Genomic DNA, 102,593 nt, shown 5'->3' with positions numbered 1-102,593 from the left:
ATGAATGAACTAGGGCTACATATATTAACATGGATTTACCCCCCAAACCAGGGCCATTAAAAAAAGCAAGGAGCAGAAGACCATATACAAAGTCATTCGTGGAAAGTTTAAAACCATAAAAGACAATTCTGCATTTTTGCATGGTGATGGTGTTTGGGACTGTGTATACAGTTAAAGACATGCATGGGAATGGTAAACACCAATTGTAGGATAATGGTAACCCTGGGAGTGAGACAGAATTATGGAAGGGGCCCCTCGGGGTCTTCAACAGTTTGTTTTTTTCAAAATAAACTCTTTATTATAAAACATATTGTTTAAAAAATGGATAGACAAAGCCACAAATTAAAGGAAAATTTTCTCAATACATGAATATGACAATGGATTAGTGTTGAGTGAATATAATAAAATCCTCCTAAATGTTAATAATAAAATCTATTCAAAAAATAAGTTCTTCAACAGTATTTTTAAGTGCTTTGTTTCTCCAGCTAGGTAGGCAATACTTACTTGTTCATCACATTTTCTCTCCACGTTTTTGTACGTCTGAAATACTTGATTTTTATTAAAAAGATAAGGAAGCACTGGCATCAAAGTACTTTATTACTTCACTAAATATATCAATCCCAGTGTTTGTCAAAACTCTGAAATGTGTTTATAGGAATTCACAACACAAAGCTTGTGTAAGAAACAGCAATGGTTCATAAAGTGCCCATTAATTATACCCTGTGTTTCTCAGCTTACAAAAAAACTTGATATTTCCTCCAAAAAGCTCAGCTTCTTTGTTTCATTGAATATATAAGAATGCAGAGTATTTTGCTAGTGTGTTAGTGGCTAGTATGTATTAAGTGCCTACTCTGCTCAGCCACCAATCATTCCCATTGTACAGATGAGGAAAACACAGCACCAGGAGAGGAAGTCCATTACCCAAAATCACCAGCTAATCGGGACAGGGCCTTCTCCACACTCGCTCTTCTGCCCTGCCCAGGGAAGCCCTTGTGTTCCTGTCTTTCTTAAGTAGTTTTTAAACAAGGATAGATAAAATAAGAGTGCTTCTGGCAGTCTCTAGGCCTGACCATCACGTGGGAGCGTTCTAATCTCACAGAATAGAAGACAAAATTCAGAGGGCTCTCTGGGAGAAGCGAGCCCTCCTCATCAGAACCCTGACTCCTACCAGTGTGTGACCTTGGCCGAGTTAATCAGACTGACTGTTCTCCAGTCCTGGTTCTACCACTTGGTGACTCGTCACTTAGCTTCTTGAAGCCTCATCCCAAAACCGAGCATTGTGTGCCTGCCTTGTTGAGTTTGAGGGTATTAAGTGAGAGCACGTGCTCGGCTCTTCCACAATGCCGGGTTCTGTGACTTCCCTGGGACTCCTACCCACGGGCAGAGCCAGGGTGCCCATCTCTTCCCCACCCCACGTTCAGTCACCTCACACTGACATTGGCCCTAGCAAAAGGACGTAAACCACCTGGGCAGGACACACACACACACACACACACACACACGGCTTTCCTCTGCGCCCCAGCTAGGATGATGGGGGGCCAGGGAACTAGCACTTTTCCCTGAGTTGGTCCAGCACAAAGGGGCACATCTCCATGGCTTCATTCCTGAGGGAGCAGGTGGTGTCTTCACCTGCTACTTCTGAGTCTGACCTGTGTTGTGCTCTTCCTGAAACCCCAGTGATTCCTGAATCTCCCCCTCTGGTTGCCTTTGCTACTTCCTAACTGGACGAGGGAGACTGCCTTTTCTTCTAATGGTTGATTGCCCAGAATTCCCACCTTCCCAAAGGTTTAGAACAATAAATTCAAGATTTTAAAATATGAAAGTATAGTTATCAAAATACACCACCCAATATATGAAAGGCAACGAGGAAAATCTGGACATATCATGATTTCTGTGATTTTTTTTTTCTAAACTGCACCTTAAGAACGTGGCTATCCTGAAAACTGCCCTGTGACAATTCTTGTATAAATAAGGTATTAACTTGCTCAGAAAGTGGGAGCGCCTCAGCAGGACGAACACAACGGCTGGATGTGTTTCACCAAGAATTTCAGCAGCTTTTCCTTAGACGTGTTTCAAGAGCAAGGGTTATCTGGACAGAGCACAAGCAACTGCGTTTCTCAGCATGTCTAAATGAGAGGAAACAGTAATGACGTCTGCGCAGGCGACCTCAGCAAACACTACAATACAACCGCACTCCCCATGCGATTCTGATCAGCATGGGCTGAGATGGCTGATTAGAAAATCCTAAATGAGAACGTAAGATCCTTGAATTCGAGAAAGAAAGCTGACGGCATCATTTTCAGATTCACCTTCAAGCACCCAGCTGCTACAGAGCAACAGACAAAATGCGCTGCCACATGTAAATGGTTGTTCCTCCCACAGGGCCAAGCTTCCACACGGCACAGGTGGCTTGTATTTGCCTCTACGGCGGCAGTTCTCCCACCATTTAACGTGTTTTCCGTTGAACCAGAACTGACAGTGTCACATGAGGGTCCTGCTTGCCATTAGCTGCTTGCCTCCCTTCCAGAACGTTCTCCCTACTCCATCACTAGAGTTTCCTTCCTAGAATTTCAGTCATTCACATATCAACTGCACAGTTCCCTCCTGCCTCCCGCACTAGTATTTATTTTACATTCTTAATCTGAATGTAAATTGAATTTAAATTGATTTACATCTCTAAGTTTATTCCTGCTCTAAGCACTCCATACGATTTGCTGTCACACAATGGAAGAAACTATTCACAAAACATGACTGATGAGGGACTTGTATCCAGGTACATAAAGAATGTTTACAATTTAATAACAAGAAGAAAAACAGTCCCATTAAAAATGGGCAGAAGACTAAAACAGACACCCTACAAAAGACAATGCACCAATGACCAATAAGCACATGATAATGTTACACATCAGTAGACATCAGACAAATGCAAATTAAAACCACAGTGAGATAGCACTACCCACTAAAATGTAAGAGTAGTGATTCAAGTTTGCTGAGGATGTGGAAGAACTGAAAGTCTGATACAACACAGGCAGGAATGTAAAATGGTACAACCAGCTGGAAAAAAAAAAAAAAGACCTGGCCTTTTCTTAAAAGCTTGAAACCGTACATTCCAAAACACGATTATCTAGCTGGTATATGTCTCTGCATTAGACCTAGAAACAGATGCAGAATAAAACAGCATTTTAAACATAAGTTAAATATACGGTGGCCATATGACCCAGCAATTTCACTTCTAGGTATTCATCCCAGAGAAATGAAAAAATATGTTCACAGAAAGACTTTGACATGAATGTTCTGGGGACGGAGGCAGTAGAAGCTTCTTGACCAGCCCCTTGCACCTGCGAAGCTTCCTCAGCTGAGTGTTGGTGACTTAAGGATTGTTAATATCACGTTCCTCCTGAATACACCATTCATTCAGTAAAGACTTCGCTGTTTACAAAATATTCACAGGGTAACTGGAGACCACCCCCCACCCCCCGCCACTTATTTCTGTGAAGCACTGCTGCTGCCTCAAATAAGACTGAAAGATCAAAATTAGCTTATGCTTAGCCACAGATACATCCAAAAGTTTCCTCCTGGAAAGCTCATGACTTTTCTTGATATGCTTTGCTGAATCCCCACCTGCGGAAGTTCTGGAAGGCTGCACACAGCCGCGGGGATGGAGAAGAGCTGCCCACACAGCAGAGCGCAGGAGAGCCCCCTGCTGAACTGCCAGCTGTGGGAAAGCAGCCAGCCAGGAAGTGCCATTTAGGACAGAGTGTTCTTCACTCACCCAGCTGGTCTAGACGGGCTCAAAGAGAATTTAAATTGAACCCATTCCAAAGCACCAGATGACTGTTTTAGGCCATGGCACAAGACGCTACACTTTCCTTATCTTTCCTGACGCCTCTAGTTTGGGCTAAGAATCAAAATAGCTGTCCAGGGTCTCTTAAACTTTCTAACACATACAATTCACAGCTGCATGTGTCTCCAAAACCTTTCACTGTCGCCTTTTAAAATTCCCCTCAGACAGTACCCCATATTGTTGCCTTCAAACACATTTCTACTACAAAGATTAAAAAGTACTTAAGTATTTTTTTATTCTACTCTGTGTCAAGGCCATATACACACAAAATGTCTGGATCACTTAATAAGTTATAACATTCCATGTTTCTATAGTAATAACAAGGACATAAGCGATCATTTCCTGAGTTAACAGTGCAATGTAAAATTTAATCTGTATTGCTAATAAGACATTCTACAGCATAGAAACGTGATCAAAATGATCATTACTTTATCATGTCATAAAACACAAGAGCTTATTGTAAAACAGTGATACAGTTTAAATGGTAAGGAACTTTGTGATTCAAAACAAAATCCCTCATGTACTTGTTGCCATGATTGATTTTCCAGGACAAGTATCAGTAGTAAAATAAGTTATGGTACAAAATAAAGTCAACAGGTTATCTATAGTGAAGGAACATTTGATTTCATTTAAGAAACTGAAACCTGGATTCTAGTTAACCTTTTAGTATATACAAAAATGTTTCTTAAAAAACCCTAAGTAATCACAAATTTAGATAAAACAGTTGAATGACAGCTCTTTATTATGCTGTAAAACTATGGATCTCGTCTTTGGAAAAGTTCAGATCATGCAGCAACCTGGAAAACATAATAAAAAAGCACATGTTTCTTAGAGAAAGTGTTTAAAAATAAAGAAGTAAGGTCAAAGTTTACCATCCTAACCACAGTATTTTTTCATTTTCCCCATTTGGTATGTACTTTCTAAGAAAGCCTACAATTATCACTTCCAAAAGAAATTAACAATAATTCCTTGACACCATCAAATACCTATTCAGGGTGCAAATTTTCAATTGTCTCAGAAATGCCATAATTTTTCAAAGTTTGTTTGAATCAATATTCAATTAAAGTCTACCCACAGTGACTGATTTACATGTCTGTTAGGTATCTTTCGATATTTCAGAACCCCTCCATCTCCCTCTCTTCGTCCTGCAGTTTATTTGTGGACAAAATCAGACTTTTATGTGTTGAGTCTCTCACAGTCCTCATTTTGCTACATCTCTGTGGTTTACGTTAAATAATATGTTCCCTTTTCCTCTTATCTCCCACAATTTAGTAACTGGACCTAGAGGCTTGATAGGTACAGGTCCCATTCTTGACGAGAGTACTTCACAGAGAGCGCTCTTTCATCAGGAGGCACATAATACCTGGTGGCCTCTCTGGATGCTAACAACCATTGATGACCTCCATACAGATCCATCAGTTCATTAAGGACTGAAGCTGGTGATATTCAACTTATTATTTTTCATTCATTTATCAGCTGAGGAGTTCTATAAAGAGTAATGTCTATTCATTTGTTACAATGGTTACCCAGTGGTAGAGCTCACACAGAAAAGGCAGAACAAATGCTTGATTTTTTTCCCCTTTATTTATCTTTTAAAATTTTATTTATTTATTAATTATTTTGGGGAGGGAGGAGGTAATCAGGTTTTTATTTATTTATTTAATGGAGGTACCGGGGATTGAACCCAGGACCTTGTGCGTGCTAGGCACACACTTTACCACTGAGCTGTACCCTCCCCTCCTTTTTTTTCCCCCTTTATTCACCAGTTTTCAAAGTAAGGAGTTGATATCTTAGCATTCTATCTAAATTTCTCCCCACTAAACAGGAAAAGCAGAAATACTGCTTAAGTATAATTCAGCTTGGAAAATACTAGAAATGGAGACTAAAATCTTACAAGTAGCTCTGTTTAAAATGCTGCTGAAAATAATAAACATTTACTTAGTACTTCGTATATGTAGTCACTGTGTTCAGCACTTCACATGCATAAGTATTATTATTTACTCCCTGGGACAGGTGAGTGCTCTAAAGCTGAGAAGGATCTGGCCCTAGCACACTTGGCTAGTGACTGGAGGATGACTGTAAGTGGGAGGGCTGGGATTTGAACCCCAACTGGCAGCTTCCAGGGCAGACAAACACATTCAGACAAACGGATGGGATGGCACAGGAGTTACGAGAGCCAACCTGGTACGGCAGGCAAGCTCGCACGATCTGAAGGCATCCCACCTTCCCGCCATACCTTCTGTCATCCCCTGGCCAGGGGCGCCACACCAGCCACAGGAGGCCAGGAGTCAAGTCCCTGATCACCCAGGCCCCTTGTGTGTCTGCTCGTCTTCTCCCTGCCTGCACCATTCTCCTCTACCTCCTCTGACTGGGGACGTTTTAAGTCAACCTTCAAAGAGCCAGTCTTCCTGACCATGTGGCTCCCTTCGCTCCAACACCACAACCCTAGGCAAAAGCAACTTGTCTCTTTCTGAATGTCTCCAGCACCTCGTTTCCTCTCTAGTAAGAGAATCTATAGCACTCGGGGTCACTGGTGTGTGCGCCCATGCCCGCCGCTCGGTTGTGTGGGCCCGAAAGCAGACACTGTTTATTCATTGATGCAATACACAAAGTGGCTTAGTTAGTGGATGAAAGGACCTTTATCGGCCAAATAATTACAAGCTCTTTATCTATATTGAAAAAAAAGTTTCTGAGTCCTTCTCTGTTACCACATCATACAAATTTGACAAATTTTCACCTAATATGGACAGTACGTTTGGAATGTATGTTACACTTACATAGCAGACATGAGGGTGCCTTTGGAGGGTCCTGGGAGCGGGCAGCCCAAAGAGCCGCCATTCAGGACAGCAGGAACTACGACATGATGAAAGACCCACGTAACTGCCTAGTGAGAGCTACACCACACCTGGTAAGATTGGGAGGATCAGGAAGTCAAAGAAACAAGGAAATAAGGAACCCTAAATTGAAAGTCACAGGGCAGACGCTATGAAGTCCTGACCTGAATCAAGCTACACCTCACATGGCCGCTCTACACAACACGCTCGGGGTGAGCGGCAGCAGGGACCCACGTATGATGACGGGTCAGACTCCAGCAATTACGGGCAGGCCAGCAAGCACAGCACAGGAAGACCTGCTCAGAGGGAAAGCTGAGGAAATAAAGCTGTAGAGACTACAGTCAATTTAAAAAATGAAAAAAAAATACTAGGATCTTGGCTTCCTTTGATTCAATTATACGTAGACTGAGGCTCCAGTAGGCAAGGAATTGGCTAGGCCTTGCCTGGAACTCAAATGAAGAGTCTGCAGGAAGCCCAGAACTCATGGGGGCAAACAGCCCACTTCCATCGGGGGTGCTGTACCAGGGGTCCCTCCTCAGTCAGTGGAAAAAGGACCAGGTGGCCTTACACGCAGTCTCTTTCAATGACCAGAGTTCATGATTCTCATGATTTAAATGCAGGGTTAGACTGCAATCTATAAACATCTGGACACTCCTAGTGGGCAGTGTCAACGAAGGAGAGGAGTACAGCTCTCAGCCTTTTTTTCTGAAAATTATTTTACTTCCAACCTTATTGTTAGTCTTCACTATAATTTTAATAGTTCTGTTTGAGCTTTAAAAGAGTGGAAGTTTAAATAGCAATTAAAAATTTTTACTGAGAGAGCTTAGACAGATGCACATTTTCCTGAAAGTATTAACATCCAGAAATAAATTGAAATTTAATTAAAATATCTTCAAAATACAATGTGGAGAGAAACACTTTTTAGCGTCTTCATTTATTTATTGACATCAATCTTTTTCTTAATTCAAATAAAAAATAAAATAGCAAGAGAGAAAATCATCCAGCAAAATGCTAGGTTGGGTCACAGACTAAAGGAAGCACAGGCCATCGAAGGCAGTCATACTGTAAAGTCATCTAGAAATGACTGCCAACAGTGGCTGCAACTAACCAAATATTTCAAAGTGTCTTTATAGAGTTAAGTCAGATCAAGGTGACTTTTAAATAAGACAGTCACTACGACTGAGTTTTCACTGTGCAGAGTCCAACTCTTATCTTGGCTTTTCGTCCTAGGTCTCTGGTTTTTGTCTTGCTGCCTGGCTTTCTCCACTGTTTTGTTTACTAACCCTCACCCAGTTGCAGAGAATGAAGAAAGATCACAGGCTACAAGGAGGAACACTGCTTATTAATTATTATATATGATAAAGCTGTGGGGGAAGAGGAGGCTGAATCCAGTGTCCCCCAAAAGACCTGACACCAATCCTGTGAATGCGCCCAGACCGCCAGCCATGAGCAGAGGCAGGAGGAGCTGGCTGTGCCTCCCTTCCGTGTTCACATCTATCTCTAGGCATAACTGGGGACTCTGACCCTCCACCCGTGTGCAGATTTAGCACTTTCTTATTTTCTTAGGCTGTAACAGACTACTAAGCGCAGGTTCCTATGAAGAGGAAGAACTGAGAGCGAGATCAGCTGCCCTCTACAGGAGCTCTTCATTTCACGGCACTGGGACTCTTTTTCCTACCACACTGCGACTCACTTTACTCCTTGCTCTGTAAACGGCACTGGTCCACAGATGCAGACGAGGACTCTGGATCTGTCTGAACTTCTTTTCAAAAATTCAGAAAGCAGACCTGGTGAAATGTGTCCCTGTTTGCCCTTCCATTCAGAAGTAGGTGCTGAGAGGACAAATTCAACGTCAAACCTGGAGAAAAGAAACATTTAAAAAAGTCTATTATGTGAAACATTATTAACATGTTTCAAGTTCAGTAAAGCATCTTTTTCTCCCCTGGAGAACAACGGAATTTATGGAGATTGATACACTTGCTACAAAAGCACTGGAACAGATTATAAGCAAAGATATCGCAAAAGTACACGGGTAAATCCATATTTACTAAAGACATACTTTTGATACAAATAGGAAGAGTGACATTTTTTGTCGAAGTCCCTAGAAAGGGAGCTCCAAGGGATCTCAGAGAACACATTTCTATTAGTAACGTGCTCGTATAAATTCCAGTCAGAAGCAACTACCAGTGACAGTTTGAATCTCTGACTCAGACCTCTCCAGTGAGTCCTAGACCCTCATAACCACAGACCTTTCTGACTTCTTACTGTTACTGTCTCCACACCCTCAATCTCAACTTACCCTCTCCCGGCCCCACACCTGACATCACCGCTGTGAATGGCACCATGACCCACTCGGCTGTACAAACCAGAAACCTGGTGCTTATCTGCCACCCCCTCCATGCCCAAATTCTCACCAAGTCTGAGCTCCTCTGTCCTCTACTTCTCTCAGCCTTCACTGCCACAACCCTGCCCATTCTCTTTCTTCTTTCTGTAATGTTTCTACCACATCCTGCTCTTCAGTTCTTGGCTCCAGCATCACTTCCACAGGGAAGCACCGCGGCCCCACCAGTCTGGGGTCCTTCTTATTTGTATGTGTTGTAGAAATGTCTTCCTTTTCCTCTTCTTTATGGCCCTTATATCAGGCTGTAAATATGTGGCCAGCAGGTTGATGGTTTTACTACTATCTACCCCATGAGACCATAAACTCCATGAGGGCAGGGACCATGTTTGCTTTGGCTACCACTGCATCCCTAACGGCAACACCAACAGCACTCAAACACTGCAGAGTGAAACAGATGAAAGAAACAGAAAGGGTAGAGAACTACAGTGAGAAAGAAACACATCAGACCAAGTCTCACAAGGTAACTAGAGACCACGTCTCCCCACAGCTTTGCAGTCTGTTGAGTGAACTCCTGGTGAAGAACTGCAGTAAATTCAAAATTCTATGTCGTGCTTGCTCCCTTTGCTCCATTTTCTCTAACACAATTCACTCTGATTGTTTTCAATAGCGTCAGATCAAATGCAACTCTGCATTTTCTGCTTGAGTAATGGAGATATTTTCTCAAGGGTGGCAGGAATTAATTATACATTCATCTCAATTTGAGAAAACGCTGAAGTGCATCTTTTCTCTTGTGAGGTGGCTCAGGGAGCCAAACATAACAGAAACGGCATGCGGCTGGCGCAGCTGTCCGCCCACTGCTGTGCAGCAGCTGGAGGACCACTCCTGGGGGTGAGGGAGCCCGTCCCCAGCGCACAGACCCACTCGGAGTGCCAGCCGGGGTGCAGAGCCCGTCCCAGCGCTCCCCAGACCCAGCCTCACGGTGGGAAAACTCTATAATCTCAATTCTAATATTCTTACAATTCTAACATTCTGATTTTATACTTTAAAAACTCTTAAAATGACATTTTATTTCTCACTTTCAAGGTTCCCATTTAGTTTTAGCAGCAATACAAACCCACCCTATGCAAGACAGCCTCCCCGAATACTTTCTTTCACTAACATTTTTCCCTTCCTAGCACTTAAATTAAGTGTTAGATAATTCTGGAATGTGATATTTGTTTACTGCTCCATAAGGATGGAGTCCTTGTCGTGTTTAATCCTCTATCCAGGCTTGGCCTGAGGCAAGTGTGCAAAAATTACTTGATGAATGAATAGAGAAATGTACTTAACAAGAAGCCATACGGGCTAAAAATAAACACTATTGAGAAGCCATATGCCGGCATCTATGAGATTCCATACAAAAATGTACATGAACTTGGCATTTTTCTGGGAAGAAGGTCCATAACTGTCCAGGTTATCAAAGGGGACCCAAAAGCAGCTGCAGAACCACTATCTGAAGGCATCTTTAATTAAACAGAGACAATGCAATACAAGGTAACAACTGCCTTGTTAAATTACAAAAGACAGTCTCCTCTGGCTCCGTTTCCAGTAAGTCTGTTACCGGGATAAGACTGCTAAGGCACGTAAATCAATACTGGCGTCCCTGTCATCTGAAAAAAATCTTAATTTTCCTTTACTGACTTGCTTTAAAAAACAAATTCATCAGTGGCACACTTTCTGCAGGCATCTACTACAGCGTGAGAAACAACAGTGATCCTTCCGTGGATGGTACACATTTCTTTCGCATTTTATATTGATTCACATGTCAGTCCCTCTGGTATACCTCTGGGGCCCTCCATGGAAAACATGACCAGATGGTACAGATGCAATTTTCAGGGTCTGGTAAGGACACAGCCATCCTACTTCTCTTCTTTACAGCCCAGAAAAGAGCTTCCACTGCAGCTGGAGCAACCCCAAGTTAAGGCTCAAGGACACTTCAGTGAAGCATTTCTTCCACCAGATGAGGGTAGAGATGGTTACTGTGGAATGTTCTCTTCTGAATTTTCCTAAGGGCAACTTACTATCTGAAATAATTACAGCCTTGAGGCATGAGGGGACCCACTGGTAAACTGTCCTGAAATTCCTTTCTGCTTCTAATGAATGCCTGAGGTCCAAGCATCTATGAAAGCAAACAAGCTTGTCAAAAACAATTATTTTGAAGTAGACTGATAATGCTCTGAGATGAAAAATCTTGAAATATAAATGTATTCAGTCTAAATCATATGCAAAGCCCAAAGTCATCCAACAACTTATTCCCTCCCCCTCCAGACAACCGGCTCCCCAAACCCACTCTTTCCTATTTCTTACACTTACACACACACACACACACACACACACACACACCCCTGCCTTCCCATCTTTACCACCACAGCTCCAGGTCAGACTTTCCTGTCTCCTGAGCTACTGCTCTAACAGCCTGACCCTCCTCTACCTGGCACACCACTGTCATACCAGCTCTCCTAAAACCCAGGTCCGATCCTACAACTTCTTTGCTTCAAAAGCTTTCGTGATTTTGTCACTGCTCACAAACAAATAGTACTTCAGAGTATTTGGGGCCCCAGCTTTTCCTGGTTTCCCTAGCTAAAGAAAAAGACTAGAAACGCAGGAAAACTTGCTATTTGCTCATGGGAGAAAGCTCACAAAATCAACAGCGAGGGGTTAAAATTAGAGAAAATGAACATCTTAAAGAAACATTTCTCAAAATGAATCTGAGGAAGCACTCTTGTTCCTCCAAATGCTAGTGGTATTCCATGAAAAAAAGGCTGGCCTGTCAAGTAAGTTTGGGGCTCCTGGGTTAAAAGAAGTTAAACAGACTTCTTTAGAATCTCTCAAAGCCTTGAATATATTAAGTTCATAGTAAATCTTTAAGAAGGTAACATGCGTTATTTCTCAAACTTATTTACTCCTAGAGCCCTATAGAGGGGAATACATGAACGTGTTAAGGAACACATTCCAAGAAAACACCCCACTGGAGGAACATCTGGAAGGAACAGAGAGTGGGGCAGGGTCCAGATTAGGGGCCCACATAGCTGACATGTATCAGAGGCTAGGGGACAAGAAACGGGTTCAGGCCTCTTGTTCAATTTACTTATGTTTCCAGAATCGTTTGCTTTTGCCATCTTAAATGGGCCCAACGTACTGCTAGTCCCAACACTGACACCAGAATACAGAAACACTCCACCTCTGTAGAATGGATAAACAAGATGATACTGTATAGCACAGGGAAATATACACAAGATCTTATGGTAGCTCACAGAGAAAAAACTGTGACAATATATATATATATGTTCATGTATAACTGAAAAATTGTGCTCTACCCTGGAATTTGACACATCGTAAAATGGTTATAAATCAATAAAAAATGTTTAAAAAAACCCCACTCTACCTTTCTAGAGGCTATTTGTCAAAATGTATCAGTAGCCTTGGTTCACTTTGACTTTGTGATTCTTCTGGTGAATTTTTATCCGGCACAGTTAGCGAAGTACAGGAAAACTTACAGTCACTATGCCAAATTGTAGGGGGTTGGTTAAATAAGTTATGATATGAACTCAATGACCGAATACAATGCAGCTATTAAAAGTCATGGTGCAGGGCAGGTCTTCCAGACTAGCACTACTGGCAACCTTGGGCTAGATAATCCTTTGCTTTGGGGGCTGTCCTGGGCACTGCAGGCTCCTCACAGCAATCCTGGCCTCTACCAACTAGCTGCCAGTGGCACTCTCTCCATCAGCTGTGACGAACAAAAATGCTTCCAGGTGTAAATGTTCCCCAGGGTGCTGGGGGGAGAAACAGAATCACTCCAGGTTGAGAACCACTAGTTTAAAGCATTCTATACACAGAATACACACAATACACTAAGCAGAAATGTAGTTATAAAAAGTATAGTCAGTGTGACTACAATATTTATGAAACCAAACAAATAACATGTGTGTATGTGTGTGTATGTATGTGTGCGTGCATGTGTATGTGTGTGAGAGAGAGGACAAGAAAGAGAACGGAAAAATACAGACCATAATGTTAATAACTGTTTCTCAGATGGTAAGATTATGGGTGATTTTTTTTCCTTATATTTTTTTCTACATAAATATGTATTAATTTTATAAGCAGAGGGAACAAATCAACAAATTCTACTATTTATAGAAAAGAATATGCTACTAACTTTACTAAAATAAGGTTACTGTCCCCAAAATGACTGCTTTGAAAGGGAAGGAAAATACTTGTTATATTTCTATATTACATAAGGACATCCAGGAGTCAATCTCATTGTCAAACTTTCCTGTGCCTCAAAACTAACTCTGCAAAGACAGAGACCTCAGTGAGCAGCATCTCCTCCTGAGGCAGGGGAGGACCAATGTGTAAGGCTGGGTCAACCAGGCCTTATAACACTGCTCAGTAGTCAAGACAGAGATAAGTGAAATTTAATTTGGATTTCAGTTTACACAGTAATTGGCCACATCTGCTGTTGCACATATTAACCCTCTGCTTCCTCTCATTTTTCTTAAGAAAATGTGTAAGACTTTGTTAGACTTGGAATGTTGTGAATCAAATTCCAATGATGAGAGTTAAACAGCCAAGTGTACTAACATATGTGGATTAAATTCAGGCAAGCTACTGTTTTTTCTTTTTTTCCCATTCAAATTATATGCTTATGACATGAAAATAGAAATGAAATAGAAACATCCTAGAAGAGTACTTACGGTCTTCCCTATGCTTTGCAATTCTATTGAGTTTTGGCAATGTGGAGAAACGAAGAGCTGCCTTCCCTGGGCTGCATGAGAAAATAAGCCAACACGATCTGCTCTCCCTGTTACACCCTGTGCACAGGCACACGGTAGAGGCTCATACGCACTTCGTGAATTATGAATGAATGTTACAAATATGCTACTTCTAGGGGCTTGGCACCTAACTATGCTATCTTATTGCCCCCACACTCAAACAAAACCCAAGCAGTTCTGTGACATACAATTTGATGTCCCCATTCTTCAGATGGAAAACTGCAGCTCTGTCAGATCAAAGAACTTGTCCAAAGTTAGTAAGTTTCCATGATACAATGATGTTTCCAAGAACTTCACTTGCAACTGATATCATATGGATAAACTTTGAGAACAAGCATAGCATGCATGCTGAAAATGAAAATATTAGATCATACACCAGCCTCAGTATCCATTTTTCCTATTCTTTGTTCCACAAAGGACTGAGTGGAAGGCTGTGTCCTAATCCTTCAGAGACAAGGGTGTTTCATTTGTTTTAACTACAGAACCTAATTTTTGTTATAGTCACAATCCAACAATAATTTAACCATGGAGATGTGTTCAAGTATCACATTTTGTCATCAGAAACTTTATTACTAAAATGAGAAGTGACAGGAGAGTCAAGTCATGGGAGAGAGTGGTTTAATAGATTTTTTTAAAAAGCCTTCAATGTTAACTAAAACCCAGATGTAACAAATTAAAAACTGCTTTATATTAAGCTTGAACTGTCGCTTTCCTTCTATGTACGGGACTTGGCAATTACTACCAAAGTCCATCAGTAAGCCTTTAAGGCTAGGTTTCTTCTCTGTCTGCACCAAGCCTCTGAGCATCGAAGGTTCGATACATGTTCCAAAGCCAATTACACCAGCAGGCCCTTTGTGTTTTCCAGTGAGGGCCTGGCAGTCAGTCTCCAAGGGACACAGATTATCCGATGCTGGAAATCAGGGCCAGCAGAGGGCCTCCAGCTAGACAGCTGTGCCTCCAGAAAGCGGACGGAAAGGTAGGGAGCAGAGCACGCCCAGGAGCAGGAAGAGGGAGGGTAAAGGCAGGCCAGCACTCTCAGTCCTCCCAGCAGACTGGAGCATGGCACTCACCTGGTGAGTGCGGTTAGAGCCTGGCACCCGAAAGTGAGGAAAAAGCGGGGGGGGGGGGCTTCCCTCATCCTCCTGCCTGCACAATTCCACCGACTCAAATTATGTCAACCAAAACAGAACAAAACACAGAGCTGACTCTGTTAAAGGACAACTTGTGCTCAGAAGCTGTCAACACATTCCTTTTATCAATTGCTTCTTAAATCAAGTTTAACTCCTAGGGCTAGACTAAGTCTAGACAATGTCTGTTCATGGAAATAATAGTAAATGGATTTTTCTTGTCTAGGAAACTATCTTGAAGAATACCATGTCAAAAATTTGCCAGAAATACTTAAAAAAAATGAACTAAGAAAGTCTAGCTATGTCTGTTTAAATTCTTTGAAATGTTTGAACCAGGAGCTCAAGCAGTTCATACAAATCCATGTATACACAAGCCCTCCACAACCCAAACATCCGAGGTGGGCCGTCACAACTTCAAAGCATTTACACTACCTTCTCAATCTTCACAATAACCTTATGAAGCAAGGAGAAAAGATGTCACTATTCTATTTCAAAGATAAAGACACCAGCCCAGAGGGCTATGTCATTTTTGAACAAAGTTCAAGCTAGTAAAGGGCAGAATGAAAACTAGAATTTAGGTCATTTGGCTTTTCGGTAAATGCTGCTTCCAATTTTCCATCTAGAAAATTAGTAAAAAAGACACTTGAAAACTTAGGAATTTATATTTCTTTAAATTATGCTCTAAATTGCCATTTAACTACATAAATATAGTAAATATTCTTAGGTTTATGTTTTCCATATATAAGAAGAGAAAATACTTCCAGGATAATTAAATTCAGATCATCCTTAATTTGTGCAAATTATTCATTAAAAGAGAAAGAGGGGGAGGATGGGAGGCAACAGAGAGAAAAAAAACAAAACTAGAAGGAAGCACAGCATCACCTGAGGAAAGATATTCAGCAGCTATTCAGAAGAACCTGGAGCCCCGGGGACAGCTGAGTTTCTGAGGTCTTTCACTGTTAAATGGCCTAGCACGTTATCTCTACCATACTGTCATCAACATAACTATTTGCTTCAGATATTCTGTGTGATTTATGAAGTCCTGCAATTCTTAGAAATAGTTTTTAATGATTACAGAAATGCTTTAAAAGTATGACAGCTTGTCCAATTCACTCTTCTAAAAAAAAACTGTTTTGAATTCCCTACGGCTTTCAAATCTCTGTAGGGGAGACGGGACACACATGCCTGTTCAAATTATCTTACTTCAGTTAACTGTGATAGGGCTCCTTTCTCAATGAAACGATTTTTTACCTTGCTGTCTTGTTCTACCACTGAATTCTCTGCCTGACTCGAACCTTTTTCTATTACCTATAACCAGCATTTCCCAAAGTGTGTACTGAGGACCACTAGGGATATTAATGAGTATTAATGTAAACAAACAAAAATGAAGAGAATCTTGCTAAATGATGCATAAGGAACTCTCTTCTTGGAAAGTGACAGTGGACATTAGCATGGTAAAGAAACATGTTTATTTTTGTTAATCCATCTCACCAAATTTATTTGATTTGTCCCCATTATAATAAAATCTTGAATTACCAAATTGGCTACACTGGATCATTTTCAATGAAACCCAACCCAGTATAATAAATAACATAAACATAAAGCCCAGTATATATTTTGTTGATACATATTTGATGTCACATTGATCTTATCAAATAGTATTTCTTTGGGGGAGGTGTATTAACACTATTCATATTTAGAGGTTGGTTTTTTTTTTTAAAGAGAATTATTGATTAGTTTACTTTTGTTTGAACAAGCTTCCTAGTCAATTAAAACTCCAGCCAAAGGCGGTAAGGCCTTGACTGACTAAACATGTATGAATATTTAAACACAGAGCTAATACCACTTTAATACCTTTCATCCTTAAATGCTAGTTTCTCCAATTGGCTTCTCCAAATTATATCATCCTCTGTTTTATTGAAGAACATCAGCTTCACCTTCCTTAAAAGAAAAACAACAACAACAACAACTCAAAAAAAGTACTATTTCAATTACATTTACAATATGTAAGAATGGAAAGTCTAGCAGTGAACTAGCATGAATGTTTTTTAGTGACAATTAAGAGGCCAAAAGTACCAAAAACAAAGCAGCTCGGAGTGGAGGAGGAAGTGTTAGGAATGATGACTGAGGACGAGGACATTTCTGTTGAAGTCCACTAAGTATTTAATCAATTTAGAAAAGCTTCTACTAATGTAACAGCCTCACAGCGATAGTAATTAAGGACACAATTACATACCTGAGACTAGGTATATTAGTCAAAGCATAATTCAGCACTTTAACCATTGGTGTGAAGCCTGTTCCAGCTGCCAATAAAAAGAGATCTTCCAATTCTTCCAATTGGGTTATTTTAAAATTGCCCTCAGGATTGCTTACGGAGACATAATCTCCTAAACAATGAAATATACACTGAATCAGAAAAAAAAAATCAGGGAAACTAAGACAGTTAACCTAGCTGAAATTAGAACACCGAGGAGAAACAGGCTGAATGAATAACTATCGGACTACACCTCAGTTTCTAAGGTATGTAAGGAGCTTTAAGAATACTCCTTAGGCTCCCAAGTTATGTCATTATCCTCAAATTATCATTATAATCAAATTAATAATGACATTTTATTATACTCATTTCCCAATGTTATTTTTCCCAAACCATCTGGAGTCTGTAATTTACAAACTACTGACAAATATTTAGGTACAAATTACAAATTGAAACTAAGCACTTCAAAAACAGTCTGTGTATACCTGTCTTGCACAGTACGGGGTGGAGAATATATATTCTCTACTTACATACTGATTCTTAACAATAGTAGTAAGACTAGCAGGAGAGAAAACTGGAAAAGAAATGTATTCTACAATCTTATGTTAGTAAATGCACTAACTTCATTTCCATCAAATCTTTGAAAAGACACTGATTAAAACAAGAGCTGTTCTGAATTTCATTCCTATAAAGACAAAGTAAGACCAGAAACTGTACTTGGAGAATGCTACTTTCAAATCCACAGTCAAAATCACTGAAGGAACCTTTTTTTGCTATGCAATCGATAAAGTCACTATGCACCACGCATATAAGAGAACTGTCTTTAGGATATTTCAGAAATTTTCAATGTAATTTTAAAAATAAAAAATAAAGCTGTCCATATTTTAAAAACAATTTCAAATGCCCTGGTTTATTTTTAAATGCTTGGATGCTTATAATTTTCCCCCTATTTTATCCATGGCAGGATAGCAAGAATCTTGCAATAACTAACAAATTAAATATTAGAGAATAACAGAGACCCTTTGTTACAGTTTGAAAGGGACCATAAGATCAGAATATCCTCAGGAAAAAGTCAGCTGGCTATTTACTAAACAGTCTCAGAGGATGATATTAACTTGATAACTTCTGTCCGCAGTCCTGTCCTTCCAATGTCATGAAATGATGAGACTCAGGCAGGGACCTGATGCACATTTACGAGAGATTAACACACACGTGCCAGAGTGGCAGTGGATTTTCAGCCAGCCTATCTGTATCTAGTGACCTGAAGATGTCATGCCCCATTTAGGGCATCTCATTCCCAGTATAAGAACATTGGGAAGGCCAAAATAATCACATAAAAGTTGCCTGATGAACACGGAACTGAAACAAAGAAGTGGACAATTTTATAGGGTAGCTCATTTAGGCAACAACGAGGCTTCACAAGTTGTCACTCACGGCCCTCTCAGTGACACAGTATCTGTGCCATGTCTAGATGAAGCTGAAAAACACTCATCTGGACAGTTTAGCTCTCCTTTTCCATGCTCTAGGCTAACTCTCCACCCTGCTCTCCGTTCACATCATCTCTGTAAATAGGTTATAACACCATCAGTTAAGTTTCCACCTGCTATATACAATCCTGTTGTCAGTCCTTCACAAGATGGTATCACCTTCACTAGATTTGCAGGTATTCCAGAATTCTTTAGGTTCACATTTATGATCAGTATTTTGGTTTCTGTAACCAAAGTTGACTTATCACATGTGTTATGTATAGAAGGTTGAGCTTAACTTTCAGAAAGCAACAAATTTTCTTTATTTCCACATTTTAGTGATCTACTCCACTGTTACCTCAATATTACTGCTATCTTAATAAGGGGAAGAGTACTTTTAGTGTTAGTCAAAAGGTGATGAAAAATTGAAGACACAGAAAAAGGAGTAGAAACAGGAAGACAGAAGTCTCCAAATGTTTACATATTTCACTACAGTCCCTTTATTAATTCTTTCGAAGTACTTGTACTGAGCCTATTCTGTGCCAACTGCCATGCTAGGTAAAGGGAAATACAAAGACAAGACAACTCTAGTCTTAAACTCAAAGTCCTGTAAGGAAGGAATATTACTCACTCTTATCCCAGCACTACAAACAGCTTGTTAGTTATTGAGGTGTTTGGAAGAAAAGGGAAGCTTCATAAAGGAATGATATTGTGTTTGAGTCTTGGTACTTGACAGGTAGAGAGGGTTGATGAGCATCCTACAAAACTCAGGTACCTATGAAAAAGGAGGACAAATGTGTGCAGCTCTGAGTAGACTATTTTGTATAGGGAGAGGTGAAGCTCTCTTCACAGTAGGCCATGAAGAGGACTTGATCAGTTAGTAATGGACATCCACCAGAGGTTTCAAAGCTGTGGAGCAACATGATTAAATCCATCCTCAGGGCGGTATGGAAAAAGAACTGGAAAACGCAGATAAACAGCAAGATACTAGGTAGAGGCAACTGAGAGAGACCAGTTATTAATCAAGAGAGAAGTGATGCAGAGTTGATCTAAGGGGCTGGCAGAAGGGATAGAAAAAGAAAGATTTAAAAGTCTGAGAGGTAGACTCAATAGAGCTTAGTGGCCGACCAGATTGGGAGGGAGAACGTGGGAAGACTCGGGCATGACTCAAGTCTCCAGACTGGGTCGAGGAGGAGCAGTGATGTTGCAATTAACAGATGAGGAATATGGATGTAAGGATGGGTTGGGTGGGACTAAGAGAGCACTACTTTGTAGACATGGTGAGTTTAAGGTATTTGACAGACTCCCACAGGGAAGTAACTAGAGGACAGTATAACAGGTGATCCAATCCAGAACATAAGCTAGGTTAAAAAAATATATACTAACCAATCTGAAGATGATCAAGCTCTGGTGTGAAGAGTCCAGCAGGATAAATTTTGATCAAAAAGTAGATGTATTTATTGTTGGGAAGAACTGGTTCCTTGAACTCTAAGAGTAAGGAATCAGATACAGGTGTATATGGCTTCACAATTTCAGTACCTAGAAAAGGTCATGACAAAGAAATTCAATTCTAAAAACTGAAATGAATGAAGATGAAATACACAAATTTTACGATGCTATTGATACATATTTAAACCTGTACACTTACTGTGAATATAATTTTACCTATGTCCTATAGGTATATAGTACATGTATATATACCCCAAGCTTATGTGTGCTGAAATAACTTAACAAATCAATAATTCACCCATAATACAAATAATCTGTTTTTATTAAATGTGGCATAAGATGATAGGGATTTATGTTACTAAACTTTGACAACCATCTATGTCATTAGCATATACACTTTGTAATGGGCCACATTACAAAATTAAAATATGGCATCAAAAGTCTGCATAAAGATGCAAGAAGGTATGTACACATAATAATTTTCAATATATACCAAATTTTTAACAATGGATACTGATGGCCAGTGGGATCATTTGGGTTTGAGGAAGGGAAGAATTTCCATCTTTACATATTTTGAATTGTTTTAACATTTGAATATGTCATATATTACTTTGGTAATTGAAAAGAATGTTAATCTAACTACTACTAAGAATATAATAATAAGAAACAGGGGGAGGGTATAGCTCAAGTAGTAGAGAGCATGCTTAGCATGCATGAGGTTCTTCTTATAAAAAAATAAGAACAGGATAAAATCAGTAAGAATTCATGTTATATTTTAGCTAACCAAATTCTGAAGTAAGAAGGGTCACCATACATTTGAAAGACCAAAATTTTATACCTGGCTCCTTGAATATGAAAATTAACCAACCTGTAAATTCTAACTGCACGGGGGAGATACCAGCTACTGAGTGTCACTTGGCATTAGTGACGATGAAGAGAACAAATGCAGTGTCATCATAATACCCCATGTTCCCCAAATCCTGGCTGGCAGCCTGTGAGGCTCACTGTTGGGAACACTACGACTGACATGGGAATGTTATCTTTTGCAGCTTCAGAAAACCAAGATGACATGAGACATCAGTAAAAAGGGTATTGAAAACAAGTAAATAAGGTAATTTTAGGATGAAAATGAGGGGAGACAAACTCGCACAGCGAGGAATACACTTACAGAGCTTCTCATACTGGTGGCACATGCTAGGAAATCACTCATAATCATCCACCCGTTCTGAATTTCATAAATTCAATTTCATAACTGACACAACAGTAAGTGGCTGATGAGAGATGCTAGTGTGTGTTTCTGGTACTTGTCTCCATGGAAGACCATTTGTACACTCCCTCACCTCTTTCCTTTAAGGCTTTGTGAGTAATAAATTCCAATGCTAGTGGCACCATCTCTGTGCCTGGTGACGACTTCTCTGTCCCACACAGTGATACAGCACAGCCACCACACTGCATCATCCGCAAATTTAGACTCTTATCACTAAATCCAGCTGCCGGGAAACATTTGTTAATAACCTAAATGGGTGCTTCCTCGAGGGATCAGTACTGGCTCTGAACTGCTGATGAAAGATGTCCCCCAGAGCCTCTGTGGGCCTTACCTGCAATAGTTAGCTTGAGGTAAACGTGTTGCCCAATCGGCACCTGAAGGTGAGTGCTTGGTGGCAGCATCAAGCAGAAAAGCTTCGTATCATGAGTCACATCTTCCTTGGAAATTAACTGGCACTTTCTGTAGTACAAACCTAGAAAGTCATTCATTTTTTCTTACTGATGAATACATTGAATAAGAAGTCCTACCAGACACACTAGGTGAAAACACAGGCTCAGCTCTGCTCTTCAGTGAGCCTGGATTTCACTAAAAGGCCTACAACATTTTAAAAATTCATCAGAATTTTGAAAATCTTATAGTGTTAATTTTTTTCCATTTCATTTCCTGAGATAACTATTTTCTAAAACCTGTAAATACTTCTGTAATTTGAAAAACAAGCTCTACAAAATGAGTGTTATTTCCTTACATCTGTTATTATAACACATTAAAACCATCACAGTCTAAAAAATTAAAGCCTAATTTACTTCTTAAATTTACTTTTTAAAATAAGCCCATTTTTAAGCCTTTACTAACAGCTATATAATTAAACTGTAGATGTGAAAAATATTTGATAACCAACAAATCCAATTCTAAATTCTTTCCTTACAGACTGGAAAAGTCTTGAAACTCAAGTATTTAAGGTTTAATAATGCCGGCATTTTAAAAAAAAAATGCCAGCACTATTAAATAACTTTAGAAATATTTCTTTGATAAAAGCAGGAAAAATAAGCATTCTTGTGTCTCTGTATATGTGTACTATATATATACAAACAAAATTCACATGTATATGAATTATAGAACATTTTAACTGTCAAAAAATGATTAAAACAAAACGTAAGCTTATGTTTGAGGATGTAAGTTCCAATTATCTGGAAATTTAATTTAAGTGAAAAACTGAAGATGTCAGGTTTGTGGCTCTGAAATACAAATAAGCAAAAGGAATCAAGTATTTCTATAAACACTGGAAATATCTGAAATTAATATCCCAAGCTCAGGAAAGAGAATTTTCGCTTTTATGAAAAAAGATGAAAAGCACAAACAGCATTCAGCATTGGTTTTGCAGAGAGCTGTTACCGAGGCAGTGGTACCCTGAGCAGAGAGAGTGGCACCGCCAAGCTCCCTCCCCGGGAACTACACCCAGCATCTCAGCATCAAGCCGCCACAGCTCTGAACTATGTCTGTGAGCAACTGTGCTTTATCTTGATTTACTTTGTGCACCCGTTAGCTAGATATGTCCTGGGGTAAATGCTTCCTCACTTTTTGTCATTTCTGCTTATGAAAGGTTTCATAGGAACACTCCACTTTTGGATAGTGGGGAAACCTGTAGCATTTACTTACCTCTCAATTTGCAATCTACCTTTACTCACTTCTTCCTCTAAGATCTTCCTGAACCAATTTGTGGGAGGGCAACCAACCAGTGGGACTACACACTTAAAACACTCAAATGGAAAACAAATAATCCAAAACATACTAACATCTACAGGACTTAAAAATGTATTGCTATTCATACCTAGATATGTCCAATCAGAAAAACCCACAACTTACAGCCATTCAATAAACACCACAACCTACAGCCATTCAATTCAATAGACATTCCATTTAGAATCTGGGCTATGTAATGAGGGAAATCCAAGACTACATTAACACCTTGAAAGAGGGTCAGAGCAAGGAATGATACTGTCTCTTAGCTCAAGTTCATCAGATGCCTGAAAGGGTGAAGACATATATAGCTGGGACCACTCCTGCTTCTGGAACCTGTCAAGATCAAAAAGGAAGCCTGCACAGCTGATGGGCTTTGCCCAGGGACACATTTTTCATATGATGTGATGATGGACCAGAGAGTCATTAATGACTGAATGAGATTCTAGGAACATGTCAGTTTCTTCTGAGCTGTGTATCATTTTGGTGTAAATGGTTCATGGCCAGAGACCAAGGGGTGGGCCTGAAATAACAGAAAAAATATATACTGGTCTCTGCCCACCGTTCCTGCTACAGAGCTCCTAAAACTCATAATTTCCAAGTGATAAGAACTCCAGAAGCATCTCCTGCTCTCATACAGCAGTTCCCCCTTATCTGTGGGGAATACATTCCAAGACCCCTGTGGATGCCTGAAACTGTTTTTTCCTATACATACATACATATGATGAAGTTTTAATTTATACATTTGGCACAGTAAGCGTTTAACAATAACTAACAATAATATAGAACAATTATAACAATATAATGTAATAAAAGTTATGTGGATGTAGTCTCTCTCAAGATGTCTCACTGTACAAATTTAATTTAATAATTTTCATCTTAACTAAGTATTTATTGTGAACTGTGACCGTAACTTTTGCAGGTTGAGGTTCAACAGCAAAACTAGCATCAATTCCTTTTTCCTTCTTCACAATTTCACAGATAGAGAAGATTCAAGCTTATGGTAGATCTTAGCAACCACATCATTCGATTTTTTTTCTTTCCTTATTAAGTCAAGAACTTTCACCTTTTCACTCTAGAGAAGCACTTTATGGCTCTTCTTTGGCATAATGGTATTGCCACCATCACTATCCTTGTGCTTCGGAGCCGTTATTAAGTAAAATAAGTGTTACCTGAACACAAGCTCAAGTGATACATTGATGGTTGACCTGATATTTCAGATGGCTACTAAGTGACTAATGAGTGGAATATGCTGGACAAAGGGATAACTTTTGTCCCCAGTGGGACACCTCAAGACTGCATCGCATTCCTCAGAAGAGTGCGTAGTTTAAAACTTATGAATTGTTTATTTCTGGAGTTTTCCATTTAATATTTTTGGACCATGACTGACCTAGGGTAAGTGAAACCTCAGATAAGGGGGACTACTCTATCTGCCTTTGACCCTCATTTCTAACACAGGACTCCTAAAACCCTTGAAAATTCCTAATAAGAGCACTAGGAGCATCTTTTGTTTTCATGAGGTGACTCTGAGTGGGCTCCTGGATGACAGCCTATCACCAGAAAGACCAAGCTATGATTAGAAGCTTGGAATTTTCGGCCTCACACCCCATCCTCCAGAGAGGAGAGAAGGGCTGGCAGTGAAGTTAATAACTGATCATGCCCACATGAGGAAGCCTCCATAAAATCCCAATAGCAGGGAGTTTAAAGACCTTCCAGGTGGGCAAACATATCAATACCGAGAGGGTGACATACCCCAGGGACAGAAGTTCCTATGTTTGGGACCCTCCCAGACCTGACCTTGCCCTCTATATCTTCCATCTGGATAATCACCTGTATCCTTTATCAGATCCTTTAATAAACTGGTAAACACAAATTATGTGTTTCCCTGAGTTCTATGAGCTACTCTAACAAATTAATTGAACACAGGGAAGGGGTCTTTGAAACCTCCAATCTATAGCTGGTTGGTCAGAAGGACAGGTGGTAACCTGGGCTTGCCACTGGCATCTAAAGTGTGTGTGTGTGTGTGTGTGTGTGTGTGTGTGTGTGTGTGTGCGCGCGCGTGCTGGGGGTCAAGGGGAGGGACTGTGGGACTGAGCCCTTAACCTGTGGGATCTGATGGTATCTCCAGGTAGACAGCATCAAAATTGAGTTAAACTGTAAGACATCCAGCTGGTGTTGCAGAGACTTGCCTGCAGTGGAGAAAAACCTCATATCTGGGACCAGAAGTGTCAGAAGTGAAGCATCCTATGTAATAGTAAAAGAGATACACAGGAGAGGATGATAGGAAAGAATCGAGTTTTTCCTGATATAGGGAAGAAAAATTTGGGATTTTCCTTACAGAATCTGCCACAGTTCATACAGCAGGGGTCAGCCTGATTAGCTTTGCTGTTTCTGCCAAGACAGTGACCTTAAAGAGCAATGAACTTGACTGCAGGGATGATGTTCAGAGCACTTGAGAACAAACTATTTTCAAGTACCATACAAATGTCTAACATTTTGACTACCAATAAAATGACTCAAATTCAGTAGAGTATCTTCCTATGCAGAAGAAACAGCAGAGTTCTAGTTATTATATACTTTTAAAAGTATTATACAACCGCATTTATTTTGTTATTTTTAAAAAATTATTCAGCCTTTTCACTAACTTTGATAAGGTTTCCACTTAACTTCCTGCAGTAGAGTTCTGTCATCCTCACCCAAACCACTCTTGCATGTACAAGTAAGAATACGTTCATAGTATGTCTTCAAACACTAGGATGGTAAAGGTATATGGGCACACACCTTTCCATATACTGGGTAAAACATTATGAAGCAGGATCATTAACTTGACAATAAAGCATAGTTTCCTTTCAGTTTCAACTATTTACTGTCAGAAATGTACCTAAAGTGTGTTAAGATACTTTATTACCTCACCGAGACTGAATGAGTTGAATCATCCTTTCAAAATGAGGATTTTTGTAGACACTAGTGTTAAACCAGGAGAAAGACAGCTCTTTCTCCAAGACTAGATTCAATGGGGCCTTTAGACAATGGGGCCCACACTAGTTAGCAGGACTGTCACTGAATTAGAATATTTCTGTGCTTATCACTTTTCCTCAGTTCCATAGCTAATAATTCAGCCAACATTCTACACTAAAATGCCTGAATCATCTGAATTCTAAGTTCCTGAACTTCTTCTGTTCTATTTTTTAATACATTAAATAATTTCTGACTCAATTACAGCCTGCCCCATTTATTCTGTGTTTCTTCCTATTCAGGCCATTCTGCTAGAAATGAGACTAAGACAGCAAAATGCCAAAGCATCTTAACAGTGACTGTGCAAGTGACAACTTTACACCTGCTGGGCTGAGGAGGCAATTTAAGAGAACAAAGCACAGTGAAGTTTCTATTTGCTATCCACAATATTTTTTTCTTTTCCAGTAATTCTGAATGCTTGTTTTTGGCAGCAAAGAAACAGGGATGCACAAGCAATTAAGGGCTTGGGAGAGGTGAGGGTGGTGGTTCTTTCTATGCCTGCAAGATGAGCCATTGTTCACTGTGACAGCAGACAGCATGCCTGCAGAATCACAGGCCCCGCAGAAAACCTCAATTAAATGACTGTTCACATAGTGTTGACAAGCACTTTTACAAGTACAGACAGTACTTCTGTGTGTGTGTGTGTGTGGTGTCAGCAGTTAAGAAGCACTGATGAAAGTACAGGTCAAATCATGCAAGTGTCATTTTCCTAGGTTAAAAATAAGTATCAGTGATTTCATACAGTTCAACTGGAATTAAAAAGATAGTTATAGATTCAATAGATTCAATATATATTTAACCTGAAGGTTTATAAATGGCTGCTGATGTATCAAAATTATGACATTTAAAAAATCTTATTTATAATTTTGTATCCCAATATTACTGAGCTGTTGTTGACAAATCTTTAAAAGTACCTTTGTCTGACGATCTAAGTCCCCATAATAAGGGCAATCACAATTAAAATAAAATTTTAGGTTGGGTACAGAAATAGCTACCCAGTTATCTATCAGTTTCTGATCCTTAATAGACAAGTAAGTTCCTCAGCCATCTCTCTGACACACACACACACACACACACACACAACTAATCACTCACAATCTTCATCTTTGGGAAGAAGAAAATAATTGGAAGCACCCAGCTTACAAATGGTACTCTCATTCATACAGTTCAAATCCATACAATTTAATTTACCATTTGGATTAAAGGTAAAAATGAAGTAGTTTCTCTTCTCTGATTATGTTCTTTGCTATATGTGACTCTTTCATGTAAGAAAATTCTAGATTTGACATGAGAAGGCATTGCATTAAAAGTCTTCAACTTACATGCTTATTTTCAAACTTAAATTTTTTAGCAAGCAAATTTCAATAAGAGAAAGCCAGTATGTTAATATAATACAAACTGATAATTTTAGTAATACATATTGAAAACCTAGGAACCACATGACAGACTGAACACTTGAAGTTACTGACAGCAGGTTAATCGTAACACTCCGATGATGTAAGTATCCAGCTTTGCTAGTGCATAAAACAATCTATACTTTTGTCATCATTTAAGGAAGAGAAAGAACAAAGAAATTATCTATGCTTAGTTCAAATAACTTTGAAAAATCCCCCAAACTCTGAGTCATTTTCCAAAGTGGAAAATCTAATTCACTGAAAAATACAAGCATGGCCCCAATTTCAGACAAGAAAGCTAAAGCAAACTATGGTGGTTCATAACTCACACCAAAATCTACGGCAGGGGTAAAAGAGTTCATGGAAAGCCTCGGGGAAATTATAGGGAAGGATACTTGGGTGATGTTCATTCTAACTATTTCCAAATGGAGGTCAGCTTGGTTCTCAGTATCCTTTATATCTTGGCCTTGGATTTTATCTGGTTTGCTAAGATTTTTCAACCACAAGACAGTCAGGTAATTTCAGGGCAACAGATTTCACTTTAATGATATCTGTTTTCATTTTCATTGTCTTTCACTAATTCTCTTCTGATCTGCTAAGCCACACTATTATTCCTCTGGGTTCTCCCTCCCTACCTTATACCACACAACTGAGACCTCCTGCTCTGGGAAAACGCATCTGTTTCAACTTTCCCACACATGGCTTATATTTTTCCTTCTCTACCACCTGCAAAAGGTCTGGCACAGTAAGTACCCAGTAATGATTTGAACTGCTCCCTGGAAAGCCCTTTATAGTTTTTGTTTGTTTGTTTGTTTGTTTCTTGAAAGCCACTTTCAAAATCTTGCTTGAAATTCACCTCCCCTTACACGTGGAAAGTCATTCAAGGTCATCTGCACCTGTTCAGAGATACCATCCAATACTTTCCAGTTTGCACTATGTAACTTGCCCTCACTGGCCTGTTTCTTGATAAAAGTATCCTTCAGCCTCATGTTTGTGCATGTTCCTTCTTCCACCTGGGAAAATAATACCTGATGCATTTTATGTTTCGTACCACAGTACCTAAAATAACATTCTGCATATAATGTGTACTCAAAACAAGGCTGCCTGATACTTTTCTGAAAATTAAAATATTATCCCCAAATATATTTTTTACAATTTTAAATATTTAAAGACAGCAAACTGAAAAGATGCAGTTAGTTCCTTCTCATGTCTCCCTAAAATAACAGCAAAGTTTTGTGTGTGTGTGTGTTTGGCTGTTTCTTAAGGGACAGCCTTTCAGAATAGGGAAAAAAAAAACCAGAAATAATAAAAAAGCAACAAAACTTCGGGAGCTGACAAGGCAAAGAAATGACTGGTAACTGACTCAGTAAAGTTGAATCCTCAGCTAGCTGTCGTACAAAAAGCCAAGAATCAACCCATGTAACACAAGACCCTTTTAAGGCTCAGAAATTGGCAGGACCAAGTATCTCTGGAATCAGGGTGCAGGGAAAGATAAAACCACTTCTGTTGCCTCAGTAGATTGTCCTAGGAGAACACTGCTACGATTTGTATCAGAAGTGTTTTGCCTATGTTCTCTTCTAGGAGGTTTATGATGTCTTGTCTTATGTTTAAGTCTTTAAGTCACTTTGAGTTTATTTTTGTGTATGGTGAGGAGGGTTCTAATTTCATTGATTTACATGCACCTGTTCAGTTTTCCCAACACCACTTGCTGAAGAGACTGTCTTTACTCCATTGTATATTCTTGCCTCCCTTGTCAAAGATGAATTGACTGTAAGTCTGTGGGTTTATTTCTGGGCTCTCTATTCTCTTCTGTTGATCCATGTCTGTTTTTGTGCCAATACCATGCTGTTTTGATTACTACAGCTCTGTAGTATTGTCTGAAGTCTGGGAGGGTTATTCCTCTAGCTTTGTTCTTTTTCTTCAGTATTGCTTTGGCAGTTCTGGGTCTTTTGTGATTCCATATAAATTTTAAGGTTATTTGGTCTAATTCTGTGAAAAATGTTCTGGGTAATTTGATAGGTATCACATTAAATCTGTAGATTGCTTTGGGTGGTATGCTTATTTTTACAATATTAATTCTTCCAATCCAAGAACATGGGATATCTTTTTATTTCTTTACATCATCTTTAATTTCCTTAATCAATGTTTTATAGCTCTCTGCATATAAGTCTTTTACCTCCTTTAGTCAGGTTTATTCCTAAGTGGGTTTTTTTTGGATGCAATATTAAAAGGGATTTTTAAAATTTTCTTTTTCTGATATTTCATTGTTAATGTAAAGAAATGCAACAGATTTTTGTATGTTAATCTTGTATCCTGCTACATTGCCAAATTCGTTTATCATTGCAAGTAGTTTTTGTGTGGAGCCCTTAGTATTTTTTATATATAGTATCATGTCATCTGCGTATAGTGACAATTTTATCTCTTCTCCTCTAATTTGGATCCCTTTTATTTCTTTTGTCTGATCGCTATGGCTGGGACTTTCAATACACTGTTGAACTGAAGTGGTGAGAGTAGGCCTCCTTGTCTTGTTCCAGATTTTAGTGAGAAGGCTTTCAACTTTTCACTGTTGAGTCTTATGTTGGCAGTGGGTTTGTCCTAGTGTTCATATCAGCACTATTTACAATGGCCAAGATATGTAGTGGTATACACACACACACACACACATACACACACACAATAAAATACTACTTAGCCATAAAAAATAATAAAATAATGCCATTTGCAGCAATGTGGATGGACCTGGAGATCATCATACTACATGAAATAATCCACAAAGAAAAAGGAAAATATCATATTATTATATCACTTTTATGTTGAATCTCAAAAAAAAAAGACATAAATGAACTTATTTACAAAACAGAGACAGGCTGACAGACACAGAAAACAAACTTATGGTTACCAGGGAGGGGGCAGGGGGTGAGAAGGGTTAAATTGGGAGCTTGGGATTCATAGATACTATATATAAAATAGATAAACAACAAGGTTCTACTGTATAGAACAGGGAACTATATTTAGTACTTCGTAATGGCCTATAATGAAAAAATACGAAAAGGAATACACATATATTTATGCATAAATGAATCACTATGCTGTACACCAGAAATTAACACAACATTGTAAATCAACTATACTTCAATAAAAAACAAACAAACAAAAAACAAAGAAAGCATCTAATATGAAAGGCAGACCAAAACAAAGAAACAAACTGCAGAAATACAGGTTATACAGGGAGATAAAAACTCTAAAATACTATCAGTTACACTGAAAAAGATAAAAGCAGCTAGTAATAACAGGATGCTAAAACAAAGGGATAAAAATCAAAAGAGTTTTTTAAAGTTAAAAATAAGAGAGTAGAAATGAGAAACTCAATAGCAGAGCTGGAAGACACAGCTAAAGAAATCTAGAAATCTCCCAAAAAGTAGACCAAAAGGACAAAATTGAAAATAGAGAGAGAAAAAAATAGAGAAGTTGTCAAGAAGGCTTAAAATAAGAATATTTCTAGAAGGTAAAAACAGACCATGAAGGGAAGAAAAATTAATATTGCTCAGACCCAAGGATCTTAAGTTTCCATAATGGGAAGATTAGCAAAAAGGATGAACATCCAGCACAAAAAATGAAAAAAATGCCATTAAGGCATATCGAACTGTCAAATTTCAAAATACTTGGAACAAGAAGCAAATCCTACCAACTCTCAAAGAGCAAATATAGCGTGTGTTCACTCTGTGAAAATTCATCAAGTAGAACATGTGTAATATACATATTTTCCTATAAATATGCTATGCTTACATAGAAAGCTTTAAAAAATAAAGGGAAAAAGGAAATGAATGGTATCATCCTTCAGGAGTAAACTCAGAAACTGGCTTAGATAAGGAGAGAGACAATAAATGTGCCTTCTTTAACAGAAAAAAATTAGACATGCAAACAAGGAATATACTTAACTTGTTTTTGCACCTTTTATAAAAAAAGAATGTGAAGCAGTGAATGGCTGACCAGTCTAAGCACAGTGGGTTGTTCCATGTAGGGATCATTACCTAACGACTTTCTTATGCCAATCATTAGATAGTAGAGTCCGAAATTTAACCTCTATTAAAAAAAACAAAAAGAGGGTAACAGATACAGTGTCCCTTTTCAACTCCTTAGAAGGAGATACAAGGACCTTTGGCTCATTCGAAGTGGCCTTCCAAACTCTGGTATAACTGAGCCACTAACGTGACATTTTCATGAACCAGGACTTAAAATAACAGCACAGCATACCTGTATCTTTCTTTGGAATAAGTGAGTTATGATTCTCCAGGGGATGACCAAGGCATTTCCAAGAAGCATTTTCTTTTTTCTTTGGGACAATCTCTATTTTTCCCACATTCTCAACAACCCGCACTGAAAAGAAGATAAATTCAATTTGCAGTCACTGATACTTTAAATATAAGATTTTATTTTTAAACCAACCTTTCTCAAACAACCCAAATGTCCCAATCTGATACTAATGACACTGATTATTAGTGAGATAAATAAAATTTTGTGTACATGTTCATGAAAATTGTTTATGCCTTATATGATGTTAAATCCAGTTTAATTTATTTTAGATTCAGACTAACTTCTTTCAAATTAATTTATCAAGACCCAAACTAATACATAATGCATTTTCATACAAGCTCAAATAGTCATGGCAACTAATTAACACATAGCTTAAAAAAACTTAAATACACAAATTAGCCATGAATGGATCCAACAAAAGCAAATTTAATTTATACCCTTTTAACATTTCTTGGGATCTGGGGGGTTCTTATCAGTGAATTCACTAAACCAACACTGAGCCTCATAAACAGAAACAGCTCAAGGAGAGTAAGCCCCTATAAAGCTCATGTCAATTTTTGATAATTAAAAATCTCTTGGATTATCTTTTTATTTTGAATGATCAAAATAGTTTAGAATATAAAATAGTTTATTATAATAACAAAATAATAAACAATAATTCATAATAAAATATAATAAACTTTAATATTCTATAAAATAAACTTTAATATTCTGATTAAATTTTACGAATTGAATGTGCTTTTAAAGATCTAAAGTATATTTCTTTTTGTCTTTAGAAACAATCTGTTCTTCTTCACTATAAACACATAATTCAGTGGCAATTAAACAACTCTGAAAGTTAGATTAGTCAAATGAATTCAATTCAATGAACACTGATTTGAAACTTAACAAACACTAAAATGTTCTTGACCTTAACGAGTTTAATGTATACAATTTATAGAACTTACTGTGTTATACAGAAAAGTGAAGGCACAGAACCAGTGTAAGGTACTCTGACAGTACTTTAAAACAAGAAACTTGTTTTAAATGGAATATTATTCAGCCTTTAAAAAGTAGGAAATCCTGCCATTTGCAACATATGATGCATCCAGAAGGCATTATACTAAGTAAAAGTAAGTAAGACAGAGAAGACATATACTGCATGGTACCACTTGTATGTGGAATTTTTTTAAAAAGTCAAACTCATAGAAACAGAGAGTAGCATGCAGCGTTATGGATAGACCTGAAGATTGTCATTCTGAGTGAAGTGGGTAGGAAAGAGAAAGAAAAATGCCATATGACATCATTTATATGAGGAATCTAAAAAATAACAATAATAAGGACACAAGTGAACTACTTACTACTTATAACTAAGATGACTGACTTCTTGAATATGTGAAAGCACATTTGACTGCCCGTTATGACTGGATTACTGCATAATGTTGATTCTTATTTTGTAGTTGGTTTTATTCCTTTGATAAGTATATAAGTTTGAAAAGATAAAGTTCTAATCTGTTCTTAGAAACAATAATCAGTACATATATGTAAACTAAAAAAAGTGCAGTATACTGTATATATGTATTTACATGCAATATAATGTGTATGTGCAGTCGAACTGTAATAATTTTACCTAATAAAACTAAAAAAGAAAAAAAGAAACAGAGTAGCAAAATAGTGACAGGAGTTGGGGGGTGGGGGAAATAGGGAGAGGTTGATAAAAGGGTACAAACTTTCAGCTACAAGGTGAAAAATGTCTAAGGATCTAAAGTATAACATGGTGACTACAGCTGATTACACTGTCTTGTATAACTGAAATTTGTTAAGACAACAGAACTTGTGTTTTCACACACGCACATACAAACACAAAGGTAAATCTGTGAAGTGATGGATGTGTTATTAATTTGATTGTGGGAATCTTCACAATGTATATACCTTTATCAAATCATCACATTGTACATTTTAAATCTTTAATTATAATTTCGTCAATTATACTTCAATAAAGCTAAAGAAAAACAAAAAACAAAAACACAAGAAGCCACCATTTTCTAATGAGGCTTCTGTTGTTAAACAGCTGTGTAAAATCTGCACTGTGCACTCACACACAGCAATATCCGTAAGTTAATGTGCACTGTCAATATTAAACATTTAAATACAGACATCTAAGAAAACTTTGGACAGTTATATTTCTACAAGCTGCACGTCAGGAGGAGGGCAGGAAAGAAGAATGGAGACAGGACGTTTTTTCTAAGGAGAGGAAAAGGAAAGCACAAGACATGAACAGGGGAAAGAAAAAAGGGGTGTGGGGAACTGAAACCAGAGGGAGAAGAGTGTATTTAAAAATTAATGTATTTGATATGTATGTATATGCATGACTGGGACATTGTGCTGTACGTCAGAAATTGATACATTGTAACTGATGGTATTTCAATTAAAAAATTAATATATTTGTTTATATAGAAAACATATCTTTTTCTGCAATAGGAAAATACATAGAAGAAAAATAAGATAAAATGCTGTTTTTTTCAAACCCTTTCTCTCTCTTCCCATGTGTGTATTGTATGTATGTGTGTGTGTGTATGTATGTAGGTACATACATTATTTTTTGGTAGCTTACCAGAAAAATCTTCCTGAATCTCACGGCTTAGGCCTGGAGTAAAAAAAATTCAGTTAAAATCCAACTTCATTCAATTCATATGGTCTACCAACACCATATAAGATAATTTAAATGGTTCTTTTACACCCTATTTCAAATCTAACATATCCTGAGAGACCAAAAGACAGAAACTGAACACAATCAAAATGTTGTATACAATATTTTGAGACAAATTATTTCATAATTAATTATTATATATTTCTTCAATTTTTCCATTTCTCTATTACTCAAAGAGTAAATACTCAGTTGCTCACAAGTGGGGGCCCATACTGGTCTAAGCATGACCCCAGACTGACAAGCCTACAAACCAAGACAGGAGCAGGGCAGGGAGAGAGGCAGCACATGAAGCACATGTGTGCAGGTGTGCGTGTGAACACAGGCCAGGCCTGAGTCCGGCCCAGTTTTTCCTTTCTTACTGTCTTCTAAGTTGAATGTTCATTCAGCTATTGAAAAAAATCACTGAGAGTCTATGTGTGTCATGCACTTTCTCCAGTGTTACAGGTACTGCAGTTAGTAAAAGAGAAACATTCCTGTCCTCATGGAACTTACATTCCAGAAGAGGGAGATGCAAGAAGTATTTTTACATACATCTGCTCTAAGTTTCATGGTGTTAATATGGTTATCTGGAACTTACAGTTTTGCATTATTTTAGCCCTACTGATCTACTGTTAGCAAGAAGAGTTTCACATTTTTGACTGTGGAATTTTGGGTTTTTATACGTGTGCTAGATACAGTTAGCTATGGTCTGAATAAAACTAGCCATGAAGTATCTGAGACATAATAAATGCTGGCAGAGAGGTCTTCATTAAAGAAAAGTCATGACAGAGCTAATGAATAATGTATACTTTTCTAGACATCTGAGTTTTCGGTTAAAACTCTCCCTAAGAGGCAATATAAGATCTTATGCTAGCAAAAAACAGGAAAGGACATATTTCTGGAAGAAAGGTTTAAGATTTGAGGTTGATTAATCTAATGAATGGGGGGAAAAATGAAGGAAAAACATTTATCAACTCCAATCAAATTCAGGACTAAAGGCTCTTCATTAATGTAGTAAAGCCATGAGCAGAATCGCAAGTCAGCTGAGGTCCGGAGAACTTCAGTCTCTGTTTTGTAAAAGTAAATGAAATGTTCTTTACATGAGAATGAATGCTTAAATCACCGTTTTCTTCTTGTTTTTGTTTGTTTCATTTCTGCCTTCTAGCAGAATAACATTACCTTCTTAAAAAGAAGAAAGGATGAAATCTTAAGAGTCGTTATGGGTGAGAACTGGATTAAGAATCTGCTACCTTTGATTCCAGATTTTAGTGTTTCTTTCTCTTGGAGGATCTGTAATCTCTCTAAACAGCAGAAGTGAACTGCATGGGTGATCTGTGGCCAGGAAGGGCCTGCAGTGGAGGGGCACAGTGCAACCTCACAGCCCAGGGGGCTTTGGCGTAGCCTCTGACATCCTATGGCAGAGCTGTGAGAAACAGGCCAACGAAGTGGTGTCTGGTGACAGCTGCTCGGTGGGAGCGTGTGACAGGCAGGCCTCCGGAGGCTGGTTTGTTAGGTGTTAGGTAACAGAGTCTTAGAAAGCTGAGCCAACAAATTATTTCATATCAATACTGATTTTGATCGCATCCAGTTGCTTAAACTTGCAAAAGGGGAGGACGTATTGCCATTTGCAAGCATTTTCATTAGTATAAAGAAATAACAGAAAAAATTGAACAAGAATAACAAATTAAAGTGACAATACCAGATAAAATATCATAGTTACCAAGACTACACCAGTTACTACTATACTTCAAAGAAACAAAAGGTGCTCCCATTAATACAGAATAAGGTACTTACCGATATGTATCAGATAGGAATAGTCCTTGATAAATGTTTCTACTCTCAAGGAATCATCCCGAAGGTCAACTATTACTGAGTCTAAACTGATATCCTTAAACAGAAATCAAGAAGAGAAGGATCAAAAAGTAAACCTTTTTTCAAACTTCTATCACTGTATTTCTAAGATGATCAGTGAAAACTCACACGGCACTGCTTTACAGACCCGACAATGTGCACACACAGTACTCCTGTTTTTCCCTTTCTCATACAATCCAGTTCTCCTCCTTTAAAACATACATCACAATTTTAATTACACACTTGTCTGTGCTTCATGTCTACCTTACCCACGTGTCTCTAAGCTCTAAGCATAAAGAACTGCCTTTGGAATTGTTTGGCACATAGCAGGTGCTCAATAAGTATTTCTTACATTAATAATGTGGGAAAACAATTAGAATCAGACAAGAAGCCAAGCTGTTTGTGTTCATTTTAATCTTTCCACTTTTACATGGCGCAGGGCAAATAACACAGCCTCTTAAGCTCAGCTTGTCAAAAAAAATAAATTCACTAACAAATTTTCACAGAATTTCTACATAGCTTTGGGGCCAGCTATTTGGTATCTATCATTTAGACCATACACTGAACACATTATTCCATGTAGAAATCCTCCCCCTCTCTTTAGTCATCCATCCTCTGTGCCTCCTGATATCACCAATGGGAGTAGACCCCACCCTCTCCTACTGAGGAGACAATAACAAGGAGGAGCAGAAGTTGGGACCAGCAGTGCCTCTGGCCCCCTTGGCTCTTTCAGGCAGAGGCTGGTTGCCCCCGGAGAACAATCAAATCCTCCTGCAAGAATAGGGGGAACTCGCTGGCTCAGGTATGGTTCTGCTCCCACAGAAGTAGCATGAATGCTCAGAAATACCTAGCTGCCAGAACTTGCCTCTAAATCTACATGGGTCCTCAGGTGTGGGAAACTTGCCAGTTTGCTGGAGGATGTTGTCTGGAGATGTAAGTTGCCTGCATATTTATCTGACTTTCCAGCTGGACTGTAAGCCTGGTGAGAGCTAAGTCTCTATGAATGTGGCCCATCATTAGATCTTTGAATTATATGGAAGTGTTGAAAATGAAGCAGGTGTTTAATAAATACTTAGCGAATGAATTAACTCCTTAATTGTAGTTTCCAGAGGGCATCTGAATCCCATTAGTGGTTTCAGCACACTAAGCCACAGTAGTACAGTCTTTCTTGTCACAAATTCCAATTTATGTGCAGGAAATTAGTTCTTATGGTGAAGTTAAACTGGGACTCTCACTTCTGTTATCCATGCTTTAAAAAAATTACAGAAAAGCATATAAAATACTTCCTAGTCTATTTTCTTCCTAAGATGCTATAGCATGGTTGTTAAGAGCATATCCTATGGAGCCAGCCTGCCTGGGTTCAAAATACTAGACCTGTTACTGTGTAACTCTGAGTAAATTAATCTCTGTTTCCTCATCTGTAAAACAGGGATAATGAAAGGATGGACCTCAAAGAGTTGCTGTAAGTAAGTTAATACAAGGAGAGTGCTTAGAAAAGTACCTGCATGTAGCTAAATTTATTATTTACTTTTGTTTTCCTTCTGATTTTAAAGACATGCTTACCTTCTGTTTAGTATATATGACAACGGTGACTAAAGAGTCTGTCTGGAACCAGTCATAGCTGTAAAAAAGTAAAAAAAAAAAAGAATAATTTGTGCATTAACACATATTAAATCATTAAATATAATTTTTAAATGTATACAATTAAAAATACAAAATATGACAAAATAAATACATGATTTAAAATATATAGCTTAAAATCTACAGCAAGAAATTTATTTCTCTAGGTTAACATTTTTCCTAATCAGTTGTGTTACCATTAAAACTGGCAATTATTTCTAAGTTTAAAATACCTATACTTTTATGTATTCCAACTTGCAGAGAAACAAACGATATCCTTGACAAGACACCTTTAAAGGTTACATATCTAAAATTTCTTTTACCAGAGCAATAACACAACATGTTTTCTAAAGGAGTATGACAAAATCTACATGCTTATCACCTTCACTCTTCCCCGTCACAAATACATTATTACTCAAGAAATTAATTCACCAAGGATGTTTAATGGGCAACGGTAAAAACTTAAGGAATAACTAGGTCTTCTGGTCTGTAATAGCTAGTTATCAAACTGGTAACTGTTTTTCGATTTATTACCTGCATACAAGTACCCAGTGTGAATCCTAGGAGGAGGTATCCTGAGGCCTTTAACTTAAAATTGGATATGAAATAATTTAACAGATATAAAAAGTGCAGCAGGGTGCTGCTTGTTACAGAGTCGTGATTAGGGGAAAGGCGGCGAGAGAAAGATCTACACAGAACACACGTAGCCCTAAGGGCATCTGGAATATCACTAACAGAAATATAGACGGATTGATTGCTTAACTTACTAAGACAGTGTGCAAGACATCTTGAAGGATTTCCATTAAAAATTGATCAAACAAACTAGATATACAAAAAACAGAATAGCTAAATAAACTATGGTAAGATCACATGATGGAATGCAGACAAAATGCTTTTGCAGGATGTTTCATAACACAGGAAATTGATCATAGGAGATACTGCAACACCAATACTATCAAAATAGAATAATATGGAAATAGGTATTACATGAATCAGGTATTAAGAGTATGTATCTAGGGTTGATGGGATTACAACTGATTTTTATCGCTTTCTTTTGTATTTCTCTCTACTTTCCAAGTTTTCTACCATGAATGTGTATTTTACAATTAGAAAAATATTTTTGAATAATTTATTTTCAAAGTTGTGGTGTTTAAAATGGATTAAACTTTAGTCCTGTTAGTCACCTTTACAGAACAGTTCATTCTCCAGCAATGCTTGATAAATGAGACGCTACAGTTCTTGTGTTAAAGAAACATGATTAATATAAAAAGCAATACATCAAACTTGGAGCCATCTTTTTTTTTTAATGTGTATATTTTGGTGTAGAACTGATTAAACTTTAAAAAAGTAAAACAAGAATGCATACCTCGGAGAACTAGGACCTTCTTTGGCAAGTGTATCTGTCACTTGGCTCTTGGGAAGCATGCCTTCGCAAAGAAAAACAACCAAAACAGCTACAGTTTATCTAAGCAGCATTTTTCTCTCTTTTTCCATCTTTTCAGTAAACTTTTTATAGATATATGATAAGAGGACACAATTCATAAATGAATTGCTCAATGATTTTCCATAAGTAAAACATACCCTTGGGGCCAGCACCCTCCCAGTACCCCTTCCAATCACCACCCCTTCCCCAAAGGTAACCACTATTCTGACTTTTAACATTATGATTAGGTTTTTAACATTATAATGAGGTCTGTATTTGACCTTTATAAAAATAGAATCATAAAATATGCACTCTTTTGGTCTGGCGTTTTTGGTCCGGCTTTACAGACGTAACAGTTAATGTCAAATAAGCATGATTCTAGTAAACAACAAATCAAGGCTGGAGCTTTCTGAGATTTTATCCATGCTGTTGCATGCATTAGCAGTGGTCCCTTTTTATTACTGAGTATTATCACACTGTATGAACATACCACATACTGGAATCTATTCATTCTCCTGGTGATGGACTTTGGGCAGTTTTTGGCTATTATGCATAGCGCCGTAATAAATATTCTTGTGCATGTACACACACATTCTTAAAGAACACACGTCTGCATGGGACGTGTATGTTTTGCTTTAGTAAATACTGCTAACCAGTTTTCCAAAGTGGTTGTACCAATTTATACTTTTTACCAGGAGTGTATGGGGGGCCTGTTGCTCCACTACTTCACTGACATGGGGTATTCTGTCTTTTTTCATTTTAGACATTTTTGTGCGTGTCCTTCAATGTCGCATTTTCAAAGGCCACTAATGCTCTGGTTTGTGAATTGTTTTAGAAAACTCTGAGACGTGGAAGATCTCCAGAGATTCTGTAAGCATTAAGTATTTTCCTTCCACCATAGGTGTGTATTCTTTGGATCTGTAAGATTTAGTTTGGGGAAGGAAAAAAAAAAAAAGAGTACTTCTGCTCAAAGACTTTGGAAAATAACTGCATCAATTATGTTTCTGTTTCTCCAACAGCCCAGGATAGGGGATCTATAAAGTTCTGTCCAATGCTCTAAATTTAGGCAGGTAAAGACATCCTTCATATAAAAACTATCTAAATACCCCAGATAATTCCATGAGGCAACGTATATAATCATGTGAACGAGATTCACTTTGTATTATAGATGTATATGACTTACCATTCAAGATTTTCTTTTCCTCACGATAGTCTGAACAGCGATTTAGAAAAAAAGAAGTCAGATAAGAATACTGTAACATCAGAGAGAACAGCAGTTAACATTATTGATTTAAAGGTAACTGCCCTCCTCTCGAAGGGCTTTCTTCCAAGGCCTGACGAGAGAAATAAGGCTAATAAACAGATGGCCTATTTCTCAAATAATTAATTTCATCTCTGAAGACTGCCAGGCCATTTCTGCAGGCTCCCACTTCACTGGGCTTTTTCCTCCTTCTTTGAACTTATTTTTCTAATATCTTGGTTAATTTCTTTAGTAAACATATAAAAACCCAAGCTTTGTCCAGGGCATCATATTCTAAATCAGTCAAAACTATCCAAAATTTATTAGATTACACTTTATAAATAAAACATATATGTTAACCCAAAGAAAGTCACCTGATTATCTTTCTCTTTCATCCAGGTCAGCACTTAACATGATTATTATTACTTTAAATTTAAATGGCCAAAATGCTGAAAATATGTAAAGACTTCCACTTGTATATCAATTCATTTATCAGTGTTACAAACCAGAAAAAATTTAACAGGTATTTTGTTTCAGGATGGCAGCCAGCTCAAAAACCTGTATGATGTCTCGATCACAAAAGTGCTGTACCGTATGTCAAAATAAAACCCTCAACAAGTTGTCAGAGCTTAAAAAAAAAAAAAAAGCCAAACTAACACAAAATATCCAAGCAGCAAATTTATAGACATCACTTGTTAAGGTAACACCTTGTTTTAACAGAAAAAGAAACCAAAGTACTTAAAGCTTCCAAATTTTTCATGTTCTGATTTTCAATCAACCAGATAGCCTATAATTACTTCCACTTCACTCACATGTCATAAAATAACCATGATTAAGGAGAACAGATAACCATCCTTTTTGTTTATTTTCCCCATGTGACCAAAATAATTTCATAGCTGAAAGGAATCTTAACAACAGACACCAAATTATCATCCAATCCCCTCATTTAAGACTGAAAATCAGAGGTCAGGACTTGAATGAAATCCACACCTCTTCAGCAGCAAAGCCAAGATCAAACTTCTTCCATGAAATTTAGCACTATTTCTCTTGGTATGTCATTGTGAGGGTTAATACTTTCTGAAAAAACACAAGCCCTAAAAATCATTTAAATTAGATCTCAAAATCAGCTTTGTTTCTCACTGCCAGATAAAAATCTCATCATTACAGTTTGCAAGGGATCACCGATGTCCCCACTTGTTCACTTACTTTCATCCGGTTTCATCTGTCTTTGCTACTGTAGTTGTGATTATTTGTTTTATCTTAGAACAAACAGCGAATTCACAGTAACATAAGTAAATTAAATCTATTTTCACTGTACAAGCACAGTTGGCAGTTTGATGAATCTCTTTATCATGGAAAACAATTTGTTTTTATCTAAGAGGAGCACAGATTTTGAAAACTTACCCCAGGTAATTTATTCCTAGGGAGAAAATATGTCATCTCATACGATTACCTCCTGTCTGATGTGCTGATTTGAATCTGTTAGAACTTTCTGGATCTTGCTAAATTATTCATTTTTTTCCTGAGTCTTTTTTAATATAAGAAGTACCAATAGGAAGAGAACACCTACTTAGAGCTAAAATATCATTAAAATGCTACTAGTCTACTTGTGCAACTCTTCAAAAACTGAGCCATAGAAAGAAAAAAGCCTTTTTTTTTTATTTTTACTTTTAAGCATATTTACATCTGAGTCACACAAGACCCTTCCTGCTCTAACAAGAAATGTCTTGATAACTAACTCCATCATTTGGTTGGCTCCAAGGCCAAGAAAATTCACATCTTCTCATAACATTGGTCAGACAGCATTACTCTGATAAGAGCCTGTGCTTTCTGGAGAGGTCAAAGTCATTCAGAAGGCTGGAGCTGTGAAGTATCAGTACTCTATTCTTCTGAGGTAAGAGGGCTGGGTGAGAATTTTTAATTGACCCCATTCTAGCTTACCTCTGCTGAATGGGGCCACAGAAAGATCCCCTGGGATAAGCAAAGTTAAAAAACAAAACCAACCAAAAAACCTGCTTTACTAATATACTCATTCTTTTAATAAATTTCTGTTGATTACCATCTTAATAGGGATATTGACATAATATGAAACCATTTGGATAAACAGGAAATCTGACTCTATATTCAGTTTGTCTATACACACACAAAGATAATTTGGAAGGATACACAATCACATGGTTACCTTTGGGCGTACACAGGAGGGAGAAAGAGCAGATGGGAGACAAAGGTATGACCATGGCACTTGTCATTCTCGAATCATGTGAATGTATTACTTACTCAAAAAAATGAAATAAACTAAACTGAAAATGTCAATATGTCCTTTTTAATATGATAAAATAAATGCTTTAAAAGAGATATATGAATGGTGGTAAAGGAAGCATGGGGGTGGGAAGAGGGGCATCACTACTTGGAAGGAATAGAAAGGACTCCATTGAGGAAGTAATGTTTTAGCTACATTTTGAAAATATGTATGCATTTGTCAGGAGGCCCTGGAAAAAAGCATTCTAGGAAGACAAACACTGCACATTTATATTTAAATGTCTTATGTTTATCCACAGCTACATACCCTGTCTTCCTTTTTGACTCCAAAAGGCGGATGTCACATAATCATCAGTCAGGAGCTCAGTCTTGTGACCAGGGGTCTCAGTCACAAACTTCAGTGTGTACCATTCTATGTTCCCACCACTGCTTAGTCTTGCCAGAAGACTCCCTGGTTCTCTACAATATGTTTAATAATCATTTTTTCTGTAGAAATTCTTCCACATCTCTAAAGAGAACTCCTTATAGCACAATTGAGGCCTAATTCCTGTTTTTGTTTCAAAAGCCATATACTCATTTCCTAAACCCTGTAAAATTTAATAATTTCTGTATTTCTAAACTAACTTTATCTTTTACTTTTCTTCATTCATCTTTGTAATTGTCTTCTGAATCATCTTCAAATTTTATACAGCTCTTAAACTTTAAGGCCCAGAATAAATCCTTGTACTTGAAGTAGTTTACCAGCAGAATTAACACTCTTCTACCTTTATTCTACTGATCTATGGTTCTAAGCACCTTATAGGTAGTAATTGCTCAAGACAGTGGGCAAGAAAAAAAAAAACAAAGTGTTAGAAACCATGATAAAGCAATGTGAAATTAAGAAGGAATATTTCTAACACTGTGCCATGCCATTAGAAAATATGACTATATTTTAAAAATGTGACTTATTAAAAAAATTTTAGTATGTTTTCGGTCTAGAACAGGGACCTATAAGATAAAATTAAAATGTCTAGTATATGTTTATTTGGAATTTCAGAAGGAAAGAAATGGGAGAATGGAACAGAAAAATATCTGAAGAAATACTGGTCAAAAATTTTTCCAAATTTGGTGAAAGACATAAAATTGTCAATCAAAAAGCTTAGCAAATTGGAGTATGATCAATACACAGAAAATCACATGGGGCACATCATATTCAAATAGCTAAAAGCCAAAGATAAAGAGAAAATATTGAAAATAGCCAGAAGAAAAACACCTGGACACAATAAAAATGTGTCTGGCAATAAGACCTTGAATTACAAATCTCACTAAAAATAAACAGTAGAAGACTCAGGTCATACAGGCCAACTTATTCCTAATTTGGATGTCAAAATCAGGAGTTGGTCAAAAGAAACAACTTCATCCCATTCATAGTAAAGGATTAAGCAAAGTACCCCTGCTACTCCCACTGCAAGCCCATAAATTTTTCAAAAGGTGGTCTTCTGAAAAAAGCTCAGGAGGAAAGAGATGATCTCCAACACCAGGCTAAGTGTAGAGCGGCAGTTTGGAAGATAAGAAGAAATGGTTTTTTTAAACCAGAACTTGGTTTTCTATGGTAAAAAGGAAAGGAGCAGAAAGGTTCAAGGCAAAAGGGAGACAAAGCTGAGAGAGAAAATTTCACTGTGTAATTTTTTTATATTTTCTCATTTTTTTGGTATATATATGTATTTTTATTGAAGTACAGTCAGTTTACAATGTTGTGTCAATTTCTGGGGTACAGCACAGTGCTTCAGTCATACATGAAGACACATATATTCGTTTTCATATTCTTTTACACTGTAAGTTACTACAAGATATCAAATATAGCTCCCTGTGCTGTACAGCATGAAGTTGTTGTTTATTCTATATACATATCAGTTAGTATCTGCAAATATTTTGATTTTTTGAGTCTCATGAGTGTGCTAGATATTAAAAAAATTAAATTCTAAAAAACTAGTCTAAAAGTTAACTGGAACCAAGTGATCCAGCTAATTTATATAACAACAGAATAAAAGACTAGTGAAAAGTAAATAGAGTAAATAAAATTCCTTCACTTCCATCATGCTTATTCTTCCCACAATGAACGTACCTTAAAATTTTGACATGTTGCAAGAGAAAAGTCATTGTTCCATTCTGAAGAACTAAAGTAAAATCTTTACAGTGGCTAGCCCAGGAGGCCAGTAAAAATGAGAACAGTTTAGGGATTTATTTAAGCTTTTTTTGCCAAAATCCACGTAAAAGACAGTACACGTGTTAAAGGATAAGGAAAAAGAATATAGATATGTACATGTATAACTGAATCGCTATGCTGTACACCAGAAACTAACACAACATTGTAAATCAACTATATCTCAAAAAAACAAAAGAGACAGTACATGCATGTCACACATCAGTGCCAGTTTCGCCCTGGCACCACTTACCTTTAGGAAGAGCAGGTTTAACTGCCATCCTGCCAACCAGGCATCCTTTCAGCATGGATTCATAGTTGACCCAACGATGAACCTGGTGTGGAATAAAAAAGACAGAAAAGCAACATGACTCTTCACTCCATGAGATGCTCTAATTTTCTTCTGATCAAAACTAGACATTATGACACTGCTCTGAAAAACTAAGAAACAGATTCAATTTGCCAACAAGGGAGTGACAAACAGCAGCATACATAGGGATTGTTCAGAACAATGTCCTCAAAGTGCTGTCTACACACCTCTGAGGTTCCTGATACCCTTAGTTTCATAATAATACTGTGACATCACTTGCCTTTTTCACTGTGTTGACATTTGCACTGATGTTGAAAACACAACGTTGGGTAAAATTGCTTGCATTTTAGTACAAAGTAGTGCCAAAGCAGTGGTTTCAGTCATTATATTCTTCACTACCACAGGCCCACAGGGGTGGGGGAAGTTGATTTCATTTAAGAATATCCTTCTTGAAGTAGAAAAACCAATTAATTTCCTTAAATCTCAACCCTTGGTTACAGGTCTTTTTTATATGCTGTGTGACAAAAATGGGAAGTTCTCAAAAATACTTCTGATTCAAAGATGGTTGCCCGAAGGAAAAACACTTAGGCTACTGTTTGATTTGCATATTAACACTGTGCTTTTTCTCTTGAAAGGCTGTTTATATGCAAAAGAAAAAGAATGACCAATAAACTAGTTATTCAGACTCAAGTATGCGATAGAAATTTTCTTCAAAATGAACAAAGTGAGACTGTCACGTCAAGAAAAACAACTGACAGGATTTGTTGCCAGACTTAGCGGTGGGAATTAAATTTAAACAGCCTTGCTGGAGGGCACCTTCTCAATATACATTAAAGCCTTACAACATGCAGGTCTTTCACTTAGCAATTCAGACACTTACTTGAGAAAATATTTATATAGACACAAAGATGCAGGCACCAGAATATTCATCATAGCAATATTTATATTAGCAAAATATTGGGAGCAACTAAATGTCCAATTATGAAAGACCAGTGGAGGAAAATCAAAATATATTGCTCAACAAAATACTATATAATCACTAAAATAATCAAGTCAAAAAAATACTGATACCAGCATCTTTATGTATATCCCTGAGTAAACAAATATATACCAAAATAGCAAATGTGTAAAATATATATATGTAATTATAAATGGGCACTCGCTAATTAATATAAATTGAAATTTTATTTATCAAATATTTATGGAGTATCCAGTAATGTGTCAAGCACATCTCTAGGGCTATGGGGTTGCGGAGCATTCTAACAGATGGATGAAGGAGAAAGATATTCAAGGAGGCAAAGGTATGGAGTTTGTCAATCATGGAACTAGTGATTTACTCAAATCTATATAATAACAGAATAAAAATTCACTCAAAGCAGGTTGCATATTGAGAATAGTTACCATGATACAGTATTTTGAGGCCCTCAAATGCTGGGTAATGACTTCAAATTTATTACACTCAATGGTAGAGCAAGGTACTAAGACAATGGTCTTTAAGAATACTACGCTAGCTGCCATGTTATCTAAATTGGTACTGAAGGTAAAGATATCAGGATGGTATTAAAATATTAGGGTTAGAGAGGGTGATGATGACTTAAGGTAGTGGGAGGAGAGAAAAGGGAGCAATGTTTAAAGACAGCACCATGGAATTTCAGTCATTGGATATTGAAGCACATCTGTTACCAAGGCTGTTGCCCCAGAATCATACCACTGCCCCTCCCTCATGTGGAAACTAATTGCCCTTATCTGAGTTTCAGGCCCAATTACAAAAGGAGGAAGCAACAAAGAGAAAAACAAGAGCTGGTTACAACTAACTAGTCCTAGTTAGTTGGACTAGTGGAAGACCTTACCTCCAGTGGACCTTGAGCTTCCTTATAAGCTCATTCTAATATATTAGCATGCTAAATGACACACCCACCAGCAACACAACAGTTGACAACTGCCATGACAACCAGAAAAGGACTGAAAAGGAGTGTTGCCTCAGTTCCGGGTCCAAACCACACTCCTGTTCTTGGATAAGTCATGAATATTCCTCCCTCTCTTTACTCAATTCCCTCCTTTTTTTCTTGACCTTCCTATATATATAGTGTCTCGGTCAAAGTTAAGTTGAGAATTTAATTTGCAGACTAAGTTCCCACTTCCCCATTCTCTGGCCGTTGAATAAAGTTTGTGCTATGCTCTCAGCATGGGTTTCCACTGGCTGAGCAAATCTGAGCAGAAAAAGAACCTCCCCAGCCAAGACAAGGGGTCTGGGCCCAGGCTAGGATCCTGGTGTGTGTTTGGACGACCAATTTGGTAATAGAATGAGAGAAGGCAAAGATTATGCATGTGCTTTCAAGTCCCCCAAAACAGGAAACAGACTAGGGGACAAGAAGGGAAGAAGAGGATGAGTTGATATTATTTGAGGGCACACTGAGGTCAAGTGCCTACAGGTTATCAAATTGCCCACTAGGCATTTGGAAATGCAAAACAAGAAGTTAAAGTGAGATCAAAACTAGAGACAGAAATCTGACAATCAAGAGATTACTTAATATTCTTTGTACATCAAACACTAGACATGAATCGATTCTCAAATATTTAAAAATAAAAGAAGCTTCACCACAGTTTCTAGACTATAAAGGTGTTCACTTCTGCAGTGAGTAAAAGTCATTAATAAACATCACTGGTCTTATTAAAGCCAAGGGGAATGTAGCAATCTGGTAACTAAAGCCTGGACAAAGAATGCAGCCTGCCATTTCAGTAAACAAAGGATGTCGCAGCCATAAAGCCATTGGGGCCATTCCCTCTGGGGTGCCCTAAGGAAAAATAGGATACTGGTCCTCGATAGGCTCCGTGCATATCAAAGGAATAATTTCAATAGGCCCAGACTCTTGCATCTTCCCATACACGGAAAAGCACTAAAATCATTAACATGAGATGTCTGTTTTTTGTGATCAGTAGTTATCTTTTTGATATTCACATGTTTTGTTTTGTTTTGTTTTGTTTTCCAGCAAAGAATTCCTATATATCCTGGCTTCTCCCTTTTCTCTTTGGAACAGTTCCTCAAAGATATCTGAGAGGTTGTTTCTAGCTATAGGCCTCAGGAATGTCCCAAATAAAACATAATTCTCATCTTTTCGGTTGTGTGGGTTTTTTTAGCAGACAAAAGTACTGCTGAGACTGCTAAAGATCAAAACAAAAACAGCAGTTCTTGTGACTTCCCCAAAACAAGCTTACCTAAATAAGGTCCATATAACCACACAACACTGAGATATATAAATAGGACGAGATGTTACTGGAAACTCTTCTCATAGAATGTGCTTGAAGAGTACATGCAGCATCACAAGGTTACAGCACAGACACCAAAGTATAGCAGACAAGTTTTCTGGCAAATGTTCCCAAACTTTTCTATTTGGCTCACATTGCCAGCCAATAACAAGCCCCAAATGATAACAGGAGTTTACTTCAAATCAGCAATAAGAACCCCCAAGGAGAACCCAATCATCACCAATGGGCAAAAATGACTTTTCTCCATCTCAGGAAGAACATTAATAGCAAATGGGATTCTGCTATTTAAGCAGATGCATGTTAAGTACATTTAAATAAAAAACAAATTATATTTCTGGTAGCTGGTCAAAAAATAAATCCTAAAATGGATGAGAAGATAAAAGGAACAGAAATCAAACTTCATTATTCAGAGGACAACTCAAAAGTAACCTAACCTGATTCAGGTATCTTAAATGGTAAAAACCCAGTACTAGAACATGGTTAACCATCACTGAAAAACAAAGATAGAAGATAAAGCATATGTGAGACAGAGGCAAATTTCTATTCGTCTCAAGAGAGTTGTTTCAAAATAACAGTTCAGCCAACTGATAATAATTAACATATTCTACATAATTTTAAAATAGTATAAGAACTAATAATTGTTTTTAATAAATATAAGGGGGGAAAGTAACTAATTTAGGTATCTTTTGACACATACATACAGAACCTCTGCTATCACTCTAGGAAAAATTCGTTTTCTGTTTGTTCATGATCTTTCTACATAACACGCAGATTCAATATAAGCAAGACAGGCTCATTATGCAACAATCCCCCAAAGAGAAAAGGCAAAGAGCCAAGAAGCTAAGTGACCTGTTGTTCCCTCTAACCGTCACTACCTCCCTTAAGGCAGTCATCACCATCATCAAAACTGATCAAAACTGAGTAAACGGTCCAGCAGAGGCAGCAAGCACTAAGAGTAGACTCCCAGATACAGATTTGAAACCATCTCTAAAATGTTAGTAAAGTAATTCAAAGGAAAATTAAATAAACAGTTGTTACTTATGAGCATCTACCCACACTTCAAGATTCAAGCCAACATACCTGAGATTTATGCAACTACTTTTTTTTCCTTCTACCACCATCACACTACTAAACCTAAGGGTACTCTTCCCACTGTGACAGAATGATTACTTTCAGCAACTTACCTGATCAAAAAGGTCAGTGCCATCGGATCCTGCTGCTCTCATAAGTTCATCTTCGCCACCAGGATGATACTCCATATACGGGCTGACATTATAAACAAACCCTACATCAAATAAGGAGAAATAATACCCTAAATGAACTTCTTAAAAACTGTACAAATTAGAAACATGTTTCAATAAATCTATCCAAAAACATTCCATTTAACAAACGATTATTCAAAGTTTTAAGAATATAAAAGGTCTGAGATTTTACCATACTTACAAGCTAACAAGTTAGCCTGCCAGTTTCATGGGTCCTGACAGAAAACATGGGACTCCTAGATTAGAGACAAAGGATAGCTTCTTACATCAACAGCAGTAACTAAAACAGCAGCCTAGGCATAAGTTCCCTGAATCCCAGTTCCCACAGAGCCATGTGAAGAGGTCCTGATAATACCCGTACACTCAATGTGCTGTGTGATGGAAAAGGCATCTTGAACTTAGGAAACTCGAATCTTTTATAATAGGCAGTAAATATATTTGCCCTTTGTTCTGGCAGGAGACATTATCTTTATTACATCGAACAGTAAGGAAGCCTGTCCTTTGCTCTAGAGGGAGACACTAGCTCTACCATCTAAGGTCGTTCACTATGCAAACATCCCTGAAAAGACTGCCTGGAACAAAGACAGTCAGTGACTCCGCTTGCAAGATGTGCAGATATGCAAAAGACTTACAGAGAACTGCAATACACACACACACACACACACACACACACACACACACACTCTAGTGTTGACGTACATCATTTTTTAAATGCCCTAGCAACATTCAGGAGTACATTTTATAGCTAATTCATACCAAGAGAACTGCAGTGCAACTGAAAGTACACAAGTCAAAACAACAGCTACACTGAGTTCTTTAGGCAATGTACAGTGGTACCTGTTCTAATAAGTTTACCCTAAATTATCTCTTTTGTGTTGTATGTCTGGAATTCTGAGCTCTCAAATAAGTTCTTAGAACAAAAATCATGCACTTTAAAATGACCACTTAGTGCTTTGTATTGTCAGAAGCTCATACTGCCAATTTAATCACAGAACGAAGAGTCTTCAGACTGGGAGGACACTAAAGGCAATTTTCAGTCTGCTCTCTCATCCAGTACAGGATTCATGTCTACAGGATCTGCAGACAGACCGTCATCCAGCATCTGCCTGAACAGTAGCAGCCTCTAGGAGCTCACTGCTTGTTTAAAGCTCAGCTCAACGATCAACATCATTTCAGGTATAACCTGGAAACTGATGTTGCCGTTTTACACACAAAGAGCTCTTTTCCTTCTTGGCAAATGCTGCCTCTAGTTTTTCACATATACTTTCTATATCTGCTGTAATTTAAACCCCAGCTGCTTACTGATAAAGACTACAGGCATCTTAAAATAAAATAAGTTTGTGTAAGTTTGCATGTAAAAATTTAAAAAACCCACAATAAAACATGTAAAAGAAAAGAAAATATACCAGTTAGCTAACCTAGCTAGTTACTGTGATTGAGCAACTAAGTATAGTCCTGATCTTCCTAGCAGCCAAGGCCAAAAGAGACACTAGTCACTACAGTCTCATTATCTGGTCTTAAAAAGTATTAAAAGGAAACAAACAAACAAGCAAACAAGAGTGACTCATTCATTAGTTCTTTAAAGGGGAGAGACTCCCTTTGAGGCTTTGATAATTGATATCGTGAAGAATTATGAGTTCCAATATAGGGGCCACTGGCCACATAACAGATATTACAATTTAACCACATGCAGAAACATTCTCCAAGTACCATTCCTCCCACCCTCCCCAGCCCTAGGCAACGAGCAAGGTACTTTCCGTCTCTTTAGACTTACATATTTTAGGCATTTCACATAAATGGACTCATACAATACATGGCCTTTTGTTATTTGCCTTCTCTCACTTAGTATAATATTTTCAAGTTTCATCCATGTTGTTGCATGTATCATTCCTCTTTATGACTGAATAATATTCTATGTATGGAGAGGCTGCATTTTGTTTATCCATTCATCAGTTCAGGGACATTTAGGTGGTTTTCACTTTTTGGCTATTACAAATAATGCTGCTGTGAACATCTGTGTACATGTTTTTGTGTGGACAAATATTTTTATTTCTTTTAAGTATATGCCTTGGAGTGAATTTGCAGAGTCATATGGTACCTTTATGTTTAACCTTCTGAGGAACTACCAGACTGTTTTCTATTCTCTGCAGCAATGTGTGAAGGCTGCAATTCCAGAGAACTCTTTCTTAACTCACTACTCCAACTCCCCTCAGAGAGGAAACACCTTTTCCCATCTATAGAAACTGAATCACACCTTGTGTCTCAGATAACTGAACTCAGAACTGGACTGCGGCATGCACTAAACTATGCTCAACTCCCAGTCCTATATGAGACAGACAATGTAAGACTCAAATACCTATTTCATATCTATTAATCTATCTCCCAGATGAGGCTGCCACAATTTTTCAGGTTAGGTAACCATGTATGTGAAACCTAAGAGCCCACCAATAAGGAGTGAACTGCATCCTCATGGTTCAGGCCACACATTCACTATTAAGTTTTCACTTTCCCTTTGTTCTATTTTGAAAGTCAGAGAGTTTCACAGTGTGGTCCAGGGGCTCCTGCAGAGCTCAAGACTCTTTTGGTGGTCCAAGGCCAAAACTTTTCATAATAAAACTAAGATGCTGTCTGCCTTTTTAAAAATCTCATTTTTTTTCACAAGTGTATAAGATTAAACGCAGAAGGTGATATGAGAATATAGTTGTCATCTATTAAGCCACATATTAAAGATATTTGCCAAAATGTAAAACAACATCATTCTCATTATATTTTATTTTGTTAAAATTTCATTTTCCATGAAAATATTATTGTTTATGATAACACAGAGTGAATTTACTTTTATTTTTAAATTAATTTTAAAAATTATTTCCATTTCTCAATTTTAATTTCTAAAGGGTAAACATCATTAGCCATAACCACCATAAACAAAAGTTCTTTGGGGTTCAATAATTTTTAAGAGTAAGGGATCTTAAAACCAAAAAGTTTGAGAACTACTGCTATAACTAAAAGTGCTTTTTTTGATTAGATTTTAAAATAATTTGTTTTAAAATTCAAACACAAATGTAACTCCAAAGCCCAACATTATATTCATTCAACAAAAATTTATTTATATGTACCATGTATGTGCAATGTATTATGCTACTACACTGCAGTATTCCTATTTATTTCACTAATCATCACTGTTCATTTTGTTGGTTCTAAAATAAGTGAAGGAAAAAGGTGTGCTCACCTAGTAAAATCATGGCATAGTTCACTGTATTCAAATGCATGGATCCATTTTTGCAAGTACTGTGACTACTTTGCCATCTTGTGTTCAGTAAAGGAACTACACATTATTTTTATTATCTCTGATGTTTAGTTCTTCTAACTGTTAACAGGGGATGTTAAAATGTGCAACAATGGTTATCGATTTGAAATTCTAGCTTTCAATTCTATTAATGTTTGCTTCATGTATTTTGAAGCTTTGTTATCAGGCATAAACAGTCTTCCTAAAGAACTGACCTTCTCAACATTACGAAATCTCTAGTCTAAAGATTCTTCGTCTGGTAATACTTTTTACCTAATATTAATATAGTCTAACTTTACTATATTTACTGTTTAGATAGTATACTTTTTTCTACACATTTACTTTCAACCTGTGTCTTTATAGTTAAAAGTGTGTCTTTCATAGATATCATGTAGTTGCGTCTTGACACAGAAACACACAAAGAAAATTCCTTTCAATTAGAATAACTGGTTAATTTATACTTGAATTAATTATTGATGTGACTGAATTTTGAGCAACCATCTTATTAGGCTCCCTCCTCAGCCCCAAGTTTTCTTTTTTGTTTTGCCCTCCAAGGTTTCTGTTTGTGTCTCTGTTCCTCTTTCCCTGACTTCTTTTGGGTTAACCAAATTTCTTTAAATTTCATTTTACTTTATGTATTGTATGTTTAATGTAGCTCTTTGCATTATGTTTTGAGTGATTATTCTAAGGTCTATAATATATATCCTTAGGTTTAAGCAACATTACTTGTGTTACTGTTGTACCCCCCACACGTAAGAACCATTTACTGCTCTCCATTCCTGATACTTTATATAACCCTACAATACAATGTTACAGTTTTAGCTTTTATTTTTAAAATTTTTTTGAGGTTAATTTTTGCTTTTATTTGCCAGTGTAACTTAATTACAGTGGCTTACAAACTTTTTTGATCTAAAAAATACATTTTACATCACAAGCCAGCACACACACACATATATGTATATAACTGAAACCAAAGTTTTGCCCGAAATGTCTACCCTGAGTTTCCTTGTTTTTAAGACTTTTTTTTTTAAAGCAGTTTTAGGTTTACAACAAAATTGACAGGAAGGTACAGAAATTTCCCATATACCCCTTTCCACACATATGTGTAGTCATTATTTTTATTTACCAGAGTGGTACTTTTTCTTTTTTTAAACTAAGGATGAACGTACATTGACACATCATAGTCAAAGTCCACAGTCCATCTTAGTTTGGACAAAAGTAAAATGACATGGATAGCCATTGTTCTAATGTCATACAAAGTATATTCACTCCTCTAAAATCCTTCTGTCCTCAGAATGGCATATGGAATCTCTCTTTTCCCTTGAAAAGAGGTTCAAAGCCTTCATGTCTGTAAGACCACTCTTGGCCCACCCATGCATGGACTGGACAGGCTCTAGGTGGCAAATTCCCCCACTAAATACTGTGGTTTTTCTTCCAATAGTGATCCCTGTCCCACTGGTCCTGCCCAGCAGCCATGTGGAGGTGCAAGGGGACACGTGTAGCATATGTGTTCATAGGAAGGCCCCCAGTTTGGGGCCCCTTGTCACAGTGAGCCCAGATTCCTGTCAGGTGTGTTGTGAACAGAGGAGCTCTCTCTTTAGGCCCCCTGCTGCGCACACCCCCAGTTATAGCTTTTAAAAGTCACAGATTTTTTAAAAGAGGAAGAAAAGTAATCCTATGTCTTTCCTTACACATTTACTATTTCCTGAAGACCTGAGCTTGCATCTGGTATCACTACCCTTTAACCTGATGAATTTCCTTTAGAACTCCTTATAGTGAACTTGCGCTGATAAAAAATTCTTAAGTTTTTGTTAATCCAAAAAGGCCTTTATTTCATCTGCATCTTTAAGGTGTCTTTAAGGATACAGAATTCAGTGCTGGTGGTATGATTTTCTTCTCTTCAACATTTTTATTGTGTCCAGGTGTTTTTCTTCTGGCTATTTTTTTTAATTGACAACTTTATGTCTTTCACCAAATTTGGAAAATTTTTTGGCCAGTATTTCTTCAGGTATTTTTCTGTTCCATTTTCCCATTTCTCTCCTTCTCAAATTCCAAATAAACATATACTAGACATTTTAATTTTACCTTATAGGTCCCTGAATCTCCATTCATTTTAAGTCCTGTAATTTTCCTCTTTGTTCTTCAGATTGGATAATTTCTATTAATCTATCTGTAAGTTCCCTAAGCTTCCTTTCGTTAGGTCCAATCTGCTATTAAGCCCATTTGATAAAATGTTTTTTCTTTCTTTCTTTCTTTCTTTCTTTCTTTCTTTCTTTCTTTCTTTCTTTCTTTCTTTTTATTTATTTATTTATTTATTTGTATTTTTTCATTGAACTATAGTCAGTTTACAATGTTGTGCCAATTTTTGGTGTACAGCACAATGCTTGTCATACATGGTTATACATATATTAATTTTCATATTCTTTTTCACCATAAGCTACTACAAGATATTGAATATACTTCCCTGTGCTATACAGTATAAACTTGTTTATCTATTTTACATATACCAGTCAGTATCTGCAATCTCGAACTCCCCAAATATTGTATTTCTCAGTTCCACATTCCTGTGTTTTATAGTCTCCTGTTCATTACGAACACAATGTGATTTCCTGAGATTCTGTATTTGTTCATTCATTACATACCTATATTCCTTTACTTCCTTGAATATTGCTATAATAGATGCTTTAAAATCCTTACGAACTAAATTCAACATCTGGATCATCTCAGGGTCAGTCTTTAATAATTGTCTTTTCTCTTGAGCATGTCTAGAAACTCTGGATTATATCCTGGCCATTGTAAATAATGTTTTAGAAACTCTGGATTCTATTACATTCCTCTAAAGAGTACTGACTATTTTAATAGGCAATTAACATGACGGGACTCACACTCCAAACTCTGTTTTCCTTTCGGAGGAGTGAAAACTAAAACATCTGTTCAGCAGGCTGCCTAGAATCTGTCCGTATACAAGATTTAAACAGTTTATATCCCTCTCTGGATATCTCTTTTTCTACATTTTCTTCCTCATTTTCCAGTTAGTACAAATGCCCTAAAATTTGTCATCTAGTTCTCCTAGCCAGTAAGACTGGGAGTCTCAACCTGAATTTTGGCTACCCTTCACAGTACCAACTTGGGCATGACCTCAAGTTAAATGCCGTAAAGAAACGGCAATTCACGAAGTGACAATTCCTTCTAAAAATAGATAACCTTTACTCTCTAGTTTCTGTCTGCTTTTGGTTGCTAAGTTTTTAGATAGTTTTTTTTTTTTCAAACTGAGTTTACAGTTGATATCTGCCAGAGAGTTACTTTAATAAGAGCTATAACCAGATCAGCTATAACCAAAGCAGAACTCTGCATATTATTTTAGAAAACTAGGCAATTACCTCGCTAATGTCAATGGAGACAAACAAAAAGTAAGTCAATAAAAGATAAATGGATTTTATAATGATTTAAAGTAAATGTGGCCATGGCACTTAAGAATAGTAATTAGAATGCAGGCTGGCAAGGTGTTTGATAATAGAGTATCTTAGGACTTTGGGATTAAAAGCATTCATTTGTCTCTCACATTTCTGAAAACTTTCTAATGATTGTAAGCTAAAACCACAGAGACACAGAAATCATAAAAGGAGATGACAGCAACAAAGTTTTGGAAGATTGAAAGCCAAATGATAAGCAATAATATACTTAGCAGAATGAAGAAAGGTGAAATAAGGCCTAGGTGTAAACTGGAGGGGAACTTATTTGAAAAAAAAAAGCTAATATGTGCATCAGATCCCCCAAAAGGTACAGTCGTCAGAGATTCCAGGTAGTTCTGAAAGTTAGGGTGCAGGAGGGTCAAATTCAATATAAGCTGTATGGCCCTTAAATCCTCTCCCCACCCCCCACAACCATGTAACAAGCCCCTTCCCAACCCACAGGAAGTGTAGGTTTTCTTTGTAGAGATAGTGAACCACAGAGACACTACACTCAGGGAAACAGCACACAGTGGAGGAGGAGCTTGAATTAAAAATGAGAAGCAAAAGTCTACATGTCAAAATATTAAGATCTACCTCCTACCACCTATCACAGCAGAACACCTATTTGCAGGTGACTGGAGGATTCTAGCCCAAAAGAAAAGACTAACATTAGTAGGTTAGGGTGCCCTGGCACTGCCCCCAGTCAGTTCATTAAAAAAAGTTCTGCCTCTACACATGAAACTTCCATTTAGCTTTCTGGTCCATCACTCTCACCATGAAGGGACAGAACATTTGGAGAAAGCCACTAAAAATTAAATTAATGTCTTAAGCATTTATTACATTGTCAAGGTCTGATGCACAGTTTTTAAGAGCTTAAAAAAAAAAGAGAGTAGAAATGAGACCAACACTACTTCAGTGAAATTAGAACCAGGAAAAAAAACTGTTCTGAAGACAACTCAGAGCTTCAGATTGCTCCAAACAACTTCAATAATGGTCGCTACAATTTACAAAAGAACTAAAAGCATCTGGTCTGAATGCCTCAGTTTGCCCAGGAAAATTTAAACGGAATGTGATAAAGGGCTTCTAAGCATTTCAGAAGGTCAACTGGCCATAATTATCAAGGTCATCTTATGTGACATTATTAGTATCAGGAAAAACAGCAGTAACATTTACCTAAAAGGAAATTGACCGGTAAAAGCATTAAAAATTAACCGACAGTCTGAGTAGTCAGTTATACTCTGAATATTTTGAAAAAAAAACCTACAAACTTCCCCTGGAAAGAATAATGATCAAACATCATTAGCAACAGCCACATTTACTATTCTTAAACTAGATTTACAACTTATATCAATATTAAACAAGGCATTCTATCTCTAAAAGATCAGTCTTCCTACCTTTCCCCACCTCTTTCTTATTCTATGGGATCATTTCCCTCCGTCCGCCTGTGCCTTAGGTCTACCAATGACAGCTACCAGCACTCACTGCCTTGCAATTAGTAACCTGAGGGTAGGGGAGGGAGGCTAAACATGTCCTTACGCTTTGGGTTATTTCCTATTTTCCAAAACTTTCCAAGCCAGCTGCAAAGATCGATTAAGGTGTAATGATGAACTTAAAAAGTAGAACCCATTGCAAGATTTATAGCATATGGAGAAAGACAGAAATATAAAAAGTATCTCCAAAATGTTATAGATGGTCTAACATCAAATGCTAAGGAAGAAAGCCCAGGGGAAGAAGCAAAGTCCAAGAGGTCAGGATAAATGAAGAGAGTGAAAGGAAGAAACTGTTGGAAGAAAGGAAGGAAAGAACTGAGGATGTTAAGCAATGTAAGATAAGCGACTACCCGAGATCACAGAGGCGGCTAGGGAGGATTGATAAGAGCACACGAAGGGTCAAGTCTTAGAAAAAAGTGTGTCTTACAAAGAATGATGCCTATGAAAGGACTATGCCTTTCCAATATAAGAGAGAGAGAAGAAGGTATACAGATATCACTAACTTTAAGTTCCTTATATTCACAGTGAACACATACGTATGTGCACTTGGTCTGTCTCTCTCTCATAAAATCACCACATCCAGCCTCCACACATGCTTTTTCCAGAACCTGTAAAACTGTTCCCCTTCCTCTGTGCCTGGTTAAGGGCCATTTAAGATTCCATCTCTGCTCAATCTTCTGGAATCTTCACTCAGCACAGCAGACCTCTCCTTCACAATGCTTGTCGGACTTGATTAACACTTTGTGTTCCCCACCAGATTGTAAATTCCATAAGAGCAGGGGCCAGCTCTGTTTTAAACTTCCATATTACTCTCCAGAACCTGGTACAGTGAATGACACATAGTAGACTCCGAGAAATATTGATTACATGAGTGAAGCAATACAGAGAAAAAGAAAAAACATAGAGTCTCTGTTTTCTATGAATGACAATTACAACAAAGTCACAAAAAAAGCAAAAGCTATGTCTCATTAAGTTACTAAAAATAAAAACTGTCTCAGAAGGATATCCTATATGATTGTTAATTAGCCATGTTAATTATCACAAGAGAAGAGCTACAAGTAACAGGCACTTCATCGTAATTTCTTAATGAAGTTGCATATGGTACTCAAAGTGAGTTACACACAAATGCTAAGCCAGGAGTTGTATATGGTAAAACAGGAGGCATTATAGTGTAGTTTAAGCATAACAGCTTACCCTAGATCAGGTATCCAGAGATTTTTACTCCCTGACAGGCAGGGTCAATACCCCTACTCAGCCCTGAAGCAGCTGCAGAAGATGGACTGTTGAACTTCTGTCTCCCATAAGATTGTGGGAATAAAATCTCTGAAGGGAATGAGACAGGAGGGAAGGGGGCAGGGTACAAGCATTACAAGAATGCCACAGCTCTTGAGGATATGATATAAACTGGTTAGAACCAACTTGGCCCAAGATGGCTAAAGATTTGACTTCCAGTAGACCTTGAGCCTCATTATACACTCACTGGAATACATCAGCTTGCTAAATGACACACCCACAGGTGCCATGACAGTTCCCAGGCTGACCATAAAAGGCAAAAAAGTAAGCTGGGCCAAATTCCTGGAAATCCCCACTCCTTCCCCAAATAGCTGGAATAAGCCTCCCTCTTGTTAGCATATGCAGTTACCCAGCCGATAAAAACTAAGCCCCCCACACACATCAGGGCCACCCCCTTGCCTCCTGAGACAGCAGCACTCTGTCTATGGAGTATGTATTTCCCTGAATAAATCTACTTTCACTTAAAAAAAACCCCAGCATATTAGCTTAGAATCAAGTTGCCTAGGTTAGAACAGTGGCTCCATTCTCATCAGCTATGGCTTTAGCAAGTTGGTCTCCTCTCTGCAGTAGGCATTTTCCCTACCCAGGATCCACTCCTCTTCCAGCAACAGCATCACTTTTTCATCAAGGAGGCACATCTTTCCCGATTTTTCAGTCTGGTCCCTCTCTAGGCTACGGGATGAAACTGTGGCATAGGTTTAATTGATTAAGTATACATTTTCCCCTAAATAGAACTACTGTTCCAGTAATGAGAATATGATTAAAACTGTGCCAATCAGAGCCAATTCCAAGACTTTTATTTTAGCAACCAAGTAAAAGGAATAGAACTTGAAAATAACTGGGGTTAGAGCTGACAAGGTCATCTTGCTGCTATGAAGAGTGAGTCCTACAATGCAGCAATCCCAGAAGGGAAACTAAAAGACAGTGTGAAGGCAGATCCTGGGGACACTAGCTGAGCCCCTGTACCACTCCTCACCTCAAGTCAGCTCTATCTGTTACTTTTTAGTTGATCTTTGCTTTCTGCTTAAATCAGGCTAGGCTGAAATTTCTGTCACTTACATCCATGAGTCCCTAGTAATTATACTTCCTCAGTTTCAGTGTCCTAATTTGGAAAGTGAGGATTCTCTAAGCTTCAGTGCCCTCATTCATGAAGCAGAATACTGACCTCAGGTTTGTTGTGAAAATTAAACACTTAGCACATAGCACAGATCTGACAGATCACCAACCTGCTAAGAGATTTAAAAATAGAAAACACTTCTTATAAAGAATATTGAGCTATACACATGATTTTAATTAAAAAACTGAGACTTATGTGACTGGATTATAAGTTCAAGTGAGCAAAAACCTCTGGCAAAAAGAAAATGGCAATAGCTAAAACATAAGTTGGGATAAAAATCCCAACACTGAGTTTGCTGTCACTCGGTAATCCAGACATTAACTAAGCCTACAATGAGAGTTATTGCAAATCATGTCCATAAAGATACTGATGCCAATGCGAAAGGAAAGAAATTCAAACAGTCAACCCCCCACCAGTAACAAGAGTAGAAATCAATGAAATAGAAAAGAGACAAGCAAACGGAGAAAATCAAAACCAAAAGTTAATAAAACTGATAAACCTCTAGTAAGATTGATCAAGCAAAAAAAAGAAACCATAAATTATCAATAAAGAATAAAAGAAGGTATATCACTTTATGAAGTATATCACTTTAATGAAGACATTAAAGAGACAATAAGGGAATATGGTGAACAACTTTATGGTCAATAACAGAGATGAAATTAACTTAGGTTATGTTTTGTTTTTCAGTGAACGTGTCATTTCTGACACAAGAAAGAGAGAAAACATGAATAGCCCTATAAATTTTTTTAAAACTGAATTTGTAATCAAAAACTTCCTTACAAAGAAATTTTCTAAATGTTGGTTGAAGTCTGTAAACCACTGTGTCAATCAAACAAAACACTTGAGGGTTAGATGAGGTCCCAGGAACACCAGTGTTTTTCCCCTCTATTGGATTTTTAGTGAATGGAAGGGAGGTACACAGAGAGGAAGAGTCAAAGAAAAGAAAGAGACTGAATGACAATTAAGGAGATAATGACAGATAAAAGTAAAAGAAAGCAAAACGTCTGGGATGTCAGTAGGACAGAACTAATAAAATCAACAAAGACTAGATTACATGCATTAATGATGTACACTGGGCAACCTGAGAACCTATGGGGTGGATCAAAAATGGATGAACTAAGGGGAAAAGATCTGTAAAAAAATGTTGGTTTGTATTTTCTAAACAAGCAAGAGATAGCAGAAAAGAGTTGTTCATAAATCTGCAAACTGTCAAGACGGAGAACAGTCTACAAAGCACGACAATCCACAGAACAGCTGAGCTAACTGTAATGACACAATATTGTTTAGAGGCACTTTATATTACTGGATGACATCTTGTATTACATATTAAAACATTAGTTCCAAACCTGAAAACCTGCTCCTAGAAGAAAATTTTCAGATAGAAAGTTTCTCAGTTGCGGTTTCTCAAAACACAATTGAAGCAGGGAGCTAAGGAAGCCTGGAGAAAAGAACTTACTGTTGGAAAAGTCAGCTCTATTCTTAGTGGGTCTGACTCTAACCTAAAAAGCATAAAACTTACTTTACTTTATTATTACTGCAGTATAAATAAAAGCCTGGAGAAGTACAGTCAATTCTCATTACTCTGGGCAGTTGAGTTCCATAAATTGACTTCGAACACTGAATTAGCCAACACTGATCCACTGCTTCTAAGGAGAAACACAAGGCGAGGTTCCGGCCAGCCTCTGGTGGCATTTCTGTCAACCAACCAAAACATGACCTGTTTAATGTGTGTTTCTGTTTAAAGACGTCTTATTCAATACACACTGCAGACTCATGAACACTGAATTCACAGCGAACAGCACTAATAACAGTGAAAGTACTATGAGCACTGACTCGGGGGTTACAAGTTAATTTTAGTGAGTAGGCAAATTTGCAGATTTAGAACAGAATAATGAGGATCGGTATACGTACAAAAAATCACACTATGAATAATTTTTTTAAAGGTGTACTGTAAATGAACCTAGGAATCTAGAAAACTGTAATGGGAAAAATATCGTTTCTTGGAATCAATTTGCCAAGATTTTTTAGTTATGAAACATTAAAAATACAAACCCATGAAAAGTCACTTTTACAATGGTCTTAAGCAGGCGTCTTCAATTTACTAGCATATGACAATCAGCTTTAGGAGAAATCAAAGTATGCTCATTTCTAAGTTATAAATGAAATCCGTTAAATCCCATTTGGGGAACTTAATTCACTAAATTTTTAACAGCAGACGGCCAGTATATTGACTGTAATCAACTTTTTAGAAATACCATTTACTCAAATGGACTGTTATTGAGTATCAGGCCACACTTCCCGCACCCTAAGATTAAAATGCTGCCAAAAGATGATTTCATGACTTAATACATCACTACCCACATTGATTATACACTACTGTAAAACAAAGTCTGATCTAGGCTCAACAGAGCTCTCACAGGTGAGTGATTTAGATGTTTACTCAAACACCTAAATGTCATGTTCAAAGCTTCACATATTTGTAAATCACCTTTCATTATTGCAGGGGGTGAGGGTAGAGAAATAGCAATAAAGGAGAAGACTACAACTGCATGAATTAACGATACATTCAACTAAATTTTTGAAAAAGCAATCTCTCTCCCATCAATTCCCTTAACGTTCCAACCAACTCCTATTGCATTACAGTAATTACATGCTTTACGGAGAAAGGTGAGAATTAAGTGCACAAATTAGAAACTCTATATACCTGCCTTAGAGATCATTCTAGGCCAGTGCCCATGTTTTACAGGCGGCTGCCAGCCGGTAGTGCTCCTTCTACACCACCATTTTTAGGAACGTGACCAGACTCAGCATAGCTTAACATGAGACAGACAGAACTGCTGCTATGTACTCAAAAAAAACAAAAACAAAAACAAAAACAAAAACAAACTCAAAATATTAGCTATAAAAACCCATACCAAAATGAATATTTTATAAAGAGACTGTGTCACTCTTGGCTCAATCAAGCCAAAATCTGAACTAATTTAAAAACAGGGCAATTGTTAGAAAGTGAAGAATTCAATATTTTAAAGAAAGAGAAAAAAATTACACCGTGATACCATACTTCCTTGTGGTACAGCTTTGATTAAAACTTGGGTCCAAACATTAATTAGCGCTGACCTTTGAAGCTAATTTGGCGTACATTCCCTTTAAGAAGATATCATTAGTATTTTAAGCTAGAACAGCTAAGAAAAAGACAATTACATGTAGCCTGTGCTTTCTTCTACTTTTATATAGGATTGTGTTAGAAATTACCAGTAATCTGTCTCACGTTCATCCTACTTTGTTGCCTTTGTCAACATCCTGGTTCACCTATTGCTCCTGCACTTCCGTAAGAGCTAAAAGCTTTTCTAGACCCATCTCGATCCAGTACACCCACCACAGACTGATCTTTCCACAGCCTTCTCTGACCACCTGTCCCCACATTCGAACACCTCCAATTGTTCACACTGCCATCAAAACTAAGAACACATTTCTTGGCTTGGCTTTCAAAGTCCTCTGCCATCTGCCCGAACATGCCTTCTTTCTTATAATTCTCCAGCAAGTAACCTAAACTCCAGAACATCTCCAGCTTTTCTGTCTCGACCCTTGTTGAGGAATGTCCCTTCCCTTGCATGCACTTCCTCCTCACTTCCTGTTGAAGTCCTATCCACCACTTCAAAGCTTATCTCTATCACAGAAGTGTCTCTGATTTTCCCAACCCACGTCTCCCACCCTGAAATACGACATCACTTTCTTTACAGCCCCTATAGACAGCCAGGCTTGTCTAAGAGTCATTCACCCTCTCTTGCCAGAGTGGAGGGTCTAAGGGCAGAACCTAAATCAAGTGTTTCTTTATTAAAATTTAAAACCAAACTCTTTCAAAAGGAGGAAAAAGGACACATCTTACTTTGCAATCAGGGGAAAAGCCTTGTTATTAATAGGGTAGAACATATTCTCCAACAGAAACTTTAAAACAATTTATCCTTGAATCAGCAATCTTACCGGAAGAGTGCCATCGATACAAATCTTTATGGGAGGTATGGAACTGGGAACAATGTGTATTACTTTTCAAACAGAGCAAATCAGCCCCTTATCTCCATCAATACATCAAATGAGTAATAAAGTATGACTGTATTACAGCAATGCCTCATTTATCTAATAGCACTAGGATGTGAAGGGTTCACATGAAAGAGTTTTCTGGAAAAGTGGCTTCCTACTGCAGAAACAGCGCAGACACGCCTGTCACATGGACCAGCTGAGAGACATCCCAGGGAAACTGTCCTCCAATTCACCCAGGCCAGCAGGAAACCCCTGGGCAGAGTGGGAAGGTCATTTTGTACCAGTTACTTGCACCTGGTAGACAGGTATGCAGCATGGAGAGAAGGCAAGGGGGCTATTAAAAACCCTGCAAAATGGCAAAAGGAGCTTTTTGCACCTCGCAGAATCCTTATTCCAAGTTACTGATACTATCCACAGCTATATTTCCCTGAGAAATTTTGAAAAGTTGAACAGCTATTCTTCTGTCTCGGAACAAGCTATATCATCACCTGCTGGAAGATTCCATATCCTCTGCCACTGAAAAAAGAAATTCACACTCTGATTGTATCTGTTATAGATTGAATTGTGTCCCCCCAAACTTCATACGTTGAAGTTGTAACCACCAATACTTCAGAACGTGACCTTATGTGGATACAGGGTCAATGCGGATGTAATTAGATGAGGTCGTTCAAGTAGGGCAGGCCCTTAATCCAATATGAATGGTGTCCTTATAAAAACAGCCAATTTGGACACAGACAAGCATACAGGGAAAACGCCATATGAAGATGAAGTCAGAGATCAAGCTGATGCTTCTACAAGCCAAGCAACTTCAAAGGTTGCCAGCAAACCACCAGAAGAGAGGCGCGAGGCATGGAACAGATTCTTCTTCGAGTCCACAGAAGGCGCCCTAATCTCAAACTTTGGCCTCCAGAACTGTGAGAGAATAAATTTCAGCTGTGTAAGCCGCCCTGTTTGTGGTACTTTGTCTGGGCATCCCTGGCAAACTAACAGCACTGCTGGTCTCTTTCATTCGCCATATCGCTGGGTCTGCTGTGACAACCACACACCTCCTCAAGGAACCAAGTTTCATCAAAATGGTAGGTGCTGCATTCGTTCAACAAACACTTATCGATGACCTCTACGTGCCGGGCACTGAGGTGACTGACATGGTCCCTCCCTGCCCTCATACAGGTGACAGTGTCATCAGGATATCTGACAACAAACGAAAATGATATAATAATAAAGTTACAATTGTGATAATAGCCATAGATGACACACTTCCTTTCTTTTTTAAGCAGAGGACAGTGGAGGTACTGAATCCTGTCTGGGTGACTCAAGGACATTGCTATGGAGGCCCAGCATACAGCTGCAAGTGCCTTATAGTTTTTGCTCCCCTCCCAGGTGCCAGGTTGTAGGACACCAGGAGATCTACTTTCCCCAACCACCATTCCATTTCTCCCTATTTCTCTGCTCACTCTTTCCAGTCTATCCATTTCTAGTTTGGGGCTTCTAATTTGCTGTGGACTAGAAAAATCAGGTAACTAATATTGCTAAGAAACATGAGTTAAGAAATAAAAATTGCTGCAAGGGAGAACTAAAGATTTGGCTTTAATGTGGCCTTTCTGACTTTAGATTCTCAGAGATACTTTTCCCTACTGAATCCTGTTACACAGCACAAAGGTGGAACATTATTCCATATAAACTATGTGTTATCGAATAATTTTATTACTTTGGTATTAATAAGCCTGGCAAACACTTGTTTTCTTTCAAAAGGGGAAACACTAGGGGGATACTATGTGAACAGTGACTTAGGGAAGAAATACTGTCCAAATTCAGAATTAAGAGAATTTATTACTCATTGGAAGGCATATTTTTGTTATCTAATTGCAAATCGTATCACCAAGTAACAGGGCCAAGGGGTTATACAGCATTACAGCTGGAAAGCCCAGCCAAAATGTCCTACAGTACATAACAAATGCCACCTACCTCTTATGCATATCCAACAATCATCTTTTTTATTGTGTTTTTTAAGTTCTTCTTCAGTTACTTCAATTAATCTGCCTTTTAATCCCGTTAGGTCTTTTCCACTTTTGGTCAGTCGAATCCAATCCATGAGACTTCTGCCCTGCTTCAGAGGGACCTCAAAAAGGAAAAGGGAAGAACTCAATGTGGCTTCTTCAAACTAGCTGCTTTCCCTCCCCCTCCTGCTGTTGGTCTTCAGGCCACTTCATTACTCTGATTCCCACTCAAAAAGATAAGAAAACTCAAATTCCATAATTGTAAAATCTTCTTACAGCTTTAGGAGGTTGTATTAGAATTATAAATGGAACACTATATAAAATACCTGGGCTACGAGGCAGGGCTTAGAAATTCTGTCACACACAATGCTGTAAATCAACAATACCTCAATAAAATAAGAGAGAGAGGAAAGAAAGAAAGGAAAGAAAGAAAGAAAGAAAGAAAGAAAGAAAGAAAGAAAGAAAGAAAGAAAGAAAGAAAGAAAGAAAGAAAGAAAGAAAGAAAGAAAGAAAGAAAGAAAGAAAGAAAGAAAGAAAGAAAGAAAGAAAGAAAGGAAGGAAAGAAAGACAGAGAGAGAGAGAGAGAAAGGGAGAGAGAGAGAAAGGAAGGAAGGAAGGACATTCAATTGCCTCCAAAATAACCAAGTTAACAGGTCCGAGTGCCCTTCCAATTTCACATTCCTTCTTATCAATCCACACATCCCATTCTTACCATCACTAAAAGTCTCTAGGTCTCTTGGTCTTCATAAATGAAATAAAGTGTGAGAACATACATGATCTCTCCCATCCCAAACCAAAATCACTTTACTTTCACCATTCCGTAACTGCAGCGTAGTTAAAAGTAATCTTTTGGAAATGCAAATCTAACCAAGGGTCCTCCCTCCTTCAGTGGTTCCCCATATTCCTTATAATAATGTCTCTAAATTCCCTAGAGTGGTTTACCAGGCCCTTCATAATCTGGTCAGAGTTTACTTCACTAGCTCCATGTTTTAACTTTTGCCCCTTCCCATCATATGCCTTAGGTAAATGGAAACGGATTCCTTGATTGCTATGAAAATTCTGTCCCTCTGTCTGCAAAGACTCCCCCGTCCCCCACCTCCACAGACATTACTTCCTCCAGAAGCTTCCTTGTGGTCTTAACAGGCTGTTACAGTACTCACAGCATTTACAACTGCCTCTTTACTAGTCTGTGAAGCCTACTGGACTAAACTCCTTGAAAACAGATGTTGGGGTCCAGGGCAGGCCATGCAAGAGCAACACTCTGACCATCCTCTGTCTCCCTGAAAGCAGGAAATAATCTTCCATTGGACGGTCTCCTCCCTGTACTAGGAAGCAGAAAGACATCCTTTTCACCAGAGATAGGAAATTCAGGGCCAAGAAGCCTGTATAAACAAACCTTGTTACTTCTTTCCTCATTTACTACCCAAACCCAAACTTTGCTTGATTTCCTTACTAATTAAAGACCCAAGCCTACATTTCTTTGTCCCATCAATTCCTCTAAAATTTATTGTTTGTCTAAAAAGTATAAAAGCTGCCTGCTTCGGCCACTTCTTAGGTCTCATTTCCATGAGACCTCTGTGTACGCAAATTAATTTTCTTTTTCTCCTGCTAATCAGTCTTGTGTCAATTTTATTATTATCCTAGCCACAAGAATTCAAGAGGGATGAATAAAAGTGGAAACTTCCCCCTCCCCAACAGAGACCACATCTCTAGCATATGGTAGATTCTCAATAAGTATTTACTAGCATTCATAGAAATAATAATAGCTATGAAGTCTTGAATGCACACTCTGCACCAGGCACTGTGCTAAGGGCTCTTTTACACAACAATCCATGAGGTCTGAATAAAAGCGTAAGGGCTAATAACACTGAGTAAGTGCTTACCATATGCCAAGACTGTGCTGAGAGAAATATCTCATTCAATCCTATAAAATGGGTACTATAATTCCCATTTACTCCCGAAGTAACAGAGACTCAAAGAGGTTAAATGGTGGAGGTGGAAAAAGAATGGGTCTTTGCCAAATCAAAAGTCTACTCTTCCAACAATTATGATATACAACCTCCCCCAACTAAGTTCTATTTTCTCACCCTCTACCATTTCATACAATCCTAAGACAAGTTCTAACACGTTTAAGATTAGCTTATTCTGCAATAAGCAGGACCCCACAGGACCCTCCCTGTTCTTGTTTGTAGAAAAAGTTTTAGTCTCCTAGGTCTTCCCCAAGTTTCAAAGAGCAGATTCAAACAGTTAATGATTAAAGAAGTGGGAAAAGGCAGTGGGACTCCTAGTCCCTCCTGAAGGGATATAGATAACAACTTGATACATATCCTTGGGTTCTACAGAAATGAAGGCTCTCATGGGATAGAAACCGCTAAAACCACAAGCATGTATAGACCCCAGACTGGTTGGAACCAGAAGGCTGATAATTGAGATTTCTAAAATATCCTCATGTTACCTCACCACCAATCAGAAGAATGTCCATAAGCTGATCACTCATCCTGTGACCCTCACCCCTAATGTTGCCTTTAAAAACATCAGGAGTTGCCTGAAAAACATCAGGAGTTCAGGTCTTTTGAGCATTAACTGCCTGTTCACCTTGCCTGGTGCCCAGTAATAAACACTGTACCTTCCTTCCCCACTACCCACTGTCAGTAGGTTGGCTTTACTGTGAGTCAGGCAAGTGAATCTGAGTTTGGTTTGGAAACAAGCGGGAAAAAGTCTAAATTTTCTCTTGATTTGCAAAATAATCTTATTTTGTTCTCTTTTTGGACTCAAAGACTCACCTTTGCCATCACTACCTGTGGACCTTTTGTCTTTGCCTTTAAGTTTACTCCTTTAAATGATACTGAGGACATGGTTGGTAGTTTTAATGGAGAAGGGCAGCAACTCTCATATTCTTATTCAGAAATTCTTTCTGTAGAAAGGCTATACTATTTCAGCCAGCACTTAGTTTAACGAGAGAAACAGGTCAAATGCCAAAGAGGAGAGGACACACAATTAGATGGCCGAATAATATACGGAGCAACAAATGAAATGTCATAGAGTCACATCACATGAAGTCTATAGCATCCAGTGCAGCATTTCTCAACCAGTTTCCTTTTCTGTGAAATGGAGATAACAAAAGCACCCACTTCATAGGATCATGGGAAAGATTAAACAAATTAATACATGTAAAGCACTCAGGCTGTCAGTAAGCAATGAATACATCTCAGCTATATTATCATCACAGTTGGGGTTATAGACTTCTGAAAAGTTAACAAAAGCTACAGATCCCTGAATCTATAATTCTGATCTAGGGTCAAACTCCAGGTCCATGTGGAGAAAATAAAGAAAGTTGGTTAAAGTCCCAAATGATGTTAATAATGCTAAGACTCAAGAGTCCAGAAATTAAAAAGGGTGGCCCAAGTAGGTGGAAGTCTTGAAAACAAAACATAAAGATGTGGTTATTGAATGAGGAACTAACAAACAGGCGCAAGCAACATTCATGCTGCAATAAACACAGGAGTCAATTTTATTAAATTCTGTAAATACAAAACACATTTGTACTTCACCTGTTGGTAACAGTAACTATGTTCAACAAAAACTTGAAGAGTATTTTATAACAGCTTCAAAGTCAGCAAGTGATACCAGTAGAAAAGGCAGTGATAAAACAACCAGGTACCAGAGGAAGAGAGAAGGGGAGTGTGATTTGGAGAAGTGTCCGTAAACCTAACCGCGGGTTTGCAGACATTTGTTCTCGCTTCTCCAAACTTCCCTAGCTCCCGGAGTCCCCACCCTTGGCGGGATGATCACTGCTCACTGTCGCTACAGCCCAATCTTTCCCTTTTTCTAGGGAACCCACATCGCTCAGAACTCCTTCGTCAAGTGAAGAACGAAAGAACGGAGGATACGTTGAGGGAAGGAAGCCAACAATGAGTGCCTACAATTTGGGAAGCACAGTGCCCGGCCCTAACATACATCTTAATTTAATTAGCAAGGAAAGACTTGGAAGAAGGGAACTGACATAACAGGATCAAGGGATGGGAAAGAGAAGGGGCCAGTAGGTAAGAGGGAGGGAGGTTAGAAGAGTTCGAGGACTGGACACTGCTGGGATCTGAAAGGGATCGCCAGCAAGGGCAGGAGGGAACGAAGGCTAGAGAAGGGGACAGCAGGTGGGAGAGGGGACGGAAGAAGAGAACAACGGACTGTGCCGGAGCACGAAACGCCGGCAGCAGGAGAGAGCTGCTGCGTGAAACCAATAGTGTCACCCGCTTACCTTGCTACGCCCCCCGGAGGCGACGCGCTGCTGCGAGCTGAGGCCCGGGAAAGACTGGGAAGGGACGTTCAGCATCCTGAACCCTTGACCCGGGCCCTGCCCAGGGTCCGCCGCGGGACGGGTTAGTTCTGCTCGGCTCCTTTGAGGTAACACCTCCCGCTCCGGCTCCGAGGCCGGGCAGAGGCCAAGCCCCCGACCCACTTCCGGGGTCGCCCAGGGTGAGGCGCGTCATGACGCAGCACGTCGAGCCGCTGGGGGCGGAGCCAACGTAGAGCCGGCAGGAGTGGAACCGGGGCGAAGTACGCATGCTCCGTTAGTCCCGCACCGTGAATTTCAGCACCGCAGGGAGGTGACAGCTATTCCGTGGAAAGATTAAAGAATGAAGCTGTTCCTTAGCCTTGGTGCTGACTGAATCTGAGAATAAATTCTTACGGACGCCTGTTAACCCAGAACACAAGTGTCTGTCCGTTGTTAAAGCACTACCATCACACTACTTGAAATATGGAATAAACTAACACTATTAAGGCATTCTGATTTCTCTGAAACTCTCTCCTCTAAAGCACCAGGCTGTACAGGAAAGAGAATCTTTAAGAATTAAGATGCCGAATGCAAACAGCCACTCCTGCGAAGTAAGGAGAAAACTTCACCTTTAAGAGCTCTCGCTAATGACTAACGAATGAATCAAAAAGGTTAGTAAAGTCTCCTTCTGCTCCATTCACTCACACACAAGTTCTTCCTCCTCATCTAACTTCCTCTTTTTCCTGAAAGATAGAGGGAATTGTTTATTGATACAGCCAACCCCTAAATGTAGTGTTGAACAGCTAGCCAGGTTTACAAATCATATAGGTTTAATTTGGATGCTATCCCCGCACTTAATAAATGAGCAGCCTTATGCAAGTTACTTTAGTATCCCAAAGCCTCATTTTCCATCCGCATAATGGGTTTAGGTTTTAGTAAGGATTAAATGAGATGTCATATGTAATTTACCTAGTAGAGTGCCTGGCTAATAGTAGGCACTCAATAAATGTGGCTGTGGTTCTTCATACTACTCCAACATATTAATGACAGCAGCACAAATACTGTGCAGGTAACACCAGTCCCTAATGCTCAGGGTCCAGATTGGTGACCTGGTGGGTTTTCTGCGTATCTCTTGGGGGAACACGCACAGCCTTGAGAAGAATCCAGTGAAAGGAGAAAGTCTTCAGAAGAAATATAGTTCTAAGTAACTTTCTCCATCCTCCTGCCATGACTAACTTATCCTGACTCTGAAACATGGTTTGAACTTGCGCTATTTCAATTGCCTTGTCCTTAACGTGGCGGTAAATCAGTGTTTGTAGTATCTTTACAATTAGAAGGAAAAGTGTGCAAATGCATGTAGTCATTCAAGTAAGGGGCATTTCTTAGCTAGACAACCATCTCTGGCATTCACCTCTGCTCATATCATTTGCAGTGGAAATGTGTATTTCAATTGCTTGAGATTGAAAAGATTATATCTGAGCTAAAAGAATTTCATGATCATAGCTTACAATATTACCTTTACCATGCAAAGTGCTCCTGCTTTCTCTTTCATTAAATGATGTATTCTTCTCTGAGTCTATGTTTTGAAAAAATGTAATCACAAAGAATGTCTTATTTCACTTCCCATGAGAAAATTTTTACATGAGAGTATCAGGAGCAGGGAACAAGAGCAACAGAAGGTAATGCTGCTGGAGAATGTTTCCTATCTGCAAATTTCTTAGCTCCCTTATGGACAGAAATGTAAAAATACTATCAAATTCTGGCCTTTGGGATCCCCTTTTTTAGACTCCATGTAAGCCACATCCACTTAGATGTTTTGTTTTAATTATGGCGAATCCCTCAATGTAGTGCTATAAGGACTGAAAACCTCTGCTATTTTACTTCTGGATTTAAGGACAGCAGAAGAGTGTTAACGTCAGAATTACTTGACTCATCATTCATTAAAATCTGTAAAACTTAATAGCCCTAACATTGATTCCCAATCTCAATTATAGAAAATGATTTACATTTTTCACCATCTGCTAGCTAATACATAATAATAATGTGCGATTGGTAACATAAGGTGCTTTTCCTCATTATCTAATAAGATAATATTCATTTGTAACTACAACATCCAATGGGGATCAATAGGAAATATCAGCTGTTACAAGATTCAGTCTTGAAAATTAAATAATGTCATTCTTTGACAAGTCATATATAAACATTTTCAAAATTATAACTAAAGATAAATTTGTAATTTGATGAAGAGATCCAAATTATCTTTTGTAAGCCCCAAATGTTTACAGTACAGTCAAGACATTTGTAAGTGGAACCTATCTTTAAATTCCAACACTGAATTATAGTGTAGGGATAAAAAAAGCCAAACTCCCATAGTAAATATTTCATTTTATTAATAATTTATATACAAATAAATTAGTTTATACGAATTATGATACATTTGTACACTAATCTAATTTGTACCTACAAGCTTTGAATGTCATCAAAATAATTAGACTAATTTTCACAGATCAGCTCCTCAATTTCTTCTTCACTATCAGAATCTTCATAAATTGAAATTGTGGCTTGAATTGGAAAATTTTTCAGAAGAGCTTCTGCTTCTTGATATAAGTAATCATAACACTTTGATTTTGGCCAAAACAGTCTGTAAGAAGCAGACAACATAATATGCTTTACTTTTTTCACATTCAGAATCCTTATGCTCATGAAATGTTCAAATTTCAAGAGCTCCATATATTTAACAACTGGTTTATGCATTTAGATAGAGAGTTTTAAATGCTACTAACAGAGCTTTCATGGAGTCTACTTGACAAAATATCAGTAACTGGTTGATTATTTTAAACCTTTATCCAAGCTGTAAATTGGGTCAAACAAATTCACACTGAATCCTTGAAGTGCATAAGATCAACATTTAGCTTATGTCAGGCATTATGGGTACATTTATTCTCACAAAATATAGATGGTTTGTCTTCCAATTTTCAAATTCCTTTGGGGAAAAAAATAAATCCTACCAGGACATTAAAAACTGTGATAATAGCCAACTTTATAAAGATGACAAAATATTCTGCACCTTACACCAAGGCAGAAATTACCTAGTATCTTGCTTGAAAATCAGACTTAGCTCTTAGTTACAGATGTAGCCAAAGCAAGTTCAGAAAATTTAAAAAAGCAACATTTTAAAAAGCTTACCTCTGACCCCAACTTTGATCCCATCTCTCTCCCCTTTCCCTACCCAACTAAATTTGGGAACAACATATTGAGATATTGTGAATGATACTGGTTTTATACAACTTAAGTTGCATGTAAATGTGATTACCTCAAAATTTCAAATTTCTGACAACTATTAATCTAGCCATCTGGTCTTCTATTATTTTTCATCCAAGCAAAATAAAAGAAGGACAAGGCTGAATCACCAATTACAGTGCAGTCATTTTAGTGTACAATAAACAGTCCCATGCACCCATATAATAGATTGATTCTAACAAAGAAAAGGTTACATTATGTTCAGTATACTTCATTTTAAAAGGCAATGTAGTTTATAAATGTTGCTAGCCAAATAGTTTGTTTTTAATTTACAAATTTGGTGCCTAAATAAACAACCATCAGTAATTTGTCATTTAATAAACATTTTAGGGACCTCTTGTCCCAAACATAATTCGTAATTCAAAGATGAACAAACCATGGTCCCAACCCTCAAGAAATTAACAATGGAGTAAAAAGAATCAGAAACACACAATATTACTCAAGACAGAACCTAATAAAAATAAACTTGAGAGAAATACAAAGATACTGCTACAGTAGTTCAGAAAAGAAAGGAATTGCTTATATAGGAAACAACTGATTTTCTAATGTGTAACTGAAACTACCAAACCCAAAAAAATGTAGTTTAATTGTCACACTCTCTAAATAGCACACACTCTCTCTCTGGAATCTCTCAGTGACCATTTTTCTTCCAGGGACTTCATACTTCCCTGAATTTCCCCCTATTCTGAGTAATTCTTCCCAGCCATCCTTGTGAATCTCTCTTTGCATGCAGATTAGATGTTGGCCTTCCCCCAGTGTTTTATCAAGACTGAGCATCTCTCATCTCTCACTCCTCCAGATGACCTGACCCACTGCCATGATTTCTCCAATTGTTTATTTGCCAAAGAACTTAACTATGACCTCTGGCCTATATATGCAGCTCTCTACTGGATATACCTATTTGAAGGCTCCACAGGCATAATAAACATGATAAAGGGAAATCTGATTCATTATCTTGTTCCCCAGATCTGTTTTAAGCACTAATTTCCATTCTTTTGGTACAGCGTTCACCTGGTCATCAGCCACCAACTTGGGAGCCATTCTGTCTTTCTACCTCTTCTTTAACTACTGTATCCAATACATTATAAGCCTAATCTATTCTGTCACCTAAGTATTCCCCAAATTCACCCAGTCCCATCCCCATTTCCAGTGCCTTAGAATGGCTCTTTATCATTTCTTGTCTGAATTGCAATAACTTCCAGTTTCACCTTTGGTGTTCTAAGCCTTCATACCATTTCTTTAGTGATTGTTCTGAAACATAGTTCTGATCACACTATTCTTCTGGTTAAAATCCCTTGAGTAACCCCTAGTACCACTTACAGAGTAAAGTTCATGCATTCCCAATGCCACATACATGATCAGAACAAAATTCTTGTACAACATCTGTGCAAGGTATAGAAGATCTGGCATCTGGCTCCCCTGCTGGAATGACCACAGCTTCACACACCCAAATTCTAATTCCTTGATGGTCCCAGAAGGAACCATGCTGTTCTCTTTTCTGTGCTTTTTTTTTTTTTTTTTTTTTGCCCCACCACTTCCCCAACCTACCATCCATCTGGCTAACTTCAAGACTCAGTCAGGTAATCACACCTATGATACATACTTCCCTGCCTCTTCCCTACTCCCTCTGGCAGTTAGGCATAAAACTGACCAAACTAAACTATTGCAACACTTTCAAGGGGCTGTGGTTATTTTCAACTTGAGTCCTTCACCAGTGCTAGCACAGGGCAGGAAATTAATCAACATGTATTGACTACTATGTGCTCTTATAAACACATACATGTCCTACAAACATATAGCTCTTCATTTAACAGCTGGCTGAAGCAGGCAACTGCAGAATTAAACTTTCACTTGATTAAAAGCTACAAAGAATCTTGCAGAAAGGCTGACTTTCTGTAGCAAGGAACAGTAAACCAGCTCCTCCTTGTTAGGTCAGATAACTTTTGATCCCTTTTATGATCCTTAATAATCTTTAGGATTTTCATCACATTTCCATTTTCTCTTACATCTCAAGCTCGATTTGTTCGATTTGCTGTAATCCGCAATTGTGAACACCATTTTTTCTTCTGGTTTGCAAGAGAATAAGAATATACATACTCCGCCTGGTGTGAAGTCAGTTTCACATGAACTCTTTGGCAGTAGGAAAAATTGCTTTGCACGCACAAGATGTCACCGTCCTACTTTTATCAATACTACCCACTTTCCCACTTTATAATATTTCTTCAAGTGTTTACCGAGTGTGCACTGATAAACAGTTCTTTTAGGTGAGAACATGGGCTCCTACATTTTATCAGTTTGATGAGTAAAGGACCTCTGGTACTAGGAAGATAAACATTGTAGATAGATTTTCCCAGACAGAAAGACTTCAGGGCCAGAGTTTGAGCTGGGCTATGTGATGCCCCAGGCTCTTCCCTGGGGCTGCAGGCGCAGGAGACCCCCAGTAAGGCCTTCACTCACCTGACGGGGTGTTTGTATCGGGAAAGCTTTCCTGAGGCGTCCGTTATTCCGGGGCCATCGGGAATCTGGGGGTGTAAGGAGATGAATCGCAGTTATTACTCACCTTCTTCTAAAAGCTGGAAACCCAGACGACCAAGCGTTTCTCGCGCCTGCAGGCAATGTGACCCCGGGGCTCTCAGGAGCCTTGCTCCGGGCCCAATCTGTGCATTCCAGTTGCTCCGGAGGACGCACTCGCCGCATCAGCACCGACAGGGCCACCGGTACTGCCACCAGCAGGCGCGACCTTAAGCGAGGGGCAGGCCAGGCGCGAGTGCTCCCTGGGGCCACGCGTACCCAGCCCTGGTGGATCAACTGCGCGGCTGGCAGGCGCGGCCCGCCTCGCGTGGCTCACTCACCGCCTCCGCGGCCTGCTGCGGCGCCTCCTCCGCCTTCTCGCCCCGGTTGTCCACCCACGGTCTCCAGAAGCCTGCGGATCTGCGAGGTGGGGAGCACAAAACGCGCAGAGGAGACGTGAGCCCAGACCCGCGAGAACCGACCGCAGCCGAGCGAGGGCCGGGAGGGTGTAGGGGCGGAGAGCCGAGGGGAGGAGCTGGGGAGGCGCGGGCGCGAGGGATGGGGTGGGGGAGGCGCAGGGCGGGGCAGAGGCGCGGTACCCGGAGTCCGCGCCCCCGCGCCGCGTCGGGCGGTCGGGGGCTGCGGGCGGTTGGCGGCCGCGTCGCGCGCACTGGCCGGCTCGGCTCTCCGTGCGCTCCGGGATCTCCATGGGCAGGCTGGCCCCTGGCACCCACCAGGCCGGAGCCCGAGCCTTATATAGCTCCCGCGGCCCGCTGCATCTTTACACGCTCGCGCCCTCTCCGCCCATCTCTCCCCTGCCGGCCGCGTAAACAAAAAGGGAGCGCGTGAAGGCGTCGCGGCCTGAACCCCGGGGCGAACGCGTGCAATGCCCAAATGGCCCGGGAAGCGGTTTGCCGAGAGAGTGTTAATCGCTCTTCGACACTTGGCTGCGGGGAGTGGGGGACAGCGTTCGCCCGAGCAGACAAATTCTAAGTGAAGAGACTAGGAGGGGTTAAAATTAAGCAATTCTACACGTTTTGTGTATTTCTGCAAAAAAAGACCAAGTGGCAGCTAATTGCTTGACTGGCCCAGTCTCACCACTTTTGGCCTTCGGCAAATACAGCTGATTCTGGACTTCTTACAAAAGGAAGATCAGATTTGGGGGGTTTGTTTCTTTAACGTATTGAAGGACTAGTTTCCTAATCTGCTGTTACTAATTGAAGATAAAAGATTCCCAAGAGTTGGATTGTGAAAGACTGAGTGTTCCAACCTAGAGGGCCAAAGACTGGAGCCGTGCGATTTGGGCATGTATCTCTGCTCTCTCTTCCTGAATCTTTGTGATTTTCCCCAGGTCCTTATCTTCCTCCGAAGATAAGTCTTGAGTTTCATTTGTACAATTCTGTGACTGTTGGCATTCTGTCACTCAATGATAATTAGAAATGTCTTTCGTGGGTGTTGGGTGTGTGTAGAATAATAATGAAATCTTGGAAAGTTATGATGTGGGACAAGTTAGTCAGCCTCTCTGTGCCTTTTTCTCTTATTTAAGTTACCCCTTACTTACCACGAAGGTCCATTAAACTTGGTTAAAAAAAATGTTATGCTTCAAAGGAAAGATGATATATAAAAGTCATAATTTTTACTCAAAATATTTTGAATAACAGAGCTGAACTTTCTCTTGAAAGTTGTGGATACAAACCCCGAAAGTAAGCAACAGCGTCTCTGTTATTCTTTCAGTTACTGCGTAAGAAAGTAATCCTTCTAATTAATACCCCAGGGCCTATAATGATCAGGAAGGTGAGATATGGTTTGTTTCAGTTAATGAAATCAGTAAGGATAGGTATCTAATGCATGTCTCAGGGCCCTAGAATTATGGTTAGGCTAAATAAAACAAAACTTACAGAATGCTTGCTACAGTGCCTGACACACAGTAAGCTCTCACCAAATTCTAAGCTATATAAAAAATAGAAGCCCTTAACAAATACTAAGCTATCTGATGAAATGGCTTATCATTTCAGTTTTGTAAACATCGTTAAGATGTCTGTATTGTGCTAACTGGGGTGCTTTCCAGATATAATTGTGAATAAGATATCTCCCTATTCTCAAGAGGATTACTGTCATTGTGATCTATGGCCATCACAATAGCCACTTAAGGAAGGTTTTTTTTTTAATTGCCACATTCAATAACAAAAGCACATTTTAAGCAGAGAAGTAGTACAAGGGAGAGAATTGATAAGTCTTTTTGGGACAACCCAGAAAGCCTTCTTAAAGTAAAAGAAACCTAAATTGGGATTTCTAGAAGGATCAGTTGAGAAATAGTGTAGTCTGTGTGTGTGGTGCAGGAGTGGGAGCAGAAGGAACAGTGCTTCCAGGGCTGGGGTACTGCTGAAGCAGAGATGTGGCTGAAGAGATAGAAGGGGCTAGGACTATTGAGAGTCAAATATACCATGTTAAAACATTTCAGCTTTGTTCTGGAAGCACAGGTGAGAGATTTTAAGCAGGAAAGTGGAGTGATCAAAGTTTTCATTTTATAACAGTCACTCTGGCAGCCACATACAGGGAAGACAGATTTAGGGAAGTCTGATCCTGGAGACAAGGAAGTCATTTACAAACTCCTAGCAGTAGTTCAGGGAACAGATAATGAGAAGCTATGTACTAAGGATGGGAGTGAAAGAATGTATTTGAAGGATACTTAGAAATAGAACCTCCAGGACTACCTGAATCCTAAAATGTGGGTAGACGTGAAAGTGAAGTCTACATGTGTTTCCAAGTTTGTAGCCTGCTGAGGTGGGTAGATGGTGATGGCTCAAAGAAAGATGCAGAAAATGGGACGTGGGAGGAAGAGCAGGTGAGATGCTTTTATGTTCTTTTTTCTGTTAATAGTGCTCAAGGAAAAAAACAATCAATTTGGTTTGGGATCTTGAATCAGTCAGGTTGGGCTAGGCTAGACGGCAATAACAAATGACTCCAAACTCTCACAATTGTAAAATAATAGAGCTTTGTTTCTCACTTAAGTTATATGTTTCTTTTTGCTTGGTGGGAGATCACTGCACATCATCTTCACTGAAGGACAGAAGCCTGTGGAGACTCTTTCCTCTGGAACATTGCAAGTTGTCATAACATAGGGGGAAGGGAATAAAATTAATACATTTTAGAAGGCTTAGGAAAACATACATTGAGAAAATATCCAGAGGACAACCGGAAATATGAGATCTGGAGTTTAGGAGAGATTTTAGGGCTAAAGATTTAAATGTGGGAATTGTTAAAAAGGAAGCAGAAATTAAAATGACAGTAATTAATTAGTTCTCCCATAGAAATTTGGTAAGCTTGACAACAGAACCAAGGACAGAGCTCTGGAAAGCAACATTTGATTTTCAAGTGAGAGAGTATGCAAAAAAAATCATAAAACAAAACAAATAAACAAACAAACCCTCTGGGTAAAGGAATGGGGAAGGTGTAGAAGGAGCATTTACAGAACAAGTGTGGTGGAAACATGGGATGAAAGAATTCCAGCAAGGAAGGAAAGGCCCAAGATATTAAGTGCCACCAAGGAGTCAAACAAGATAAAGACACATGTTAATTAACTGTGGCAATGAAGGGGTTTTAAGTACCTGTAAAAAAAAATCTTGAGTGTGTGTATGGAAGCTTTTTTACAGTAAGTTGAGCTCTAGAGGTGAAAAAATAAAAACAGTGGGATGAGGTTACCCGTGTACAGGAGAAAAGAGAGAGAAGGGGACTGCTGGGTCAGTCAAGGGGTTTTGTTTTTAGGGTGCAAGAGGCAGGAGAATGTTTATAAGATGAAGAGAAGAAGAAGGAGGGGAGAAGCCTCTAGAGAGAGGACACTGGATGATGGGCTCATGGTCCCATAGAAGGAAGGAAGCTTGGAAAGCCATAGCCTTGGGGAGGAATCTCCTGAGGCTGGAGCGTGCCGCTCAGTGATGGTAGTAATCCAGGTCTGGGAACACTCAAGAAACAAGTTTAATGAGGGTGACTAGATCTGATGTGGGGAAGGATGGGTGGAATGTAATGAGACATAAATCCAAGAAAATGCCAATTGTCTTAAAATAGTGGGGGAAAAAAAGAGAGAATTAATTTCTATAAGGAAAAAAGGGAGAACCAATTGATAAAAATAGGGCAAGATTTATACTTAATTGTATTTTGGTAAACTGAGGAACAGAAATATGAATGATTAGAGCTGGGAGATCCTAAATATTCCATTTATAAATTTCTTCCATTTATGCCACCTATTTATACAGACATTGAAGCTGATCTCCATTGTGGCAATGACCAGTCAATATTCTTGTTACATTTTAAATTAATTTTAGAATTCTATATGAGATCACTAGTACATTTAAATTATGTGCTTTTTAAATTGAGATAATTCACATATAAAATTATATTCTTTTGAAATGTACAGCATAATGACTCAATGTATATATATTGCAAAATTATCATCACAATAAGTTTCATTAACATCCATCACCACACATAGTTACAGAACTTCTTTTTTCTTGCGATGAGAACTTTTTTTTCATTTTTTAAAACATTTTTTATTGAGGTATAGTCTTTTTACAATGTTTTGTCAAATTCCAGCATTGAGCACAATTTTTCAGTTATACATTAACATACATATACGAAAACTTTCAAGATTTATTCTCTTAGTAACTTTCAAATATACAAGACAGTATTATTAGCTGTAGTCACCAGGCTGTACATTACATTCCTAGGACTTCCTTATTTTCTAACTTGAAGACTGTATCTTTCAACCACCTTCGTCCCATCCACCCACGGCCCCCTCCACCTCTGACAACAGCCAGTCTGTTTTCTATACCTATGAGTTTGTTTTTTGGGGGGGTTGATTTTTTTTTCAGGTACCACATGTAAGTGAGATTACATGGTACTTAATCTTTGTCTGACTCATTTCACTTAGCCTAACACCCTCAACGCCCATTCATATTGTTACAAAGGTCAGAATCTCCTTCATTTCTATGGCTGTTCACTTGGGAGGTTTTTGTTTACTGAGTCACCCACGTTACTGGTGATTGGTCCGCTCAGATTTTCTATTTTTTCATAATTCAACTTTGGTAGGTTGCATGTTTCTAGGAAATGATCCATTTCTAACATGTGGGCTTTATATAACATATCAACATGCTTTCCATAACACATCAATGAAGATTAAAAGTATGATTAGAATAATAAAAAACCTTAATTCATACAGCAAGTATTTATTGAACACCTGCTATGTACCAGGCACTGTTCGGGGTGCATGGGATGTGTCAGTGAACAAAACGGACAAAACTCCCTACCTTCCTGGAGCTTCCATTCCAACAGACATTTAAGCCACCAGCTTTTACATTTTACTAAAAGAAAATGTTACAAATTCACCTTACACATGATGCATGTGTACCCAACATGCTTTTTTTTTTAATCTTTGGATTTTTGAATGACTATAAGATGAAAGATGTCCTGGAGAAAGAGTGCTGGGTGAGGGTTCCTGAGAAGAAAGAAGGGAAAAAATCAAGACCACAGAAAAACAATGGAAAGATGCTTCTGTCTTACCCAGAAAATGATAAGCAATGAAAAGAAATATTAGAGCTCGAACTAGGTTCCCATTTTGAATGTGACCCAATGTTTCCCTGCTCTTTTCCATGGATGGGATGACTTCAACTCGGGTATGACATCTTCTCCACTTGGAGACTGAGGTGAGAAACAGCAGCGTGAAGGAGTGAGGGGGTGTCGGTGGCTCCCAGCTGCTGTGGTCACCACGGGCCTCCTGAATGAGGCTGCTTTCACTTGTGCCAAAGCAGGGCCAGTCTCGGTTCCTACATGGCTCCTTTTAGCCATGATTTTATGAATATTATTTTTTTTAAACTGTAATATCTGCCTACATAGCTAGACTCCTTTTAAAAAGATTATCCATACAAAATGTGCTCCTTTCTGGGAAAATTATTTATTTGTGTCTGAATGCCACCAGAATCAAACTTATTAACATTTTCGGTGGTTTATTTCGATGATGTAATTGTGTTCTTACACAGAAAAGTGAAAAATGCAAGACAAAACCCTAAACGTATTATGCATGAGGGATCTATTTGAAGGGATGTTAACGTTCTAAAACTGGATTGTAGTGATAGTTGCACAACTCTGCAATTTACTAAATATTATTAAATTGCAGTTAAAATTGGTGAATGTTATGGTGTACAAAAAGTATAGCTCAATTCAAAAACTTTAAGTATGACATGAAAGGACAGATTCCTAACCAGACTCAGCCCAGGCTTGAAGAACTAAACACCACAGTCAGAATCAAGCCTAGTTTAGATGTTTCTGATTTGCTGGTTTTCAAAAATATGCACCTTTGGTAGAAAAAGTGATTGCTGTAATGTCTGTGATAACTTGAGAATTCATTTAAAGCAGACGTTGTATTTACACTGGTCTCTGGACAGTCTCCCTGAGGCTCCATGTGGATGCCCTGGTCCACGGCAATCAGAGCAAGTTCTTTAGAAAAAAATCGTCTTGGGTCTGCAATAAGGACCTCAGCTTCCAAAGCATCGAGTGCAGTGACAAACTATCTGTCAGGCCTTTGTCAGCAAAACTCCACTACTGCTGATTTGCCAGAACCCAGGACCTCACACTGAGGCCATTATAAAAGGAGCATTTGCATCACTCTAACTTGAGATTGAACCAAAGACCAAGCAAGTGTCCTCAACTGACTAGGAATTTTATTTTGCATTATTAGAAAATTAAACACATGAGTGTGTTCTAAACTTAAAAGTAAGCTGCAATACTCCTTTTGTGACCCTTACAGTCAGATTGGCACTTCTATGGTCAACATTTTCTGCCAGTAAAATCTCATTTGAGATAATTGACTTAATAGAAATCAACTTTTTTCAATTTGAGGATCAGATTCTCAGTGAAAGGTGGTGTTTCCAAACATCAGGCATTTGAGAATCTTCCCAGGTTTAAGATAAAGATAGCAGTTGTGGTAAAAACTAAGAACTGAGCAGAGCTAGCGTGTGTTGTTTTAAATCAAGAAGGTGCTCACAGATGGCTCAGAGAGAGATTTAGCAAGTCTGTGCTAATCACACTCATACATGGGAATATCTCCGTTGAAAACAGCCAGATTTCATCATCCTCCTTCAGTAACAAAGAAGTATAATATTTAATGGCCTAAAATATTCCGTGTTTTATATTATAGTTACAGTTGGACGTATATTATTAAAACCACAATGCAAGTTCGTGAGAGATGGTTCCCATTCAAAGTATACAAAAGGAGTATTCAAAATATTTTGAGGATACAAAATATTTGCCAAAGTCTAGATTTCGATAAATTAAGTCTTATGAGTTCTTGGATGTCTTCACTTCTTGACATTTCCAAACTTCTGTGTTTGCCTCAAATAGGTTAATTCCTCATACCTAATAAATTATACAAAATAAAAATACAGTATATAAAAAGGTATCCATTTTACATACAAATAGATTTACCTGTCCTATTATAAAACTATTTTACCACATCTGACACCTTATGTTAAATGCCCATTAAGTATGCAATTTTAATATCATATATTAGTAAGTATCAGTGGCCAAAATATGACAAACACCACGTTTAGTTTTAAATTTTGCTTTCAGAATATAACACAAAATAAAGAGATGATTCAAAAAAAGTGATTCAATTATCTTTTGACCACTATGTGCCAGGCATTGTATTAAGTTTTGAGCATGAAGTGTAAAATAAAACCAACAGGTTTTCCAGCTCTCGTGGTGCTTGTATTCTAGTTGGGAAACAGAAAATAAACAAATGCATGAACAAGATAATTATAGGTTTGCCAGAGTGCAATACACAGGATTAGAAGTGTGATTTATAAAACGTAATTGGAGGAGGCTTCTTTTAAACAAGGTGGTCAGGGAACATCTCAGTAAGATGACATTTAAGTTGAACCTTGAAAGAAAAATGACAGTGGACTAATTCCTAAATGATCTATAAGTCGTTCCTGCTATGGCCAGACCATACAAAGTCATAGCAGAAAATGCATATCTGCTCCAGTTGTCTCTGCTGTTAGTGAGAGACCAGACAGCTGGTGTGTGGGTTATTACAGAAAAAGAAAGACACATTAAGTAGTATTTTTCTGTATATATTTCTGACTTTTATTAATTACTTAGAGAATTACTTGGACTATAGAATGAAATTTAATTCTTTTAAAATATAAATGCTCCCAATGTAATGGAGAGTCAAATTGTAACTGAAAGTGTTGAGTTTAAAAGGCGTGATAATACTTGCCAGCAGTGACGTGTGCAATAATTTAAGTAACGAAACAAAAATATGGTAGTATTAAACTGAGTAGAATTGACTTTTTGTTACTTTGAATGAATTGTAGAAGACTACAAGCTAAGAACTGAACAATCGATAAAAATTTAAGGAACTGAGACTTTTTCTTTAATGCTGCTAGGCATTCATTAGGTTCTCAATGACTACTGATTAATTAAAAGAGGGAAAACAGGCAAATATGATCTTTATAAAACTTCTCTGAATTTCATCAATTACCATAATAGTCTGGGTTACCACAATGGGACATTTCACAATGAGACACAGATTGTGCAAGAATCTACTGCTTGCCTATCCCATAGCTATTCCCTAACCCCACACACTTCTTGCTAAAAAGAACCCCAATGTCGTGCAGATATGAAGAAGTTAAATGCTTTGGAAGAGCTAGGTCCTTCCTCAGCCTTCCACAGAGAATCATGATTGGTCTAAGCCAATTGGTAACCTCAACTCCACTCGCCAGTGATTGGTTTGAGCAGTCACATGATTCAATTCTGACCAAAGATATTTGAAAAGGAGTCAATGTTATAGTGGCATGGTGCTTCCATGAAAAGTCTTTCTTGCTTCCTAAAAGAAAATGATGGGGGGAAATATGCCACGCTTCCATGTTCTTGATCTTCTGTTTAGTTTTGATATCAGGATTTGGGGCTCATAAGAGCTTATATGAGCCAAGATCCCAAAACCAGCAGGTTGGAAGGGTGTAAAGATCCTAGGAAAGTTTTGACACTGTTGAAGTTGTCAAATAATCATCTGTGGAAATATCCAACAACTAGACTTCTCATATGAAAATATGAATTTTCTTATTTTTAATGTTAGCCTCATTTTAAGTGAGTTTTAGTTATTTGCATCTGTGTTTATCTTCATTCAGTGACTAGTTCTATTCTCAGGTAACATTCAGTAGATTAACTGAACATACTCTATTGTAATCCAAATATACAGTTGACTTGGTATTTCAATGTAGACAGTCAAACCACTCTTCCCAGCAGCAGGATGAGTATTCACAACACAGTGCTCGTTGTGTAGGTAAATACAAACTGCTTCTCTTATCTCACTGATCCTTAAAATCTTCATTGTAGAGAAAATGTTTACTAGTTCTCTCCTCTGAAAGATCAAATTGACATTACCAAGTAGCATATTGTCTAAGGCAGTGGTTCTTAAGCCTTTTAGTCTTAGGACTCCTTTAAACTCTTAAAAATTATTGAGGATAATTATTTCAAAATTAAAAGTTAAAACAAAAATTACTGAAGGCCCCAAAGACCTTTACTTTATGTAGATTATATCTAACAACATTTACTGTGTAAAAAATTAAAACTGAGAACATTTTAAACTATACATACACAATTATTAATTCCTTAATGGATAATGGATAATTAAGGAATGGATAATTCCTTAATGGATTAATGGATAACAGTTATCCATTGCATATTAATATAAAATATGTTTTTATATAAAAATAACTGTATTTTCCAGAACTAATTTCTTCTGCAAATCTCTTTAATGTCTGACTTTGTTGAAAATGACTGGATTCTCACATCTGCTCTACATTCAATCTGTTGCTGTATGTTGTCTTGGTTGAACTATATGAAAAAAATCTGGCCTCAAACAAATATGTTTGGGAAAGAAATCATTTTATGAACCCTTAACTGAATTCCAGAGATTCCCTGGAAGTCCTGCACGCTCCATGAACCACTGATCTGAGATAACATGGTCACACTATGAAACACTGTTTCTTGTTCCATCATCAAGAAGTCACAAGCAAACACTGGCAGATGAGAAGCATCAGAGTCAATCCTCTGTCTCTTTAGGAAAATTTCACTGTCCATAATCATGATAAATGGCTCATTCTATTAACCAACCAAATCTGTCTTAGCTTTTAAAATTATTGAAAGCAAATTCAGGAGAAGACTGAGACGAGAAGCCATGAGCACAGAATTAATTGTGAAATGCTTTATCTGGTACTCATTAGTGTTCTCCGGTGATTCTGGGATGCCCACCCTGAGTGGGTACATGGCAGAGTGCACTTCCTGCCTGTCACTGGAAGTCAAGTGTCGCCTTGTGATGTATGAATGGAAGCAATATGCCTTGTTTCTAAATGAAAGCCTTAAGGACCAATGGGCAATTTGTCATGTTTCTTTCCCCCATGTCTGGATGGAGGAGAGTCCATCAGTCTGAACAAGGAAGATAATGGAGCAGGGCCTCCCACTGACCAGAAGTAACTCTTTGTGATTTTAAACTAGTGAGATTTTGGAGTTGTTTGTTCCTGTGGCATAACACTGTGGTACCTGATTCACTTTACTTTTTGATCCATTAATGAAGAACATCATGAAGGGGGAGAGTATAGTTCAGTGATAGATCACATGCTTAGCATGCACAAGGTCCTGGGTTCAATCCCCAGTACCTCCTCTAAAAATAAATATATAAATAAGTAAACCTAATTACCACCCCCAAAATACATAAAGAAAATTTTTAAATTAAAAAAAAAGAACACCATGGAAGCATACAGTATAATCATAAAATCCTTTCTACAATTCTATCAAGTTGGAAGACCAGATAAGGATTGTATTGCTTTTGATTAAAGGTTTATAGGGAAAGAAATACATTTAATGTGATCTTTGAAGAAAATTATAATTATCAAAACAATCTCAAATTGGGATGACTTTCTAATGCCAAAGGCAACATTTTGGAGTATTTTTTTTAAGGATCTTCATTCATTCTAAAAAATATTCATCTACTGAAACAATGTGAAGACTCTGCTAGGCTCTAGAGATACCTTGATGGGATCCACCCTCATGGAGGGGACCATCTGAAAACTTCATAGAAACTATGAGTCTAAGTCAGACCTTAGGTGCTTATTTAAAAAAAAATACTGTTTTATGATGAATAGTAGAATCTCAAATTAACAGTGACTTAAAGTTGAAGTTTATTTTTCCCTCATGTAAAATAGTTTACCAGGTAGACATTCCAAAGTTAGTATGACAACTCTTTTTAATCAGAGACCCACACAGTTTCCTTTTGTCTCTTTGTTCCACTATCCCCAGAGTATGGGCTTTGCCTTCATTGCCCAAGATAGCTGCTAGAGATCCAGCCATCACATCTGTACTCCAGGTAATATTATGATAGAATAGACAAAGAAGAAAGGTAAAAGAGCCTATGACTGATACTTTTAAAGAAGTGTCTTAGAAGTTGCCATATAACTTTTCTTTTTATTCTCTTTGGTCAGAATTTAGCCACATAACCACACTTTGCTATAAGGAAAGCTGGAAAATAAAGCCTTTATGGTGAGCAACCCTATCCCTACCTAAAAATCAGAGGGATTATTGCCAGGGAAGAATGAATATTGAGGTGGCAGCTAGCAGATTCTGCCACACTGTTCTATAGCAATTGCTACATAAAACTACCTGCAAGAAATTTTATCAGAAGAATAATTCATGTATTTGTTGATTCCCTCCTTCCTGCTTACATATTCACTGGGCTCTGGAAGTCTGGAGCTGTCATACCTTTGATCATAGCACTGGATATGGTTTGAAAGCGAGTTTTCTCTAGGTTTGGAAAGGTGAATGTCAGGATAAATTGATCTACTGGGATTACCCTTAATCATCGAATGATACCTAGACAAGATTATGTCCAGGAGGCAATCTTTTGGTTATAGTGTATTTATTTTTTAAAACTTTTAGTATTGTATTATTTCAAACTTACAAAAAGATTACAAGGACTCCTATATTCCCTTTACCCAAGTTCATTAATTGTTAAACATTTTGCCTCACTTGTTTTATGGTTGTATGTGTATATTTTTTCCCAATAATTTGGGAGTAAGTTGTGGACATCTTGCCCCTTTATCACTAAATGCTTTAGTGTGCAAATGCTCAAATCAAGGACAGTTCTTTAAAAACCACTGTACAGTTAACCAAATCAGGAAATTCTACATTGACACCATGACAGTTATCTACTTCCAGCCAGTATTCAGATGTCACCAATTATCCCTATAATACCTTTTATTGCTGTTTGTATTTTCCTGGCCCAGGATCCAATCCAGGATCACACACTGAATTCAGTTTGCACATCTCCTTAGTCCCTTTCATTGGTGACAGTCCTTCAGCCTTTCTTTGTCTGTCATGACCTTAGCATTTTTTCAAGAGCACTGGCCAATTATTTTGCAGAATGCTCCGCGAATTAAGAGTATTTGATATTCCCTCATTATTTATTCAGATTATGTAAATTTGGGAGGAATAACTCAGCAATGATGTTTTATCTCTAGCAAGGCATCCTAACAGGGAGTACATGATGTGGCTTTGTTGCATTATTGTGATATTAAATTTAATCACTTGCTTAAGGTTCCTCCATTGTGAAGTTGTTTCCTGTTTGTTATTAATAAGTAGTTCTGGGGATATGCTTTGAGACTATATAAATATCTTGTTTCTCACCACATGTTCACCACTAGTTTTGGCATCCATTGATTCTTGCCTTAATCAATTACAATGGTGGGTTCAAATTTCTAGTTCTGTCATTTCTTCTACATCATTAGTTGGCATTCTACACCATAGTACTTTGATTTTTTAAAAATCCAGAGATGCTATTTCATTCAGAATTCTGTTTGATATTTAAGTCTATAGGCATGGAAAATAATAAAATAACTTATGGTTTTGTAAATGAAGTATTTTAGTCAGTTTAGGCTTCTGTAACAAGTTGCCATTGATGGGGTGGCTTATAAACAATAGGAATTTATTTCTTTCAATTCTGTAAACTAGAAGTCCAAGATCAGGGTGCCGGCATGCTCATTTTCTAACAAGGGCTCTCTTCTAGCATGTGGACCACCACCTTCTTGCTGTGTCCTCACCTGGAGGAAAGAGCTAGAGAATTCCCTGTGGTCTCTTTTATAAGGATGCTAATCCCATTCATGAGGGCTCCATCCTCATGATCTAATCACCCTCCAAAGCCCCACTTCCCAACAACATCACACTGGGGTTAGGATTTTAACATATGAATTTTGAGGAGACACAAACATTTACTCCATAACATGAAATTCTTGAAAATCTGTCTTTGAGCACAGTGTAATTTTGATGGGTGGCTTTTTATAGACAACCAAAGTAAGTCATAGGTGTATTATAACTACCATTATATAACTAAAAATGTATTTTTATTGACGTATAGTTGATTTACAATGTTGTGTTAATTGCAGGTGTACAGCAAAGTGATTCAGTTATATGTATGTGTATATATATACACAGATTCCTTTTTCAGATTCTTTTCCATTATAGATTATTATAAGATACTGAATATAGTTCCCTGTGCTATACAGTAGGTCCAAGTATTGTGTAGTTTTTAATCCCAAACTCCTAATTTATCCCTTCCCACCATGGTTATAGATTTACCCTGTTCTCAGAGCCAAGGATTATCAAGAGCAAGGCAGGCTTCAGTCCTAGGAGGGCTGATAGCTAAGCAGTGATAGCTAAGAAAGGTTATATTAAAATAGATAACTTGATATTAAAAATTTTGGAACATATGTGGCAGTGATTACTTATGGTCTACTAAAGTTTTTAGAGGGTAAGATGCTTCCTTGTAACAGGGACATTTAGCCCCCGTCATTTCAGTACGGGGCCTCCTCCCACACACTTCAGCTGTGCCTGTTGTCCTCGGATCCAAAACTTGTCGGGTCGACCTTTCCTGGCTTCAGCTGTGGTGGGGCAGGGGTGTTTGCCTGGGGCCTGTGCTGGGGAAGGTGGGGGTCTAGCTTCTGCAAACACAGCCTTTTAACTATTACTTCTGTGTTCAGCATCTCTTTACATTCTCATCTTCAATGGTGCTGGCACCTCCAATTCTTGGGGCCTCGCAGGGTTCTGCAGCATGAATCAGCTTGTTTCTGGCTATTACTTTCCCCACTGCTGGTTTGGGTGTCAGCTTTCTTCAGATCAATGAATCAGTCACTAGTTCTCCACTCACTCCCCTTCTCTTTGCCCTTGAACATGTACACCTTTTTTTTTTTGTTCTTTCACCATCATGCTGAGTAGGGTTTTAGGAGAGAACTGAGATGAATGTGTGCATTTAGTCCACATTTCCAGATATCTCTTTAATTATGTCATTAGAGGTAAGCTGGGTTGAAGCAGAACCAAGAACAACCGCCTAGTCAGTATAAATTCAGAAGCATATGCTCTTATTCTAGAATAAGACTATTATTGACAATCTGCTATATGAATGCTAATTTCTTAATAAATGTTAATTCTAACAAGATTATTCCAGAGCTAGTTTCTTTTTTCATATATATTTTATTTAGTTAGTTTGTTTCGGGTTTTTTTGGGGGGGGGTAGGTAATTAGGTTTCTTTCTTTTTTCTTTATTTTAATGGAGGTACTGAGAATTGAACCCATGGCCTCAAGCATGCTAAGCATGTGCTGTACCGCTGGGCTATACCCTACCCTCCAAACCTAGTTTCCATAGACAATTTAATACTAGTTGAAAATGTACCATAATGCACATAATGCATACCTGATGTCGAATCCAGTAATTTGTTGCACAAACTAGCAGAGGGTCACAGAATGTTTGGGGAGGGTGACGATGCTACTTCTGCAGCCCACTCCACTCCCCACGTTGTCTTCTGCCCTGTTCAGTGATCGCTGCATCAGTCTGACTGCTGCTAACTTAAGGAAAAGAGAATCTGTTGGAAGGATACCAGGAATGTGTGGGCTCAAAGGGAGGCTGGAATTTGAGAGAAGGAAGGACAGGGACGAAGCAGGGAATACTGACTATCACCCACACAGATCACCTTGGTCAAATGTTGCAGCTGAGGCCACCACTGTATAAGGCTGATCATTAAAGTGCCCCATCCTTGGTACACTCCCTCAGGATTCAAGGTCCAGGAATATCCTTTGTCCAGCCCAAGCCACTGCAAAGGGTTGATATCAGGTTGCTCACAACCGTAGGAAACTGAACTTGATCCTTCCAGGACCTTCCGAGGCATGTACAGCCTGCCTCTCAGAGGCATCCACTTACCCACCAGGTAAGCTTCAGTCAGGCAGAGGACAGATCTGTATCCTTGGCTTTCAGTTTCCGAGAAATGGGAGATTAGAACCATGAATTCCTGCCCCCAAGAATTCCCCTTAAGAAATCAGGATTTCATCGGAAAGGGGGCTGTGTATCAGACACCTGTTGGGCCCCGCCTCACATCCTCAGCCTCAGCGCTGTTTGCACCCGTGGCTTTGACAAACTGCTATGTGGGTTCAAATGGCTTCATGCTGCCGGCACCTTGCCTCCAGCCCTATGAGCATCCTTTACTGCCTGCCCGGGGCTGCTGTTCCAGCTGCTCGGGAGACTCCTCAGCATGCTCCCACGCACATCGCTGAAGTCAGGGGGGTTATTGCCTCTGGGGCCACCTCAACCAGTGGGTGATGGATAAATACTTCTCCTGGTCAAATTGTTCAGTGGACAGTTCTGGAACTGTCTATCCCTCCTCAGCAAGTCCTGGAGGGATCAAATCCCAATTACCCACTGTGGTGAATAACTTGATAAAAGAAAAAGTAGTTTTTTTCTTTCTTTACTGTGTTATGCTTTCTGGTTCCTTACTCTGGCTCCCCGAGACCACATGCTAACTAAACTGCCTGCAGGCAAGTCTTTGTTTCAGGCTCTGCTCTGGGGGAAGCCAGGCTAGGACAGAATGAAAGCTGAGGAGACAAAACAAAGACAGCTTCAGGGGTTACGTCCATGAAAGCAGCCATCATTGTTTATGTGGGTTCTGTTTGTTCTAATTTTAAGTGTTAGAAAAATAATAGTACAGTGTATCCAAGGTGTTGGTAACTGTGGTCCCACCTCAAAGGTCCCTTGCATGCACAGAATTTGCATATACAGTTCAGTCCCCCAAGTACAGTCCAGACCTTCCCACCACTCCCACTATCTTACTAGGTGTCCAGGATCTGACATGTCTTGGGCTCACTGGCATCCTGAGGTACAGAGGGGGTAACCGGGGGACAATCAGAAGGAACCCCAGAGAAGTCTTTCTTTCTCATATGTCCCCCCTACTGTAAACTCACTGGGTCTGGTGTCAGTGCCCTCATAGTGATGTTCCCTTGGGGATGAAAAGCAAAATCAATTGATGTTTTATTCATGACAGTGCTGCATTAGCCAATATACCCCAGACTTCAGTGGCTTAATCCAATAAAGTTTATTTCTTACTTTTGCAAAGTCCAATGCGCATACCCCTCATCATGCAGCTTTCCAGGGTGGTGTCCTCCAAGCCCTTTCCATCCTGTAGATTCACAGAGTGCAGTGAAAAGAGAAGCAGGGTCAAGCACAGATGATTTCTCATAGTCCAGGCCTGGAAGTGGTACTCGCTACTTCCATCCAGTCCCATTGGCCAGAACCAGTTACATGGTCTCACCTGAATGCTGTGAGCTGGAGACTGTAGACTCCTTGTGTGACCAGGAGGAACATGAAATGACTTGGTGAGCTCAGGAGTGTCTCTGCCTCATCTGGCAGGAGGTTCTTGCTCAGTGATTGCTGGACCATCGTAGAAGAGGACTCAGATCCCTCCTCAGGCCTGTTCTCGTGGCATGGGGCTTTTTCCCATCTTGGGCTACTTCCCCCAGTTTAATTCCCAGGCTCCTGGGGTCCCAACTGGTCTTGCTCATCTCCGGCCCCTCTCATCAGTCTCCCCCATCCCCATGCCTCATCCCTCTCCATGCCCTGGGTTCTCTTCCAGCAGACTTCAATGACTTTTGAAATCTAGGGCCTAAATCAAAAGCAGCCAAAATAGTCAAATCCCTTCCTGAGGGAATGGAAGTTTCAGTCTTTGAACCCTCCCATGGGGTAAGAAGTAATTACATCCCATCCATCTAATTCAGCAAAGAATAGGCTGAGAAAAAGAGCAAAGCAGCCAAGTTTTCACATTCAGAGTGACTGGATATTTGTATTCTGCCATGACTGTCTCACGCCCCCTTTTCTCCATCCACATTGCCTTGTTTCCGGTTCATGTCCTCACCATCTCCTACCTGGACCAGTTGGGAGTCTTTGCATCTACCCCTCAGTCATTGTTATCTTCTAACGTGAAAACCTGACCAAGTCATTCTACAGTGTAAAAACTTACAATAGTTCTCCATAGGCACATCGATATGCTTGTACTCAATGGCATGATACTTCTGGCAGGAAAAGTAATGCATCTTCCCACCCTGTGAAGGTGTCACACCCTAATCCCCAGAACTTGTGAATATGTTTTAGTAAAATGATCTTGCAGATGTGAGTAAGGATCTTGAGATGGGAGATTATCCTGGATGATCTGAGTGGGCCCGAGGTAATCACAGGAGTTTTCATAAGAGGAAGGCAGGAGGATGTCAGTAATAGGAGATGTGGTAATGGAAGCAGAAGCTTGAAGTGATGGGAAGAAGGGATCATGAGCTAAGGGATGCAGGCAGCCTCTGGAAGCTGGAGGAAGCAGCAAACGGATTCTCCCTCTGGAGCCTCCAAAAGGAACCAACCCGGAGACACCTTGATTTTAGCCCCGTAGACTTATTTTGGACTTCTGGCCTTCAGAATGGTAAGAAAATTAACTCACGTTGTTTTGAGCCACTAGGTTCATGGTAATTTATTACAGCGGCCATAGCAAGCTGTTACGGTTCCCAAGGCATTTTCCATGCTGGTCCCAGGCTACTGTTCCAACTTCTTGTCCAACGCCCCCTTCTACCCCCTCCACCCACAGCGGAAGAATCACTGTTTTTCAAATATTTTGAAACCCTGCTTCTGCTGTCCCCCTACTCCTGCTCCTGTCCACATGATAACCTGTTAAACTCCTACTCAGGCTCCAAGGTTTGGTCCAAATGTCCTTTACTCAGGAGAGCCCTGCCCTGCTCTTCCTTCTCTCACTAGGATTCCACCACTTCAGAGATAACTAATCATTTACTTGGCCTTTATCCATTACCAGAGAGTGAACTCCTCTCCAGAAAAGATTACTGAATATTTCTAGTTTTTAAGCCACTGGCTAAACTACAATAGGTATTAATAAGTGTTTATTAGGGGGAATTTAATTATACATATTTGTCCATATGCAATGCTTTAGATGTGACAAAGGGAACTGCTATCAATCAGATGAGGAATTTTCCACACGTGGACTTCTGTTTCTATGCAGAGTCAGGCAATCTTCTTACCTGTACTACCCAACCTCTTAAATTATCATTCTTAAATTATCATAAGATGAGAAGTAATAATGATATATTAGATAAAATCGTTTGCTGGATCTGGACCAAGCTTTATAAATCTACTTTTAGGTAATAGATAATATTTATATATTTCCACTACATCTGCATCACTTGTAAACTCAAAAGTGTATGAGGGCTTCAGAACAATATAATAATCATTGCAGAATTTCCTGCAATGATGTTAACTAATTTTTTGAGTGAACACTTTAAGCAATTAAAAACCATCTCATCACTTTACTGTACACCTGAAACTAACATTGTAAATCAACCACACATCAATAAAAATTTAAAAAAAAAACTTCTCACATTTTAACAAGTCAAATTCTAGTTGAAAGATAAAGTTATCTTTCAATTAGATAAAACATTCAATTAGATAAAAAATTAGAACAGAAATATGCTTATACATCAGACATCAGGTTTTATTATCTAGACACAGCTGCCAAGGGACTAATCTTGGGCAAAATTTTCCAAATCTCTGACTTAAAACATCAGAACCCTGAATACTTACAAAAATATCATTCCAAAGAAAATTTGGGGACTCCCTACTGTTGTTTCTTCTTTTGAAGGAACAAGAGAGGCAAACTTTGGTGACATGCTGCTGTTAAAAATCTGGCCTTTTCAGAATTTACAAGAAGAGCAAAGAACATTGTACAATCACAAATCCATCCACAGTCTTAACAACCCTGAGGACAGAAGTTAGCACAGAGTTTTCGTGATAATTTTACCTTCATCTTAGGGATGAGGAAACTGGTACCAGCAGGCTAAGAAACTTACCTGCGGGTCCCACAGCTGGTAAATGACGGGGCTGGGGTTTGAACTCAGGCAATCCAGTGCTGCGCCTGTGGTCCCAGCTATGAGGCCATCCTGCCTTCCACGGCAGGGCATCCATCAGCCTGCTGCCCCCAAACAGCGTCTCTGTTTCCTAGGTGACCTCCACAGTAGGGTGTCTTCTCAACACCCAGATGATCACAAAAGGTGGGTCGGCGTTGGACAGGGCTAACCAGAACATAGCAGGTGTGCACACTCCTGCCTCTACTGTTGTCTGAAGCTGTTCCAGGCTGTGAAGTTCTAACTGCAATGTCCAGAGGCTCCAGGCCCCTCGGGACCAACAGGAGGTTTCTGTCCCCAGACAGATGAGTGGTGGGTGGGAGAACTGTTTCTGAGAGAACTCATAGGCTCCAGCCTCTGCTCTTCATGGCATAGCCACTCAGTAATATTAGATTTAATTATTTAAATTTAATTTGTTAATAGACTGAAGTTTAATTTTAAAAATAGAATGAATTTTATCAGTGAGGCTCCAACTTCTTTAAGTTCTTAATAACCAGAATTGCTTCATCCAATGACACAGTGAAGTATGACCTCTGAGAAATTCCTCACCTCGACCAGGTTCTGCCCTAAACCACACTCCTGGTTCTCTCTTTACTGTCAGCCTTCACTGTGGAACCACCATCTTTGGGTCTATAGTTGGATATGGACACTGCTCTCCCTTCCCCAACCCCTGAGCTGGGGAGAACTGAAGATAATGATGTCCCCAGATTATACACAATGAATCTGCTTTTTGTCCTGCCTTTGCTGAAGATTTAGCTTTGTCTCAGGGTCTGCTTATGGGAAATGAAAACAAAGGCCAAATGAATCTCCATTGTGGGTTCAATCCATGGCCTTTCTGAAAACTGGATCTTCAACCCAAAGACATCATACTTCATTTCTAGGCTTGACTATTTGTCTCTAGGTTAAGAAACCTTCTGCAGAGGCTGGAGGCTTACCTGCAGTCCTGGGAACTAGGGTAGCCAAGCACCGCTATTGGACACTAGCTGGTGACTGCTAGGAATGGCTCTGGAGTCAGACAGCTCCAGGCGTGCACAGGAGGCCAGTGCTTGGAAAGAGCAATAGGCTTGGCTGCAACAGGATCTGTTGCTGTATGAAGCCCTTCCTAGTCTCCTCATCCCCAAAGGAGGGATAACTCACCTCCTCCTTTGTGCCACCCTCACCATGGACACACTTCTGGCCTAGTAGCAATCACATGGGATTATACTCTTTGTACACATATGTGTCTTCACATAAACAGCAAGCTCCCTGAGAAAAAAGACCATAATTTCTTCATCATGGTGTCCCTGCTTCCCAACAAGATGCCAAAAACCACTATTATGGAGGCACTTTAATCAATGGATGATTGATGAATGACTGGATAGATGAATGGATGAATGAATGGATTTTCTACGATCCCTTCCCAGGAGCTCCAGAAGTAAGATATTGCGAATGACGGGTCTGCAAAACTGCATCCATCCATCATGCTCACCTGAGACAGATCGGGCAGCTGGCTGTGTCAGTGTGCAGTCCAGTCAGAGCACTCAGAGGCAGGAGGTGAAGAGGGGCTGAGCAGCTTCTGCCTTCTCTGGCCTCTTGAGGTATATGGCCCCTTGAGCTATTTCCTGGAGGTAGAAACCAAGAACCTTCTGGCTGCACAGGCTTTGGGGGTTGTCCTTGGAGTTTCCTATGCTGGGAACAGGGCCAGCCTGGCCTCTCGGTGTGGCCAGTGGCAACCTGTTCAACTGCTACAAGCATTAAGCCACCAGTTCAGCAGAGGACAGGCTGCAGGATGGTGACTCACCCCTCTCCTCCCTGCTGGAGCCATGAATAGCTGTGCTCCTGTCCTCTGATTTCAGACGAGGGATGGGAGAAGGCTGTCAGCCATCACCTGCAGCTTTTTCAGGAATCCTGGGCTGTTGTTTCTGAGCACAAAGAAGGGCATATCAGAGCACCTTATTTTGCCCTTGGCTGTTCTGTCCAGTTGGAGAGAACTGTGTTCTTAGCTGTAGAACAGAAGCTGCTTCCCTGAGAAAAAGACATAATGAAAAGTTAAATCCATATTTTACATTCAGTTAGAGGGAAGATGCGCAGAAAAGACCAGAACCTCTTATTCATAATGAGCATCAAAATATACGCACAAGAGTGTACAGAAATAAAGACATGGTGAGACAAACTACACAACACAGCACCCAAATTTCATAATACTATGGAGTTTTTTTTAATGAGTGAGGAATATCTATTAGTACTGACAAATAACTATAATATACTTCAAGTGAAAAGGCAAATGATATAATTTATGTTTTAAAAAATACTCTATGGCTAGACTGGGATTCAAAATGTAGAATAGATAAACAAGATTATACTGTATAGCAGAGGGAAATACATACAAGATCTTATGGTACCTCACAGAGTAAAAAATGTATCAATGAATATATATATGTTCATGGATAACTGAAAAACTGTGCTCTACACTGGAATTTGACACAACATTGTAAAATGATTATAAATCAACAAAAATGTTTAAATAAATAAATAAAATTAAAAATTAAAAATACCTTATGGATGTGTATGAATGCTTGTGTATTTATAAAATACACAAATTTTTATAAGAAATATACAAACAAACTATATTTGGGAGAGGAGAGTAGAAGGTAATTTTCATATTTTTATTCATAATTTTATTTTCTTTAAATTTTTATAACAAGTATCTGTTTTTATTTTAAAACTAAAAAAAGAAGAAAAAGTTAAGTTAATAGAAAAAGAAAAAAGGACAAAGAAAATGAACAATTCTTAAAAGAAAACAAATTTAAACCTACTAAATTTTAAATGTATATTTTAACTAGTTTTAAAGAAAAGGAAATTAAAGCAATAGTGAGGTGCTATTTTTGGTACATTAAATTAGAAACCTTTTTTTTTTTTACACTAATAAGTTGTCTGGATGAGAATCTGGTGAGGTAGATAGCCACATTCTTTTCCACTGATAGTGGGAGTTAATAATTTACTTTGGCACATTAATTCAGAACAATACAGGCGAAATATATTTGAACCTGAAGAAAGTTTTACTTTTATATTGTACTCACCAATTCCCATTCTACAGAGTATCCAAAGGAAATCATCAGAGATGTGATTTAAAAATTTATGTATCAAAATGCTCATTACTATATAATTCTTAAAAACAAAAAAGGAAAAACAATCCACACGTTCAGTAATAATGAGATTGTTAAAGGGTAATATTATGCAGCCATTTAAAATCTTGTGCTCAAAGAATGTTTAATGACATGTTAAAATCTCATTTTATAGTTCAATGAAATCAGAGACAAAAAGTATTTAAGGTGTGAATTCAATTTTGTAAGTTAAAAACAAATCTAGATATGCATATACATTTATACAATTACAGACAAAAGACTAGAAAAAAACAGACCAAAACTTTAAAATTTGTGATAGCTGATGTAGTTGCAATTACAGATGATTTTTATTTCTTTATAATTTTCTACATTTTCCAGTTTTTAGCAATTTTTTCCCCACTTATAATCAAGAAAAATGGTAAATTTAAACTAAAATAATATCAAACGTAAAAAGGGAAAAATTTCTTTTTGACTAGCATCAAACAGATAAACCATTGACTATGTTTATATAGTGTATGACTCTTAGTGAAATATGTTTTAAGGCAGAGAAAATTTGAAAAGCCAGTAATGTCTACTTGTAATTTTCCATAAGCTTTCAATGTAGAATATATTGGGTTTTTTGAATTTGGAATCGCATAGTTCAAATAAACATATGACTGCTTTGAAAGGTCCATAAGTGTTTTTACAACATTCAGAGAATTCAAGTAGATTCAGTTGAGTTGTCCCTGCTAAGTATAGCCAGTCATACACATAAAGGCCCTGTTACAAAGGATCTGCACTTTCACGGTCCAGCTCCAATTCGCTTTGAGCTACACACTGAAACGGGATTTAAGGCATCTGTATTTTGGACGCAGAGGATAAAAGAGCTCCCTTTATCTCACCACGCTCTCCAGGAAACAAATGCTCCAGATATCAGCCTGGCACCAGCAAATGCTCCCCAGTTGTTTCACTAATGCCTCATCTTTACGGAAATGTTACTTTTGCTGAGAAGTTTTTTGTTTTGTTTTGTTTTAATATGAGGAGAGAAGATTCTTGGGGAAAGTATTTTTAAATGACTTAGCTTTAAAAAATATTCCTTAAAAACCTAACCTCTGTATGTATATATTTCTTTTCATTGAAGTGTAGTCAGTTTACAATGTTGGTTTCATTTCTGGTGTATAGCATAGTGATTCAGTTATACATATTCCTTTTCATATTCTTTATCATTATAGGCTATTACAAGATATTGAATACAGTTCCCTGTGCTGTACAGTAGGATGTTGTTGTTTACCTATTTTATATACAGTAGTTAAATCTGTATTCTTTACACGGGTGATGCTACATAGTCACCATGCTTGATAAGAACATTCCTGCTAATTCCCTCATCTTTCCTTGGGAGGTCCAGATCATAGGAGAAAAAAACATTCAAGTGAATCTCGCTATTTTCTGTCCAAATTGCTCTATCGATATTGAAACACATTTGAGAAAACAATAGAAGCCACGGCCAAACTCTCTGGAGACTAGGCAGTCTAGTCCAGATTTGGTAAACATTTATGCTTTGCACTTCCTTTAAAGTAAACAGAAAGCTCTGGTGTTGGCTGGAGACCCGTCTCTACGTGCTAATGAAAACACCCCACATGCTCCAGGTGGTATGTGACAGGAGAGTGTTACTCACACAAGTACCTGGGAAAACAGTGCTCCCACACAGCTCAGGCAGCAAGCTTGGTCCTGCTAATGTGATTTGTCAAGATACTTGAAAGGTTCCAGCATTCAAACTGGTTTCTTTAACTCGTGCCATTGTCTATTTGACTCTCTTTGCTTCTGATTTACAATGTCATACCATATTTCACTCTCCTACCATTTCACAGAGAGTGAGAAACTATTAGGGATAAAATAGACTGTAACTTAAAATTTTCTCTCATTTGGCTCAATTTCTATGTATTTTAGGCTTTTTTTTTTTTACCATGGAGGGTTCCTCCTAGAAAGTACTATATCAAAGGCACTTTGTAAGAACTCTCATTATTCTTTGTGCAATATTTATCTTAATTTTCAAATTATGTAATCAGTTCCAAAATACTCCAAAGAAGAGGCAAGGTAGCTAACTAAGATGTGTATAAGGGTAACCAGTTGCCAATGGCCCCTTGGCAAACTCATGGCATATCTACATATGTGGTACATGTGACGTGTCAGCACGGACACTCTTCTCTGGGGCTGTCAAGTCAGTCAGACTGAGGGTTGGAAGAGTACCGACTCCTGGGCACATGTTCTTTATTCACCGTACTTATTCCAAAGCTCTTTGAAGATCCTAAGTGATCAGAAGCTCTTTGAAATACAGTCTGGATTCTGTTTCTATTGGGTTATGTAAGTCTAATGTTTTCATCTTTTACCTTCTGACCATGATGTTCTAGTTAATCAGATAAAATGGCCTTTTGTGAAAGAAATTAGATGTCGGTGCAGTTATGACAGGCCGCTTCTTTTTTTTTTTTAATAATGAGAAACAAAAATGGAAATAAAAGTTTCCAGTGACCTCCAGAGGCTCCCCAAAGGCACCATTGTGGAAGCTTGAGTGCCTTGAGCTCAGGGACCTGCTGCCTGTGGGTCACCCTCTTCCAGAGCTGACCTGCCTTACAAGTGTGCTGTCTCCAATGTGACTGGATCGTTAATTGTGCTGTCCCTGGAAGGGTTGTCCAGATACTCTTCAGTTATCTAAGTCCACTATTTTCCAGGCTCATTTCACCTAGACCCAGAGGGTCAGAATTGGTTTGAACCTGATTCTGCCGTAACTTTGGATAAGTTATTTAATCGTACTTTAAAACCTGAGTTTACCTGTCTGTGAAATACCTGTCAGGTCTATGAGATAAAGTGTTTTAAAATGCTGTCACAAAGATATACAGAAGGCCAACAAATACATGAAAAGATGCTTGACGTCATTAGTCATTAGGAAGATGGAAACCAAGAACCACAGCAAGACATCACTTCACATCACCTAGGAAGGCTAGAATCAAAAAAAAAAATGTGGGTGACAATGTGGAGAAATTAGAACCCTTGCATATTGTTGCTGGTAATGGAAAAAAGAAACTGTGAAAAAGTTTGGCAGTTCCTCAATAAGTTAAATATAGAATTACCATATGACCCAGTAATTCCCCACCTGGATTTATACCCCAAAGAACTGAAAACAGGTGCCCAAATGGAAACTTGAACATGAATATTCACAGCAGCACAATTCCCCATAGGCAAAACATAAAAACAACCCAAAATGCTCATCACTTGATGAATGGATAAAGAAAATGTGGTATATCCATAAAGTGGAATGTTATTCAGCCATGAAAAGGAATGAGGTGCTGATTCATGCTACAACATGGATGAAATCTCAAAAATATGATGCTAAGGGAAAGAGGCTAGATCTAAAAGGGTTCAAATTATATGAATCAATTTATATGAAATATAAATTGGCGATATATGAAATATAAATAGGCAAACCCATAGAGACAGAAAGCAAATT

General features: G+C 38.5%; 2 protein-coding genes and 1 non-coding gene across 4 annotated transcripts; all 3 read right to left on the bottom strand.

The window, feature by feature from the left end:
• Nucleotides 1-4,054: 4,054 nt before the first annotated feature.
• CYB5R4 (cytochrome b5 reductase 4) lies at nucleotides 4,055-71,076 on the bottom strand. 2 transcript variants are annotated; one of them, XM_006200326.3, is made up of 16 exons: nucleotides 70,867-71,076; nucleotides 66,580-66,733; nucleotides 49,861-49,961; nucleotides 45,353-45,434; nucleotides 40,602-40,631; nucleotides 39,362-39,422; nucleotides 37,939-37,996; nucleotides 36,319-36,412; nucleotides 34,450-34,482; nucleotides 31,797-31,919; nucleotides 21,728-21,868; nucleotides 20,067-20,219; nucleotides 17,197-17,347; nucleotides 16,815-16,901; nucleotides 8,372-8,536; nucleotides 4,055-4,641 (listed from the first exon to the last, which is right to left on the bottom strand). In XM_006200326.3, exons 1-16 carry the CDS (start codon nucleotides 70,939-70,941, stop codon nucleotides 4,587-4,589), a joined length of 1,563 nt encoding a protein of 520 aa, XP_006200388.1. In that variant the 5' UTR covers nucleotides 70,942-71,076; the 3' UTR covers nucleotides 4,055-4,586. The 2 variants fall into 2 exon arrangements, with proteins under 2 accessions (XP_006200388.1, XP_072821655.1); XM_072965554.1 differs by having other exon boundaries at nucleotides 4,561-6,974.
• On the bottom strand, nucleotides 54,719-54,846 carry LOC116281698 (small nucleolar RNA SNORA11). The gene has a single exon (XR_004191154.2). It is a non-coding gene; the product is annotated as a small nucleolar RNA SNORA11 (small nucleolar RNA).
• A 2,173-nt stretch (nucleotides 71,077-73,249) lies between the features above and the next one.
• RIPPLY2 (ripply transcriptional repressor 2) lies at nucleotides 73,250-77,404 on the bottom strand. Its single transcript, XM_072966330.1, has 4 exons — nucleotides 77,295-77,404; nucleotides 77,037-77,115; nucleotides 76,642-76,706; nucleotides 73,250-73,525 (listed from the first exon to the last, which is right to left on the bottom strand). Exons 1-4 carry the CDS (start codon nucleotides 77,402-77,404, stop codon nucleotides 73,378-73,380), a joined length of 402 nt encoding a protein of 133 aa, XP_072822431.1. The 3' UTR covers nucleotides 73,250-73,377.
• Nucleotides 77,405-102,593: the final 25,189 nt, after the last annotated feature.

The sequence above is a fragment of the Vicugna pacos genome, chromosome 8, assembly GCF_048564905.1.
Source record: "Vicugna pacos chromosome 8, VicPac4, whole genome shotgun sequence".
NCBI lineage: Eukaryota > Metazoa > Chordata > Mammalia > Artiodactyla > Camelidae > Vicugna > Vicugna pacos.
Note: the sequence above shows the minus strand (reverse complement) of the source record. Positions and strands in the feature narration are given on the sequence as shown.

What these genes read in the sequence shown, in the direction of transcription:
- RIPPLY2 (XM_072966330.1), bottom strand. Translation starts at nt 77,404, where the DNA reads ATGGAGATCCCGGAGCGCACGGAGAGCCGAGCCGGCCAGTGCGCGCGA. An exon ending in CGCGGGGGCGCGGACTCCGG is followed by an intron (nt 77,116 to 77,294) that starts GTACCGCGCCTC and finishes CCCACCTCGCAG; the next exon opens with ATCCGCAGGCTTCTGGAGAC. An exon ending in CGCAGCAGGCCGCGGAGGCG is followed by an intron (nt 76,707 to 77,036) that starts GTGAGTGAGCCA and finishes TTACACCCCCAG; the next exon opens with ATTCCCGATGGCCCCGGAAT.
- CYB5R4 (XM_006200326.3), bottom strand. Translation starts at nt 70,941, where the DNA reads ATGCTGAACGTCCCTTCCCAGTCTTTCCCGGGCCTCAGCTCGCAGCAG. An exon ending in CCTCCGGGGGGCGTAGCAAG is followed by an intron (nt 66,734 to 70,866) that starts GTAAGCGGGTGA and finishes TTCCTTTTTGAG; the next exon opens with GTCCCTCTGAAGCAGGGCAG. An exon ending in GGAAAAGAAAATCTTGAATG is followed by an intron (nt 39,423 to 40,601) that starts GTAAGTCATATA and finishes TTCTTTGCGAAG; the next exon opens with GCATGCTTCCCAAGAGCCAA.